The sequence below is a fragment of the Scyliorhinus torazame genome, chromosome 1 (genome assembly GCF_047496885.1).
Source record: "Scyliorhinus torazame isolate Kashiwa2021f chromosome 1, sScyTor2.1, whole genome shotgun sequence".
Classification (NCBI taxonomy): domain Eukaryota; kingdom Metazoa; phylum Chordata; class Chondrichthyes; order Carcharhiniformes; family Scyliorhinidae; genus Scyliorhinus; species Scyliorhinus torazame.
Genome location: NC_092707.1, coordinates 98792311 through 98934742, shown reverse-complemented (window position 1 = coordinate 98934742; position 142432 = coordinate 98792311). Strand labels below are relative to the sequence as shown.

The window sequence follows — 142432 nt, the reverse complement described above, 5'->3', positions numbered from 1 at the left end:
AGGATTTCAGACTTGGTACCAGTTGGGAATTAGGAGGGTGGGAGATTTATTTATAGATGGGACTTTTGAGAGCTTGGGAGCATTGGAGGAAAAGTATAAGTTGCTCCGGGGAAATTTCTTGAGATATATGCAGGTGAGGGCGTTTACTAGACAACAGGTGAGGGAATTTCCGTTGCTCCCGACACAGGGGATACAGGACAGGGTGCTTTCAGGGGTGTGGGTCGGAGAGGGCAAGGTGTCATTACCGAGAGATGAGGGAAGAGGGGGAGGAGTCGGTGGGCGAACTAAAAGGAAAGTGGGAAGAAGAACTAGGGGAGGAGATAGAGGAGGGTATGTGGGCTGATGCCCTAAGCAGGGTAAATTCCTCTTCCTCATGCGCCAGGCTTAGCCTGATTCAATTTAAGGTGCTACATAGAGCACACATAATGGGAGCAAGATTGAGCAGGTTCTTTGGAGTGGAGGACAAATGTGGGAGGTGTGGCGGGAGCCCGGCAAACCACGCACATATGTTTTGGGCGTGCCCGGCACTGGAAGGGTATTGCAAGGGAGTGACGGGAGTGATTTCGCGGGTGGTGAAGGCCCGGGTCAAACCAGGCTGGGGGTTAGCTCTATTTGGAGTTGCGGAAGAGCCGGGAGTGCAGGAGGCGAAAGAGGCCGACGTTGTGGCCTTTGCGTCCCCAGTAGCCCGGCGCAGGATCCTACTCATGTGGAAGGAGGCGAAACCCCCCGGACTGGAGGCCTGGGTAAATGATATGGCGGGGTTTATTAAACTGGAGCAGATAAAGTTTGCCCTGAGAGGATCGGCTCAAGGGTTCACCAAGCGGTGGCAGCCACTTCTCGACTACCTAGGGGAACGTTAGAGGGAAGACAGATGACCAGCAGCAGCAACCCAGGGGGAAGGGGGGGGGGGGGAGGGGGGGGGGGGGGGTTTAGTTTAGGTCAAAGATAATGGGGTTTTGTTACTTGTGTATTGTTAAAAAATTCTGTATTGTTATTGTTGCGTTTGCTTTGTAAGAGGGGAAAAATTGTTGTTTGGGAAAAAAATTTCAATAAAACATATTTAAAAAAAAAAAGGAATAGTCAGCATGGCTTTGTCATAGGGAGGTCATGTTTAACAAATTTGCTTGAATTTGTTGAGCGTGTGACCAGGTGTGTAGATGAGGGTTGAGCAGTTGATGTAGTTTACATGGATTTCAGCAAAGCCTTTGACAAGGTCTCACGTGGGAGACTTATAAAGATGGCAAATGCACATGGGATACAGGGTGACTTGATAAGGTGGAGTCAAAATTGGATTGCCTGCAGGAGTCAGAGGGTGATGACAGACAGCTGCTTTAGTGACAGGAATCCAGTGTCCAGTGACGTACCACAGGAATTCGTGCTGGTTCCCCTATTGTTTGTAATTTATATAAATGACATAGATGACTATATGGGGAGTAGGATCAGTATGTTTGTGGGTGTCACAAAGATTGGCTGGGTGGTTAACAGTGAAGCTGAGTGTCTTGGGAAGATATAGACGGGATGGTCAAATGGGCAAAAAAGACTCACTGCTGCCTCACGGCCCCGAGGTCCCAGGTTCGATCCTGGCACTGGGTCACTGTCCGTGTGGAGTTTGCACATTCTTCCTGTGTTTGTGTGGGTTTCGCCCCCACAACCCAAAGATGTGCAGGGTAGGTGGATTGGCCACATTAAATTGCCCCGAAATTGAAAAAAATGAATTGGGTACTCTAAATTTATTTTAAAATGGGCAGAAAAGTGGCTGATGGAATTTAACCCTGGAAAGTGTGAGGTGATACACTTTTGAAGGAGTAATGTGACAAGGAAGTGTTCAATGAATGGCACCACACTGGAAGTTCCAAGGAACAAAGGGACCTTGGTGTGTTTGCCCTTCGATCTCGGAAGACAGAAGGGCAGGTTAATAGGGTGATGAAAAAGGCATATCAATCGTGGCATAGATTATAAAACAGGGAGGTCATATTGGAATTGTACAGAATTTTAGTGAGTACTGTGTGCAATTCTGGTCGCCACATTATAGGAAGGATGTGATTGCACTGGAGGGGGTACAGAGGCAATTCTCCAGGATGTTGCCTGGGATGGCACATTTAAGTCATGAGGTTGGATAGGCTTGGGTTGTTTTCGCTGGAGTAGAGACGTCTGAGAGTCTACCTGATCGAGGTGCACAAGATTATGAGGGGCATGGACAGTGTGGATATGGAGCAGCTGTTCCCCTTAGTTGAAGCGTCAGTTATGAGGGGACACAAGTTCAAGGTAAGGGGGAGGATATTTAGGGGGGATTTGAGGAAAAACCTTTTTACCCAGAGAGTGGTGACAGTCTGGAATGCACTGCCTGGGAGGGTGGTAGATTTGGTAGGCAGGGCTGGTATTTTCCATGCTTCGGTGCAGACTCAATGGGCTGAAGGGTCTCTTCTGTGCTGAATTATTCTGTGATTCTGTGACTTCATGACTGAAGCTGTGATGCCACCGGGGCTCAGGGCATGGTTACGTGTGAGATGTTTCGGTTGGATGTGGTACCCGTGGCCTCAGATGGAAGGGAAGCCTTGCCAGGCCAGCCTAGCTGAAAGAATGTTAATCAGGGCCTCCCTGATGCCGCAGCCTCCCTGAACGTTCTTCATTTCAGCCTCTTTGTCCTCGCCATGTGCCTGCCCAGGCTCTGAAGCTGAATCTTCATAGGATTCATTCTCTGTGGCAGCAGCTCCTGCCCCAGCATCCTCTTGGTCCAGTGGTTCCCCCTAAAGACAGCAAAACTGTGAAAAACACAGCAGCCAATGACGATGAGTGACACTCGTTTAGGTGGATCTTACAGGGCACCCTCGGATCGCTCCAGGCATCAGAACCTCACCTTCAGCAGTGCTATTGTCCTTTCTCCACCACCGAACTTGTGGAGACATGACAGTAAGTGTATCGCTCCTCCGACTCTGTCCTCAGGCGCCTGAGAGGCATCAGCAGCCACCTTTTTATAGGATAACCCTTGTCACCCAACCTCCCTTGCCTGATTGGGCCCATGTACTGCCCATCCTCGCCCTCCCCCACATCCTCCTCATTGGACTAGCCCTGGTGTTCATCCTCCTCCTCCAGCACGGCACCCCTCTGCTGTGCGATGTTGTGGAGGATGCAGCAGGCCACCACGATGTGGGCGAGCCTCTCAGCACCATACTGGAGGGTCCCTCCATGGTGGTCCAGGCACCTGAGCCACATCTTCAGGTTGCCGAAGCACTGCTCGATTACATCCCTGGATCGCTGTATGGGCGTTGTTGTAGCGGGTCTCTACATTGGTCTGTGGCCTTTGGATAGGCGTCACAGCCACGACCGCAGCGGATAACCCCTGTAATGCAGGGGCCAACCCCCCAGTCAAGGGGGCGTCTCGAAGAGACCGGGAATCATCCAGTGGGGCAGGATGAAGGCGTCAAACACACTGCCCGAGTATTGGGTGCAAATGTGCATGATGTGCAGCTGATGGTCACATATCGAGCGGTACCCTTTAAGTTTGTGTATAGCGGCCTGTCATCTGCAGGTGCTCGTAGGGTGATATACATCCCATCGGTCACCCCCTGGACCCGGGGCATCTCGGCAATGGCGGCGAACCCCGCTGGTCCACATTGTAATGGATGTATTGAGCCACCTGGGCATATAGAGCCTCTGTTACGCAGATGCACCTGTGCAGCGAGTTCTGCAAGATCCCAGACAGGTCCCCACTCGGCGCCTGGAAGGACCCCATGCCGTAAAGGTTCAAGGCGGCCGTCACCTTGACGACCACCGGAAATTAATGTCCTCCCGCCTGTGGTAAACAACTGTATTAGGAGATGTAAGGTAGGACCTGCACTACAGGTTCGCCGGTAGCCCCTGCCAGCTGGCTCCGCCCACGGAGAACTGTATAAATATGCATGACCTCCAGTGCCCTGCCATTTCGCCAGCTGCAGCAGGAGCTTTCAGGAGCATGCAGCTTTCAGCACGCATCTGACTGTAATAAAGCCACAGTTGTTACCCAACTTTAGTCTTTGTGCAATTGATCGTGCATCAATTTATTACAGTCAGATTTTCCACAGAATGGATATTAGAATTAAGCCCGATCGCCTGCAGCTGGATCCGCACTCGCCCGACACCAGAAAAGACTTTACTCACTGGCTAGCATGTTTTGAGGCCGACATCAACGCGGCGGACCCCGCGCCAATGGCGGCTCAGAAGATAAACGTCCTGTACTCCAGACTGAGCTCCAGCCTGTTCCCGTTGATCCAAGACGCCACGAATTACACAAAAGCGATGGAACTCCTTAAGGAACACTACGCGCAGAAGGTGAACACGCTCTTCGCCAGGCATGTACTTGCCACCCGCCCGAAACTACCTGGTGAGTCCATCGAAGACTTCTGGCGGACCCTAATTCCACTCGTCCGGGACTGTGACTGTCAGGCCGTTACGGCCGCCGAACACGCGAGTCTCCTCATGCGCGATGCTTTCCTGACGGGGATTGCGTCGGAGCGCATCCGAGAACGATTGCTGAAAGGGGTCACACTCGAACTGGCGGAGACGGAAACCTTGGCGCTCTCCATGACGGTCGCATCCCGTAACGTGCAATCGTACCCCTCCCTAACCCCTCTTACCGTTTGCGGCCTCGCGACCCTCAAGGTCGATCCCCCCTCCCTTTTTGCCAATCTAACTGCGGATTGCAAGTCTGTTGCCACCAGGAATAGACGGTACAGCACCCAGGACAAGGCCTTCATCAGGTCCGAAGTCCAGCAGCTGCTTAAGGAGGGTATTATCGAGGCCAGCAACAGGCCCTGGAGAGCCCAAGTGGTAGTGGTTAAAACTGGGGAGAAACACAGGATGGTTGTGGACTACAGCCAGACCATCAATCAGTACACGCAGCTCGACGCGTACACCCTCCCACGCATATCTGATATGGTCAATCAGGTTGCGCAGTACCAGGTCTTCTCAACAATTGACCTGAAATCCGCCTACCACTAGCTCCCCATCTGGAAGTCAGACCAGCCATACACGGCCTTCGAGGCGGACGGTCGCCTCTACCACATCCTCAGGGTCCCTTTTGGCGTCACAAATAAGGTCTCGGTCTTCCAAAGAGAGATGGACCGAATGGTCGATCAGTATGGTTTGCAGGCCACCTTTCCGTACTTAGATAATGTCACCATCTGCGGCCATGACCAGCAGGACCACGATGCCAACCTCGATAAATTCCTCCGCACTGCCACTCTTCTCAACCTGACCTATAACAAAGAGAAGTGTGTGTTCAGCACGACCCAGTTAGCCATTCTCGGCTATATAATCCAAAACGGACTTCTCGGGCCCGACCGCATGCGCCCCCTCATGGAACTTCCCCTCCCCCACTGGCCCAAGGCCCTCAAACGCTGCCTCGGGTTCTTTTCCTACTACGTTCAGTGAGTCCCAAACTATGCGGACAAGGCCCGCCCACTCATTCAGTCCACCCAATTCCCCCTCGTGGCCGAGGCACAACACGCTTTCGCCCGCATCAGAGCAGACATCGCCAAGGCCGGGATGCACGCAGTGGACGAGTCACTGCCTTTCCAAGTAGAAAGCGACGCTTCAGACGTCGCCCTTGCCGCCACTCTAAACCAGGCAGGCAGACCCGTGGCATTCTTTTCCCGCACCCTTCACGCCTCTGAAATTCAACACTCATCCGTTGAAAAGGAGGCCCAAGCTATCGTTGAAGCTGTGCGGTATTGGAGGCATTACCTGGCCTGTAAGAGATCCACTCTCTTTACTGACCAACGGTCGGTAGCCTTCATGTTCAATAACACACAGCGGGGCAAGATCAAAAATGATAAAATCTTGCGGTGGAGAATCGAGCTCTCCACCTATAATTACGAGATATTGTATTGCCCCGGTAAACTCAATGAGCCTCCAGACGCCCTCTCCAGAGGTACATGTGCCAGTGCACAAGTGGACCAACTCCGGGCCCTACACGACAGCCTTTGTCACCCGGGGGTCACTCGATTGTGCCATCTGGTCAAAGCTCGCAATCTGCCCTACTCCGTCGAGGAAGTAAGGACAGTCACCAGGGACTGCCAGGTCTGTGCGGAGTGCAAGTCGCACTTCTACCGGCCAGACCGTGCGCGCCTGGTGAAGGCTTCCCATCCCTTTGAACGCCTCAGCGTGGATTTCAAAGGCCCTCTCCCCTCCTCCGATCGACACACATATTTCCTCAGTGTGATCGATGAATACTCCCGGTTTCCCTTCGCCATCCCAAGCCCCAATATGACGTCTGCCACCGTCATCAAGGCCCTCAGCACCATTTTCGCTCTGTTCGGTTTCCCTGCCTAGATCCACAGTGACAGGGGATCCTCATTCATGAGCGATGAGCTGCGTCAGTTCCTGCTCAGCAGGGGTATAGCCTCCAGCAGGACGACCAGCTACAATCCCCGGGGAAACGGGCAAGTAGAATGGGAGAATGGGACGGTTTGGAGGGCCGTCCAGCTGGCCCTATGGTCCAGGAACCTCCCAGCCTCTCGCTGGCAGGAGGTCCTCCCTGTCGCTGTACACTCCATCCGGTCACTATTGTGCACCACCACTAATAACACACCCCATGAACGTGTTTTTACCTTCCCCAGGAAGTCCACATCCGGGGTGTTGCTCCCGACTTGGCTCGCAGCTCCAGGAACGGTCCTTCTCCGTAGGCACGTCTGACTCCACAAGGCGGACCCCTTGGTGGACAGGGTTCACCTGCTCCACGCCAACCCTCAATATGCCTACGCTGAGTTCCCCGACGGCCGCCAAGATACTGTCTCACTCAGGGACCTGGCACCGCAGGTTCCACCCCAACACACTCCCCCCACCCATGCGTCCACCACCCCCCTCCCACCGCGCCACCAATATTGACCCCACCAGACCAACCCCCCCACCCTCCCCTTTTCCGCACAAGAGGACAAAGAGGACTTCGGCACGCTCCCAGAGTTCCCCGATGACTGGCCAGCATCAGCACCGCCAGCACCGCCATCGGTTCCACCTCCACCACCGCCAGCACCAACTTCGCCGCCACTGTTACGCCGCTCCCAACGAGGCACCAAAGCACCGGATCGGCTGAATCTTTGACGGACTCCGGACCGACAGCATGGACTTTCCTTTTCCTACCACTGTACATAATTGCACTAATTGTATATAGTTTCACGTCACCCCCGCCGGACTCATTTTTAATAGGGGGTGAATGTGGTGAACCACTGTAATAGGAGATGTGAGGTAGGACCTGCACTACAGGTTCGCCGGTAGCTCCTGCCGGCTGGCCCTGCCCACAGAGAACTGTATAAATATGCATGACCTCCAGTGCCCTGCCATTTTGCCAGCTGCAGCAGGAGGCCACGCATCTCACTGTAATAAAGCCACAGTTGTACCCAACTTTAGTCTTTGTGCAATTGATCGTGCATCACCGCCTACCCCTGTGGTGCCAGGTGCAGCATGATCTGGCAGATATGTCGCACTGTCTCCCCGCTCAGTCGGAGTGTCCGACGGTATGTCCGGTTCGGCGGGTCTTCGAATGACAGGCGCTGCTGGTACACGCAAAGCCTCATGTGGAGCCATCTTTGCACCTCCTCCTCCTCCTCGGCCTGTTGGGCGGCCAGCTTTCCATCCTCAGCAGCTGCCTCCTGTTCCACTGCTGCACACTCCGCTGCTGCACACACCCTGCTGCACACTCCCTGCTGCACACTCCCTGCTGCACACTCCCTGCTGCACACTCCGCTGCTGCAGCTTCCTCCTCCTTGAGCAGCTCCAACTCGTACAGCCGCAGGGCATCCCCCAGGGCTGCGGCGACTAGCAGGAAGGCCACTATTGCTGGTCGAATTCAAATATCCATTACCTGCAGAGGTGAAAGGCCGACATGTTAACATGGTGTAGAGCGGCATGGTGGTGCAGTGGTTAGCACTGCTGCCTCATGCCGCTGAGGATCCAGGTTCAATCCCGGCCCCCGGTCACTGTCTGTGTGGAGTTTGCACATTCTCTCCCTGCCTGCGTGGGTGTCACTTCACAACCCAAAGCTGTGCAGGGTACCTGAATTGGCCAAGCTAAATTGCCCCTTAATTGGAAAAAAAAAGAATTAGGCACATTAAATTTTAAAAAACGTTAGCATGGTGCATATCCCTGTGCCCAACCAACTGCACCTGACTACACGGTGGCCCCAGCTGGTACCCTGGACCCTGCCCCCGCATGTCCCCCTCACCCCCTCCTCTGCACACCCCGGGTCCCATCGGTGTAAGCCACCATGGGGGGCCTCTGGCCCTGGCGCCCGTCCCTGCTGCCAGGGGTACCATCAGCTGGCGCTGCTGATGCCAGCGGTACGCTCCGCGGTACTCGCCTGGCGCCCCTGCAGGGGCTACAGTGGCCGCTGTCCTTGGATGGGCTGCATACCCGTCGATGGATTGTGACATTCTTACGCAGAATGCCTTGTGGGCAAGGGGGCCATGTCCAGCCTCCTCCTTGAGGGGTGGGGGGTGCTGAGTCCAGCCCAAACTCACATCCACGTAGCGCAAAGTGTGGCTGGAGATTAGTATTGCCGAATACTCCACTCCTCCCCCAGGAAGCACCGGCTTACCCACCACAAAGAAGTTGATGCAGGAATCTACCTTGTGGATTTGGGAGAAGAAGGAGAACTTCTTTTCCCTCAGGTGTGGGAATCTTCTCGGGTCTATGTCGGCCCTCAGGCTTTTCAGATGGGCCAAGGCTCTGGATCTGTTCACCGGCCGTTGGGACTCCTGACGTTCAGGTGACTATCCTGATGGGGGCTTTACCATTGCCTTCTTTGTTCCAGCCGCCATGTGTGACCTGTTATAGCCAGCATTCTACCAGCCGCCCACCCCCACCCCGCCCTCACCCCACTTATTCTCCGATCACCTCCTAAACCCACTGGCCCTGACTATCTCCCTGCCCCTCTCTCCCCACCTCCCCTTCTACCAGGCGCTCCATCCCTTTCGGAAACTGGGCCGCAGCCCCCACTCTCCTCTTGCTTCCATGTACAAGCCAATACGGTGGCTCCTCCCGGGAGTGTACCCTCCTACCCTTCACCTATTTTGTTCTCAGACCCTCCCCCCCCACTCTCAGCTCAGTGTCTCTGTCCCCCCCCCTTCCCCCCCAGGACATGTATGGCGTTCTTTACATAGAACAACAAAATGGCAACAGATGGTGAAACAACAAAGTAAAGGGCAGCACGGTGGTACAGTGGGTTAGCCCTGCTGCCTCACGGCATCGAGGTCCCAGGTTCGATCCCGGCTCTGGGTAACTGTCCGTGTGGAGTTTGCACATTCTCCCCGTGCTTGCGTGGGTTTCACTCCTGTCGTGTTGGGTGTTCCGATACACAAACGAACCAACACGGTTGTAGATGGTACAACTTTGTTTTATTATTCTGTAAAATAACAACTGTTAACTTCTGGCTGTGGTTCGTACTTCACCAGTTAACTTGTATACTCAGCCCTTGCACTATCTTAGAGAGGCACTCAGCACATGGTGTATGTCTGAGTGGCACGCTGTGAGCTCTGTGCTCTGAGCTATCTCCTGGTAGAATGAGCGGGAACTGTGGTGTTCCCTGTTTTATAGTGCGTGTGCTCTCACTGGTGATTGGCTGTGATGTTGTGTGTGTGTTGATTGCTCCGTCTACCTATCCATCAGTGTGTGTGTGATTGCACCATGATATGTTAATCTGGATATCATGACATCCCCCCTTTTCACAAGGATATGTGCCTACATGGTAATAAATATTGGTGTGTACTGAGTGCGGCTGAGTATGTGTGTGCAATATTTACAACATGTACATGAGGCTAAACTATATACATAGGAAGGTGTCAGGTGCAACAGAGCAACGAGGGTGTACCATAAACAAAACAAGTGCAATCATCAAATATCGAAAGAGAGCTCCTGGAACGACAAAAAGAGAAACACATTAACATTGTTGCACAACAATTCAGTGAGTCCCATGTGCAAACAGGCTCATAAGTCCAGTCTAGTAGGTGGGCGACGAATTTGGGTTGACCGCCTCAAGGGCGGGTCAGGATCCACCGGCTGAAGAATGGGCCTGGCCATGGGCGATAGAGGAATAGGTAGGGGGCAGGAAGCTCAACGGAGTCGACATCAGGGACAACAGGAGGGCGTGGCACCGGTGCATGATCAAGTAGCGAGCGCGGAAGCAGCCTAAGGGCCCGCCGATTACGCCGGCGAATGGAGCCATCAGGCATGCGAACCAGGAACGAGCAGGGAGCCACGCGGCGGTTGCCGACCAGCCACCCTCCGGTAGGTGTATGCGGATGTTGTCTCCAGGCGCCAGGGCAGGAAGATCAGTTGCCCGAGTGTCATGTGCCACCTTCTGCTGAGCACGTTGCTGTCGCATCCTTTGCAATACTGGATCATGGTCGGGTTTAGGAACATGAATGGACGGCACAGTGGTCCTGATGGTGCGATCCATCAACAGCTGGGCTGGTGAGAGGCCTGTGGACAGTGGGGCCGAGCGATAGGCCAGCAGGGCTAAACAGAAGTCAGATCCGGCATCAGCAGCCTTGCAGAGGAGCCGCTTCACGATATGGACGCCCTTTTCCGCCTTGCCATTCGACTGGGGATGCAAAGGACTGGACGTCACGTGTGTGAAGCCGTATGAAGCTGCAAAAGACCATTCTTGGTTTGCAAAACAGGGCCCGTTGTCCGACATGATGGTAAGCAGAATGCCATGGCGAGCGAAGGTTTCCTTACATGCTCTGATTACAGCTGATGATGTCAAGTCGTGCAGGCGTATGACCTCCAGATAATTGGAAAAATAGTCAATTATAATGACGTAGTCCCTGCCGAGCGCATGAAAAAGGTCCACACCCACCTTTGCCCAGGGGGACGTTCCCAACTCATGGGGCTGAAGTGTTTCAGGGGGTTGCGCCGGCTGAAACCTTTGGCAGGTGGGGCAGTTGAGCACCATGTTGGCAATGTTGTCGCTGATGCCCGGCCAGTACACAGCTTCTCGGGCCCTCCGCACTTTTCAACCCCGAGATGGCCTTCGTGCAATTGTTTGAGGATATCCGGTGCATGCTGTGTGGGATTACAATCCGGTCCAACTTTAGGAGGACACCATCAATGACGGCCAAGTCATCCTGGACATTGTAGAATTGTGGGCACTGCCCCTTGAGCCACCCTTCCGCCATGTGGCGCATCACACGTTGTAGAAGGGGGTCAGCCGCAGTCTCACGGCGAATGTGGGCCAGGCTTGCATCAGTAGCTGGCAGATTGGCCGCTGTGAAGGCTACTTGTGCGTCGACCTGACAAACAAACCCCCCCAATTCGGGCGGTGTGCTCACTGCCCTGGACAGGGCATCCGCGATGATGAGGTCCTTTCCCGGGGTGTAGACAAGTTGGAAGTCGTACCTCCGGAGCTTGAGCAGAATACGCTGGAGGCGAGGGGTCATCTCGTTGAGGTCCTTTTGTATGATGCTGACCAGGGGCGATGGTCGGTCTCCACAGTGAACTGCGGAAGACCATACACATAATCGTGGAATTTATCGATGCCGGTTAACAAACCCAGGCACTCCTTTTCAATCTGCGCATAGCGGTGTTCTGTGGGGGTCATGGCCCGCGAGGCAAAGGTGACCGGGGCCCATGATGCAGTGTCGTCCCGTTGCAGGAGTACCGCCCCAATGCCGGACTGGCTGGCATCAGTCGAGATCTTCGTATCTCGAGTAGTGTTGAAGAATGCCAATACCGGGGCGGTGGTGAGCTTGATCTTGAACTCCTCCCATTCCTCCTGGTGTGCGGGCAGCCACTGGAATTCTGTAGACTTCTTTACCAGGTGGCGAAGAGCCGTTGTGTGCGAGGCAAGGTTGGGAATAAACTTCCCCAGGAAGTTGACCATCCCGAGACAGCGTAGCACTGCCTTCTTGTCTGCCGGCTGCGGCATGGCTGCAATAGCTGCCTCTTTGTCGGCATCCGGACGTACCCCTGACCGGGATATGTGGTCCCCCAGAAACTTTAGCTCAGTTTGGCCAAAAAAACACTTGGCTCGGTTGAGGCGCAGGCCGTGATCTCGTATCCGTGCAAAGACACGCTGGAGACGACTGATGTGCTCCTGTGGTGCGGTGGACCAGATGGTGACGTTGTCAACATAGTCGCGCACCCCTTCGATGCCCTCCATCATCTGTTTCATGATTCGATGAAACACCTCGGATACCAAGATGATGCCAAACGGCATCCTATTGTAGCAGTATCTGCCAAAGGGAGTGTTGAAAGTGCACAGCTTCCTGCTGGACTGATCCAGTTGAATCTGCCAAAAACCCTTTGAGGCATCAAGCTTTGTAAAAATTTTAGCCCGGACCATTTTGCTCGTGATTTCTTCCTGTTTGGGTATGGGGTAGTGTTCCCTCATGATGTTATTGTTTAGGTCTTTCGGGTCGATGCAGATCCGGAGCTCGCCAGAGGGCTTTTTTACGCACACCATGGAGCTGACCCATGGCGTAGGCTCCGTGACCCGGGAAAGCACTCCTTGGTCCTGGGGATCCTGCAGCTCCTGCTTGAGGCGGTCCTTGAGTGGTGCTGGGACTCTACAAGGTGCGTGAATGACCGGGGTGGCGTCTGGTTTGAGCTGTATTCTGTAAGTGTAGGGCAGTGTGCCCATGGCCTTGAAAACCTCCTGGTTGTGGGCGAGGAGTGAGTGGAGCTGCGCCCTAAAGTCTGCATCCTGGAAATTGGACGTGCCTTCTGGAGACAGAGTGTGTACCCGCTGAACGAGGTGGAGGATCTTGCACGCCTGTGCGCCTAGCAGAGAGTTCTTCGAGGATCCAACTATCTCAAAAGACAGTGTGGCTGTGCATGAATTGTGTGCAACCTCGAGCTGGCAAGACCCCATGGCCGGGATAACATTACCATTGTAATCGACCAACTGACAGTGGGATGGCCAAATTGGTGATTTGACCTTCAAGGTGTGGAAGGCTGGCCATGCAATGAAATTGGCGGAGGCAACAGTGTCTAAGCGGAATGTGATTGGTGATCGGTTGACCGTTAGGGTGGCACACCATTCATCGCCCGGATTAACGCTGTGCACTGGCATCGCCTGGTGGGTCCGACTTGGGGCCATATGGGGCGAAATTCTCCTACCCGCCCCGCCACATTTCTGCCCCGACCAGCCGGCGGGAATCTCCGTAACACCAGCCGGTCAATGGGGTTTCCCATTGTGGGGCAGCCCCACGCCGTCGGGAAACCCCCGGGCGCCGGCAAAACGGAGACTCCCGCCGGCGGAGAATGACGCACCCGATTTCTATCTATTACTGCAACGCGGAAGGGTTCCCGGTCGTCGGTATCACCGGTCTGTACGTCGTCAGGGTATGACTCGGTGTATGGAGGCTGAATGGCCCGCACGTCCCTGCGAGGCTGGCGGAATTGCGGAGCGTTGGCAGGTTGAGCTGCTCGACAGCAGGCAGCGTAGTGGCCCATCCTGCCACAGCGGAGGCATTGTCGAGTTTTGGCTGGACATTGCCGCTTTAAGTGTGCGGATCCACAGTTGCCACACGTCGTGACGTCATGGCGTTTTTTGCGCCACCATGCATGCGCAGTGTGGTCCTGCGTAGAGCGCGCCTGCGCGTCATGTCCCTCTGCGTCGACATCCCCTCTTTTGGAGCATACAAGCGTCGGAGGCCTCGGAAAGCGCGCAAAATGGCCGCCCTCGTCCGGGCCGCGGGCCGGGAGGAACTCGATCAATTGGACCCGCTCGGCCTCGTAGGACCCCTGCTGTGCCGATTCGGCCGCCTGGAATTGGGAGTACCGGCTGGTCGCATTTTTGTGGAGGACGCAGGTTTTGATGGCGGTGGTAGGGTGAGGCGCTTTATTTTGACGAGCTGCTGGCCTAGGGTGTCCGAGGTGACCCCAAAAACTATCTGATCCCGAATCATGGAATCGGAGGCGGCCTCATAGCCGCAGGACTGCGCGAGGATACGGAGGTGTGTCAAAAAAGATTGAAAAGGCTCATTCTTACCCTGCAGGCGCTGCTGGAAGAGGTACCTCTCGAAGCTCTCATTCACTTTGACGCTGAAATGTTGCTCAAATTTTAGAAGGACTGTCTTGTACTTCGTCTTGTCCTCGCCTTCCGCGAATGCCAGGGAGTTGTAGATGTGGATGGCGTGTTGCACTGCCGTGGAGAGGAGGAGGGCGATATTTCTGGTGTCCGATGCATTCTCCCTGTCTGTGGCTTCGAAGAAGAGCTGGAAGCGCTGTTTAAACAGCTTCCAGTTGACGCCGAGATTTCCAGTGATTTGGAGCGGCTGCGGCGGGCTGATGGTGTCCATGGTGCAGGATGGCGGATCTCTGAAGAGGTGCAGGTAGGTCTCACAGTCGCTGGCGAGTTTCCAGGGCTGGTATCATGTCGTGTTGGGTGTTCCGATATACAAACGAACCAACACGGTTATAGATGGTACAACTCTGTTTTATTATTCTGTACAATAACACCTGTTAACTTCTGGCTGTGGTTCGTACTTCACTAGCTAACCTGTGGACCCAGCCCTAGCACTATCTTAGTGAGGCACTCAGCACATGGTATATGTCTGAGTGGCACGCTGTGAGCTCTGTGCTCTGAGCTATCTCCTGGTAGAATGAGCGGGATCTGTGGTGTTCCCTGTTTTATAGTGCGTGTGCTCTCACTGGTGATTGGCTGTGATGTTGTGTATGTGTTGATTGGTCCGTCTACCTGTCCATCAGTGTGCGTGTGTGATTGCACCATGATATGTTAATATGGATATCATGACAACTCCCACAACCCAAAGATGTGCAAGCTAGGTGGATTGGCCACACTAAATTGCCCCTTAATTGGAAAAAATGAATTGCATACTCTAAAATTTTAAAAGAAACAACAACAAAGTAAAGGGGAAGAATGAACCGGAAAAGAGTAACTCGATAGAGCACATTGTTCCTGGTCTGTCTGGGACCATCACTGCCGTACTTCGAGCCTGATTTCTGGACAAATTTGTCTGTTTCTCCTGGTGTATTGAAGTCATGTCCTTTGTTGGCATATGTCACCAAAGTCTTGCCAGGTACTGCATCCCGAATCATACCTTGCTCTTCTGCCTAGGCCCCTTTGAACTTCGTCCGAGAGTTGTCCAGGTTGGCCCCTATGTTCTGATATATTCTGATCGTGTGCCCTTCCCATTTGCAGGACCGCGTGTTCCTCGCCCAGTTCAGTATTCGCTCCTTATCTTGGAAACTGTGGAGTTTAGCGATGATCGCCCTGGGTGGTTCTCCTGTTTTGGGTCTTTGACGAAGCGACCTGTGGACCCTATCCACTTCTGGGGGTTTGGGGAAGTTTACTCCCCCAAATGCTTCCCCAGCATCTGTGCTACATACGCTGTTGGGTTTCTGCGCTCCATGCCCCTTGTAGCAAGATCTGTTGGTCTTCTGCTTTCCCTTTGAGCTTTCCCTGGGCCACCACCAACCTTGCCACCTCTGTCTCGAGCGAGGCAATCCAATCACTCTGGTTGGTGGCCACTTTTTCCAGTTCCTGGACCGTTGCCTCTTGGCCTCTAATCGGCGTTCTGTCCTCTCCAGTGCCCCTTTGAAGGGAGCCAACGCGATCATTATGCTGCCTTCATGGTGATCAGGAGGTCCTCCTTGATGGTGTCCCTGTGTTTCAGGAGCTCTTGCATTAGGAGCTCCATCCACTGTCCTGTTGGTGATTGGGTCGGCATTTGTGTTGGCGCTTGAAGGAGGGGTTCAGCGATGATACCTTTCAAACACTAAATAGTTAGCATCCACTAGATCAGTTTTACATAAGTTACTTTATTAATGATTGGGATGAATAGAAAGAGTACCGAGTAATCATTATTAAATATTAAACATATATTTTTAGGACATAGCAGTAATAAGTAATCAATAGTGAAACAATCCAGGATGCTGGTTCTGTTGTTCTGTTTCTCACAGACAAACAGCACAGGATGTTGTGATTGTACATAGTTGTCAGGATGTGGATCCTGGCATCAATCATGGGTTGCTTGCAATTCTATTGGTTGAAGTTTAAACATTGCTTGCAATTCTATTGGGTGAGTTTAAACATAGCAGCTTCAGGGATTGGATGACATTCAACTGGGGCGGGCTATTGATTTTTGAATGTTATATATGTGCTGAGTTTATGTCTTTGTTCTGTAGAAGGACCTTGGCAGCTTTCCAGGTGTTGCTAACCTTTGGTTGGTTCACTTGGCTCTGTTTTATAACCTTTGCTCTCGAGTCGCCAGGTATCTTTATGATACCGCCACGAGGTTCAAGTTCGAGTAATGACCAATAACTCAATGCACCGATTAGTAAGATTTAAATCAAAGCACATTTATTATACACAGTAATCGCCTCATGCATAAATTCTACGTCTAAGCTACTTCTATGCCTAACAGGTCTGTACTTAACTTCGGACTGGCCCACCAGGTCAGGGAAACAAATGGCCTTTCGTTCGGGTTCTGAGTCTGCGGGATTCGAAGTTGGTACGGATTGATAGCTAGGAGCGCCTATCTCGTAGCGAGCGTTGACTTAAGACTTACGATCACTCGGCGGCCGCTGGACCGGTCACGGTCAATGTTGGTTTGCGTTGCTGGGTGGTGGTTTCTTCTCAGGAAGAAGAGGGGCAATTTGAACTTGGGGGCTTATCTTTATAGTCCCCAGGGGCTTCCCGCCTTTCGGGGCAGACCCGGTACCTGGTTCTAGGTGATTGGACTTCGTTCCAATCGCTTGGTTCGATTTCTCCAATACTGGAGCGGTTCCCTGATCGATGGGCGGTCTTGAGGTGTCCATTAACCTCTTTTGTGTTGGCTCCTGCTGGCACCGTTGAGTCTGGCTTAGTTTTGTTTGTCCCAAATGTTGCTATTGTTCCCGGGGATTGCTTATTAGTATGTAGATGGTTGCTACATTATTATGCTGATGGTTGCTGGTATCGATGCTATCTGGGCTTTTACAGAGTTAAATACACAGCAAACCTGCACCTGCTGGTTTCTGCCTGTGTTGGCTGAATTTCCCTTCAGCCTTTGCCGTTCGCCATTTTAAATCGGGTCTTGGCCAACTCAGGTGGCTACACAGGTCTTATCTCTCATGTACATGAAAGCAGGCTTGTAGAATATTAAACCATCTTCAGATTGTTGATGTGTCTGCTGCTCTTTGTACTGAGTTGAGCTACAGGAGAAAAGCCCACATGGAACAGACTCAATACACAGGCCTTGAAACCGCTCCTACATTATTTGGCGCAGCAAGCATTATCGTGCACAGGATTCTGACCAGAATGATGTGCCTCCCCGGATGAGTACATTTTAATTTACCACCCAGTAGATAGAGGTTGTGTATCACACGGTCCGATCCATATGTTGTGCGATTTGAACAAGGGGTGCAAGTTGCGAGTAGGTAGCGGCAGACATAAGCAACACTGAGAATGCGCTAATATTGGGTGGACAAAGACGGACTTTTGTACCACGCCAAGGAGCAGTGCAGGATAAACCGCCACGCGTTTAAAAAAAAGAAGACTGGAAAGGGTAGGGCCCCATGACGATTCGATGGAGTCCAAAACAGGGAGCCCCCAGTGGGGACCTGATGGCAGTATGATACAAACCATTGTTGCTGAGCATAGGAAGTTGATCAAAAAGATGGTTGAAAAAGGATATGATTCAGAAGCGCCCGAAGCTGAGCAAAGCTTGGTGGCGAGGGCAGGCTAAAAACAAGGCAGAGATGGCAGCTGTAATACTTGCTGCTCTGATGAAAAATCGGCTCATCACTCAGGCAGAGCAGAAACAAGCAGCTTCTATCAGAAAAGCGCAGGAGGAGGGACTTAACAAACCACAGGGAAGGATGGTGGCTGAGCCACTATATCCCTGCCTCCCTGAGGAGGAAGGAGAACAGGGGAAAATAGACGGGGGCTGTTTAGCTGACGAAGCAGCCCAGTATAATGACTATCCACCCCCGTATAATTCAAAAATCCCATCTGCTCCCATGGCACAAATTCGAACTACATTCCAAACCGCCGCGGGTGGGAGAGGGGCTATAATGGCCACTCATGCAATGCCGCTGACTGCAGCGGAGAAACAAATGTTCATGGATAAACTCGGTCCATTGCGCCAAAACCATACTAATTCAGCCTTTTGGGAAACCATGGATGAATTAAGGGAAACCCATGATCTAATCCTGGATGATGTGAGACTGTTAACAAAGGGGAAATTACCTGGTTCGGCCTGGCAGATGTTACCCGCCATTGTACAAAGCAGGGTCTGGATAATGGCTGCCGGCAGAACAGACCAGCAGAAATATGATAATTTTAAACGGGACCTGGGGCGAGCCTTAGGACACGGTAGTGCTAATTGGACAAAGGTGACACTCGTTAAACAAGGTTTCAAAGAAACAGTAGACGAATACGGGGAACGGAAGTTCCGAAGTTATGTAGATGAGTGGGGTACAGTCAACCCCCAGAAAGATGATGAGATATTTTTAAACATGTTAAAGGATGGGTTCAGTCCAGCCCTAACTAAAATAGTAGAAATGGGTCTTCCAGTAGGAAATACATATCAGGAAATTGTGAATTGGGCCATGAAAATGGGTGACCAAAAGACAGAGCAAGAGTAGGAAGGCAGTGCAGGTGTCCTCTGCGGTCATCTCCCTGCAAAACAGATATGCCGCTTTGGATGCTGTTGAGGTAGATGGCTCACCAGGGGAAGGCAGCAGCAGCCAGGTTCATGGCACCGCGGCTGGCTCTGCTGCGTGGCTGGGCAGGAAGAAGAATGGCAGGGCTATAGTGATAGGGGATTCAATTGTAAGGGGAATAGACAGGCGGTTCTGCGGACACAATCGAGACTTCAGGATGGTATGTTGCCTCCCTGGTGCAAGGGTCAAGGATGTCTCAGAGCGGCTGCAGGACATTCTGGGGGGGGGGGGGGAGGGTGAACAGCCAGCTGTCGTGGTGCACATAAGGCACCAATGATATAGGTACAAAACGGGATGAGGTCCTACAAGCTGAATTCAGGGAGTTAGGAGTTAAACTAAAAAGTAGGACCTCAAAGGTAGTAATCTCAGGATTGCTACCAGTGCCACGAGCTAGTCAGAGTAGGAATGTCAGGATAGATAGGATGAATGCGTAGCTCGAGAGATGGTGCAAGAGGGAGGGATTCAAATTCCTGGGGCATTGGAACCGGTTCTGGGGGAGGTGGGACCAGTACAAACCGGACGGTCTGCACCTGGGCAGGACTGGAACCGATGTTTGCTAAAGCTGTTGGGGAGAGTTTAAACTAATGTGGCAGGGGGATGGGAACCGATGCAGGAAGTTGGAAGGTAGTAAAACAGGGACAGAAACAAAAGGCAGTAAGGGGGAAAGTGTAAGGCAGAGAAGCCATAGTCAAAAATCAAAAAGGGCGACAGTACTAGGTACAGTGACTGAGGGGAGCTCAGTGAATAGGACCAGGAATACTAAAAGGAATAAAATGGGAAGTGAAAACATTAATGGTAAGCGACACGGCAGGTTGTTACATGAAGATATGGGTTCAACGACAAGGAAAATTAGGAGAAAGTTTAAAAGGAAATATAACTTAGGAGAGGTTACTGATCGAGATGTTAAGATTCAGAACAGAGGGAAAAAGCCAACATAAGCGTACTTTACCTGAATGCTCGTAGTATTCGGAATAAGGTAAATGAGTTGTTGCCGCAAATCATCGTGAATGACTATGATTTAGTGGCCATTACTGAAACATGGTTAAAGGGTGGTCAAGACTGGGAGTTAAATATCCGAGGGTATCAAACTATTTGGAAGGACAGAGTGGATGGTAAGGGAGGTGGTGTAGCTCTGTTATTTAAGGATGACATCCGGGCAACAGTAAGGGATGACATTGGTGCTATGGAGGATAAGGTTGAATCCATTTGGGTGGAAATCAGGAATAGTAAGGCAAAAAAGTCATTGATAGGAGTAGTCTATAGGCCAACAAAGAAATAACTGATGCATGTAGAAATGATACAGCAGCTATCATGGGGGATTTTAATCTACATGTCGATTGGTTTAACCAGGTCGGTCAAGGCAGCCTTGAGGAGGAGTTTATAGAATGTATCCACGATAGTTTCCTAGAACAGTATGTAATGGAACCTACGAGGGAACAAGCGGTCCTAGATCTGGTCATGTGTAATGAGACAGGATTGATTCAGGATCTCACAGTTAGGGATCCTCTCGGAAGGAGCGATCACAATATGGTGGAATTTAAAATACAGATGGAGGATGAGAAGGTAAAATCAAGCACTAGTGTTTTGTGCTTAAACAAAGGAGATTACAATGGGATGAGAGAAGAACTAGCTAAGGTAGACTGGGAGCAAAGACTTTATGGTGAAACAGTTGAGGAACAGTGGAGAACCTTCCAAACGATTTTTCACAGTGCTCAGCAAAGGCTTATACCAACAAAAAGGAAGGACGGTAGAAAGAGGGAAAATCGACCGTGGATATCGAAGGAAATGAGGGAGAGTATCAAATTGAAGGAAAAAGCATGCAAAGTAGCAAAGATTAGTGGGAGACTAGAGGACTGGGAAATCTTTAGGGGGCAACAGAAAGCTACTAAAAAAGCTATAAAGAAGAGTAAGATAGATTATGAAAGTAAACTTGCTCAGAATATAAAAACAGATAGTAAAAGTTTCTACAAATATATAAAACAAAAAAGAGTGGCTCAGGTAAATATTGGTCCTTTAGAGGATGAGAAGGGAGATTTAATAATGGGAGATGAGGAAATGGCTGAGGAACAGAACAGGTTTTTTGGGTCGGTCTTCACAGTGGAAGACACAAATAACATGCCAATGACTGATGGAAATGAGGCTATGACAGGTGAGGACCTTGAGAGGATTGTTATCACCAAGGAGGTAGTGATGGGCAAGCTAATGGGGCTAAAGGTAGACAAATCTCCTGGCCCTGATGGAATGCATCCCAGAGTGCTAAAAGAGATGGTTAGGGAAATTGCAAATGCACTAGTGATAATTTACCAAAATTCACTAGACTCTGGGGTGGTCCCGGCGGATTGGAAATTAGCAAACGTGACACCACTGTTTAAAAAAGGAGGTAGGCAGAAAGCGGGTAATTATAGGCCAGTGAGCTTAACTTCGGTAGTCGGGAAGATGCTGGAATCTATCATCAAGGAAGAAATAGCGAGGCATCTGGATGGAAATTGTCCCATTGGGCAGACGCAGCATGGGTTCATAAAGGGCAGGTCGTGCCTATCTAATTTAGTGGAATTTTTTGAGGACATTACCAGTGCGGTAGATAACGGGGAGCCAATGGATGTGGTATATCTGGATTTCCATAAAGCCTTTGACAAGGTGTCACACAAAAGGTTGCTGCATAAGATAAAGATGCATGGCATTAAGGGGAAAGTAGTAGCATGGATAGAGGATTGGTTAATTAATAGAAAGCAAAGAGTGGGGATTAATGGGTGTTTCTCTGGTTGGCAATCAGTAGCTAGTGGTGTCCCTCAGGGATCAGTGTTGGGCCCACAACTGTTCACAATTTACATAGATGATTTGGAGTTGGGGACCAAGGGCAATGTGTCCAAGTTTGCAGACGACACGAAGATAAGTGGTAAAGCAAAAAGTGCAGACGATACTGGAAGTGTGCAGAGGATTTGGATAAGCTAAGTGAATGGGCTAGGGTCTGGCAGATGGAATACAATGTTGACAAATGTGAGGTTATCCATTTTGGTAGGAATAACAGCAAAAGGGATTATTATTTAAATGATAAAATATTAAAACATGCTGCTGTGCAGAGAGACCTGGGTGTGCTAGTGCATGAGTCGCAAAAAGTTGGTTTACAGGTGCAACAGGTGATTAAGAAGGCAAATGGAATGTTGTTCTTCATTGCTAGAGGGATGGAGTTTAAGACTAGGGAGGTTCTGCTGCAATTGTATAAGGTGTTAGTGAGGCCACACCTGGAGTATTGTGTTCAGTTTTGGTCTCCTTACTTGAGAAAGGACATACTGGCACTGGAGGGTGTGCAGAGGAGATTCACTAGGTTAATCCCAGAGCTGAAGGGGCTGGATTACGAGGAGAGGTTGAGTAGACTGGGACTGTACTCGTTGGAATTTAGAAGGATGAGGGGGGATCTTATAGAAACATATACAATTATGAAGGGAATAGATAGGATAGATGCGGGCAGGTTGTTTCCACTGGTGGGTGAAAGCAGAACGAGGGGGCCTCAAAATAAGGGGAAGTTGATTTAGGACTGAGTTTAGAAGGAACTTCTTCACCCAAAGGGTTGTGAATCTATGGAATTCCTTGCCCAGTGAAGCAGTAGAGGCTCCTTCATTAAATATTTTTAAGATAAAGATAGATAGTTTTTTGAAGAATAAAGGGTTATGGTGTTCGGGCCGGAAAGTGGACACAGTTCCTCCCTAGCATCCTCGTCTCAGCACAGCTTCAGCCAGTGATTCAAATCACAGCCTCCGAATAGCAGAAATTGTTGGGACAGAAATAACAATTAGCAGCCCTGGGAACCCAGGGCAGGGACCCCCGGATGTATGTGGACGCGGTGTTTGGGGGCCAGCATTGTACAATGCTGAATGACACCGGGGCAGCCATGTCCATTACAGATTTACCCTTGCCGACAACTAATCATAGTATGCAACTGCAGGGAGTGACTGAAGGAACACGAACGGCAATTTTAAGTGAACCGATAGTTTTAGAAATAGGGGGTCAGGCAGAACAGGTTCAAATTTGGAAATGCTCGACTGGAGAAGGCAGGATTCTGGAGATAGATTTATTAGAGCAGCTGGGTTCTAGAACAGATTAATTGACACAAAGGCAGCCTCCATAACATGGAAAAAAACGTACAAACGGGACCGGTGGGGGCAACGGAAAGGATGTACAATCTCCCGGGTAGCGACTATTTGGCCCAGTTGAGAGAAGGGAACTGTCTGGGGAAACCTAGCCTCCCAATACCCTCAGGTCTGGGCCACACACAAGCAGGATTGAGGTTATCTTTCCTTCACCCCCATAGCAATCCTTGGAGGAGTTCACCCTCCATACAATCAGTATCCTGTTAAACTGGAAGCATTGGAAGCCGTCAAAGGCATCATTGCTGCTCTGGAACAGCAACGGATTGTAACTAAAACTTCCTCCTGTACTAATTCACCTATATGGCCCGTTAAAAAAACGGATGGCAGCTACCGACTGACCATCGACTACACAGTTCTAAATAGACATGCAACCAGGGAATACCCCCATAGTAGCAAACCCGGCAAGTATTCTTAATACTATAGGGCCGGAACACTTGATATTTACAGTTCTAGACACAGCTAACGGGTTTTGGTCAATCCCCGTGGCTGAGGAGCATCAGTACAAGTTTGCTTTTACAGTGGGGAACCAGCAGTGCACCTGGACCCGCTGACCAGAAGGGTACCACATTAGCCCCGCTATATTTCATAAGCATATGGCCCAGATAATTGAACCCCTACATTGTGTCGCGACCACTATTTTACAATACGTGGATGATATTTTAATCGCCTCAAACAGTTCAGCATCACACTGCCTGGCCCTCCACAGGCATGCACCGATGTGTGCGGGCTTTGGCGTGCGCTTCATGGGCAATAAATGTATCAGAACCTATCACCCCGATGGGTAAGATAATCCTCCATAGCCCTCATACTATTGTTCAACTCTTAGAGGCTGGAAGACTGAAGGGTGTCTCGGATAGTAGACGCTCAAAGTGGGAAACTAATATTTTACCTGGGGACAGACACGTGGAAATTTGTACAGATATGAGGGAAAATCCCACGATGACGAACGGAGCATGAATACATTGTGGAAGTAGAGGAGGACACTAGTGGAGGCTTGGCGGAAGGGCCACTGATGGCAGAGGGAGTGAGCAATTTATATGTGGATGGAGCAAGGAAGTATTTGGAGGAGAGCCCCATACAGCATGGGCTGTAGTGGATAGTGAAGGTGAGTTGATTGCAGGAGAACAGATCTCAGGGAACTACTCCCCACAGATAGCTGAATTAATAGCTTTAACAAGGGCCCTGGAATGGGTGAAGGGAAAGCGAATCAATGTGTACACGGACAGTAGGTACACTTTTGGTGTAGTTCATGACTACATGCCGGTTGGAGTAGGTGAGGGTTTGTGACCTCCAGCGGAGGACACATACAGCATGAGAATTTAATCAGGGACTTGATCCTGGCCGCCCGACAGCCCTTAGAAGCAGCCGTGATTAGCCCATCGGAGAACTGAGAATTCTGCTCAGCAAGGTAACAGTTGGGCTGATCAGGCAGCGAAAGACCTATTAGAGGAGGAATGGGTGGGGATGCAGACTCCGGGAATAGCAGCCGTGAAGGCCGCAGGCAATGCTGATATTGACGTAGGGCAGGTGCAAGTGGAGGAAAAGGAGGAGTGGAGAAATAACGGGGGGCGGATAGGCCATAATGGAATATGGAGGAGAGAGAGAAAGATAATAGCCCCCGATGCCGTGCAACAATCCCTGTTAGACATATACCATGGACAAGCGCACACAGGGAGAGACAATATGATCAAACTATTAAAGGAATGTTGGTGGTGGAAGGGAATGGGCAGGGATGTGACCAAATTCTGCCAGCGATGCATACAGTGCACCCTGGTGGAACCAGGCCGTCCCTGCAAGATAAAAATGGAAGTCAACCCCGGCCCAAAGGACCATGGGGAAATTTGCAATTGGATTTTACTGGGCCTTTGCCTCGGGTACAGGGTAAAACATACTGTTTGGTGATTCACCTGGTGAGTGGAAGCATTCCCATGTAAGGACGCCACCGCTAGTACTGTGGCTTTGATATTGGCTAATGAAATAATACCAAGGTGGGGGTGCCATTTCAACTGGATTCTGACCAAGGGGCCTATTTCACAGGAAATGTCATGAGGGAGGCTTGTAAGGTTTTGGGGATCCGGCAAAGGTTCCACATCCCATACCATCCTCAAAGCTCGGGAATGATAGAGCGGATGAATCGGACCTTAAAAAACAGCCTGGCCAAAGCTATATTGCAGGAAGGGAATAATTGGGTACGGGCCCTGCCGGCAATATTGTTGCGTCAAAGAGCCATCCCTGCCCGGGGGACGGGTCTAACCCCTTTGAGTTAATGACAGGAAGAGCAATGCACCTCCCAGAGGATGTGATAATTGGAGGGGCGGAACTCGAGATGAGCAAAGGAACTGTACTCCAATGCATGCAAGATCTGGTGAACCGCCTGCATGCCCTTAAGGGTCAGGTAATTGCACAGCAACAACATAGAGATTGGACCTAACTGACTGGAAAGGATACCCCAAAACTACCAACACCAGGGGATAGGGTAATGGTCAAACTCATGACTGGTAAAAAGGGACTTGGGGTTCGATGGGAGGGACCCTACGCAGTAATCATTGCTGGACAAGCATGTGCCTTCATAGACGAGAAACCCAGTCCGCGTTGGTGGCAATGGACGCAGTTGAAATCATACCCACATGAGTAGTCCCCTAGTGACAAGGATTGAGAGAACCCTCCAGTGGGTCGGCGAACCCAAGGAGCGGGGGGTAAAGAACAAAGAACAAAGAAAATTACAGCACAAGAACCGGCCCTTCGGCCATCCCAGCCTGCGCCGATCCAGATCCTTTATCTAAACCAGTCTTCTATTTTCCAAGGATCTACTTCCCTCTGTTCCCCGCCCGCTCATATATCTGTTTAGATGCATCTTAAATGATGCTATCGTGCCCGCCTCTACCACCTCCGCTGGCAAAGCGTTCCAGGCACCCACCACCCTCTGCGTAAAAAAATTTCCATGCACATCTCCCTTAAACTTTCCCCCTCTCACCTTGAAATCGTGGCCCATTGTAATTGACACCCCCACTCTTGGAAAAAGCTTGTTGCTATCCACCCTGTCCATACCTCTCATAATTTTGTAGACCTCAATCAGGTCCCCCCTCAACCTCCGTCTTTCCAACGAAAACAATCCTAATCTACTCAACCTTTCTTCATAGCTAGCACCCTCCATACCAGTCAACATCCTGGTGAACCTCCTCTGCACCCTCTCTAAAGTATCAACATCCTTCTGGTAATGTGGCGACCAGAACTGCACGCAGTATTCCAAATGTGGCCTAACCAAAGTCCTATACAACTGTAACGTGACCTGCCGACTCTTGTACTCAATACCCCGTTCGATGAAGGCAAGCATGCTGTATGCTGTTGTGGCACTTGTAATGGGACTTATCTGGATTTGTAGATGGGCCACCAGAGTGGTTCAGGATATTGGACAAATGCGAGGAAGGAGTGAAGATGATGCGAATGATATCATGCTAATTGAGCGCCGGAAGGTGTTTGTTTATTCCCATAGGATTCTATTGCCAGTACACGTTGGAGCCCCACTTCATTTTTGGTTGCAGCCATCAACATCGACCAGCTCACCAGGGATGGGAAAGCGCCGGATAGAAGAGCCAATGATCGCATGTATATTAATGTTACGCGGGTGCGTCGGGCTGCTGTAAATGTTATGAGAGATGCAAAGGGGAGGAGTGGTATAGGTTGTTATTATGATGGGACTCAGGATGTATGCACAAACAGGATTCTCTACGTCCGTGCGGGGCAGCTCATACGAATTACTTGCAATTCCGAAATACCTGGGCCCTATATCAGTTGGGAACCCAGGATCAAGGGAATTACAGGTGATACGGAAAGCTGGGATGCAGGTCCTTTGCCTCCAGGCAAGATGACACTGTTTTTTAAAATGACCGATCAGAGAACGTTAAATGTCATCGATGGCCCAAGTCGCCCAATTGTGAAATATAAAGTAATAGGGGACCATCTGGAAATTCACTGCACAGATCCCTGCCAGGCACCTAACCATACTGAAAATCATGAGATGATATGTGATAGATTAACAGCTTTGTATCAGGGAAGTGCAGTAGGCAGCCAGTCAGCGCAGGAGTCCGAGAATCAGGTGGGGTATTGTAGGAAGCAGGGACCCCACTGGATATGGGTGGGGACCAGGCAGAAGCCTACCACCACCGACTCGAGTACAACCATGAGTTCAAGGACAACCCCTGAGCCAGAATATGACGAGCATATCACTAGCCACACGATGGGAAAACCCCTCTAATGAATTGGCGACGATAGTACCTGGATATGAACATGTGAACGTTATGGTTAATCTCACCAGTCTACACTTACCAGCCTATTGCTATGGGCAAGGATTGTTTGTAGCCTTGGAGAGGGAGATTTTGGATGGGAGTGGATTGGCACCACGTAAGCGACGACAGAGAGGCATAGTGGAACTGGCAGTTGGAGGTTATGGGGCAGGAGTTTCGACTGTCAATGCCCTTGACATTGCTGAGATAAGTGTGGAGATTGAGGTTATGAAAAGGCAAATGAGAGCTGCAGTTAAGAACATATACCAGGATGCCGAAACGGCTACAGACCTTAGCCAGCACGTCAATCAGCTTGTGTGGAGAGAACTTAAACAGTTGCAACCATATCAGACCACGATTAATGAGTTAATTGATAGACAGAGTGCTATCTCGAAGGAGGTGTGCCGCGTGCAGGCATGTAATATGTATGCAACATACTTATTACAAAGTCTTCACGCCAACCTACTCCAGCTGGCTGCACACCGAGTACCTGATTGGATGAGCAATGATCAAATGATGGCTTGGGTCAAAACTGCCCACCAAGCTCCTGAACACCGGAGGGAGTTGACATTGACCAGTCGCGTTCCATTTGCCAATGATAACCACACCCTCATAGTGGGAATGGTGTTGCATATTCCCAGGGCAGGGGAGAACAGTACTCATGAACTTCTTCAGGTGAGTAACTTGGGACACTATGGGAATGGTGTGTTAGTTAAACTGAAGGATGCCCCTCCACATGCAATCCAAAGGGCAGGTGTGATATTCTCTATCGACTTCCGGATATGCAAAGGGGGTGGGGGAAATAACTGGTTGTGCCCAGAGAGAGCCATTAGTACGGAAGATTACTGTGGATATACTACGTATGAGAACTGCACGTTAGCGGTCGAATTAACCAATCAGACTGTGTTTAATCATGCTCAATACTTGGACAACTACTACAGTGTGACGGCATACCACAATTATACCAAGCATGGCATTGTGTGTGAATTGCCTGGACATAATGTTATTCCAACCAATTTACCTGAGTCTATTACCATTGGCCGACATGTACTGGCTCCATATAGGGATGTGTCTATCGTGGAAGCAGATGACCGCGAGCGAACTGACGATGACCAACAGATTCACCGATACGTCCAGAAGGGACTTCCACGCATCCCGCACTTGCGGGCCGACTGGGAAGGACTTAAGAAGGAGGCAACGCAAATTGACCACCTCTGGAGCAAGGAGCGGGAGCTCATCCAGACTCACGCTGAGAAGGCTACGGAACTGTTTCAATCACAGAACTTTTTCTCTAAAGTATGGAATTGGGAACTGAATACCAATATCCATCCATGGATATGTATTATATCACACGTTGTAATTTTGCAGCTATTTATATTGCTTGTCTTTTTTATCATGCTCTGTTGCTTCAGACGCCGCATTAGGGAATGGTAGACAGACTGTCACCCCCTCATTAAAAAGGAACTGTTACGGCTCTTGCCTGTTGTCCATTCCACACCCAGGCCAGACTCCGTCAAATTCTGTATGTCTCTTTAATGGCCTGTTCTTGGGCAAGCCAAGGGCCAAAAGGGAGGATTGAAGGAGGTGTTCAATGATGATACCTTTTAAACACTAAATAGTTAGCATCCACTAGATCAGTTTTACAAAAATTACTTTATTAAGGATTGGGATGAATTATAGGAAGAGTACCGAGTAATCATTATTAACCATTAAACATGTATTTTTCGGACATAGCAGTAATAAGTAATCAATAGTGAAACAATCCAGGGTGCTGGTTCTGTTGTTCTGTTTCTCACAGACAAACAGCACAGGATGTTATGATTGTACATAGCTGTCAGGATGAGGATCCTGGCATCAATCATGGGTTGCTTGCAATTCTATTGGTTGAAGTTTAAACATTGCTTGCAATTCTATGGGTGAAGTTTAAACATTGCTTGCGATTCTATTGGGTGAGTTTAAACATAGCAGCTTCAGGGATTGGATCACATTCAACTGGGTGGGCTATTGATTTTTGAATGTTGTATATGTGTTGAGTTTGTGTCTTTGTTCTGTAGAAAGACCTTGGCAGCTTTCCAGGTCTTATCTCTCATGTACATGAAATCAAGCTTGTAGACTATTAAACCATCTTCAGATTGTTGATGTGTCTGCTGCTCTTTGTACTGAGTTGAGCCACAGGAGAAAAGCCCACGTGGAAGCCGACTCAATACACAGGCCTTGAAACCGTTCTTACAGTGGTCTCTCTTTATTTGCCATGTCCTGCTTTGTTTCACTTCTCGTGTCTGCGGTTTGAGATCTCCTCTCTTGGCTCTTGCTACTTTTGTTGTCTTTTTGGCTTCTTTGCTGGCTCGTGGCATTTCCTCGGGTGGGGTGCAGAGGGTGGGGGGTTTCTGTTGGCTTGGTGGCCGATTTTCGAGGTAAAAGGTCCGAAGTTGCAGTTTCTCGGTGAAAGCCACCTTTCGTGCGACTGGTCAGCAAATCACCACCACCAGAAGTCTTATGAAGAGGGATTGAGTAGTTTAAGCATATACTTTCTCGATTTTAGGAAAATGAAAGGAGATCTAATTGAGATATATAAGATGATAAGAGGTATTGACAAAGTAGACGTAGAATGGATGTTTCCTCTTTTGGGTCAACCTAGAATGAGAGGTCACAGTTTTAGGATAAGGGGTAGCAGGCTTAAAACAGAGATGAGGATTAATTACTTTTCCCAAAGGGTCACGAATCTGTGGAATTCACCACCCCAGAGTGCGGTGGATGCTAGGACTTTGAGTAAATTTAAGGAGGAGACTGACAGATTTTTGATCAGTGATGGGTTGAAGGGTTATGGAGGATGGGCAGGAAAGTAGATATGAGGCCGAGATAAGATTAGCCAAGATTGAATTGAATGGTGAAGTGGGGTCGAGGGGCGAATTGCCTACTCCTGCTACTAGTTTTTTTGTTCTTATTGCCAGGATTTTATTGGGGCACGTTCAAATGCAAGGAAGGTTGTGGGACGTGGACTGGGGTGGGGAGCAAACCGGCCTCAGCTGTTTCTGGAAGCTTTAATGGATTTTACTGGGCTCATTCTGCAAGGTGGCGCCGGAGCGTGGCGACTCTCTGCGAGCTCTCCCAAACAGATCCTCTTTTTACATCTCTTATAATCGTACTACTCTATTACAACTTAATTCTAACACTAACATTATCACAAAGCTTTCTCTTTTATCTTTCTTGCAGGTTTGAAGATTGTCCGAGGCCAGTGGAGGAGACCTTTTGACCCGACTCGACCTGACCTGGCTGCACTCCTGATGACCTGGCCCGACCTGGAAGCATCACAGCCTGGTATGGCAACGGCTCGGCCCAAGGCCACAAGAAACTACAGAGAGTCGTGAACACAGCCCAGTCCATCACACGAACCTGCCTCCCATCCATTGACTCCATCTATACCTCCCGCTGCCTAGGGAAAACGGGCAGCATAATCAAAGACCCCTCCCACCCGGCTTACTCACTCTTCCAACATCTTCCATTGGGCAGGAGATTCAAAAGTCTGTTAACACGCACGAACTGACTCAAAAAGCAGCTTCTTCCCCACTGTTACCAGACTCCTAAACGACCCTCTGATGGACTGATCTGGTCTACACTCCTGTATGCTTCACCCGATGCCGGTGTCTATGTAGTTACATTGTGGACCTTCTGGTGCCCTTTTATGTATTTTCTTATTTTCTTTTCTTTTCATGTACTAAATGATCTGTTTGAGCTGCTCACAGAAAAATACTTTTCACTGTACCTCGGTATACGTGACAATAAACAGATCCATTCCAATTTTATGTCCACCAGATAGCCAATGAGGTGCAGTCACGGCTCCTGTCCCTTTAAGGAATTAGATCCCACCTCTAAGGGCAGCCAGCCAATCGGAGGGTGCTTCTGCCCCAACAGCACCGTTGAGAATGGTGGCCGCAAAAGGGAGACAACTGAATGTTAACGTGCGATGACTATTATGGGTGATAATGATGCCCCCAGTGGAGGGGGAGGCAGAGATAGTGGCGGCAATGGACGCAGAGAAGGCATTTGATAGGGTGGAGTGGGAGTATTTATGGGAAGTGTTAAGGAGGTTTGGGTTTGGGAACGGGTTTATTAGCTGGGTTAGACTTCTTTATGGGGCTCCAACGGCAAGCATAGTTACAGGTCGACATAGATCGGAGTATTTCCGACTATATAGGGGAACAAGACAGGGATGCCCGCTGTCTCCATTGTTGTTCGCGTTGGCAATTGAACCTCTGGCCATGGCGTTGAGAGACTCCAGGAAATGGAGAGGGGTGATTAGAGGGGGAGAAGAACACCGAGTCTCGTTATACGCGGATGACCTATTGTTATACGTGTCGGACCCAGCGGGGGGGGATGATAGAGGTTATGCGAATTTTGAGGGGGTTCGGGGATTTCTCGGGGTATAGGCTAAACATGGGGAAGAGTGAATTATTTGTGATACATCCAGGGGACCAGAGTAGAGAGATAGAAGGCTTGCCTCTAAGGAAAGTGGAAAGAAACTTCCGATACCTGGGGATTCAGATCGCTAGGAGCTGGGGAACCTTGCACAGACTTAATCTGACACGGCTGGTAGAACAAATGGAGGAGGACTTCAAGAGGTGGGACATGCAGCCTCTATCGCTGGCGGGCAGGGTGCAAGCAATTAAGATGATGGTCCTCCCGAGGTTCTTATTTGTATTTCAATGTCTCCCTATACTAATCACCAAGACCTTTTTTAATAAAATAGACAGGAGCATCACGAGCTTCGTGTGGGCAGGGAAAGTTCCGAGAGTAAGGAGGGGGTTCCTTCAGCGTAGTAGGGACAGAGGAGGATTGGCACTACCGAACTTGGGCGATCACTATTGGGCCGCCAATGTGGCAATGCTACGTAAATGGATGATGGAGGGTGAGGGAGCGGCGTGGAAAAGACTGGAGAGAAAGTCCTGTAAAGGGACGAGTTTAGAGGCGCTGGTGACGGCGCCGCAACCGTTCTCACCTAAAAAGTTTACCACGAACCCGGTGGTGGCGGCAACATTGAATATCTGGGGACAGTGGAGGCGACAGAGAGGGGTGCGGGGAGCCCTGGTGGGGTCCCCAATCAGGAACAACCATAGGTTCGCCCCAGGAAGAATGGATGGAGGATTTCAGAGCTGGTACCAGTTGGGAATTAGGAGGGTGGGAGATTTATTTATAGATGGGACTTTTGAGAGCTTAGGAGCATTGGAGGAAAAGTATAAGTTGCCCCGGGGAAATTTCTTGAGATATATGCAGGTGAGGGCGTTTACTAGACAACAGGTGAGGGAATTTCCGCGGCTCCCGACACAGGGGATACAGGACAGGGTGCTTTCAGGGGTGTGGGTGGGAGAGGGCAAGGTGTCAGAGATTTACCGAGAGATGAGGGAAGAGGGGGAGGAGTCGGTGGGCGAACTAAAAGGAAAGTGGGAAGAAGAACTAGGGCAGGAGATAGAGGAGGGTATGTGGGCTGATGCCCTAAGCAGGGTAAATTCCTCTTCCTTATGCGCCAGGCTTAGCCTGATTCAATTTAAGGTGCTACATAGAGCACACATAACGGGAGCAAGATTGAGCAGGTTCTTTGGAGTGGAGGACAAATGTGGGAGGTGTGGCGGGAGCCCGGCAAACCACGCACATATGTTTTGGGCGTGCCCGGCACTGGAAGGGTATTGGAAGGGAGTGACGGGAGTGATTTCCCAGGTGGTGAAGGCCCGGGTCAAACCAGGCTGGGGGTTAGCTCTATTTGGAGTTGCGGAAGAGCCGGGAGTGCAGGAGGCGCAAGAGGCCGACGTTGTGGCCTTTGCGTCCCTAGTAGCCTGGCGCAGGATCCTACTCATGTGGAAGGAGGCGAAACCCCCCGGACTGGAGGCCTGGGTAAACAATATGGCGGGGTTCATTAAACTGGAGCAGATAAAGTTTGCCCTGAGAGGATCGGCTCAAGGGTTCACCAGGCGGTGGCAGCCATTTCTCGACTACCTAGGGGAACGTTAGAGGGAAGACAGATGACCAGCAGCAGCAACCCAGGGGGAAGGGGGGGGGGGGGAGGGGGGGGAGGGGGGGGGGTGGGGGGAGGGGGGGGTTTAGTTTAGGTTAGGTCAAAAGATAATGGGGTTTTGTTACTTGTGTATTGTTAAAAATTTCTGTATTGTTATTGTTGCGTTTGCTTTGTAAGAGGGGAAAAAATGTTGTTTGGGAAAAAATTTTCAATAAAATATATTTTTAAAAAATATATTGAGTATGGTGGCCGCAGCACCCAGCCTGGACGGCACTCTCAGAACAAAGTACATGGGGTTCGGGACTGGCAAAGGAGGTGGGGTGGTTGGTGAGGGCAGCAGGAGGATGTTGCTCTGGGGGCCAGCCATGTGTCACAGAGTTCCCAGTCAGGAGAGCACCCATCCTGAACCCACAGGATAGGTACTAGTGTCCACTAGTCTCCCAGTCTGGCAGTCTCCCAGATGGCGGAGGGCACACCTGCTGCTGGTAAAATGCAAGGAAGAGGCCCATAATTGGACATTTAAGTAGCACAATTGGCTCTGGGCAGAAGGGTCATCCATCCGCCTGTCATCTTCCCGGAGTCTGCACGTTGTCTACGTGTGTTTCCTCTGGGTGCTCTGGTTTCCTCCTACGTCCAAAGATGTGCAGGTTAGGTGTACTGGCCATTATAAATAGCCCTTAGTGTCCAAAAGGGGTGGGGTTACTGCGTTATGGGGATAGGGTGGAGGTGCCGGCTTGAGTAGGGTTCTCTTTCCAGTGGCCGGTGCAGACTCAATGGGCTGAATGGCCTCCGTCTGCACTGTAGATTCTATGATCTATACCCTTCTGCAATGTCTCCTGCAGGTAATCAAACATTAGCTGTCAATGCTTCCTCACTTTTAATCCTCGTCATTCCTTTCGTTTTAGAAGCAAAAGAACAATTCCTTGGCACACAGTGTTGGATATCTCTGCCTATGTTCATCCCCGGAACCACCCATCCCATTTCTACTCAATATTTATCGGTGTTTTATTTTGCTCTAATATGAACTGATGTTGTTTGGATTTGGATACGGTCAGAGAAACACGCATCACAAACAACTGAACAGCTTCCCCACACACAGTGCACCATCTCATTACTATCCAGACAGCACCTCTGCATCGAGCAGGCTCGGCTGCCTGCAGCAGGCTGTGGCCTTGAATACTTTGGCCGCATTTGTCATGTTCAGTCCTTCTTAAATTAAAATGAAAAAGTAAATTGCAGACTTGAAATGGACAAGCGCACATTTCTTGTTATAATGAATACAACTGAGACTGATATTCATGTCTGTGTTTGGCTCCGTGACACCTGATTCTATTAAAATCAAAGAGGATTTCAGCAGATATTCACATAGTGTCTGAAAGAGGTTACTTGCAACAGATGAAGAGGTCTCTTTACAGTAATGGAGATGTTTTAATCAGCTGTTATGCAAATTTGTTGTTTTCTTAACACACCGAGAATGTCTTCACTCAATTGGAGCTGCAAAAATATTTACTTTACATTACAATTCCTCCTGAGCCTTCAGTGACAGGAACTGACCCAGACATATACGGGTGGCTGGGAGGGCAGCTTTGGATTTGGATTTTGTTTATTGTCACGTGTACCGAGGTACAGTGAAAAGTATTTTTCTGCGAGCAGCTCAACAGGTTATTAAGTACATGAAAAGAAAAGGAAATAAAATAAATTACATGATAGGGCAACACAAGGTACACAATGTAACTACATAACACCGGCAATGGGTGAAGCATAGAGGGGTGTAATGTTAATCAGGTCAGTCCATAAGAGGGTCATTTAGGAGTCTGGTAACAGCGGGCAAGAAGCTGTTTTTGAGTCTATTCGTGCGTGTTCTCAGACTTCCGTCACTCCTGCCCGATGGGAGAAGTTGGAAGAGTGAGTAAGTTGGGTGGAAGGGGTCTGAGATTATGCTGCCCGCTTTCCCCAGGCAGCAGGATGTGGAGATGGAGTCAATGGAATTGGAGCTGGTGAAGATTCAGGAGAAGTGGGTGGGGGAGCTGGGAGGGGAGATAAACTGGGGCGTATGGAGTGAGGTGCTATGAAGGGTAAATTCGACCTCCTCATGCGCCGACACCTTACTCTCGCCAACTCCTCTCTTTGACACCTGCAGTCCTGCAGTCTTAGGGGTGGGAAAGTACGGAACCTGCTTCCTAACATAATCCAGTGCCTGTAAGTACAGGAACCCATTGCCACTGGGCAGCTCATGCTCCTCTTCCAATTCCTCTAGGCTCGGAAAGCTGCCCCCCACAAATAGGTCCCCAAACCGCTTGATTCCCGACTGCCACCACCCCCGGAACCCCATGTCCAAACCCCCCTGTGCAAATCTATGATTCCTACAGATTGGTGCCCAAACCGAGGCACTTTCCAAGCTCAAGTGCTGCCGCCACTGTCCCCACATCCTCTGGACCGCCACCACTACCGGACATGTGGAGTACCTGGCCAGCGAGAACGGCAGAGGCGCCGTCAACAGTGCTCCTAAGCAAGTGCTTACAAGAGGCTGCCTCCATCCGCTCCCACACACCCACCCCTCCCCCACTACCCATCTCCTCAGCATGGCTATATTAGCTCCCAGTAGTAGTTCATTAAATTTGGTGAAGCCAGCCTAACCCCATCCACCCCCCCCCCCCCCACCTCCAAAATGTCCCTGCTGCAGCAGCACTTTCTTTATCCGCGGGGATTTCCCTGCCCAAACAAACTCCGAAATCAGGGCATTAATTTTCCTAAAAAAGGCGATTGGAATAAAAATCGGAAGGTTCTGAAAAACAAATAAAAACCTTGGAAGCACCTTCATCTTCACGGTCTGCACCCGCCCTGCCAGCATCAGCGGGAGCATGCCCCATCTCTTAAAATCCCCCTTCATCTGCTCTACCAACCACATCAGATTCAATTTGTGAAGTTGTTCCCATCCCCGCGCCACCTGGATGCCCAAGTTCATCCGCACCACTTTAAATGGTAGCTCGCCCGGCCTCCACTCCTATCCCCTTGCTTGGGTCAGAAAGCATCCCACCCCCCCCCCGGGTCTGCTTGCAAGACCCCCAGTGTGGTGCGTGGTCAGAGACCACAATTGCCGAATACCCTGAGTCAACCACCCCCGCCAGCAGAGTCTTATCCACCACAAAGTAACCGATCCGCAAGTACACCCTGTGGACATGGGAGGAGTGCAAAAATTATTTCACCCTCGGCCTCTGAAACTTCCACAGATCCATGGACCCCTTCAGCTCCTTCGCCACCACCGACACCCCGACCACAGACTCGACCGATCCAATCTCGGCTCGATAACCGTATTAAAATCCCCATCCCCATAATCAACCAGTGAGAGTTCAGGTCAGGTATCCTCCCCAACACCCGCCTCATGAATTCAACATCGTCCCAATTTGGGCATACACATTCACGAGGACCACTGGCATTCCCTCCAATTTCCTACTCACCATCACAAACCTTCTCCCCGGATCTGCCACTATATTCCCCAGCTCAAACACTACCTGCTTATTTATCAGCACCGCCCCCCCCCCCCCCCCCCCACTCCCCCCCTCCCACCCCCACATCTTCATATCGAACCCTGAGTGAACCCTGTCCTACCCACCCCTTCCTCAGCCTAGCTGGCCCAATCTTCCCCCAAACAAAACAATAATCCAATCCCCCTCTAAAACGCTAACCAGCTGTTCACCCCCCACTGCGCTCCCATGAAATAGCTCATCCAGCTAGCCTTGCAGCAACCGCCCATGGTGCCAAGCATCCTACCCCCCAGTGATTCCACCCCCCCGCCCCCCACTCGCGCACTTCCATAGTGCAAACAACAATAACAATGAAAAGAAGAAAAAAAGGTGCACTCACTCTCCACAGTCCTCGGGCCTCCCACTAAAGAACCCCGGAAAAATGCTAAAAACAGCCCCTGAGAGAAGGGAGGTTCTCCCCTGACCATCACCCAAAAAAGAACACAAAGCAGTACAACAAAAAGAGGGGCAGGGAGAACCAACACCAGCTCATACATTATGAGCAGCACGGTAGCGCAGTGGTTAGCACTGTTGCTTCACAGCGCCAGGGACCTGGGTTCGATTCCCGGCTTGGGCTACTGTCTGTGCTGAGTCTGCACGTTTTCCCCGTGTCTGCGTGTGTTTCCTCCGGGTGCTCCGGTTTCCTCCCACAAGTCCTGAAAGATGTGCTGTTAGGTGAATTGGACATTCTGAATTATCCCTCAGTGTACCTGAACAGACGCCGAAGTGTGGCGACTAAAGGATTTTCACAGTAACTTCATTGCAGTGTTAATGTAAGCCTACTTGGGACACTAATAAAGATTATTATTATTTCTCCAATGTTCACTGTCCTCCCTCTCCTGCCAGTTCAATGTCTCTCAAAACCTCTGTTGCCTCCTCTGGTGTTAGAAAATAATACTTGCGGTCGTTGTGCGTCACCCAAAAGCAGGCCGGGTACAGCAGTCCAACCTTCTGAAAGAGGGCAGCCTTGATGCGGTTGAATCCATCTCACCTCTTTGCCAGTTCCGCGCCCAGGTCCTGATATACCCGGAGCTCGTTACCTTCCCACGTACATCTCCTTGTCTGCCTGGCCCACTGAAAGATCTTGGGCGCGATTCTCCGCTCCCGCGCCTGGGTCGCCAAATGTTCCCGCGACGCTGGTCCGAAGCCCTCCCGCGATTCGCCCAAGCAGCGAGAACGGCCCCGTTGAGTTCCGCGCGGCGCAGGCCGGAGAATCGCCGAGACACCCAAAATGGCGATTCTCCGGCACTCCTGCTATTCTCAGGCCCGAATGGGCCGAGCGGCCAGCCCAAAACGGCGGGTTCCCCCCGGCGCCGTCCACACCAGGGGCGAAATTCTCCGTTATCGGCGGAAAGTCCGCCGATCGGCGCAGAAAACGGCGCAAATCCGACTTGCGTCATGTCGGAAAAATGGGTTGAAAGTCTCCGGTCCGAAATGGGCTAGCAGTGACGTAACGGGATCCGCGCTTGCGCAGTGGTTCACGTCATGCAGCGCCATACGCGCCGCACGGCGTGACGGCTCATAAGGCCGCGCAGCTCCCCCCCACCCGACCGGAACACCCGACCGGAACACCCGACTGGATGGCTGGCCGCCGCTCAGCCCCGAGGTTCGAGTCACGGGATGTGGAGGCGCTCCTGGACGCGGTGGAGCAGAGGAGGGATGCCCTGTATCCCGGGCACGGCCGCAGAGTTGCCCCACGCCACAGCCGGCGTCTGTGGAGGGAAGTGGCAGAGGCCGTCACCGCTGCGGCCCTGACACCACGGACAGGCACCCAGTGCCACAAGAAGGTGAACGACTTTGTCAGAGCAGGCAGGGTGAGCCTCCCCATATCCCCCCTCCCCCATATCCCCCCTCCCCCATATCCTCCTCCCCCATATCCCCCCTCCCCCATATCCCCCCTCCCCCATATCCCCCCTTCCCCCATATCCCCCCATCTCCATATCCCCCTCTCCCATATCCCCCCTCCCCCATATCCCCCCTCCCCCATATCCCCCCTCCCCCATATCCCCCCTCCCCATATCCCCCCTCCCCCATATCCCCCTCCCCCATATCCCCCTCCCCATATCCCCCCTTCCCCCATATCCCCCCATATCCCCTCTCCCCCATATCCCCCCTCCCCATATCCCCCCTCCCCCATATCCCCCTTCCCCCATATCCCCCGCCCCATATCCCCCTCCCCATATCCCCCCATCCCCCATATCCCCCCTCCCCCATATCCCCCATATCCCCCCTCCCCCATATCCCCCCTCCCCCATATCCCCCCTCCCCCATATCCCCAAGTGAATCCAGCCCTAACCTTAACCTCTGCAATGCACGCGCAACCGATGGCGTGCATTCATATACCTGCCTAACACTGTTGCCTTTTACCCCTGCCACCCCCCCCCCCCCCCCCACAGGAGAAGCGCGCACAAAACAATAGGGAGCATGTGAGGACTGGAGGAGACCCCACTGATGAGAGGCCACTGACCGAACACGAGGAAAGGGCCCTGGAACTGGCTGGCGGACCTGACGACCGGGAGGTTGCTGATGCAGAGGTCGGGGGCGTACTAGCAAGTGAGCCACCGACAGCCCGTCCCCATATCCCCTCTCCCCTATATCCACCTCCCCCATCTCACCTGATCACGGCCTGATGTCTAACCATGCATGCTTCATTGTGTATCGCAGGACCAAACGCCCATCCCCGCAGATGCAGACCGCCCGCAGGATGCCCCTCGGAGGCCACGGGAGACGGAGAGACACGGACCCTCCAGCATGCGACGCCCGCAGGATGCCCCTCGGAGGTCACGGGAGACGGAGGGACCCGGATCCTCCAGCATGCGACACCCGCAGGATGCCCCTCGCACACCACGGGAGACGGAGAGACCTGGAGCACCAGGGAGACGACACCCCCGTCACGTGCGGGAGCGACCACCCAGCGATGAGGGGAGCAGCCACAGGCCCCCGTCACTTCAGAGCCAGGACACCACTACCCAGGACACCACTACCCAGGACACCACTACCCAGGACACCACTACCCAGGACACCCCTACCCAGGACAGCACTACCCAGGAAGACAAAATACCGGACAGTGACTCAGAGTGGATGGGTGGAGACGAACCCCCACCCCAAAGTGCCATGGACTCAGAATGGGACGAAGAGCACGAAACAACGCCACTGCTGTCACCAACAACCTCCACCATCGCAGAAACACTCACCTCGGTTGGGCACTTTAGTGATGAGGCGTCTGCTACACTCACTGGTGCGCACAACACAGCCGTCCCGGTACAGCAGGTGGAGGTTGGAGCAGCAGAGGGGCTGGGCGGCCGGAGGGCAGCCCAGCCCAAGCGAACATCTGCCGCCCAGATGGATCCCGGGTTCCTGGAGTTACCACACCCACACATAGATCCGATGCAACCACCGACCCGGAGACGAGCGAAGAGGGTGACGGCCGGCTTGCGGCGGCTGCAGTCGCAGGTGGAGGAGTCCACCCGTGTCCAGGAGCTGGGAGTGGTGCCGGTCATGCGTGCCACCCAGGCTGACACCGCACGGGTGGCGTCCGCGGTGGAGGCAATGGGTGCGACGGTGTCAGACATGGGGAACGGTTTGCGAGGCCTGGGGCTTTCCGTGCAGGTGGCGTCTGTGGCTCAGGACATGGCTGCCCTCTCACAGGAGGCCATGAGCCAGTGCCAGCGCCAGATGGCAGAGGCGCTCAACGCCATAGCCCAGTCTCTGCAGGCCATGGCCCAGTCTCAGCAGGCCATGGCCCAGTCTCAGCAGGCCATGGCCCAGTCTCTGCAGGCCATCGCTGAGGGCATCGGCGCCAGTGGCCATGTGCGAGCCGGTGTCGCATTTTCACAGACAGGGTTTGCCAACCCACTGGGCTCCAAGGCTGCAAACCTGCAGACCCCTGTCGATACCAGCACGGGCCTCCAGGACTGGCAGCGCCAGATGTCGGGGGGGGCGTCGGATGGCCAGTCCGTTCGCATCCCCACCCATGTAGAGGCCTGGGGGCCCTCGGGCACCCCGAGGGAGGAGGAGGTGGTGTGGTCCGTCCCGGCTCCCCCTGTAGGGGAGGCCCCGGAACACTGCGACACCTCGGACTCCCCCCCTTCCGTCCCAGGTCCATCGGGTGGGCAACGGGCAGGACAGGCTGGCAGCTCGCCATCCCAGTCGCCCGGGCCGCAGCCTGGCCCATCTAGGCCAGGACGCCCCAGGAAACTGCCGCCAAAGGGATCCAGTGTCAGAGGGCAGGAATCACAGGAGTCCACCTCCAGTTCTGCTGTACCGTCTGGGGAACCATGTAGACGTAGTCAAAGGGCCCGTAAGGCCAAACAATTAGACACTGAGTAAGTTGGCACGGGTGCAGGGCACAGATGAGTTTTAGGGGCTAGGGCACGTGCATGAACTCGTTTGGTTATTAAAGTCAATGTTACACCTACAGAAGCTGCCTTTGTGCTCTGTCCAAAGCGTGCGGGGGGTGTCATGTACGTTGAGCGCAAGTGTGTGTGTGAGGGGTGGTCTTACCTCAGCCCCAGGTGAGTCTGCCCCCTTCTCCCTGGGCCACCATCAACATCCCCCGGGCAGAGGACGGGACCGTGCGCTGCAGTGTCACAGCCGCATGCAGGGATGGTCCGGGTGGATGGTGGTACTGTGGCCATGGGTCAGACATAGTCCAACGATGTGGAGCCAGGAGCTCACCGCAGGGCGGGTTGTCATCATCCTCCATGGCCTGCAATAGACACGCGTCCACCCGCAACTGTGTGAGCCCGGCCCATTGTGCCGCAGGTGGATCGGCAATGGGGGGGGGGGTGGTGTGCATGCGGGTGGGGTGGGTGGGGTTGGGGAGGGGGGTGAGGGTGCTGGGTGGGTGGATGGGTGGGGGGTGTGGGTGGTCGGCTGTTGCCATGGTGTGCGGTCTGTGGCCATACTACCCGATTCCCACGTCCATCTAGTCAGTGAAGCGGGCGGCTATCAGTCTGTCCCGTGCCCGCTGGGCCAGCCGGTAACGGTGGACAGCCACCCGCCTGTCTCTACCCCGTCTGCCCTGACCATTACCCCCATCCCCCTCATCTGGGGAGGACTGCGCCTCTTCCTGCTGCTCCTCCACTCCGCCCTCCTCTGCCTGCGGCACATCGCCCCTCTGCTGGGCTATGTTGTGCAGGACGCAGCACACCACAATGATGCGGCGGACCCTATCTGACCGATACTGGAGGGCGCCCCCAGAGAGGTCCAGGCACCTGAAACGCATCTTCAGCACGCCAAAGCACCTCTCTATCACTCCCGTTGTCGCTACATGGGCATCATTGTAGCGGTTCTCCGCCTCATAGCGTGGCCTCCGTATAGGCGTCATCAGCCACGATCGCAATGGGTAGCCCCTGTCGCCCTGCACCCAGGGGATGGCATCCCTCGTACATGCCGGGGATGGATGACCGCGACAACATGTATGAGTCGTGTACACTGCCTGGGTAACGGGCGCAGACGTGCAGGATCATCATGCGGTGGTCACAGACCACCTGTATGTTCATCGAATAGGTCCCCTTCCTATTGGTGAACACGGCCCTGTTATCTGCAGCTGGCCGCACGGCGACGTGCATCCCATCAATCGCGCCCTGGACCATGGGGAACCCGGCCACAGCAGAGAAGCCCACGGTCCGGGCATCTTGGCTGGCCCGGTCCACGGGGAAGCGGATGTAGCGGTGCGCCATGGCATATAGGGCATCTGTCACTGCCCGGATACACCGATGCATCGATGTCTGCGATATGCCGGACAGGTCCCCACTCGGTGCCTGGAATGACCCCGTTGCATAAAAGTTCAGGGCCACCGTAACCTTGACGGACACGGGGAGAGGGTGTCCCCCGCCAGTGCCACGCGGTGACAGGTGTGCCAGCAGGTGGCAGATGTGTGCCACGGTTTCCCGCCTCATCCGGAGTCGCCTCCTGCATTCCCGGTCCGTGAGGTCCTGGTATGACTGCCGGGGCCAGTACACACGGGGCGCCCTCGGGTGCCTCCGTTGCCATGGGGCCGCGACGTCCTCCTCCCCCTCCTCGTCCTGTCGGTCAGGTGTCCCTCCAGCCTGGGCGGCTGCCGCCTGTCCCTCTGCGGCAGCCTGCGCCGCCTCTCTGGCACGCTCCTCCTCCTCCTCCTCCTCCTCATCCAGGGCAACATAGACATTAGCGGCTGCCGCCACGGCGGCCAACATCGCTGGATGATCGGAAAACATGACGGCCTGGTGGGGGGGAGGGGAACGATGACATGTCATCATTGACCATATCCCCTCCTCCCCCCCCAGCCAGGTGGCATGGACCGCATGAGTCCAACTGTTGGAGGCTGGCACCTGGCCAGGTGGACCAACTCACTTGCCTCGCATCCCCCTCCCCGGCACGGACCCCCCATCCCCCTCCCCGGCACGGACCCCCCACCCAACCTCCACCCCGGCACGGACCCCCCCAACCTCCACCCCGGCACGGACCCCCCCATCCCCCTCCCCGGCACGGACCCCCCTCCCCGGCACGGACCCCCCCCAACCTCCTCCCCGGCACGGACCACCCCCATCCCCCTCCCCGGCATGGACCCCCCCCAACCTCCACCCCGGCACGGACCCCCCCAACCTCCTCCCCGGCACGGACCCCCCATCCCCCTCCCCGGCACGGACCCCTCTCCCGGCACTCCCCCGGAGCCCAGCCCACTCTAACCACCCCCCCCCCCCCGCCTCCCCCCCTCCCCCCCCCCCCCCCCCCCCCCGCCCCGCCGCACACACACACACACACACAACCCGAGACACACCTCTCCTCACACATTCAGACTGCGGCCACGCCATCGCCTGCCCAGAGCCAACCCCCCAGGCCGTCACTCACCTCCACGCTGGTCGGCGTGAACCTGGAGCACCGGGTCACGCCGATGAAAAGGAGGTTTAATTTACGTCGACGTGAACGGTCATCACGTCGACGGGACTTCGGCCCATCCGGAAGGGAGAATATCGGCAGGCCGAAAATCGGCTGCCTTGCTCAAACCCGTGCCATTCTCCGACGGCAGCGGCGACATTAACGCCCCGCCGACTTTTCTCCCTTCGGAGACTTCGGCAACCGGCGGGGGCGGGATTCACGGCGGCCAACGGCCATTCTCCGACCCTCTGGGGGGTCGGAGAATGACGCCCCTGGTTGCTGCCGGTGGGAACAGCGCGGGAACGCTGGGGGGGGGGGGGTGGAATCCTGCACCGGGGGGGGGGCCTCAAATGGGGTGTGGCCCACGATTGGTGCCCACCGATCGTCGGGCCGTCCTCTCTGAAGGAGGGCCTCCTTTCTTCCGCAGCCCCGCAAGATCCGTCTGACATCTTCTTGCGGGGCGGACTCGGAGAGGACGGCAACCACGCATGCGCGGGTGGCTCCAGTTATGCGGCGCCGGCCGCATCATGTATGCGGCGCCGCCTTTACGTGGCGCCTAGGCCTGGCGCGTGTAAATGACACGGCGCCGCTCCTAGCCCATTATGGGCCCTGAATCGTTCGGGATAGGGGCCGTTTCGCGCCATCGTGAACCTCGACGGCATTCACGACGGCGCAAATACTCTGTCTCGATTTCGGAGAATCCCGCCCCTTATCTTTATCCAAAAATCGGTGCATCCTCACCACCATTGCCCTCGGCGGCACGTTTGCCTGCGGCTTCCTCATAAGCACCCTATGTGCCCAATCGACCTCCAGGGACTGATCGAAGGCTCTCTTCCCCATTAGCTGCTCCAACACCTTGGCCACATAAGAGCCAGTGTCCGCTCCCTCGATGCCCTCTGGCTACCCCACTATTCTCAAATTATGCCCTCAGGAGCGGTTCTCCAAATCCTCCACTTTCTCCTTGAGCCTCTTCTGGGTCTCCCTCAACATCCCAATTTCGGCCCGCAATGCGGTAAACTGCTCGTCGTGCTCCCTCACCGCCTCCTCCGCCTTCTGGATTGTCTGGCTCTGGGTTTCCAGTCTCAACTCCACACGGTCGATCCCCACTTTCAGCGGGTCTATCACCTTTGCCAGGTCCTCCGGAGCCTCCCTCATCTGTTGTCTGAACTTTTCATTCAGAAAGTCAACCAACTGCTCCGTCGACAATTGGGCTGGTAAGGCTGATCCCTTACTCTCCGTCACCTTACCCTGTTTTGCACAAAGTGTTTCTTGCTCTTGTAGCTCCTTCCTTCTAGACCCACTTCTGGTGCATGGATCCACGCACTGACCTCACTAGTGGAGTATAACTTTCCTCCACCACCTCTGCATCTTTTTTCTCCAAAACATCCACCCGGCAATTGGGGAAAAGGACCAAAAAAACGCCTTGAGCGGGAGCTGCCAAACATTCAACCACTCACTCCATGGCTGTCATCGGACGTCAGGTAGTGATAGATTTATAGAGGACAAGGCAGGCTGGTGGGATGGGCAGCCTCGTCGCAGATGAAACTTAATGCAGTACAGGGTGAGCTGATGCACTTTGTTTGAAGTACAGGGAAGGGCAATATAAAATACAGGGCACATTCTAATGCAGCTCCAGGAACAGATAGACCGAAGGAATATGTGCATGTTGGTGACAAGGGAGGTTGAGAAAATGATTAAATGGCATATAGTGTCCTGGCCTTGTGAATAAAGGTATTTAAATGAGGCGAGATTGCAGAGATCTGGGTGCCCTCATACCTGAATCACAGAAGTTAGCATTCAGATACAAGTAATTCAGAAGGCAAATGGAATGTTGGCCTTTATTGCAAAGGGGATGGAATATAAAATTAGGGATATTTTGCTGCAACTGTATAGGGTATTGGTGAGACTGCAGATAGAACACTGCATGTTTGGTCTCCTTACTTAAGGAGGATTACGTGCATCGGAGGCAGTTCAAAGAAGGTTCACTCTGTTGTCTTATAAGGGACGATAGTGACGATTAAGGGGCATCTTGACAAATACATGAATAGGATGGGAATAGAGGGATATGGACCCCGGAAGTGTAGAAGATTGTAGTTTAGACGGGCAGCGTGGTCGGCGCAGGCTTGGAGGGCCGAAGGGCCTGTTCCTGTGCTGTACTTTTCTTTGTTCTTTGAAAGATTGAGCAGGTGGGCGCAGATGACCATTAAATCGCGCCCAAAAGCATTACTCCACATTGGGTCTAATCTTGACTCCATACAGCTGAAGTACAACCTCTGAGTTGCAATAAACTGAGATAAAGAGCAACGTCCTGTTCGTCTTTTTAAATTGCTTTTTGTTCCTGTGCACTAGGTTTTAGAGATGTGTCTACATGGACATCCAAATCCTTTTGCTTCTGCACAGAACCTAGTCTGTCACCGGGACTTCATCCTCTGAAATTTCTGAGTATGAATAGATGGATGTCAGCCTGCCACCGGTACCTCACCAAGTGCCCTTTTATCACATATGACTGTGAGTACCAGCAAATATTTAAGCATAAAGAGGGCACCGGATCAGCTCTCACAATCCTGCTCTCGTCAATGTTCACGCATCCGCACCTGGCAGAGATCAGGATTTTTCCCTTTTATCGGCCTAATTGTAATGTCTCCCTGCTGTCCTCACTGTGATCGACTGACCCCTTGCTACACTTGGGATTACCTGCTTTAATGATCTTCAACTTGTTGGTGAAATACAGGCACAGAAATACTTTTGTTGTTCTTTTTCAGGTTGCTGTACCAGCACACTCTTGATCTATCATGAGTACAGCTTTTCATTTAAACAAACTCTTCCAAAGAAGCCATGCTGATTTCAACTAATTTGATTGAGACAGTGATAATAATTAGGTAATTAACAAAATTACACACTTAAGGCCATACAAGTCCTGAGTGAATATTTGCAGTTTATTTCCACTTAACAAACTGTGTCCAACATACCAGAAAGCCAAATGACTGCACAGAACATTGTCACATTCATTACGCTCAGTATGATCAAATGAGAGAGTGAGGCAGAGACAAAAATAGACGTGGAAGAGAGTATGAAAGATAATTTGAGAAAAGAGCAAGCAGAATGAGTATTCGAGAGCTTTATTTCAGAAAAAAGGAAAGGTTAAAATAACAGGTTTGACCAGCTAGCTATTGGTAGCAAATGGAATTAATTGTTTTGACAACCCTGAACCATCCACAATACGAAGCTGACAACCATTACCTGTCACTGTCTAACAAGGCAAAAGCACAAATGCCTTCACAGCAGCCGTATATCACAGTCTTTCAGATAGAGCGAGGGAGGAAACCACAGAACACCATGAAAGACAGCAGGAAATTCAGACCAATTGGGAATGCTAGAGCAAAATGCAATGGATGCTGGAAATTTGAAATGAAAAGGGGAAATGTTCAGCAGGACAGGCAGGATCTGTGGAGACGGCTATCATTTTAGGACAGTGATCCCTCGTCAAAACTAAGAACGCGGAAAGACCAATAGGAAGCAGACAACAGGCTGAGATGGAAAAGAAATGGAAGCTGATGTGAACATGATTGAAAATAAAAGTGGGAAAGCAAGATTAGAAAAATGAATGTGAGTTTATCAGGTCAAATAGGCCCAAAGTGCAGTATTATTGCATGTTAAATGTCGTAGCTAGGGCGTCCAGGTGATGATGTCAATGGCGATCTTGACTGCTTTTCGGACTGCCTCGCTGGGATCCTGCAGCTTTTCCTGTAGGAATGCCACGTGGTCCAGCAGCAGCCTTCTCCCCTCCGGGCTCTCAGACACTGTTGTGATGACTTTGATGGCATTGAGCCGTACTTTAGGCCCTGGATCATCCACCAGGATGAGTAAGGACGGAATGATGTTCACGTCCAGCGCTGCATATTTTCCTGTGAATACATAACACCGTCCATGTTACGGATACACTCACTCACCATGGTCAATAAAGTACTTGGCAAAAATTTTGAATTATTAGTTGCAAACAGAGCCAATTCTACGAAAGCGATTAGCTGCTAAATTTGTAAGAGCATATATTTTTTGAAAAAACAAGATAAACCATGAGGCCTAACAAACCCAGCCACACAGATTCACTCGCACTCCTTCTCATTTATGAATAGTCCAGAAATTAATATTGCCAACATTAATGTATTGTTGTTTAATGCAGTGATACCAATTGCTTTGATACCTCATTCTTCTGCTTGCTGTTTTGACAGAGGCATTGCTCTTTCATTTTCAATGGGTTAACACCTCTACTAAAATACCTGGCAGTGGATTGCTACGACCCTCATTACTAATATCAACACCAGTAATTTCTGAGTTCAAACCTTAAAAAACACTTGTGCTTCTATAATCCACATCTAATGCTTCAGGGATCTCAGATAATGGGAATAAAACTTAAAGGCTTGCAATGTCTTTATACTTTGGATGAGATTTATCTTCATCCTGTTCACTCACTCTGATCATTCCTTATCTACATGACAATAATTGGACCAAGGGGTTGAGAGGTACATCTTGGAGTAGAACACAGAGCCAATGACCTTCTGGGAAAATGTTTCAGTATAGAAACCACCTGCTTTTTAAAATTTCCCTTGAAATCAAGTCTATAACCTGATGGATCATCAATACTGGCCTTACTCACGGGTGGCAAATTGAAAATCCAACTTATCATGAGACGTTGAGCAGAATCTTCTCCACTTTAAAATTATAAAGCCTCGGGCCCTCTTGACGCCCCTTGTCCCGCTTGTCCCTGTTAACCGTGCGGTGTAATGTTCCAGGAGGCGGTCATTTAACACTCTTCCTCCTCATTGATCATGCAGTTAAGGATGGCAGAAGGGGCATGGATGCAGGACATCCAATGGGAGTGCCTGTAGGGCTGGCGGACAACAGCACCACTGGGAAAGCTACAATGGGCTGAGGCGGTCGCAAGCCTTGAGAATGCCTCAAAAAAGGAGATACTACCGAAAGGCTTTGGGGTTCTGAATATAAATCAATGGCCTTGAATGTGGAGAGGCAAACTATGCATGAGAATGCTTTGCTTGGATAAGCCTCGCACCATGAACAGAATTTATGTCTTTTTCATTGCCTGTGTTCAATATGTTTGTATGTAAGCAATATGCATTTTCCTACCTCAGAGTGATTGTGCCATCTAACTAAGCCAGCAGGACGCTTTTTGAGAGTTATTTATTATTACATACTTGTCCCAGATGGTTAAAAATGTGAGATGACACACACCCACTTAATTCTCACACACTTTCACATATGCCAAGGTTAGATAAAGATGAAGGTAAAACAATACAATTACAATTTATGTTTATCTCAGTCTCTGTTGTGGTGGGTCAGTTTCTTAGGTGAGTTGATACTTTAGTTGAAGTGAAGGTCTTATAATGCAGCGGGTTCACAGAGGCTTCTTGTAGTCACATTTTCCAGGAGGTTGGTTCTCAGGTGAACTCTGTTACGGCCACATGAGGAGGGGTAAAAATGGCTCTTCTATTTTAACCACTCCAACTCTGATCATAACATTTTTTTTTGTGAATTTGTGACGATAAAGAAATGTACTCAATGTCTGTGCTTAACCATTATGTGCTGATTGTAAAGAAACTAGTCTGACAAACTGTCTTGAGTTTAAAACAAAAAGAGGGTCATTTTTATCAAGTTAAAAACCTACCCAAATAAAGGTACAAAAATATGTCTGACATTCGCAACCCACCCATACACACAAGCATGAAAAATTACAAGTGACACAGTAGATAGTTGCTTTCTTAGCTAAATTAAAAATTCAATGCTTGAAGGTAATAAAAGAGAATTCAGTCAGGAATTCTTTTCTGGGGCGAAATTCTCCGGTATCGGAGCGATGTCCGCCGATTGGCGCCCAAAACGGCGCAAATCAGTCGGGCATCGTGCCGCCCCAAAGGTGCGGAATGCTCTGCATCATTGGGGGCCGTGCCCCAACTTTAAGGGGCTAGGCCCGCGCCAGATGGATTTCCGCCCCACCAGCTGGCGGAAAAGGCCTTTGGTGCCCCACCAGCTGGCGCAGAAATGACATCTCCGGGTGGCGCAAGCGCGGGAGCGTTAGTGGCCGCTGACGGCATTCCCGCACATGCGCAGTGGAGGGAGTCTCTTCCGCCTCTGCCATGGTGGGCACCGTGGCGAAGGCGGAAGGAAAAGAGTGCCCCCACGGCACAGGCCCGCCCGTGGATCGGTGGGCCCCGATCGCGGGCCAGGCCACCTTGGGGGCAACCCCTGGGGCCAGATCGCCCCGCGCCCCCCCCCAGGACCCCGGAGCCCGCCCGCGCCGCCTTGTCCCGCCGGCAAGGTAGGTGGTTTAATCTACGCCGGTGGGACAGGCATTTTAGCTGCGGGACTTTGGCCCATCCGGGCCGGAGAATCGCGGGGGGGGGGGGGCCCGCCAACTGGCGCGGCGCGATTCCCATCACCGCCGAATCTCCGGTGCCGGAGAATTCGGTAACCAGCGGGGGCAGGATTCACGCCAGCCCCCGGCGATTCTCTGACCCGGCGGGGGGTCGGAGAATCTCGCCCCCTGTATCTGTGATTATGGCAGATTTTTTTCTCGACAGTGATCATGAAATTCCAGGAGTTGAGGTTCATGTAAAACTGCAATTGTTGGAGGCAATTTATTTAAAAAATTTTAATTGGTGATTTCTGCAACTGAGGCTCCTTGCAATGGAAATTCCCTGGGCGGGCTTCTCCAGTCTCCAATGATGAAATTGCGTTCGGTGATCGGCCGGAGAATCCATGTTGGCGCCACTTTTGTGATGCTCCAAAATAGCGTACTCTAGGTGTACACCGCACTCAGTATGGACGGCCTCAGGACGTTACCTGAGGCCCCCTCTCGATGCTCCGCCTCCAACCGGCCAAGGTCCTGACGGCGTGGGTCTCTCATGCTATATTATTTCTGAAGGGAACTCGGCGTGGTGGCTGCGGACTGACTCCAGCGATGCCACAGTCAGGGAGAGATGATTCGCGGGCAGGGGGGTGGGGCTTTGGCAGGGGCTGGGGGCACTGGTGGGGGGGGGGGGGTGGTCTGGGGATGGCAAGCCTGGCTAAAGGATGGCACTATTTGGCAGGCCGGGTCCGCGTGAGGCCTGTGCCATGTTGCGTGGTGCGGCCGCTGCGGGCCACCACCGTGCGCATGCGTGGCCACAGACCTGGCAAACCTCTGGCCGTATCGGCAGCAAGGGCGGGGTGCTCTACGCTGTGTGCTTGCTAGCCCCCCACCAGATGGAGGATCGGTGGCTATTTTGTGCCGATTTTTCAGTCGTAAAATGCCACCGTTCCCACGCCGGCGTCAGCATTTAGTCTCAGAATCGGAGAATCCAGCCCACTGTCTCTGCACTGAATTGTTAAGCTGTAACAGAGATGGGGATTTAACTTGGAAGATGAAGGGGAGGAGGCATTATCAAGGGCAGGTCATGTCTGACAAATCTGTTAAGTGTTCTCTGAGGAGATGACAAGGAAGTTAGACAACGGAGAGCCAGTGGACGTGATCTATTTAAATTTCCAAAAGGCCTTTGACAAGGTGCCATATAGGAGGCTGTTAAATAAGTTAGGAGCCCATGGTGTTAAGGGTAAGATACTGGCAGAGGACTGGATGACTAGCTAAAGGCAGAGAGTGAGGATAAAACAGCCTTTTTCAGGACTAGTGGTGTGCCTCAGGGGTCCGACTGGGACCACAACTTTTCACAATATACATTAATGATCTGCAAGCAGGAACTGAGGGCCCTGTTGTTAAGTTTGCGATGATACAAAGATATGCAGAGGGACAAGTAGTATTGAGGAAACAGGGCGCAGCAGAAGGACTTGGAAGGGCTAGGAGAGAAATCAAAGAAGTGGCAGATGGAATACAATGTGGGAAAATATGAGGTAATGCACTCTGGAAGGAAGAATGGAAGCATAGACTATTATCTAAATGGGAAAATGCCTAGGAAATCAGAAGCATAAAGGGACTTAGGAGTCCTAGTTCAAGATTCTGTGTCAGTTCAGTCGGCAGTTAGGAAGGCATTCATGTCAAGAGGGCTAAAATACAACGCCAGGGATGTACTTCTGAGGCTGTTTAAGGCTCTGGTCAGACCCGATTTGGAATATTGTGAGCAGTTTTGGGCCCCGTAGATAAGGAAGGATGTGTTGGCCTTGTCAAGGGTCCAGAGGAGGTTCACAAGAATGGTCCCTGGAATGAAGAGCTTGTAATATGAGGAGCGGTTGAGGACTCTGGGTCTCTACTCGTTGGAGCTTAGAAGGATGAGGGGGGATCTGATTGAAACTCACAGGATACTGAGAGACCTGGATAGAGTGGACATGGAGAGGATGTTTCCACCAGTAGGAAAAACTCGAACCAGAGGGCACAATCTCAGACTGAAGGGACGATCGTTTAAAACAGAGATGAGGAGTAATTTCTTCAGCCAGAGGATGATAAATCTGTGGAACTCTTTGCCGCAGAAGGCTGTGCCAAATCACTGAGTGTCTTTAAGACAGAGATAGATAGGTTCTTGATTAATAAGGAGATCATGGGTTATGGGGAGAAGACAGGAGAATGGGGATGAGAAAAATATCAGCTATGATTAAATGGCGGAGCAGACTCGATGGGCTGAGCAGCCTAATTCTGCTCCCATGTCTTATGGTCTTAATTAGGCATTTGCTTGAGACTCAGGACTGTCCGGAGCTCGAAATGCCAATGGTCACATGATTTTCAAGAGCCATTTTAATTGTTTGTGTTCAAAGATTTAAAGTACTGGCTGAAAGTTCATATCACACTGGGATATGATACTTGCAATTCCCTGATAGTGCCATGGCCAGCAGCCTTCAATGTCCCTCTGGCACCCTGCCATGAGGCCTCCTTTGACTCCCTGTTGGGCTCTTGGAAGTGCAGGATCCATGTCCCTGCCATAAGATTCGATTGCTGCGCACAATTAATGGCTAATTTGCATTTTTAAAACTTTGACTGGCTGTCTACTGCATAGCCGCAGTCACAGGAAGTCCGCCCCTGGGAAAATCTCCTGGAAGTGGGGAGTGAATCCGGAGGGCCTCAGACTAAATTTTCACATTCCCCTTCCTCCAAATCTGACTCCAAAGCATGTCCCTCCATAGTGTCATATTTGGGCGTTACCAATCCACCATGTCACTACCAGACACTACCCAGATTACATTCTGATTTTCTTTGCTTGACCTCCCAAGATAATCTGGAGTTATTTTAAATTTGCAATAGAGAGACAAGCCTGAAATGATTAAAGTTGAACGCATCTGAGGATGACAATGTTGTTTGAACGTCAATCTTGAAGAGTAAAAGCAATCATCAGTGTGCTAACAGTGTTCTAACAGTGTTCTATACATATGGACGATAATGGAATAGTGTAGATGGGTTTTAGAGTGGTTTCACAGGTCGGCACAACATCGAGGGCCGAAGGGCCTGTACTGCGCTGTAATGTTCTATGTTCTATGTTCTAACTCAGGTTCTTTTCTGACTTCTTGTAGTGAGGAACACTACAGCTGTAGCAATGTAAGATCATAGGCAGAGAAACAGTGCATTTTGCCCAACCAGTTCATGATTCACTTGAGCCTCCTCCCATCTTCCCTCATCTAAATCTATCATCGTAACCCTCTGTTCCCATCTCCCTCCATGTGTTCGTCTAGCTTCCATTTAAATGAATCAATATTATTCACTTCAAGTATTTATTCCCTGCGGTAACAAGTTTCACATTCCCACCACTCTCTGGGTAAAGAAGTTTCTCTGAATTCCCTGTAGAATTTCTTGCTGACTATCTTTTATTGATGGCCTCTGGTTATGCTCTTCCCCACAAGAGAAAACATTCTCTCTGTATCCACTCTATCAAAACCTTTCAGAATTATAAAGATCTCTATTAAGTCATCTCTCAGTTATCTTTTTCAGGAGAAAACTGACCCAGCCTGTCAATCATTTCCTGATATGTATATCCATGCATTTTCTTGTAAATCATCTCCACCTTCTCTCCAGTGTCCTTACATCCTTTTTATAACATGGCAGCCAGAACTGCACAAGGTATTCTGATTAATTATTTAATTGATTAGCTAATAAATAAATGGCAATAATTTGCCCACTCTAAAAGTTCATTCATGGTCTTCTGCAATTTGTTGCAGACCTTTTCAATGTTGACTATCCACCCCAAGAATTATGTGCATTCCACACATTTAGAATTGGTGTTTTTGATTCCAAAGTCCGAATCATTGATGTAAATTGAGAACAGCAGTGGTCCCAGCTATGATCCTTTTGGCACGTCACTTCCCAGCCTCCACCACTACCTCCAGTAATTATTTATCTAGTAGTAAATAATTATAATTTCAATTGGGTTAATGCAGCAAAGGCCCATTCTGGCTAACATCAGGCAATATCGCCAGGCTAATCACTACATGCAATTGGAGTCTGAGCATTGCAACATTCACATTAATGAAAGTATATAGCATTGAAGGGTGCATCATTCCACACTCTGAATGCAAAGTCTGCCCTGGTTTTCCATTCCAGAACTCCCCATTTGCAACTCTGCCTTGTTATACAACTGCCTGGATGTTAATTAACTCTCTGGACTATACAAAAATATAAAATATTCAAGAAAGCAGCAGTGAGTAGTCGTTTTAATTATTCTTGCATATGGCTGTGACAACCAATTACTGAAGCATTGGAAATCCTTTTAAATAATATTTTGGTGTGTATTTTCTAGCCTTCCCGGAAGACAGTGAATAGTTGCTTTCATTAATTCTGTTGGATCTGTGTTTAACTCTTTCATCTAAAATTAATTTGTTTTTTTAATACATTTTTGCTTACATCTTATGTATGGGCTCGTTTAGCACAGGGCTAAAGAGCTGGCTTTTAAAGCAGACCAAGGCAGGCCAGCAGCACGGTTCAATTCCCGTACCAGGTGCCGGAATGTGGCGACTAGGGGCTTTTCACAGTAACTTCATTGAAGCCTACTTGTGGCAATAAGCGATTTCCATTTTCATTTCATTTTCCAGCAGGGAGTCATTTTCAACTTCAGGCAGGGGTAGAATTTGACTTTCTGAGAAGGTGTAAAACAGCTGATAGTGAACCGGCAGCTTGCTTTGCACCTCTTCTGCTTCTCAAATCCTTTTTCTTTTAAAATCTAGAGTACCCAATTCATTTTTTCCAATTAAGGTACAATTTGCGTGGCCAATCCACCTACCCTGCACATCTTTGGGTTGTGAGGGCGAAACCCACGCAAACACGGGGAGAATGTGCAAACTCCACACGGACAGTGACCCGGGGCCAGGATCGAACCTGGGACCTCGGCACCGTGAGGCTGCAGTGCTAACCACTGAGCCACCGTGCTGCCCTTGCTTTGCACATCCAATGAAAATCAGGCTGTTTCTATAATGGGAATCAATGTAGGGTGCCAGATTGAGGACAGAGTAGCAAGTTGACAATCAACACCATCATCTCAAACTACTCCCGTTAATAAGTCCACAGAGGCAGAAGTCCCTTCACCAGAACAAAACCAACAGGAGTAAAACCATGTGCATTCAGCTTGCTATCTACACTGGGAGTGCAGAGTATCTGACACTCCCTGTTATTCATAGATACATAGAAGATAGGAGCAGGAGGAGGCCGTTGGCCCTTCGAGCCTGCTCCGCCATTCATCACGATCATGGCTGATCATTCAACTCAATAGCCTAATCCTGCTTTCTCCCCATAGCCTTTGATCCCATTCTCCCCAAGTGCAATATCTAGCCGCCTCTTAAATATATTCAAAGTTTTTGCATCAACTACTTCCTGTGGTAATGAATTCCACAGGCTCACCACTCTTTGTGTGAAGAAATGACTCCTCGGGCGAGAATCTCCGACCCCCCGCCGGGTCGGAGAATCGCCGGGGGCTGGCGTGAATCCCGCTCCCGCCGGTTGCCGAAGTCTCCGGCACCGGATTATTGGCGGGGGTGGGAATCGCGCCGCGCCGGTTGGCGGGCCCTCCCCCTCGATTCTCCGGCCCGGATGGGCCGAAGTCCCGCCGCTAAAATGCCTGTCCCGCCGGCATGGATTAAACCACCTCTCTTACCAGCGGGACAAGGCGGCGCGGGCGGACTCCGGGGTCATGGGGGGGGCGGGGCGATCTGGCCCCAGGGGGTGCCCCCACGGTGGCCTGGCCCACGATCGGGGCCCACCGATCCGCGGGCGGGCCTGTGCCGTGGGGGCACTCTTTCCCTTCCGCCTCCGCCACGGTCTCCACCATGGCGGAGGCAGAAGAGACTCCCTCCACTGCGCATGCGTGGGAAGCTGTCAGCGGCCGCTGACGCTCCCGCGCATGCGCTGCCTGGAGATGTCATTTCCGCGCCAGCTGACGGGGCAACAAAGGCCTTTTCCGCCAGCTGGCGGGGCGGAGATTCGTCCGGCGCCGACCTAGCCCCTTAAGTTTGGGGCTCGGCCCCCAAAGGTGCGGAGCATTCTGCACCTTTGGGGCGGCGCGATGCCCGTCTGATTGGCGCCGTTTTGTGCGGCAGTCGGCGGACATCGCGCCGTTTCCGGAGAATTTCGCCCCTCATCACTGTTCGAAATGGTTTGCCCTGAATCCTCCGATTGTGACCCCTGGGGCGAGATTCTCCGATCCCCGCCGGGTCGGAGAATCGGCGGGGGCTGGCGTGAATCCCGCCCCCGCCGGTTGCCGAATTCTCCGGCACCGGAGATTCAGCGGGGGCGGGAATCGCGCCGCGCCAGTTGGCGAGCCCCCCCCCCAAATTCTCCGGCCCGCATGGGCTGAAGTCCCGCCGCTAAAATGCCTGTCCCGCCGGCGTAGATTAAACCACCTACCTTACCAGCGGGACAAGGCGGCGCGGGCGGGCTCCGGGGTCCTGGAGGGGCGATCTGGCCCCGGGGGGTGCCCCCACGGTGGCCTGGCCCGCGATCGGGGCCCACTGATCCGCGGGCGGGCCTGTGCCGTGGGGGCACTCTTTCCCTTCCACCTTCGCCACGGTCTCCACCATGGCGGAGGCGGAAGAGACTCCCTCCACTGTGCATGCGCGGGAATGCCGTCAGCGGCCGCTTACGCTCCCGCGCATGCGCCGCCCAGAGATGTCGTTTCCGCGCCAGCTGGCGGGGCACTAAAGGCCTTTTCCGCCAGCTGGCGGGGCGGAAATTCATCCGGCGCCGACCTAGCCCCTTAAGGTTGGGGCTCGGCCCCCAAAGATGCGGAGCATTCCGCACCTTTGGGGCGGCGCGATGCCCGACTGATTTGCGCCATTTTGGGCGCCAGTCGGCGGACATCGCGCCGATACCGGAGAATTTTGCCCCTGGTTCTGGACACACCCATCATTGGTAACATCTTCCCTGCATCTACCCTGTCGAGTCCTGTTAGAATTTTATAAGTCTCTCTGAGATCCCCCCTCATTCTTCTGAACTCCAGCAAGAACAATCCCAACCTAGTCAATCTCTCCTCATATGACAGTCCTGCCATCCCTGGAATGAGTCTAGTAAACCTTCACTGCACTCCCTCGAGAGCAAGAACATCCTTCCTCAGAGAAGGAGACCAAAACTGCACACAATACTCCAGGTGTGGCCTCACCAAGGCCCTGTATAATTGCAGCAACACATCCCTGCTTCCATACTCGAAACCTCTCACAACGAAGGCAAACATAACATTAGCCTTCTTTACCGCTGCTGCACCTGCATACTTACCTTCAGGGACTGGTGCACAAGGACAGCCAGGTCCCGCTGCACACTCCCCTCTCCCAATTTACAACCATTCAGGTAGTAATCTGCCTTCCTGTTTTTGCTTCCAAAGTGAATAATCTCACACTTATCCAAATTATACTGCATATGCCATTGATTTGCCCATTCACCCAACCTGTTCAGATCATGCTGTAGGATCCCTGCAGCCTCGTCACCCTTCACCCTCCCACCTAACTTGGTATCATCTGCAAACTTTGAGAAGTTACATTTTATTCCTTCTTCTAAATCATTAATATATATTGTGAATAGCTGGGGTCCCAGCACCGATCCCTGTGGCACTCCACTGGTTACTGCCTGCCAATTTGAAAAGGACCCATTAATCCCTATTCTTTGTTTCCTCTCTGCCAACCAGTTTTCTATCCACCTCAATGCATTTCCCCCAATCCCATGCGTTTTAATTTTGCACAATAAACTCTGTTGCAGGACTTTGTCAAACACCTTCTGAAAGTCCAAATATACCACATCGACTGGCTTCCCCTTGTCAACTGTACTGGTTACCTCTTCAAAGAATTCCAATAGATTTGTCAAGCATGATTTTCCCTTCATAAATCCATGCTGACTCTGACTGATCCTGCCACTGCTTTCCAAAGGTTCCGCTTTGAAGTCCTTGGGCTGGATTCTCCGAGCCTCCGTGCCAAAATCGCGTTCGACGCGGGGACGGAGAATGGCCGTTTACCCGGAAATCGAGACTGGTGCCGCTCCCGCGGCCGCTCGGGAGTCTCTCACGGTACGGGTAGGGGGCAATTCACAGAGGCCCCTCCCTGCGATTCTCCACGTCAATCTGGCCGAGTTCCCGACGGCATGGTTCTAACCACCTATCGGCCTTCGGGAGCCCTGGGTTCTAAGGAAAGTCCAGAGTGAAACGCCAGTGTTTTTACGCTGGCAAAGGGACATAGCTCCATTATTGGAGAATCCAGCCCCTGATATATAAAGAAGTTATATACAAAGAAGAGGTTCCCTGATTGGCCCACTAATCAGGGAACTCGTATTCCAATTGGCCAGTCTCAAAGGCCTGGTCTAAATCATTATACCCATAATCTTTGCTCCTGTTTGATCATTCCACAGAAATTTGGGTACAGTTGTAGTTTCCCAGGGATCACACGGGGAGCTCTCTTCACATTCTTTTGGCAAAACGGGCAGAACATAAACAGAGAACTAAGTGTGGGTTTGAGTGCAGGCAAGGAGTCAACTCCCCAAAATGTTGGAATGAAGCCATTCATTTCCAGCTTTTAATTGGCACTTTGAGAGGAATGCAGGGAAACCCTCATGATGGCAGATCACTACGTGGCAACCCAGCAATCTGGTATAATGCCCATGGTTTCCTGAGCTTGTGAAACGTGCCAGCATCAACAAGGCAAGAGTGCAGTTAGGATTTGTCAATTTATGATATTGATGGGCTGGAAAGCCTTCAAAGAGGAAACTGCACGGCTGCTTCAATATCTATGTGAAACGTTTGTTCCCTGTCTGTGTGAAAGGCTAGTTTCCTGTCTTGCGTGAAAGGCTGATTCCCCGGCCGGGATTCTCTGCCCCGCCACGCCACATTTCTGCCCCGACCAGCCAGTGGGGTTCTCTGTTTTGCCAGCAGGTAAATGGGGTTTCCCATTGTGGGGCAGCCCCACGCCGTCGGGAAACCCCCGTGCACCAGTATAACGGAGAATCCCGCCGGCAGATAATCCCGGTCCCCATCTGTGCGTAAGTCTGGTTCCCTGGGCGAGATTCTCCGACCCGGCTCGCCGGGGGCTGGCGTGAATCCCGCCCCCGCCGGTTGCCGAATTCTCCGGCATCGGATATTCGGCGGGGGCGGGAATCGCACCGCGCCGGTTGGCGGGCCCCCCCGACGATTCTCTGGCCTGGATGGGCCGAAGTCCCGCTGCTAGAATGCCTGTCCCGCCGGCGTGGATTAAACCACCTCTCTTACCGGCGGGACAAGGCGGCGCGGGCGGGCTCCGGGGTCCTGAGGGGGGCGCGGGGCGATCTGGCCCCGGGGGGTGCCCCCACGGTGGCCTGGCCCGCGATCGGGGCCCACCGATCCGCGGGCGGGCCTGTGCCGTGGGGGCACTCTTTTCCTTCCGCCTTCGCCACGGTCTCCACCATGGCGGAGGCGGAAGAGACTCCCTCTACTGCACATGCGCGGGGATGCCGTGAGTGGCCGCTGACATTCCCGCGCATGCGCCGCCCGGCAATGTCATTTCCGCGCCAGCTGGCGGGGCACCAAAGGCCTTTCCCGCCAGCTGGCAGGGCGGAAATCAGTCTGGTGCGGGCCTAGCCCCTCAAGGTTAGGGCTCGGCTGCTCAAGATGCGGAGGATTCTGCACCTTTGGGGCGACGCGATGCCGACTGATTCGCGCCGTTTTTGGCACCGGTCAGCGGACATCGTGCCGATTACGGAGAATTTCGCCCCCGTCTGTGTGATATGCTGGTTCCATGGGCGGGATTCTCTGACCCCCAGCCAGGTCGGAGAATCGCCGGGGGCGGCGTGAAACCTGCCCGCCGCTCCGACGCTGCCTGCCGAATCTTTCGGTGCCGGTCTTTAGGCAGGTTCGGGGATCACGTTGCGCCGGTCGGGGGCCGTTGGTAGTGGCCCCCCCCCCGGCGATTCTCCGGGCTCCGATGGGCCAAGTGGCCAGCGTGAAATACACAAGGTCCATACCGGCGGGACCTGGCTCTGAGGGCGATTAGCGGGGTCCTCGGGGGGCGCGGGGGGATCCAGCCCCAGGGGGGGGGTCTCCCCATGTTGGCCTGGCCCGCGATCGGGGCCCACCGAGCTGCAGGCGGGCCTGTGTCGTGGGGGCACTCTTGCCCTCCGCGCCGGCCTCTGTAAAACTCTGCAATGGCCGGCACGTAGAAGAAAGCCACTGCGCATGAGCCAGAACACGTTGGTGCTCCCACGCATGCAACAACTCGCGCCGGCTGGTGGAAGCCCTTCGGTGCCGTTTTGCGCGGCACCGACCACTCCAGCGCCGGCCTAGCCCCCGGATGTGGGGAGAATTCCGCAACTTCCGGGCGGCCCGACGCTGGAGGGGTTCACACCGCTCTTTGGCACCGTTACGGCCCGCCCGCCAGTTGGTGGAGAAACTCGGCCCCTGTCTGTGTGAAAGGCCAGTGCCCTGTCTGTGTGAAAGGCCAGTGCCCTGTCTGTGTGAAAGGCAGGCTCCCTGTCTGTGTGAAAGGCCAGTGCCCTGTCTGTGTGAAAGGCCAGTGCCCTGTCTGTGTGAAAGGCAGGTTCCCTGTCTGTGTGAAAGGCTGGTTCCCTGTCTGTGTGAAAGGCTGGTTCCCTGTCTGTGTGAAAGGCCAGTGCCCTGTCTGTGTGAAAGGCCAGTGCCCTGTCTGTGTGAAAGGCCAGTGCCCTGTCTGTGTGAAAGGCCAGTGCCCTGTCTGTGTGAAAGGCTGGTTCCCTTTCTGTGTGAAAGGCCGGCTCCCTGTCTGTGTGAAAGGCTGGTTCCCTGTCTGTGTGAAAGGCCAGTGCCCTGTCTGTGTGAAAGGCCAGTGCCCTGTCTGTGTGAAAGGCCAGTGCCCTGTCTGTGTGAAAGGCCAGTGCCCTGTCTGTGTGAAAGGCCAGTGCCCTGTCTGTGTGAAAGGCCAGTGCCCTGTCTGTGTGAAAGGCCAGTGCCCTGTCGGTGTGAAAGGCCAGTGCCCTGTCTGTGTGAAAGGCCAGTGCCCTGTCTGTGTGAAAGGCCAGTGCCCTGTCTGTGTGAAAGGCCAGTGCCCTGTCTGTGTGAAAGGCCAGTGCCCTGTCGGTGTGAAAGGCCAGTGCCCTGTCTGTGTGAAAGGCCAGTGCCCTGTCTGTGTGAAAGGCCAGTGCTCTGTCTGTGTGAAAGGCTGGTTCCCTGTCTGTGTGAAAGGCCAGTGCCCTGTCTGTGTGAAAGGCTGGTTCCCTTTCTGTGTGAAAGGCCGGCTCCCTGTCTGTGTGAAAGGCCAGTGCCCTGTCGGTGTGAAAGGCCAGTGCCCTGTCTGTGTGAAAGGCCAGTGCCCTGTCTGTGTGAAAGGCTGGTTCCCTTTCTGTGTGAAAGGCCGGCTCCCTGTCTGTGTGAAAGGCCAGTGCCCTGTCGGTGTGAAAGGCCAGTGCCCTGTCTGTGTGAAAGGCCAGTGCCCTGTCGGTGTGAAAGGCTGGTTCCCTTTCTGTGTGAAAGGCCAGTGCCCTGTCTGTGTGAAAGGCTGGTTCCCTTTCTGTGTGAAAGGCCGGCTCCCTGTCGGTGTGAAAGGCCAGTGCCCTGTCTGTGTGAAAGGCCAGTGCCCTGTCTGTGTGAAAGGCTGGTTCCCTGTCTGTGTGAAAGGCCAGTGCCCTGTCGGTGTGAAAGGCCAGTGCCCTGTCTGTGTGAAAGGCCAGTGCCCTGTCTGTGTGAAAGGCCAGTGCCCTGCCTGTGTGAAAGGCTGGTTCCCTGTCTGTGCGAAAGCCCGGTTCCCTGTCTGTGTGAAAGGCTGGTTCCCTGTCTGTGTGAAAGGCCAGTGCCCTGTCTGTGTGAAAGGCCAGTGCCCTGTCTGTGTGAAAGGCCAGTGCCCTGTCTGTGTGAAAGGCCAGTGCCCTGTCTGTGTGAAAGGCCAGTGCCCTGTCTGTGTGAAAGGCCAGTGCCCTGTCTGTGTGAAAGGCCAGTGCCCTGTCGGTGTGAAAGGCCAGTGCCCTGTCTGTGTGAAAGGCCAGTGCCCTGTCTGTGTGAAAGGCCAGTGCCCTGTCTGTGTGAAAGGCCAGTGCCCTGTCTGTGTGAAAGGCCAGTGCCCTGTCGGTGTGAAAGGCCAGTGCCCTGTCTGTGTGAAAGGCCAGTGCCCTGTCTGTGTGAAAGGCCAGTGCCCTGTCTGTGTGAAAGGCTGGTTCCCTGTCTGTGTGAAAGGCCGGTTCCCTGTCTGTGTGAAAGGCCAGTGCCCTGTCTGCGTGAAAGGCCAGTGCCCTGTCTGTGTGAAAGGCTGGTTCCCTTTCTGTGTGAAAGGCCGGCTCCCTGTCTGTGTGAAAGGCCAGTGCCCTGTCGGTGTGAAAGGCCAGTGCCCTGTCTGTGTGAAAGGCTGGTTCCCTTTCTGTGTGAAAGGCCGGCTCCCTGTCTGTGTGAAAGGCCAGTGCCCTGTCGGTGTGAAAGGCCAGTGCCCTGTCTGTGTGAAAGGCCAGTGCCCTGTCTGTGTGAAAGGCCAGTGCCCTGTCGGTGTGAAAGGCCAGTGCCCTGTCTGTGTGAAAGGCCAGTGCCCTGTCGGTGTGAAAGGCCAGTGCCCTGTCTGTGTGAAAGGCTGGTTCCCTGTCTGTGTGAAAGGCCAGTGCCCTGTCTGTGTGAAAGGCCAGTGCCCTGTCGGTGTGAAAGGCCAGTGCCCTGTCTGTGTGAAAGGCTGGTTCCCTGTCTGTGTGAAAGGCCAGTGCCCTGTCTGTGTGAAAGGCCAGTGCCCTGTCGGTGTGAAAGGCCAGTGCCCTGTCTGTGTGAAAGGCCAGTGCCCTGTCTGTGTGAAAGGCCAGTGCCCTGTCTGTGTGAAAGGCTGGTTCCCTGTCTGTGTGAAAGGCCAGTGCCCTGTCTGTGTGAAAGGCCAGTGCCCTGTCGGTGTGAAAGGCCAGTGCCCTGTCTGTGTGAAAGGCCAGTGCCCTGTCGGTGTGAAAGGCCAGTGCCCTGTCTGTGTGAAAGGCCAGTGCCCTGTCTGTGTGAAAGGCCAGTGCCCTGTCGGTGTGAAAGGCCAGTGCCCTGTCTGTGTGAAAGGCTGGTTCCCTGTCTGTGTGAAAGGCCGGTTCCCTGTCTGTGTGAAAGGCCAGTGCCCTGTCTGTGTGAAAGGCTGGTTCCCTGTCTGTGCGTAAGGCAGGTTCCCTGTCTGTGTGAAAGGCTGGTTCCCTGTCTGTGTGAAAGGCCAGTGCCCTGTCTGTGTGAAAGGCTGGTTCCCTGTCTGTGTGAAAGGCCAGTGCCCTGTCTGTGTGAAAGGCTGGTTCCCTGTCTGTGCGTAAGGCTGGTTCCCTGTCTGTGTGAAAGGCCAGTGCCCTGTCTGTGTGAAAGGCCAGTGCCCTGTCTGTGTGAAAGGCCAGTGCCCTGTCTGTGTGAAAGGCTGGTTCCCTGTCTGTGTGAAAGGCTGGTTCCCTGTCTGTGTGAAAGGCCAGTGCCCTGTCTGTGTGAAAGGCTGGTTCCCTGTCTGTGTGAAAGGCTGGTTCCCTGTCTGTGCGTAAGGCTGGTTCCCTGTCTGTGTGAAAGGCTGGTTCCCTGTCTGTGTGAAAGGCTGGTTCCCTGTCTGTGTGAAAGGCTGGTTCCCTGTCTGTGTGAAAGGCCAGTGCCCTGTCTGTGTGAAAGGCTGGTTCCCTGTCTGTGTGAAAGGCTGGTTCCCTGTCTGTGTGAAAGGCCAGTGCCCTGTCTGTGTGAAAGGCTGGTTCCCTGTCTGTGCGTAAGGCTGGTTCCCTGTCTGTGTGAAAGGCCAGTGCCCTGTCTGTGTGAAAGGCCAGTGCCCTGTCTGTGTGAAAGGCTGGTGCCCTGTCTGTGTGAAAGGCCAGTGCCCTGTCTGTGTGAAAGGCTGGTTCCCTGTCTGTGTGAAAGGCCGTTTCCCTGTCTGTGTGAAAGGCCAGTGCCCTGTCGGTGTGAAAGGCCAGTGCCCTGTCTGTGTGAAAGGCCAGTGCCCAGTCTGTGTGAAAGGCTGGTTCCCTGTCTGTGTGAAAGGCTGGTTCCCTGTCTGTGCGAAAGCCCGGCTCCCTGTCTGTGTGAAAGGCTGGTGCCCTGTCTGTGCGGAAGGCCGGCTCCCTGTCTGTGTGAAAGGCCAGTGCCCTGTCGGTGTGAAAGGCCAGTGCCCTGTCTGTGTGAAAGGCCAGTGCCCTGTCTGTGTGAAAGGCCAGTGCCCTGTCTGTGTGAAAGGCTGGTTCCCTGTCTGTGTGAAAGGCCAGTGCCCTGTCTGTGTGAAAGGCTGGTTCCCTGTCTGTGTGAAAGGCCGTTTCCCTGTCTGTGTGAAAGGCTGGTTCCCTGTCTGTGTGAAAGGCCAGTGCCCTGTCTGTGTGAAAGGCCAGTGCCCAGTCTGTGTGAAAGGCTGGATCCCTGTCTGTGTGAAAGGCCAGTGCCCTGTCTGTGTGAAAGGCAGGTTCCCTGTCTGTGTGAAAGGCTGGCTCCCTGTCTGTGTGAAAGGCCAGTGCCCAGTCTGTGTGAAAGGCTGGTTCCCTGTCTGTGTGAAAGGCCAGTGCCCTGTCTGTGTGAAAGCCCGGCTCCCTGTCGGTGTGAAAGGCTGGATCCCTGTCTGTGTGAAAGGCCGGTTCCCTGTCTGTGTGAAAGGCCAGTGCCCTGTCTGTGTGAAAGGCTGGTTCCCTGTCTGTGTGAAAGGCAGGTTCCCTGTCTGTGTGAAAGGCTGGCTCCCTGTCTGTGTGAAAGGCCAGTGCCCAGTCTGTGTGAAAGGCTGGTTCCCTGTCTGTGTGAAAGGCTGGTTCCCTGTCTGTGTGAAAGGCCAGTGCCCTGTCTGTGTGAAAGCCCGGCTCCCTGTCGGTGTGAAAGGCTGGATCCCTGTCTGTGTGAAAGGCCGGTTCCCTGTCTGTGTGAAAGGCCGGTTCCCTGTCTGTGTGAAAGGCCGGTTCCCTGTCTGTGTGAAAGGCTGGTTCCCTGTCTGTGTGAAAGGCTGGTTCCCTGTCTGTGTGAAAGGCCGGTTCCCTGTCTGTGTGAAAGGCCGGTTCCCTGTCTGTGTGAAAGGCCAGTGCCCTGTCTGTGTGAAAGGCTGGTTCCCTGTCTGTGTGAAAGGCTGGCTCCCTGTCTGTGTGAAAGGCCAGTGCCCAGTCTGTGTGAAAGGCTGGTTCCCTGTCTGTGTGAAAGGCTGGTTCCCTGTCTGTGTGAAAGGCTGGTTCCCTGTCTGTGTGAAAGGCTGGTTCCCTGTCTGTGTGAAAGGCTGGTTCCCTGTCTGTGTGAAAGGCTGGTTCCCTGTCTGTGTGAAAGGCCGGTTCCCTGTCTGTGTGAAAGGCCGGTTCCCTGTCTGTGTGAAAGGCTGGTTCCCTGTCTGTGTGAAAGGCCGGTGCCCTGTCTGTGTGAAAGGCCAGTGCCCTGTCTGTGTGAAAGGCCGGTTCCCTGTCTTTGTGAAAGGCTGGTTCCCTGTCTGTGTGAAAGGCTGGTTCCCTGTCGGTGTGAAAGGCCGGTGCCCTGTCTGTGTGAAAGGCTGGTGATCTGTCTGTGTGAAAGGCTGGTTCCCTGTCTGTGTGAAAGGCTGGTTCCATGTCTGTGTGAAAGGCAGGTTCCCTGTCTGTGTGAAAGGCTGGCTCCCTGTCTGTGTGAAAGGCCGGTTCCCTGTCGGTGTGAAAGGCCAGTGCCCTGTCTGTGTGAAAGGCTGGTTCCCTGTCTGTGTGAAAGGCAGGTTCCCTGTCTGTGTGAAAGGCTGGCTCCCTGTCTGTGTGAAAGGCCAGTGCCCAGTCTGTGTGAAAGGCTGGTTCCCTGTCTGTGTGAAAGGCCAGTGCCCTGTCTGTGTGAAAGCCCGGCTCCCTGTCTGTGTGAAAGGCTGGTTCCCTGTCTGTGTGAAAGGCTGGTGCCCTGTCTGTGTGAAAGGCCGGTTCCCTGTCTGTGTGAAAGGCCAGTGCCCTGTCTGTGTGAAAGGCTGGTTCCCTGTCTGTATGAAAGGCCGGCTCCCTGTCTGTGTGAAAGGCTGGTTCCCTGTCTGTGTGAAAGGCTGGTTCCCTGTCTGTGTGAAAGGCTGGTTCCCTGTCTGTGTGAAAGGCTGGTTCCCTGTCTGTGTGAAAGGCTGGTTCCCTGTCTGTGTGAAAGGCTGGTGCCCTGTCTGTGCGTAAGGCTGGTTCCCTGTCTGTGTGAAAGGCTGGTTCCCTGTCTGTGTGAAAGGCCGGCTCCCTGTCTGTGTGAAAGGCTGGTTCCCTGTCTGTGTGAAAGGCCGGTTCCCTGTCTGTGTGAAAGGCCAGTGCCCTGTCTGTGTGAAAGGCCAGTGCCCTGTCTGTGTGAAAGGCTGGTTCCCTGTCTGTGTGAAAGGCCAGTGCCCTGTCTGTGTGAAAGGCTGGTGCCCTGTCTGTGTGAAAGGCCGGTTCCCTGTCTGTGTGAAAGGCCAGTGCCCTGTCTGTGTGAAAGGCCAGTGCCCTGTCTGTGTGAAAGGCAGGCTCCCTGTCTGTGTGAAAGGCCAGTGCCCTGTCTGTGTGAAAGGCCGGCTCCCTGTCTGTGTGAAAGGCTGGTTCCCTGTCTGTGTGAAAGGCCAGTGCCATGTCTGTGTGAAAGGCTGGTTCACTGTCTGTGTGAAAGGCCAGTGCCCTGTCTGTGTGAAAGGCTGGTTCCCTGTCTGTGTGAAAGGCCGGTTCCCTGTCTGTGTGAAAGGCCAGTGCCCTGTCTGTGTGAAAGGCCAGTGCCCTGTCTGTGTGAAAGGCTGGTTCCCTGTCTGTGCGAAAGGCTGGTTCCCTGTCTGTGCGTAAGGCTGGTTCCCTGTCTGTGTGAAAGGCCAGTGCCCTGTCTGCGTGAAAGGCTGGTTCCCTGTCTGTGTGAAAGGCCAGTGCCCTGTCTGTGTGAAAGGCCGGTGCCCTGTCTGTGTGAAAGGCTGGTTCCCTGTCTGTGTGAAAGGCTGGTTCCCTGTCTGTGTGAAAGGCCAGTGCCCTGTCTGCGTGAAAGGCCAGTGCCCTGTCTGTGCGTAAGGCTGGTTCCCTGTCTGTGTGAAAGGCCAGTGCCCTGTCTGCGTGAAAGGCTGGTTCCCTGTCTGTGTGAAAGGCCAGTGCCCTGTCTGCGTGAAAGGCCAGTGCCCTGTCTGTGTGAAAGGCTGGTTCCCTGTCAGTGTGAAAGGCCAGTGCCCTGTCTGTGTGAAAGGCTGGTTCCCTGTCTGTGTGAAAGGCCAGTGCCCTGTCTGTGTGAAAGGCTGGTTCCCTGTCTGTGCGAAAGCCCGGTTCCCTGTCTGTGTGAAAGGCCAGTGCCCTGTCTGTGTGAAAGGCCAGTGCCCTGTCTGTGTGAAAGGCTGGTTCCCTGTCTGTGTGAAAGGCTGGTTCCCTGTCTGTGTGAAAGGCCAGTGCCGTGTCTGTGTGAAAGGCCAGCGCCCTGTCTGTGTGAAAGGCTGGTTCCCTGTCTGTGTGAAAGGCCAGTGCCCTGTCTGTGTGAAAGGCCAGTGCCCTGTCTGTGCGTAAGGCTGGTTCCCTGTCTGTGTGAAAGGCCAGTGCCCTGTCTGTGTGAAAGGCCAGTGCCCTGTCTGTGTGAAAGGCTGGTTCCCTGTCTGTGTGAAAGGCCAGTGCCCTGTCTGTGTGAAAGGCTGGTTCCCTGTCTGTGCGAAAGCCCGGTTCCCTGTCTGTGTGAAAGGCCAGTGCCCTGTCTGTGTGAAAGGCCAGTGCCCTGTCTGTGTGAAAGGCTGGTTCCCTGTCTGTGTGAAAGGCCAGTGCCCTGTCTGTGTGAAAGGCTGGTTCCCTGTCTGTGTGAAAGGCTGGTTCCCTGTCTGTGTGAAAGGCCAGTGCCCTGTCTGTGTGAAAGGCCAGCGCCCTGTCTGTGTGAAAGGCTGGTTCACTGTCTGTGTGAAAGGCCAGTGCCCTGTCTGTGTGAAAGGCCAGTGCCCTGTCTGTGCGTAAGGCTGGTTCCCTGTCTGTGTGAAAGGCCAGTGCCCTGTCTGTGTGAAAGGCCAGTGCCCTGTCTGTGTGAAAGGCCAGTGCCCTGTCTGTGTGAAAGGCCAGTGCCCTGTCTGTGTGAAAGGCTGGTGCCCTGTCTGTGTGAAAGGCCGGTTCCCTGTCTGTGTGAAAGGCCAGTGCCCTGTCTGTGTGAAAGGCCAGTGCCCTGTCTGTGTGAAAGGCAGGCTCCCTGTCTGTGTGAAAGGCTGGTTCCCTGTCGGTGTGAAAGGCCAGTGCCCTGTCTGTGTGAAAGGCCGGTTCCTTGTCTGTGTGAAAGGCCAGTGCCCTGTCTGTGTGAAAGGCTGGTTCCCTGTCTGTGTGAAAGGCTGGTTCCCTGTCTGTGTGAAAGGCCGGTTCCCTGTCTGTGTGAAAGGCCAGTGCCCTGTCTGTGTGAAAGGCCAGTGCCCTGTCTGTGTGAAAGGCAGGCTCCCTGTCTGTGTGAAAGGCCGGCTCCCTGTCTGTGTGAAAGGCTGGTTCCCAGTCTGTGTGAAAGGCTGGTTCCCTGTCTGTGTGAAAGACTGGTTCCCTGTCTGTGTGAAAGGCTGGTTCCCTGTCTGTGTGAAAGGCTGGTTCCCTGTCTGTGTGAAAGGCTGGTGCCCTGTCTGTGCGGAAGGCTGGTTCCCTGTCTGTGTGAAAGGCCAGTGCCCTGTCTGTGTGAAAGGCCAGTGCCCTGTCTGTGTGAAAGGCTGGTTCCCTGTCTGTGCGAAAGCCCAGTTCCCTGTCTGTGTGAAAGGCCAGTGCCCTGTCTGTGTGAAAGGCCAGTGCCCTGTCTGTGTGAAAGGCTGGTTCCCTGTCTGTGTGAAAGGCCAGTGCCCTGTCTGTGTGAAAGGCTGGTTCCCTGTCGGTGTGAAAGGCCAGTGCCCTGTCTGTGTGAAAGGACGGTTCCCTGTCTGTGTGAAAGGCTGGTTCCCTGTCTGTGCGTAAGGCTGGTTCCCTGTCTGTGTGAAAGGGTGGTTCCCTGTCTGTGCGTAAGGCTGGTTCCCTGTCTGTGTGAAAGGCTGGTTCCCTGTCTGTGTGAAAGGCTGGTTCCCTGTCTGTGTGAAAGGCCAGTGCCCTGTCTGTGTGAAAGGCCGGCTCCCTGTCTGTGTGAAAGGCTGGTTCCCTGTCTGTGTGAAAGGCCGGTTCCCTGTCTGTGTGAAAGGTTGGTTCCCTGTCTGTGTGAAAGGCCGGTTCCCTGTCTGTGTGAAAGGGTGGTTCCCGGTCTGTGTGAAAGGCTGGTTCCCTGTCTGTGTGAAAGGCTGGTTCCCTGTCTGTGTGAAAGGCTGGTTCCCTGTCTGTGTGAAAGGCTGGTTCCCAGTCTGTGTGAAAGGCCGGTTCCCTGTCTGTGTGAAAGGCTGGTTCCCTGTCTGTGTGAAAGGCCGTTTCCCTGTCTGTGTGAAAGGCTGGTTCCCTGTCTGTGTGAAAGGCTGGTTCACTGTCTGTGTGAAAGGCTGGTTCCCTGTCTGTGTGAAAGGCCGGCACCCTGTCTGTGTGAAAGGCTGGTTCCCTGTCTGTGTGAAAGGCCGGTTCCCTGTCTGTGTGAAAGGCTGGTTCCCTGTCTGTGTGAAAGGCTGGTTCCCTGTCTGTGCATAAGGCCGGTTCCCTGCCTGTGTGAAAGGCTGGTTCCCTGTCTGTGTGAAAGGCTGGTTCCCTGTCTGTGTGAAAGGACGGCTCCCTGTCTGTGTGAAAGGCTGGTTCCCTGTCTGTTTGAAAGGCTGGTTCCCTGTCTGTGCATAAGGCCGGTTCCCTGTCTGTGTGAAAGGCCAGTGCCCTGTCTGTGTGAAAGGCCAGTGCCCTGTCTGTGTGAAAGGCCGTTTCCTGTCTGTGCACAAGGCCGGTTCCCTGTCTGTGTGAAAGGCTGGTTCCCTGTCTGTGTGAAAGGCTGGCTCCCTGTCTGTGTGAAAGGCCAGTGCCCTGTCTGTGTGAAAGGCTGGTTCCCTGTCTGTGTGAAAGGCTGGTTCCCTGTCTGTGTGAAAGGCTGGTTCCCTGTCTGTGCATAAGGCCGGTTCCCTGTCTGTGTGAAAGGCTGGTTCCCTGTCTGTGTGAAAGGCTGGTTCCCTGTCTGTTTGAAAGGCTGGCTCCCTGTCTGTGTGAAAGGCCAGTGCCCTGTCTGTGTGAAAGGCTGGTTCCCTGTCTGTGTGAAAGGCTGGTTCCCTGTCTGTGTGAAAGGCCAGTGCCCTGTCTGTGTGAAAGGCCAGTGCCCTGTCTGTGTGAAAGGCTGGCTCCCTGTCTGTGTGAAAGGCCAGTGCCCAGTCTGTGTGAAAGGCTGGTTCCCTGTCTGTGTGAAAGGCTGGTTCCCTGTCTGTGTGAAAGGCCAGTGCCCTGTCTGTGTGAAAGGTTGGTTCCCTGTCTGTGTGAAAGGCTGGTTCCCTGTCTGTGTGAAAGGACGGCTCCCTGTCTGTGTGAAAGGCTGGTTCCCTGTCTGTGTGAAAGCCCGGCTCCCTGTCTGTGTGAAAGGCTGTTTCCCTGTCTGTGCATAAGACCGGTTCCCTGTCTGTGTGAAAGGCTGGTTCCCTGTCTGTGCATAAGGCCGGTTCCCTGTCTGTGTGAAAGGCTGGTTCCCTGTCTATGTGAAAGGCTGGTTCCCTGTATGTGTGAAAGCCCGGCTCCCTGTCTGTGTGAAAGCCCGGCTCCCTGTCTGTGTGAAAGGCCGTTTCCCTGTCTGTGTGAAAGCCCGGCACCCTGTCTGTGTGAAAGCCCGGCTCCCTGTCTGTGTGAAAGGCCGGTTCCCTGTCTGTGTGAAAGGCTGGTTCCCTGTCTGTGTGAAAGGCTGGCTCCCTGTCTGTGTGAAAGGCTGGTTCCCCGTCTGTGTGAAAGGCTAGTTCCCTGTCTGTGTGAAAGGCTGCCTCCCTGTCTGTGTGAAAGGCCGGCTCCCGGTCTGTGTGAAAGGCCGGCTCCCTGTCTGTGTGAAAGGCCGGCTCCCTGTCTGTGTGAAAGGCTGGTTCCCTGTCTGTGTGAAAGGCTGGTTCCCTGTCTGTGTGTAAGGCCGGTTCCCTGTCTGTGTGAAAGGCTGGTTCCCTGTCTGTGCATAAGGCCGGTTCCCTGTCTGTGTGAAAGGCTGGTTCCCTGTCTGTGTGAAAGGCTGGTTCCCTGTCTGTGAGAAAGGCCGGTTCCCTGTCTGTGTGAAAGGCCGGTTCTCTGTCTGTGTGAAAGGCTTGCTCCCGGTCTGTGTGAAAGGACGGCTCCCTGTCTGTGTGAAAGGCTGGTTCCCTGTCTGTGTGAAAGGCCGGCTCCCTGTCTGTGTGAAAGGGTGGTTCCCTGTCTGTGTGAAAGGCCGGTTCCCTGTCTATGTGAAAGGCTGGTTCCATGCCTGTGCGTAAGGCCGGTTCCCTGTCTGTGTGAAAGGCTGGTGCCCTGTCTGTGTGAAAGGCCGGTTCCTGTCTGTGTGAAAGGCCAGTGCCCTGTCTGTGTGAAAGGCCAGTGCCCTGTCTGTGTGAAAGGCAGGCTCCCTGTCTGTGTGAAAGGCCGGCTCCCTGTCTGTGTGAAAGGCTGGTGCCCTGTCTGTGTGAAAGGCTGGTTCCCTGTCTGTGTGAAAGGCCAGTGCCATGTCTGTGTGAAAGGCCGGTTCCCTGTCTGTGTGAAAGGCCAGTGCCATGTCTGTGTGAAAGGCCGGTTCCCTGTCTGTGTGAAAGGCCAGTGCCCTGTCTGTGTGAAAGGCCAGTGCCCTGTCTGTGTGAAAGGCCAGTGCTCTGTCTGTGTGAAAGGCCAGTGCTCTGTCTGTGTGAAAGGCTGGTTCCCTGTCTGTGTGAAAGGCCAGTGCCCTGTCTGTGTGAAAGGCCAGTGCCCTGCCTGTGTGAAAGGCTGGTTCCCTGTCTGTGCGAAAGCCCGGTTCCCTGTCTGTGTGAAAGGCCAGTGCCCTGTCTGTGTGAAAGGCCAGTGCCCTGTCTGTGTGAAAGGCTGGTTCCCTGTCTGTGTGAAAGGCCAGTGCCCTGTCTGTGTGAAAGGCTGGTTCCCTGTCGGTGTGAAAGGCCAGTGCACTGTCTGTGTGAAAGGACGGTTCCCTGTCTGTGTGAAAGGCTGGTTCCCTGTCTGTGCGTAAGGCTGGTTCCCTGTCTGTGTGAAAGGGTGGTTCCCTGTCTGTGCGTAAGGCTGGTTCCCTGTCTGTGTGAAAGGCTGGTTCCCTGTCTGTGTGAAAGGCCAGTGCCCTGTCTGTGTGAAAGGCCGGCTCCCTGTCTGTGTGAAAGGCTGGTTCCCTGGCTGTGTGAAAGGCCGGTTCCCTGTCTGTGTGAAAGGTTGGTTCCCTGTCTGTGTGAAAGGCTGGTTCCCTGTCTGTGTGAAAGGCTGGTTCCCTGTCTGTGTGAAAGGCTGGTTCCCTGTCTGTGTGAAAGGCTGGTTCCCAGTCTGTGTGAAAGGCCGGTTCCCTGTCTTTGTGAAAGGCTGGTTCCCTGTCTGTGTGAAAGGCCGTTTCCCTGTCTGTGTGAAAGGCTGGTTCCCTGTCTGTGTGAAAGGCTGGTTCACTGTCTGTGTGAAAGGCTGGTTCCCTGTCTGTGTGAAAGGCCGGCACCCTGTCTGTGAGAAAGGCTGGTTCCCTGTCTGTGTGAAAGGCCGGTTCCCTGTCTGTGTGAAAGGCTGGTTCCCTGTCTGTGTGAAAGGCTGGTTCCCTGTCTGTGCATAAGGCCGGTTCCCTGCCTGTGCGAAAGGCTGGTTCCCTGTCTGTGTGAAAGGCTGGTTCCCTGTCTGTGTGAAAGGACGGCTCCCTGTCTGTGTGAAAGGCTGGTTCCCTGTCTGTTTGAAAGGCTGGTTCCCTGTCTGTGCATAAGGCCGGTTCCCTGTCTGTGTGAAAGGCCAGTGCCCTGTCTGTGTGAAAGGCCAGTGCCCTGTCTGTGTGAAAGGCCGTTTCCTGTCTGTGCACAAGGCCGGTTCCCTGTCTGTGTGAAAGGCTGGTTCCCTGTCTGTGTGAAAGGCTGGATCCCTGTCTGTGTGAAAGGCCAGTGCCCTGTCTGTGTGAAAGGCAGGCTCCCTGTCTGTGTGAAAGGCCGGCTCCCTGTCTGTGTGAAAGGCTGGTTCCCAGTCTGTGTGAAAGGCTGGTTCCCTGTCTGTGTGAAAGGCTGGTTCCCTGTCTGTGTGAAAGGCTGGTTCCCTGTCTGTGTGAAAGGCTGGTTCCCTGTCTGTGTGAAAGGCTGGTGCCCTGTCTGTGCGGAAGGCTGGTTCCCTGTCTGTGTGAAAGGCTGGTTCCCTGTCTGTGTGAAAGGCCGGCTCCCTGTCTGTGTGAAAGGCTGGTTCCCTGTCTGTGTGAAAGGCCAGTGCCCTGTCTGTGTGAAAGGCCAGTGCCCTGTCTGTGTGAAAGGCTGGTTCCCTGTCTGTGCGAAAGCCCGGTTCCCTGTCTGTGTGAAAGGCCAGTGCCCTGTCTGTGTGAAAGGCCAGTGCCCTGTCTGTGTGAAAGGCCAGTGCCCTGTCTGTGTGAAAGGCTGGTTCCCTGTCTGTGTGAAAGGCCAGTGCCCTGTCTGTGTGAAAGGCTGGTTCCCTGTCGGTGTGAAAGGCCAGTGCCCTGTCTGTGTGAAAGGACGGTTCCCTGTCTGTGTGAAAGGCTGGTTCCCTGTTTGTGCGTAAGGCTGGTTCCCTGTCTGTGTGAAAGGGTGGTTCCCTGTCTGTGCGTAAGGCTGGTTCCCTGTCTGTGTGAAAGGCTGGTTCCCTGTCTGTGTGAAAGGTTGGTTCCCTGTCTGTGTGAAAGGCCGGCTCCCTGTCTGTGTGAAAGGCTGGTTCCCTGTCTGTGTGAAAGGCCGGTTCCCTGTCTGTGTGAAAGGCTGGTTCCCAGTCTGTGTGAAAGGCCGGTTCCCTGTCTGTGTGAAAGGCTGGTTCCCTGTCTGTGTGAAAGGCCGTTTCCCTGTCTGTGTGAAAGGCTGGTTCCCTGTCTGTGTGAAAGGCTGGTTCACTGTCTGTGTGAAAGGCTGGTTCCCTGTCTGTGTGAAAGGCCGGCACCCTGTCTGTGTGAAAGGCCGGCACCCTGTCTGTGCGTAAGGCTGGTTCCCTGTCTGTGTGAAAGGCTGGTTCCCTGTCTGTGTGAAAGGCCAGTGCCCTGTCTGTGTGAAAGGCCGGCTCCCTGTCTGTGTGAAAGGCTGGTTCGCTGTCTGTGTGAAAGGCTGGTTCCCTGTCTGTGTGAAAGGCTGGTTCCCTGTCTGTGTGAAAGGACGGCTCCCTGTCTGTGTGAAAGGCTGGTTCCCTGTCTGTTTGAAAGGCTGGTTCCCTGTCTGTGTGAAAGGCCAGTGCCCTGTCTGTGTGAAAGGCCGTTTCCTGTCTGTGCACAAGGCCGGTTCCCTGTCTGTGTGAAAGGCTGGTTCCCTGTCTGTGTGAAAGGCTGGTTCCCTGTCTGTTTGAAAGGCTGGCTCCCTGTCTGTGTGAAAGGCCAGAGCCCTGTCTGTGTGAAAGGCTGGTTCCCTGTCTGTGTGAAAGGCTGGTTCCCTGTCTGTGTGAAAGGCTGGTTCCCTGTCTGTGTGAAAGGCCAATGCCCTGTCTGTGTGAAAGGCTGGCTCCCTGTCTGTGTGAAAGGCCAGTGCCCAGTCTGTGTGAAAGGCTGGTTCCCTGTCTGTGTGAAAGGCTGGTTCCCTGTCTGTGTGAAAGGCTGGTTCCCTGTCTGTGTGAAAGGCCAGTGCCCTGTCTGTGTGAAAGGTTGGTTCCCTGTCTGTGTGAAAGGCTGGTTCCCTGTCTGTGTGAAAGGACGGCTCCCTGTCTGTGTGAAAGTCTGGTTCCCTGTCTGTGTGAAAGGCTGGTTCCCTGTCTGTGTGAAAGCCCGGCTCCCTGTCTGTGTGAAAGGCTGTTTCCCTGTCTGTGCATAAGACCGGTTCCCTGTCTGTGTGAAAGGCTGGTTCCCTGTCTGTGCATAAGGCCGGTTCCCTGTCTGTGTGAAAGGCTGGTTCCCTGTCTATGTGAAAGGCTGGTTCCCTGTATGTGTGAAAGCCCGGCTCCCTGTCTGTGTGAAAGCCCGGCTCCCTGTCTGTGTGAAAGGCCGTTTCCCTGTCTGTGTGAAAGCCTGGCACCCTGTCTGAGTGAAAGCCCGGCTCCCTGTCTGTGTGAAAGGCCGGTTCCCTGTCTGTGTGAAAGGCTGGTTCCCTGTCTGTGTGAAAGGCTGGCTCCCTGTCTGTGTGAAAGGCTGGTTCGCCGTCTGTGTGAAAGGCTAGTTCCCTGTCTGTGTGAAAGGCTGCCTCCCTGTCTGTGTGAAAGGCCGGCTCCCGGTCTGTGTGAAAGGCCGGCTCCCTGTCTGTGTGAAAGGCCGGCTCCCTGTCTGTGTGAAAGGCTGGTTCCCTGTCTGTGTGAAAGGCTGGTTCCCTGTCTGTGTGTAAGGCCGGGTCCCTGTCTGTGTGAAAGGCTGGTTCCCTGTCTGTGCATAAGACCGGTTCCCTGTCTGTGTGAAAGGCTGGTTCCCTGTCTGTGTGAAAGGCTGGTTCCCTGTCTGTGAGAAAGGCCGGTTCCCTGTCTGTGTGAAAGGCCGGTTCTCTGTCTGTGTGAAAGGCTTGCTCCCGGTCTGTGTGAAAGGACGGCTCCCTGTCTGTGTGAAAGGCTGGTTCCCTGTCTGTGTGAAAGGCCGGCTCCCTGTCTGTGTGAAAGGGTGGTTCCCTGTCTGTGTGAAAGGCCGGTTCCCTGTCTATGTGAAAGGCTGGTTCCATGCCTGTGCGTAAGGCCGGTTCCCTGTCTGTGTGAAAGGCTGGTGCCCTGTCTGTGTGAAAGGCTGGTGCCCTGTCTGTGTGAAAGGCCAGTGCCCTGTCTGTGTGAAAGGCCAGTGCCCTGTCTGTGTGAAAGGCAGGCTCCCTGTCTGTGTGAAAGGCCGGCTCCCTGTCTGTGTGAAAGGCTGGTGCCCTGTCTGTGTGAAAGGCTGGTTCCCTGTCTGTGTGAAAGGCCAGTGCCCTGTCTGTGTGAAAGGCCAGTGCTCTGTCTGTGTGAAAGGCTGGTTCCCTGTCTGTGTGAAAGGCCAGTGCCCTGTCTGTGTGAAAGGCCAGTGCCCTGCCTGTGTGAAAGGCTGGTTCCCTGTCTGTGCGAAAGCCCGGTTCCCTGTCTGTGTGAAAGGCCAGTGCCCTGTCTGTGTGAAAGGCTGGTTCCCTGTCTGTGTGAAAGGCCAGTGCCCTGTCTGTGTGAAAGGCTGGTTCCCTGTCGGTGTGAAAGGCCAGTGCCCTGTCTGTGTGAAAGGACGGTTCCCTGTCTGTGTGAAAGGCTGGTTCCCTGTCTGTGCGTAAGGCTGGTTCCCTGTCTGTGTGAAAGGGTGGTTCCCTGTCTGTGCGTAAGGCTGGTTCCCTGTCTGTGTGAAAGGCTGGTTCCCTGTCTGTGTGAAAGGCCAGTGCCCTGTCTGTGTGAAAGGCCGGCTCCCTGTCTGTGTGAAAGGCTGGTTCCCTGTCTGTGTGAAAGGTTGGTTCCCTGTCTGTGTGAAAGGCCGGTTCCCTGTCTGTGTGAAAGGGTGGTTCCCGGTCTGTGTGAAAGGCTGGTTCCCTGTCTGTGTGAAAGGCTGGTTCCCTGTCTGTGTGAAAGGCTGGTTCCCTGTCTGTGTGAAAGGCTGGTTCCCAGTCTGTGTGAAAGGCCGTTTCCCTGTCTTTGTGAAAGGCTGGTTCCCTGTCTGTGTGAAAGGCCGTTTCCCTGTCTGTGTGAAAGGCTGGTTCCCTGTCTGTGTGAAAGGCTGGTTCACTGTCTGTGTGAAAGGCTGGTTCCCTGTCTGTGTGAAAGGCCGGTTCCCTGTCTGTGTGAAAGGCTGGTTCCCTGTCTGTGTGAAAGGCTGGTTCCCTGTCTGTGCATAAGGCCGGTTCCCTGCCTGTGTGAAAGGCTGGTTCCCTGTCTGTGTGAAAGGCTGGTTCCCTGTCTGTGTGAAAGGACGGCTCCCTGTCTGTGTGAAAGGCTGGTTCCCTGTCTGTTTGAAAGGCTGGTTCCCTGTCTGTGCATAAGGCCGGTTCCCTGTCTGTGTGAAAGGCCAGTGCCCTGTCTGTGTGAAAGGCCAGTGCCCTGTCTGTGTGAAAGGCCGTTTCCTGTCTGTGCACAAGGCCGGTTCCCTGTCTGTGTGAAAGGCTGGTTCCCTGTCTGTGTGAAAGGCTGGCTCCCTGTCTGTGTGAAAGGCCAGTGCCCTGTCTGTGTGAAAGGCTGGTTCCCTGTCTGTGTGAAAGGCTGGTTCCCTGTCTGTGTGAAAGGCTGGTTCCCTGTCTGTGCATAAGGCCGGTTCCCTGTCTGTGTGAAAGGCTGGTTCCCTGTCTGTGTGAAAGGCTGGTTCCCTGTCTGTTTGAAAGGCTGGCTCCCTGTCTGTGTGAAAGGCCAGTGCCCTGTCTGTGTGAAAGGCTGGTTCCCTGTCTGTGTGAAAGGCTGGTTCCCTGTCTGTGTGAAAGGCTGGTTCCCTGTCTGTGTGAAAGGCCAGTGCCCTGTCTGTGTGAAAGGCCAGTGCCCTGTCTGTGTGAAAGGTCAGTGCCCTGTCTGTGTGAAAGGCTGGCTCCCTGTCTGTGTGAAAGGCCAGTGCCCTGTCTGTGTGAAAGGCTGGTTCCCTGTCTGTGTGAAAGGCTGGTTCCCTGTCTGTGTGAAAGGCCAGTGCCCTGTCTGTGTGAAAGGCCAGTGCCCAGTCTGTGTGAAAGGCTGGTTCCCTGTCTGTGTGAAAGGCTGGTTCCCTGTCTGTGTGAAAGGCTGGTTCCCTGTCTGTGTGAAAGGCCAGTGCCCTGTCTGTGTGAAAGGTTGGTTCCCTGTCTGTGTGAAAGGCTGGTTCCCTGTCTGTGTGAAAGGACGGCTCCCTGTCTGTGTGAAAGGCTGGTTCCGTGTCTGTGTGAAAGGCTGGTTCCCTGTCTGTGTGAAAGCCCGGCTCCCTGTCTGTGTGAAAGGCTGTTTCCCTGTCTGTGCATAAGTCCGGTTCCCTGTCTGTGTGAAAGGCTGGTTCCCTGTCTGTGCATAAGGCCGGTTCCCTGTCTGTGTGAAAGGCTGGTTCCCTGTCTATGTGAAAGGCTGGTTCCCTGTATGTGTGAAAGGCTGGCTCCCTGTCTGTGTGAAAGGCTGGTTCCCTGTCTGTGTGAAAGGCTGGCTCCCTGTCTGTGTGAAAGGCTGGTTCGCCGTCTGTGTGAAAGGCTAGTTCCCTGTCTGTGTGAAAGGCTGCCTCCCTGTCTGTGTGAAAGGCCGGCTCCCGGTCTGTGTGAAAGGCCGGCTCCCTGTCTGTGTGAAAGGCCGGCTCCCTGTCTGTGTGAAAGGCTGGTTCCCTGTCTGTGTGAAAGGCTGGTTCCCTGTCTGTGTGTAAGGCCGGGTCCCTGTCTGTGTGAAAGGCTGGTTCCCTGTCTGTGCATAAGACCGGTTCCCTGTCTGTGTGAAAGGCTGGTTCCCTGTCTGTGTGAAAGGCTGGTTCCCTGTCTGTGAGAAAGGCCGGTTCCCTGTCTGTGTGAAAGGCCGGTTCTCTGTCTGTGTGAAAGGCTTGCTCCCGGTCTGTGTGAAAGGACGGCTCCCTGTCTGTGTGAAAGGCTGGTTCCCTGTCTGTGTGAAAGGCCGGCTCCCTGTCTGTGTGAAAGGGTGGTTCCCTGTCTGTGTGAAAGGCCGGTTCCCTGTCTATGTGAAAGGCTGGTTCCATGCCTGTGCGTAAGGCCGGTTCCCTGTCTGTGTGAAAGGCTGGTGCCCTGTCTGTGTGAAAGGCTGGTGCCCTGTCTGTGTGAAAGGCCAGTGCCCTGTCTGTGTGAAAGGCCAGTGCCCTGTCTGTGTGAAAGGCAGGCTCCCTGTCTGTGTGAAAGGCCGGCTCCCTGTCTGTGTGAAAGGCTGGTGCCCTGTCTGTGTGAAAGGCTGGTTCCCTGTCTGTGTGAAAGGCCAGTGCCCTGTCTGTGTGAAAGGCCAGTGCTCTGTCTGTGTGAAAGGCTGGTTCCCTGTCTGTGTGAAAGGCCAGTGCCCTGTCTGTGTGAAAGGCCAGTGCCCTGCCTGTGTGAAAGGCTGGTTCCCTGTCTGTGCGAAAGCCCGGTTCCCTGTCTGTGTGAAAGGCCAGTGCCCTGTCTGTGTGAAAGGCTGGTTCCCTGTCTGTGTGAAAGGCCAGTGCCCTGTCTGTGTGAAAGGCTGGTTCCCTGTCGGTGTGAAAGGCCAGTGCCCTGTCTGTGTGAAAGGACGGTTCCCTGTCTGTGTGAAAGGCTGGTTCCCTGTCTGTGCGTAAGGCTGGTTCCCTGTCTGTGTGAAAGGGTGGTTCCCTGTCTGTGCGTAAGGCTGGTTCCCTGTCTGTGTGAAAGGCTGGTTCCCTGTCTGTGTGAAAGGCCAGTGCCCTGTCTGTGTGAAAGGCCGGCTCCCTGTCTGTGTGAAAGGCTGGTTCCCTGTCTGTGTGAAAGGTTGGTTCCCTGTCTGTGTGAAAGGCCGGTTCCCTGTCTGTGTGAAAGGGTGGTTCCCGGTCTGTGTGAAAGGCTGGTTCCCTGTCTGTGTGAAAGGCTGGTTCCCTGTCTGTGTGAAAGGCTGGTTCCCTGTCTGTGTGAAAGGCTGGTTCCCAGTCTGTGTGAAAGGCCGTTTCCCTGTCTTTGTGAAAGGCTGGTTCCCTGTCTGTGTGAAAGGCCGTTTCCCTGTCTGTGTGAAAGGCTGGTTCCCTGTCTGTGTGAAAGGCTGGTTCACTGTCTGTGTGAAAGGCTGGTTCCCTGTCTGTGTGAAAGGCCGGTTCCCTGTCTGTGTGAAAGGCTGGTTCCCTGTCTGTGTGAAAGGCTGGTTCCCTGTCTGTGCATAAGGCCGGTTCCCTGCCTGTGTGAAAGGCTGGTTCCCTGTCTGTGTGAAAGGCTGGTTCCCTGTCTGTGTGAAAGGACGGCTCCCTGTCTGTGTGAAAGGCTGGTTCCCTGTCTGTTTGAAAGGCTGGTTCCCTGTCTGTGCATAAGGCCGGTTCCCTGTCTGTGTGAAAGGCCAGTGCCCTGTCTGTGTGAAAGGCCAGTGCCCTGTCTGTGTGAAAGGCCGTTTCCTGTCTGTGCACAAGGCCGGTTCCCTGTCTGTGTGAAAGGCTGGTTCCCTGTCTGTGTGAAAGGCTGGCTCCCTGTCTGTGTGAAAGGCCAGTGCCCTGTCTGTGTGAAAGGCTGGTTCCCTGTCTGTGTGAAAGGCTGGTTCCCTGTCTGTGTGAAAGGCTGGTTCCCTGTCTGTGCATAAGGCCGGTTCCCTGTCTGTGTGAAAGGCTGGTTCCCTGTCTGTGTGAAAGGCTGGTTCCCTGTCTGTTTGAAAGGCTGGCTCCCTGTCTGTGTGAAAGGCCAGTGCCCTGTCTGTGTGAAAGGCTGGTTCCCTGTCTGTGTGAAAGGCTGGTTCCCTGTCTGTGTGAAAGGCTGGTTCCCTGTCTGTGTGAAAGGCCAGTGCCCTGTCTGTGTGAAAGGCCAGTGCCCTGTCTGTGTGAAAGGTCAGTGCCCTGTCTGTGTGAAAGGCTGGCTCCCTGTCTGTGTGAAAGGCCAGTGCCCTGTCTGTGTGAAAGGCTGGTTCCCTGTCTGTGTGAAAGGCTGGTTCCCTGTCTGTGTGAAAGGCCAGTGCCCTGTCTGTGTGAAAGGCCAGTGCCCAGTCTGTGTGAAAGGCTGGTTCCCTGTCTGTGTGAAAGGCTGGTTCCCTGTCTGTGTGAAAGGCTGGTTCCCTGTCTGTGTGAAAGGCCAGTGCCCTGTCTGTGTGAAAGGTTGGTTCCCTGTCTGTGTGAAAGGCTGGTTCCCTGTCTGTGTGAAAGGACGGCTCCCTGTCTGTGTGAAAGGCTGGTTCCGTGTCTGTGTGAAAGGCTGGTTCCCTGTCTGTGTGAAAGCCCGGCTCCCTGTCTGTGTGAAAGGCTGTTTCCCTGTCTGTGCATAAGTCCGGTTCCCTGTCTGTGTGAAAGGCTGGTTCCCTGTCTGTGCATAAGGCCGGTTCCCTGTCTGTGTGAAAGGCTGGTTCCCTGTCTATGTGAAAGGCTGGTTCCCTGTATGTGTGAAAGGCTGGCTCCCTGTCTGTGTGAAAGCCCGGCTCCCTGTCTGTGTGAAAGGCTGTTTCCCTGTCTGTGTGAAAGCCCGGCACCCTGTCTGTGTGAAAGCCCGGCTCCCTGTCTGTGTGAAAGGCCGGTTCCCTGTCTGTGTGAAAGGCTGGTTCCCTGTCTGTGTGAAAGGCTGGCTCCCTGTCTGTGTGAAAGGCTGGTTCCCCGTCTGTGTGAAAGGCTAGTTCCCTGTCTGTGTGAAAGGCTGGCTCCCTGTCTGTGTGAAAGGCCGGCTCCCGGTCTGTGTGAAAGGCCGGCTCCCTGTCTGTGTGAAAGGCCGGCTCCCTGTCTGTGTGAAAGGCTGGTTCCCTGTCTGTGTGAAAGGCTGGTTCCCTGTCTGTGTGAAAGGCTGGTTCCCTGTCTGTGTGTAAGGCCGGTTCCCTGTCTGTGTGAAAGGCTGGTTCCCTGTCTGTGCATAAGGCCGGTTCCCTGTCTGTGTGAAAGGCTGGTTCCCTGTCTGTGTGAAAGGCTGGTTCCCTGTCTGTGAGAAAGGCCGGTTCCCTGTCTGTGTGAAAGGCCGGTTCTCTGTCTGTGTGAAAGGCTTGCTCCCGGTCTGTGTGAAAGGACGGCTCCCTGTCTGTGTGAAAGGCTGGTTCCCTGTCTGTGTGAAAGGCCGGCTCCCTGTCTGTGTGAAAGGGTGGTTCCCTGTCTGTGTGAAAGGCCGGTTCCCTGTCTATGTGAAAGGCTGGTTCCATGCCTGTGCGTAAGGCCGGTTCCCTGTCTGTGTGAAAGGCTGGTTCCCTGTCTGTGTGAAAGGCTGGTTCCCTGTCTGTGTGAAATGCCGGTTCCCTGTCTGTGTGAAAGGCTGGTTCCCAGTCTGTGTGAAAGGCTGGTTCCCTGTCTGTGCGTCAGGCCGGCTCCCTGTCTGTGTGAAAGGCTGGTTCCCTGTCTGTGTGAAAGGCTGGTTCCCAGTCTGTGTGAAAGGCTGGTTCCCAGTCTGTGCGTCAGGCAGGCTCCCTGTCTGTGTGAAAGGCTGGTTCCCTGTCTGTGTGAAAGGCTGGTTCCCTGTCTGTGTGAAAGGCTGGCTCCCTGTCTGTGTGAAAGGCTGGTTCCCTGTCTGTGTGAAAGGCTGGTTCCCTGTCTGTGCATAAGGCCGGTTCCCTGTCTGTGTGAAAGGCTGGTTCCCTGTCTGTGCGTAAGGCCGGTTCCCTGTCTGTGTGAAAGGCTGGTTCCCTGTCTGTGTGAAAGACTGGTTCCCTGTCTGTGCGTAAGGCCGGCTCCCTGTCTGTGTGAAAGGCTGGTCCCCTGTCTGTGTGAAAGGCCTGCTCCCTGTCTGTGTGAAAGGTTGGTTCCCTGTCTGTGTGAAAGGCCGGCTCCCTGTCTTTGTGAAAGGCCGGCTCTCTGTCTGTGTGAAAGGCAGGCTCCCTGTCTGTGTGAAAGGCTCGTCCCCTGTCTGTGTGAAAGGCCTGCTCCCTGTCTGTGTGAAAGGCTGGTTCCCTGTCTGTGTGAAAGGCTGGTTCCCTGTCTGTGCATAAGGCCGGTTCCCTGTCTGTGTGAAAGGCTGGTTCCCTGTCTGTGCGTAAGGCCGGTTCCCTGTCTGTGTGAAAGGCTGGTTCCCTGTCTGTGTGAAAGACTGGTTCCCTGTCTGTGCGTAAGGCCGGCTCCCTGTCTGTGTGAAAGGCTGGTCCCCTGTCTGTGTGAAAGGCCTGCTCCCTGTCTGTGTGAAAGTTTGGTTCCCTGTCTGTGTGAAAGGCCGGCTCCCTGTCTGTGTGAAAGGCCGGCTCCCTGTCTCTGTGAAAGGCCGGCTCCCTGTCTGTGTGAAAGGCTGGTCCCCTGTCTGTGTGAAAGGCCTGCTCCCAGTCTGTGTGAAAGGTTGGTTCCCTGTCTGTGTGAAAGGCCGGCTCCCTGTCTGTGTGAAAGGCCAGCTCCCTGTCTGTGTGAAATGCCGGCTCCCTGTCTGTGTGAAAGGCCGGCTCCCTGTCTGTGTGAAAGGCAGGCTCCCTGTCTGTGTGAAAGGCTGGTCCCCTGTCTGTGTGAAAGGCCTGCTCCCTGTCTGTGTGAAAGGTTGGTTCCCTGTCTGTGTGAAAGGCTGGTTCCCTGTCTGTGTGAAAGGCCTGCTCCCTGTCTGTGTGAAAGGCAGGCTCCCTGTCTGTGTGAAAGGCAGGCTCCCTGTCTGTGTGAAAGGCCGGCTCCCTGTCTGTGTGAAAGGCAGGCTCCCTGTCTGTGTGAAAGGCCGGCTCCCTGTCTGTGTGAAAGGCCGGCTCCCTGTCTGTGTGAAAGGCCGGCTCCCTGTCTGTGTGAAAGGCAGGCTCCCTGTCTGTGTGAAAGGCTGGTCCCCTGTCTGTGTGAAAGGCCTGCTCCCTGTCTGTGTGAAAGGTTGGTTCCCTGTCTGTGTGAAAGGCTGGTTCCCTGTCTGTGTGAAAGGCCTGCTCCCTGTCTGTGTGAAAGGCCGGCTCCCTGTCTGTGTGAAAGGCAGGCTCCCTGTCTGTGTGAAAGGCTGGTCCCCTGTCTGTGTGAAAGGCCTGCTCCCTGTCTGTGTGAAAGGTTGGTTCCCTGTCTGTGTGAAAGGCCGGCTCCCTGTCTGTGCTCTTACTGTCTCAGTAGCTGTGTCCTGTAGAGAAAGAGAGTCTGAATGCCCTGTGTGCTTTATAGTGGTGGTGTCCTGTCTGATGATTGGTTGCTATGTGTCGTGTGTGTTCATTGGTTATCCTGTGTGTCAATCACTGCCTGTCTGCATCTTATTATATACATGTGTGGATATTATGACATCTCCCCCTTTTGAAGTAAATTTTGGAACGTGGCGATATATATACATGCATGATTATATACAAGTGGTGAGTGAGTGAACATATGTACATGGGAAGGTGTCTATCATGCAGATACAGAGCAAACTGAACAAAATTTACAAGATTTAAGTCTGGTTCATAGATTCAGTCTTTGTGGCGGGCGACAAATTCTTGTCGATCGCCTCAGAGGTGGAGGGGGAGACGCCGGCACTTGGCAGCACTGCTGCCATGTCGGTGGCCTCATGGAGAGGCGGGATTGCTGCCAGATCAGTGGCCTCGTGGTGCGAGATGTCCGGAGGAGGCATGATGACATGCGGAGAAGTGCGGCCAGGCGGTGGGCAGGGAACTTTTCGTCGCGCCCTCCTGTTGCGCCGTGGAATGGAGCCATCAGCCATTTGGACAACAAAGGACCTGGGAGCAGCCTGCCTGACGACAATAGCTGGGGCTGACCAACCTCCCTCAGGCAACTGGACTCGAACAACATTGTCTGGAGCCAGCGCATGTAGATCCTTGGCATGAGCATCATACGTGATCTTCTGCTGGTCCCTGGATCGCTGCACTTTCTGCAGCACCGTGAGGCGGTCAAGGTCTGCAACATGGATGGCTGGAACAGTCGTCCTCAGGTTGCGGTTCATGAGCAGCTGCGGAGACAAACCAGTCGACAGAGGGGTTGCCCTGTATGCCAAAGGCGCCAGGTTGAAGTCCGAGGCTGAGTCTGCAGCCTTGCACAGCAACCGCTTGACAATATGGACCCCTTTTTCGGCCTTCCCGTTTGATTGTGGGTACTGGGGACTGGATGTGATGTGACTGAAGTGGTAGGATCGTGCAAAGTCGGACCACTCTTGGCTGTAGAAACATGGGCCGTTGTCACTCATTACTGTGAGTGGTATGCCGTGCCTGGCAAACGTCTCTTTGCAGGCTTTAATCACTGACTTGGACGTGAGGTCCGACAGTTCCACCACTTCCGGGTAGCTGGAGAAGTAGTCGACCAAGAACACGTAATCACGCCCATTTGCGTGAAAGAGGTCTATCCCCACCTTGGACCACAGAGAAGTCACGATCTCGTGCTGTTGCAGTGTTTCCTTGGGCTAAGCCGGTTGAAACTTCTGGCATGTTGTGCAGTTGAGGACCGTGTTGGAAATGTCCTGGCTGATGCCAGGCCAGTAGAATGCCTGCTGAGCTCTGCGTCGACATTTTTTGACCCCAAGGTGACCCTCATGGATCTGTCTGAGCACCATGGCTTGCATGCTTTGGGGAATGATGATTCTATCTAGTTTAAGAAGGATCCCCTCGACAACCGTTAACTCGTCCTTAACGTTGAAGAACTGGGGACACTGTCCCTTTTGCCAGCCATGGGCAAGGAGTTGCATCACGCGCTGCAGTAGAGGATCTTTGGCAGTTTCTTCGCGTATCTAGACAACTCGTTCATCGGTGGCTGGGAGATTGCTGGCACACAACTGCACCTGTGCCTCGATGTGGCGAATGAAGTCGCCCGCTTCACATGGCATGGTGATGGATCGGGATAGGGCATCCGCGACGATCAGCTCCTTGCCTAGTGTGTAGACGAGTTTGAAGTCATATCGACGGAAATGAAGAAGAATTCGCTGCAGCCGAGGTGTCATGTCATTTAAATCCTTCTGGGTTATGTGGACTAAAGGCCTGTGGTCTGTTTCCATCGTGAACTTCGGCAGACCGTATACGTAGTCATGAAACTTGACTATTCCTTTCAGGAGACACAGACACTCCTTTTCGATCTGGGCATACCGTTGTTCGGTCGGAGTCATGGCCCTGAAGGCATACGCCACTGGAGCCCAGGGCGAGGAATCGTCTCGCTGGAGGAGCACCACCCTAATGCCGTCCTGGCTTGCATCTGTGGATATCTTGGTACCCTTGGTTGGGTCAAAGAACACCAGTACTGGGGCTGTGGTGAGCTTCGCCTTCAGCTCAAGCCACTCCGCTTGATGTGCGAGAAGCCACTGGAACACTGTCGACTTTTTAATGAGATGCCGGAGGGCTGTGGTGTGGGATGCCATGTTGGGAATGAATTTTCCGAGAAAATTTACCATCCCGAGGAAGCGGAGGACCGCTTTTTTGTCCTCTGGTGTCTTCATGGCATTGATTGCCAGCACCTTGTCGGCGTCAGGTTGCACACCTTACTGTGCAATGTGGTCACCTAAAAACTTGACAGCGGACCGCCCAAACGAGCATTTGGCCCTGTTGAGCTGGAGGCCATTTTCATGAATTCTCTGGAAAACCTATTTGAGGCGAGCAATGTGATCCTCGGGCGTCGTGGTCCAGATGATCACGTCGTCCACATAAACTCGCACCCGCTCGATGCCCTCCATCATTTGCTCCATTATGCGATTAAATACTTTGGAAGCTGATATGATACCAAAAGGCATGTGGTTATAGCAATACTTGCCGAACGGAGTGTTAAAAGTGCACAGCTTCCGACTGGACTCGTCCAGCTGAATTTGCCAGAAGCCACGGGAGGCGTCCAGCTTGGTAAAGAATTTGGCGTGAGCCATCTCACAGGTCAATTCTTCACGCTTCGGGATCGGGTAATGCTCTCGCATGATGTTGCGATTCAGGTCTTTGGGATCAATGCAAATGCGGAGTTTGCCAGAGGGTTTCTTGACGCAGACCATGGAGCTGACCCAGTCTGTGGGTTCCGTGACCTTTGAGATGATGCCCTGGTCTTGGAGCTCTCGTAGCTGCGTTTTCAGACGATCCTTGAGAGGAGCCGGCATCCGGCGTGGTGCATGGATGACTGGGATGGCATTCGGCTTGAGCAATATCTTTTAGCAATATGGGAGCGTGCCCATCCCATCAAACACACTGTGGTATTGTGTGAGAATGTTGTCTATCTCAGCCTGCAGATTCGCATTGGGCGAGGCCGTCGCCGGTGTCGAGGACATGGCATGAACTCGCTGTACCAGATTTAGGAGTTTGCATGCGCGAGCACCGAGCAGGGCTGCCTTGTCAGGCCGGACGATCTCGAATCTCAACGTCACCTTGATTGCCTTGTGAGAGACACCTAGCTGACACGACCCACTGGCAGCTATGGCATTACTATTGCAGTCAAGGAGCTGGCAGGCTGGTGGAAGAATGCTAGGTTGGTGTCAGATGCTGTTGAGGTGTGACTGTGATATGAGGTTCGCAGACGCGCCAGTGTCCAATTTAAATCGGGTGTGAGACTGGTTGACCGTGATGACTGCACACCACTCGTCGTCAGGATCCACACTGAGGATCGAAAGGCGGTTGGCAGGCACGGTAGAGACCAACTCGCGTGTGGTGATGACGCCCACCCGATATGGAGACTCGAGGCAGTCAGCATCAGGGTCCGTTGTGCTGCAGCTGGGATCGCTGCCTGTTGTTCGGTGGAGGGGACCTGCAGAAGGCCGTGTAGTGGCCAGGCTTTCCACACTGTAGACATCGCCTGCCTTTGGCTGGACATTGCCGCTTTAAATGGGCGGAGCCACAATTCACAACGGAGCACGTTCTGTGCGCCATCGTGCATGCGCAGTGAGGTCGGCCGACGTTTGCATATGCGCCTCAGGGTCTTCAGCCTCATCGTCCACCTGGTCGTGGCGTGCATGCATGGGGACCCGAGAAAAGCACGTGAAACGGCCACTCTCCTCAATGCTCAGGCCTTGCATTTTGGCTATGGCCTGCACCCTTTCTGCCTCGTGGGAGGCCAGTTTTGCAGTTCCTGCCGCCCTGATGCGGGAGTAGTGATTTCTGGCATGCTCATGGACAACGCACATTTCGATGGCGACGGAGAGGGTCAACTGTTTGTTTTTGAGGAGTTGCTCCCGCAGGGAGTCGGACTGGACCCCGAAAACGATCTGATCCTGGATCATGGAATCAGTCGTCGAGCCATAATTACATGACTGCGCTAGGATGCGGAGATGGGTCAAGAAGGACTGAAAAGGTTCATCCTTACCCTGAAGCCTCTGTTGGAAGATGTACCATTCAAAGCTCTCATTCACTTCAATGTCGCAGTGGCTGTCGAATTTCAGCAGAACTGTCTTGAATTTTGTCTTGTCTTCGCCATCGGCAAACGTAAGCAAGTTATAGATGTAGATGGCATGATCCCCCGCAGTCGACAGGAACTGCGCGATCTTTCTGGCATCCGATGCTGCCTCGAGGTCGGAGGCCTCGATGTACAGAAGGAACTTTTGTTTGAAGACTTTCCAGTTGGCGTGAGGTTGCCGGAGATCTGGAGTTGCGAAGGAGGCTGGATGTTTTCCTTGCCACTGGATGGCTGCTTGCTGGTCGTTGCAGATGCACTCGAGGTAGGTTTGTTAGGATTAATAGCACTCTGGTACTATGATGTGTTTAGTAAGTTGGTTCAATGTTGACTGCAACTGGATGCAGTAAAACTAGAAACAGGCTTCTGATGGTCTAACACTGTTTTATTGAACTTCCTGATTGCTGTACATAGTCTGCTGTGAGTTGATACTCTATCAGTCTAACTGATAACCTCCTACTGGCTTGACCAGGCTAACTCTCTACCTTATGGTGATAGTGCTCACTGGCTTGTGCACTCTTACTATCTCAGTAGCTGTGTCCTGTAGAGAGAGGGAGAGTCTTAATGCCCTGTGTGCGTTATAGTGGTGGTGTCCTGTCTGGTGATTGGTTGTTATGTGTCATGTGTGTTCATTGGTTATCCTGTGTGTCAATCATTGCCTGTCTGCATCTCATTATATACATGAGTGGATATTATGACAATGGTCAGCCTCGATTTTTGTTTGTGCTCAAGCCTTGGAGTGGGACTTGAGCGTTAGGGGGATGTATGCTACCAACAGAGCCACCGCCGACACAGATTTAATAAAAATCCCAAGGCACCTCACAGAAACAAGCAAGGTTTGACACCGAGAAATACAAGGTAATATTAGGCAGCTGGCCAAAACCTTGGTCAAAGAAATAGGTTTTCAGGAGTGTCTGAAAGGAGGAAAGAGGAGGGGCGGCATTCACTGATCCTGAGGCTAAGTGTTTCACGACGGCGTCAACACGGCCTCAGGAGCAGCAATTTTGACCCCTACAGGGGGCCAGCATGGCACTGGAGTGACCCATGCCGCTCCAGCTGCCAATCCCCGGTGACAGATGGGCGCCGCGGGTCTGCGCATGCACAGTGGGGCTGGCGCCAATGCGTCCATGCGCAGTGGCTCCCTTCTCCGCGCTGGCCCCGACGCAACATGGCGTAGGGCTACAGGGACCTGCGCGGAACACAAGAGGCCTCTAGCCTGAGAGGCTGGCCCGCCAATCGGTAGGCCCCGATCATGGGTTAGGCCACAGTGGAGGCCCCTCCCAAGGTCGAACCCCCTCTCCGCCCCCCCCCCCCCCCCCCCACCCACCAGGCTGCTCCCAGATGCATCCACGCCAAGGTCCGCCGGGTAAGAGCAGGTGTGAATGGCGCCAGCGGGACCCGGCTTTTTTGACGTGGCCACTCCTGGGCCGAGACCCGGAGAGTGGACACCGACGGGCGGCACGCCAACCGTTTTGGCGCCGATGGAGCCGATTCTCTGAATCGGCGGACCGGCGTCAGAGTGGCGTGGCGCTATTCGCACCGGTCCCGGTGATTCTTCGGCATGGCCCCGGGGTAAGAGATCCCGCCCGAGAGGTTTGAAGAGAGAATTCCAGAGTTTTATTAGGTGAATTGGGCATTCTGAATTCTCCCTCTGTGTATCCGAACAGGCACTGGAATGTGGCGAATAGGGGATTTTCACAGTAACTTCATTGCAGTGTTAATGTAAGCCTACTTGTGACAATAAAGATTATTATTGTAAAGGAAGTCAAAGGCACAGTCCCCAAAAATGGAGGAATTCTAATAATCTTTATGATTGTCACAAGTAGGCTTACATTACGCTCCAATGAAGTTACTGTGAAAATCCCCTAGTCGCCACACTCCGGCACCTGTTTCGGTACACAGAGGGAGAATTCAGAATGTCCAATTCACCAAACAGCATGTCTTTCAGGAGGAAACCGACACAGACACGGGGTGGACGTGCAGACTCCTTACAGACAGTGACCCAAGCCGGGAATCGAATCCAGGTCCCTGGCGCTGTGAAGCAACAGTGCTAACCACTGTGCCCATATTAAAATTTTGGGATGCCCAAGTGGCCAGAATTAGAGAATATCTTGGAGGGTTGTGGGTTGGAGGAGATTGCAGGGATAGGGAGGGATGAGACCACGGGGAGGTTTTAAAAGAAGATCGAGGTGTTGCTTGACAGGGTGACAATGTATGTCAGTGAGCACAGGGGTGATGGATGAACGGGATCTGGGCAGCAGAATTTTGAATGACCTCAAGTTTATGGAGGGTGGAATTGGGATGGCGGTCAGGGAAGCAGTCAAGTCTAGAGATAAAGAAGGCATGGATGAGGGTTTTAGCAGCCGGTGAGCTGAGGCAAGGCTGGAGACAGGCAATGTTATGGAGGTGGAAGTAGGAGGTCTCAGTGATAGCATGAAGATGCAGCCCAAAGCTCATCTCGGAGGCAGATTTGATGTCAAGATTGCGAACAGCCTCAGCCTCAGACATTTACCAGGGCGGGGATTGAGTCAGAACTTGGGAATGGAGTTTATAATGGGGACCAAAAACATTTACTTTAATTGCAAGAAATTTCTGCTCAACGTTGAAGAAGAAAGCGGAATTTGTAGCTTAAATTCCATCGACAATGTATTAGTCCTCACCCTCACCTCTTTAATAATGGATTTCCATTAGGCTGCTTTTCCTTTGAGGGAGAGAGCTAACTGGTGGTGATTTAACCTGAGGGCCACCACACCTCAGGCGAGGGGCAAGGTTAAGAAGTCGGGGCCTTCCTGAATAACCTCAGCCGGTACGGGAATTGAACCTGTTCTGCTGGCCTCGCTCTGCACCACGAACCAACTGTCCCATCAACAGTTCCCACGGCCACTAGATTGCGATCATGTGCTTATTTGCCTCATGTCTGTCATTAGGAAATCCATTATTAAAGAGGTAGCCACAGGACATTTAGAAAATCATAATATAATTAGGCAGAGCCAACATGGTTTTGTAAATGGAAAACCGGGTTTGACTAATTTATTAGCATGGAGAGAGGTGTGGCTAACTAACAGGAAGCAGAGTTGGGTTAAATGCATCATTTTCACGTGGGAAATGGTAACCCTAACCCTCACCCGAATACCACCGGGATCAGTACTGGGGCCTCAACTATTTGCAATCCATAACAATGACTTGGGAGAGCCAACTGTATTGTAGCCATATTTTCAGGAAAGACAAAGAGAGGTGGGAAAGCAAATTATGAGCAGAATTCAAAGGAATGTAGATAGGTTAAGTGAGTGGGCAAAAATTTGACAGATGACGTGTACAAGTAGGGAGATATTGTTATGCAGTACAGGCCATTGAAGGCTCTGAGGGAAGCAGGGTTGGCTCAACCTAACTTAAATCCGCCCTGGTCCCCAGCCTCATTTCATCCTTCATCTCATCTGATGGTTTAAGAAACTCTTTTTCTCATCCTTTCTGGTGTTAAGGAATACAAACATCAACAACTCATAGTTACCAATGGTCAAACAGATTTTTCATTCCCTTCCCTTCTTCTAATCCCACCTCTCACTCTGGTCTTCCCCTCTCTGATGTTGAATAATCTGTACATTTTATTAGTATTTGCATAGAATCCCTACAGTGCAGAAGGAGGCCATTCGGCCCATCGAGTCTGGACTGACCCTCCTGAAAGAGCACCCTACCTCGGCCCAATCCCCGACCCTATCCCCATAATTCCACACTAATTGGACACTAAGGGGCAATTTTATTATGGTCAATCCACTTAACCTGCACAACTGCGGGAGGAAAGCAGAGCACCCGGAGGAAACCCATGCAGAGATGAGGCAAGCGTGCAAACTGCACACAGACTTCCAAGGCTGCAATCGAACCCGGGTCTGTGGTGATGTGATGCAGCAGTGCTAACCACTGTGTCGCCCCTTAGCAAATGACTCTGCTTTATCCCCTTACTCCCTCGCCTGAATGAATTTTGAGCTCAGCATGACACTGAACTCTTCTTCTATCACTTTCACCTCTTTGGGCAGGAATTATCTCCAGCTCAATGGACCTTTCACTCATCTCCTATACTCTCCTTCCACCTGGACTCTGCCCTCCGACCTCCAACGGCTCTTGATCTTTTCATTGGGAACTGTCCGTGTGCCATCAGCTGTCTTAATTTTTCTGCTCTCCTCATCCACTCTGATTTGTTTTGCTCTGAACTTGCTGACCTCCATTCTCTCTGGTCTAACCCTAACTTTGTTATGAAATCTGTGGATAAGCCCATTGTTGTCTGACGTACTGATCCCTACCTTGCAGAGGCTGAGCGGCAACTTCAGGAAATCTTCCTGCCCCTTTGAGATCATAACCCCACCACCGAACATCAAGCCATTGTTTGCAGTACTGTCACTGACTTCAACTCCTCTAGAAATCTTCACTCCCAGTTTACCTCCCCTCCTATTCCCCCCAAACAGCCTGCTACTACTTCCATTCCAAAATCCGCATACAAGTCAGTCCTAATAGACCCATCTTATCAGCCTTTTCCTGCCCGATTGAACTTATTTCTTCTTAGCTTGATTCTATTTTTTCTTCCCTTGTCCAGTCTCTTCCCACCTACGCTCTCCTGAGAGTGACTCTCCTGACACCCGATGTAATTTTTAAAAATTCTTTCACAGAATGAAGGCATTGCTGGCTAGGGCATCATTTATTGCCCGTCCCTAATTGCCCTTGGGAAAGAGATGGTGAGCTGCCTTCTTCAACCGGTGCAGTCCATGTGGCATAGGAACACCCGATGTTTGGAAAGGAGTTCCAGGAATTTGACCCAGCAGTTTCAACAATTTCCAGTTTCCTGGCCCGAACCACCTCTTCTTCACAATACCTGTCCATTCTCTCGCCGCCTCCACCCCTTTCCAGGACGGTCTGAGGGCTCGATGCTTCTTGCTTGAACGGAGGCCCAATTAGTCCACATCCACCACCATCCTCCTGTGGCTTACTGAACTTATTCTCTCACTGAACAACTTAGCTTGTCTCACCTCCTCCAAATAAAATGTGTTGCCATGGTTCCCCGCATGGGTCCTATTTGTATTTTTGTAATGTATGTGGAACATTCCTTGTTCCAGTCCTTGATGATTCTATCAGTGCAATTTCCTGCTCTTGAGTGGAACTGGAAAACCTCATCGACTTTGCTTGACATCTTTGTCTGTTTCTGGGAGGAGGCTGTTTACTAATGTTCATTGCAAGCCCAACAACTCGTACAGCTACCTCCACGACATTTCCTCACACCCTGCTCCTTGTGAAGAGCCCGTTCCATTCCCCGAGTTTCTCCGTCTTTGTTACACCTGTTCTGATGAGGCAATCCTCCACAACAGCACTTCTGATACGCCTAGCTATTTCCTCAACTGTAGGTTCACCCCCCCACTGCGGTTGACAGGATCCTCAACTGTGTCTAACCCATTTCCCATGGTTCTGCTCTCATACCTTTCCCTCTATCCTGTACCATGATATGGTTCCCCTTGTCCTCATGTTCCTCCCCACCAGCCTCCACATTCAAAGGATCATTTTCCACCATGCGTCCCATCTCCAGCAAGAAGCCACCACCAAATCCACATTCGCATCTCCTCTCCTCTCCTGTCAGCATTCAGAAGGGATCATTTCCTCCACAACAACCTGGTCCACTTCCCCATCACCACCACCACCTGTCCCATTCCCAAGCAATTGCATAGAATTCTTAACAGAAGGAGGCCATTCGGCAGAAGGAGACCCTCTGAGAGAGCACCCCACCTGGGCCCAATGCCTCGCCCTATTCTGCTAACCCCACCCAACCTGCAGGTCTTTGGACACTAAGAGGTAATTATTTTATCATGGTCAATCCACTTAACCTGCACATTTTTGGACGGTGGGAGGAAACCGGAGCACCCGGAGGAAGCCCACATAGACACAGGGAGTACGTGCAAACTCCACACCGACAGTTACCCAAGGTCAGGATCGAACCCACAATCCTGGGGCTGTGAGGCAGCAATGCTAACCACTGTGCCACCATACCTCGATTAAATGTATAAATTTGGATTAGAATGTCAATTTTCTGGTGTTTCTTTTCAACTTTTGTGTTATCAGGAAAATATTATGGTCAGAGATAGAGGAAACATAAGGGGCTGGATTTTGCCTCGGCGGGATCCTCCGTTTCCCCAGCAGCACACTCACACCCGCAGATTTCCCGACGCGTGGGGGTGCCCGCAATGGGAAACCCCATTGGCTGGCTGCCGGGACGGAGAATCCTGCTACCGACGGGGGCGCGCCACACCAGAAAACAGGTGCGTTGGGACAGAGCATTCCCCGTGCAGCCATCTGGGATGGCCACTTCCAGAATACAAAATGGACATTTGCAAAGATTGAAGGGAAAAATGGACAATGTTAAGAAAGCAGGCAGGCACAGAGCCTGTCTGCATATTGGAGAAACAGCTCCCAGACGAGACTGAAACTGTAGGCCCATTAGCATATGGATGGCCCATCTCCGGGAACAAAGGAAGATACTTAAGTAACCGATCTGGCCCCAGACATCGCGGCGCCAGTTCCCCAGACCAAAAGCAGAAAACAAAGCAGGCCAACGGCCACCTAGGACATGCCCAGCCATCAGGGCACCCACCCCTTTATAGGTCAGGATCAATGCGAATGATCAAGAAATGGCCCAATTGATTGGGGCCAAGTTCAAGGCCCGTCCAAAAGCGTGCAAAGCCCCTTAGGGTATAAGAAGAAGGCCCCAAGAGAGAATCGCTCTCTTGGAATTGGCTCTAAAAGCGGAGAGACCCATCCACCAGCTAAACCAGAAGTAAGTAAGTCCAAGGTCAACGCTCGCTACCAGACGGACGACCGTAGCTGTTCCCCTGTACCACTTCGACCCCAGCAGCCTCACAACCGAACAACAGCCATTGTTCCTCTGACTGAGTGGGCGCCCGAAGTTAAGTATAGGCTTTAGCAGTAGTGATAGTTTAATCTATAGTATTTCGTGCATGAGTAGAGATTGCTGTGTGTGTAAATAAATAGTATTGACTTTGAACTAACTAACTGGTGTACCGGCTCTTTGATCAGTATTCGGGTTTGAACCTTGTGGCGGTATCGAAAGATGCCTGGCGACTCTAAAGCAAATGTAATTAGAATTAAGGAAGGCGACCATATTGACCGCCATATTTAGAAACAACCAAAGAGAGCAACACCCTCCAAGGTGTTTGTGCTACTGGTGAATGGGGAGGTGTCAGTGAGTTTACCATTATCAGTGCTAACCACTGTGCCACCGTGCCTTAACCTGCCCTTTTGCATCCTCTCTCCTCACGTCCCAAGGCCATAAACACTACTTTCAGGTGAAGCAGCAATTTACTTGTACTTCTTTCAATTTAGTCTACTGCACAGTTGATGCTCACAATGAGGGCTCCATTACACTGGGGAGACCAAACACAGATTGGGTGACTGTTTTGTGGATCACCTCTACCCAGACAGCAAGCATAACCCTAACCTTCCAGTTGGCTGCCATTTTAATTCACCACCTTGCCATTCACTTTTGCCCTTGGCCTGTGCAATATTCCAGTGAAGCTCAACACAAGCGTCAGGAGCAGCACTTCAAGTTCCGATTAGGCAAGCTACTTCTTTTTTTTTAAATTTAGAGTACCCAATTCATTTTTTCCAATTAAAGGACAATTTAGCATGGCCAATCCACCTACACTGCACATCTTTGGCTTGTGGGGGCAAAACCCACGCAAACACGGGGAGAATGTGCTGTTATGGGCGAGGCGTTTTCAGAACCCCAAAATGTATCATGGAGTTCAACCAACTTCCCCCTTTAATGGATTTGTTGCTTTTCCTAGCACATGGCTTTTTCCCTAGGTGTGGGATTACAATTATGGACACATGGGTTTTTAAACACAAAACACTGTTTATTCCATGAACTCAACTTAACATCTTAAATAAACATTGGATCTCTTAACACCCCTTACTTCAAAGATAACTCAGAAAATATTGTAACAGTAAATAATTCCTTAAAATGTTCCTTCAAACTTCCAAGAGACTTAACACCTTTAAACAGTATCACATCAGGTTAAAGGATATATATATTTTCTGTAGAATGGCAGAGATATATTAGCTTGGGTGACTTCAGCTCCAGCACCTTGCTTTTTTCCTGCAGTTCTCTGGAAACACACAGACACACCCAAGCTGCTTTCTCAAACCTGGCTTTCTCCCTTCAAGCAGATCACAGCAAACCAGAACTTCTCAAGCTGCTGTCTCAAACTGGCTTTCTACTTTTAAACTGCTCTCAGCAAAACCAGGCAGGCACTTTTTAGATGCTCTCAGCATAACCAGCCAGGCACTTTTCAAACTGCAAAACCAAACTGCAAAATGGCTGACCTAAAGCCCAGCTCCACCCACACTCTGACATCACTGTTTTCTTAAAGGTACACTGCCTAAACATCCATGTCTTAAAGGTACTCTCACATGGCATCTCCCACCAAGAAAAAAAATAAACAATCAACTTCAAAATGGTTTCATTTTTCACTTTTGCACCATCCACTAAGAAATGTACACAGTAAATATACCTTTTCGTTTAAAAAACCCCACATGCAAACAGGTATAATAATATCGTCCATTTTTCTTTGCTCTTCTTCCTCCAACCAAAATCCTTCTCGATTGACAGTCTCTTTGAACAAAGTCTCTGCACGATCCATCCATTCCTCTACTCCTCGGCATTTCTCTTTAGAATCAGATACTTTAGTTCAATCTGACCACAGAGTCCCTTGCAATTCTCCAATACAGGAACATTGGTGATCACAGCTTTCAGGCAGCTTGTTGAAAGTCCGCTGTCCATTGAAATTTTTTAGGTTTCTTCAACAATTCCATTAGTGGAGTAATCACGCCACAAAACTTTTGCACAACTGTTCGATCAAATTCGTTCATGCTAGGAGATCGCATTATTTCCCTTTGTCTTGAGGATAATGGAAACTCCACAAGGAAAGTGATTCGGGCTTCTCCAAATTCACTTTCGGCCAGGTTCGTCACCAAACCCGCCTCCTGAAGTCGATCGAAGAACTCCATACAATGTTTTAAATGTTCTTTCCATGTCTGGAAGTTGGAAATAAAAGCAGATTGTCCCACCTTCTCCATGCAATCCTTCAATGGTGGGACAGGATAAGAGTCCGTTCTTGTAACTGCATTCACCTTTCTATAGTCCACACACAACCGTTGGGTACCATCTGATTCAGGTACCATCACTATGGGTGAGCTCCATTGGCTGCAACCCACTTCAATTATGCCATTCTTCAGCATATTCTCAATCTCTCTGTTAACCTGTGCCAATTTTAAAGGATTAAGTCTATATAGATGTTGTTTGATAGGGACAGCATTTCCCACATCTACATCATGTATAGCCATTTTAGCACTTCCCAATTTATCTCTACAAACTTGCCCATGTGATATCAATAATTCTTTCAGATCAGTTTGTTTATCCTCTGGAAGGTAACTTAACAATTCATCCCAATTTTTAGAACATCCTCATTTTCCAATTTAATTTGAGATATGTCAAATTCACAGTCATCTGGATTTGGTTCGTCACTTTGAGATAGAATCATTAAAACCTTCTTTTTCTCTCCTTACCTTTCAAAGTACCTTTTAAGCATATTCACATGACACACTCGGTGAGTCTTCCTTCTATCTGGTGTTTTTACCACATAACTCACCTCACTTAATTACCTTTCAATCTGATACGGTCCACAAAACCTACCTTTTAAAGGCTCACCTACCACTGGTAACAACACTAAAACTTTATCCCCACTGGCAAAACTACGAACTTTGGATTTCTTGTCCGCTACCCGTTTCATCACATTTTGTGCAACTTTCAAATGTTGTCGAGCCAATTCACCTGCTCTATTTAATCGTTCCCTAAAATTTGACACGTAATCCAATAGTGTAGTTTCCGATTTTTCACCCACCAGTTTTTCCTTAATCAATTTAAGTGGTCCTCTTATCTCATGACCAAAAATGAGCTCAAAAGGACTAAATTTGGTAGACACATTAGGTGCATCCCTAATTGCAAACAATACAAATGGAATTCCTTTATCCCAATCCTCTGGATAATCTTGACAATACGCCCTCAACATTGTCTTTAATGTCTGATGCCACCTTTCTAACGCTCCCTGCGATTCTGGATGGTACGCAGTTGATTTAAATTGTTTTATTCCTAAGCTATCCATAACGTCTTTGAATAACTTTGAAGTAAAATTTGTTCCTTGATCCGATTGAATTTCTGTGGGTAGTCCATATCTAGTAAATAATTTAAGTAACTCCTCTACAATCCTTTTAGCTGCAATATTACGTACTGGAATGGCCTCTGGAAACCTAGTAGACACATCCATTACAGTCAAAAGATATTGATTCACACTTTTTGTTTTAGGAAGCGTTCCTACACAATCAATTCAGACCCTTGTAAAAGTTTCCTCAAATGCAGAAGGCCTCCTTCTGCACTGTAATTTCTATGATGATCACTGCTTGAGGTTTCTCTATCACTTGACAGGTGTGACATGATTGACAAAATTTAACTACATCTTTATGTAGTCCAGGCCAATAAAAATGTTTCTGGATTTTAGCTTGAGTTTTCCTTATTCCCAAATGACCTCCCACCGGTACCTCATGTGCAACTTGCAACACCTCCTTTCTATACCCTACTGGCAATACTACTTGATGAACTTCTGCCCACTTTTCATCTGCCTGCATATGTGCAGGTCTCCATTTTCTCATCAACACATCATTTTTATGGTAATAACACTCTGATATACTCTCAGATTCCTTTTCCGTATATGCTTTCTGATCTATCCGTTTTATTTCTACATCTTTCTGTTGTAACTCCGCCAATTTTCCTGAACTAAAAATATCCGCCTCATCCTCCGCCTGTTCTTGTTCTTTTTCAACTATCTGTTCAAAAATCTTTTCTGATAATTGCACTTCAACTTCATCTTCACTCTTTGATTTCTCCACTTGTCTTAACCTGTGACATTGCGACCTTGTTACTACACAATTTGGAAAAATCCCAGGATATTCGTCCTTCAACCCTTCAGTTGACTGATTTTCCACTGGCTTATCAGCCAAAGTAGGCACCACTGCCACCTGCGATCCAGCTATATCATTACCCAAGATAAACTGTATTCCTCGACAAGATAGTTTATCTATTACTCCTACTTCCACTTCACCACTCTTCACTGGACTTTCCAACCTTACTTTATATAATGGAACGCTACTCCTCTCACCCTGAATTCCACATATCACCACCTTTTCTGGCAACATTCTTCCCAAACTACATAATTCCTCATCTCTTACCATTAAAGATTGACTAGCCCCTGTATCTCTTAAAATTGTGACTTCTTTACCTGCTCCTCCTGATACACATGAGTAAACTTTACCCACACAAGCAAATTCTCTAAAGGCATTTGGCACCTTCTTAACAATTACTTCTTGAACAGGCTGTACAATCGTTTGCACCTCCTTCGCTTCCCTTGGGCTTTCCTGTACCATTCTAACAAAACCCACTGTTTTATCCTGTTTTACCACATCAGCCTTCCCAGTGCTTTTCTTCAACCACCAACACTGTGACTTCACATGGCCTAGTTTATTACAGTAAAAACATTTGAAACTTTTCATTTCTTTTGCACCCTCCTGGATTTCTTTTTTAATCTGAGGTACACTCTCTTTATTGTCTCCCATCAGATCACCTTTACCTTTACCACTTGAGTATTTCTCATGTCCCCAGTTTCTATTCCTCACCGGCTGAAACTGATGTCGGAAACCAATCTTTGAAAAATGAAAAATGAAATGAAAATCGCTTATTGTCACGAGTAGGCTTCAATGAAGTTACTGTGAAAAGCCCCTAGTCGCCACATTCCGGCACCTGTTCGGGGAGGCTGGTACAGGAATTGAACCGTGCTGCTAGCCTGCCTTGGTCTGCTTTAAAAGCCAGCGATTTAGCCCAGTGAGCTAAACCAGCCCCTTCTGAATCTTTGATTCATGAACAAATTCATAATCATCTGCCATTTCCGCTGCTAATCTCGCAGTTTTAACCCTCTGTTCTTCCACATGAGTTTTCACTACATCAGGAATTGATTTTTAAACTCCTTCAAAAGTATAATTTCTCTGAGAGCTTCATACGTAAGGTTTATTTTCAAAGCCTTGATCCACCTATCAAAATTACTCTGTTTGAGCCTTTCAAACGCCATGTATGTTTGACCAAATTCTTTCCTTAAATTTCTAAACCTTTGTCTGTAAGCTTCAGACACTAGCTCATATGCACTTTAGTTGGATTTCTTCACCTCCTCATACGTTCCAGATACCTCCTCCGGTAGTGATGCAAACACTTCACTAGCTCTACCTACCAGCTTTGTTTGAATCAGTAACACCCACATGTCCTGTGGCCATTTCATTTGTTTAGCTACCTTCTCAAATGAAATGAAAAAGGCTTCCACTTCCTTCTCGTCAAACCTTGGCAATGCTTGGACATATTTAAATAGATTCCCACCAAGCCTTTGACTATGACGCTCTGTCTCATTATCCTTATCCATCTCCTCCAACTGTACGTGTCCCTTTACGTCTGCCAATTTTAACTGATTGTCATGTTTCATGGACATTTTCTGAAGTTCAAACTCCCTCTCTTTATCTTTTCCCCTGATCTGTATCTCCCTTTATTTGTCTTTTTGTTCTGCTGGGGCTATTCTTTCTTTTCTCCTTTCTTCTCTCTCCTTTTCTTTTTCCTCTCTCTCTCTTTCTCTTTCTTTTTCCTCTCTCTCTCTTTCTCTTTCTTTTTCCTCTCTCTCAATCTCGTAGTCAAGCCGCTTTAATTCTTTCTCATGTTCCATTTGTTTAATTTGCAACTGAATTTTTGCCATTTCCAATGAGTCAAACTCTATCTCAGGCAATTTTAAATGCTTAACCACCACCATAATTACCTTATCTTTTCGCATTTTGTCAGGTAATGTTAACTGCAATGTTCTTGCCAAATATAACAGTCTGCTTTTTGTGCCTGTCCATAAAGTACTACGTGTGACATTCTCCATCCCCAAAAGCTTCTGAGTCTCCGAAAGAGCCATTGTTCACAACGCTCTCCCTACTTAAACTAAAATACCACACCGGAAAAGCAACAATTCTTCACTGTCTTTAAGTTCACAAAAGCCAATCCAATGGATAGACTTTTATCCCCCTCAAGCCCCTAATTGTTATGGGCAAGGCGTTTTCAGAACCCCAAAATGTATCATGGAGTTCAACCAACCTCTCCCTTTAATGGATTTGTTGCTTTTCCGAGCACGCGGCCTTTTCCCGAGGTGTGGGATTACAACTATGGACACGTGTTTTTAAAAAAAACAACATTGTTTATTCCATGAACTCAACTTAACATCTTAAATAAACATTGGGTCTCTTAACACCCCTTACTTCAAAGATAACTCAGAAAATATTGTAATAGTAAATAATTCCTTAAAATGTTCCTTCAAACTTCCAAGAGACTTAACACCTTTAAACAGTATCACATCAGGTTAAAGGATATATATTTTTTCTGTAGAATGGCTGAGATATATTAGCTTGGGTGACTTCAGCTCCAGCACCTTGCTTTCTTCCTGCAGCTCTCTGGAAACACACAGACACACCCAAGCTGTTTTCTCAAACCTGGCTTTCTCCCTTCAAACAGATCACAGCAAACCAGAACTTCTCAAGCTGCTGTCTCAAACTGGCGTTCTACTTTTAAACTGCTCTCAGCAAAATCAGCCAGGCACTTTTTAGCTGCTCTCAGCAAAACCAGCCAGACACTTTTCAAACTGCGAAACCAAACTGCAAAATGGCTGACCGAAAGCCCAGCTCCACCCACACTCTGACATCACTGTTTTCTTAAAGGTACATTGCTTAAACATCCATGTCTTAAAGGTACTCTCACATGACAGTGCAAACTCCACACGGACAGTGACCCAGAGCCGGGATCGAATCTGGGACCTCGGCGCCACGAGGCAGCAGCGCTAACCACTGTGCTACCATGCTGCCCTAGGCACATTACTTCTGGACCCAACATTGACTTCCAAAATTTTAGACCGTGAACTCTGTCCCCCATTTCGATTTTGTTTTTCCGTGTACCAGTTTGAATCTTGTTTTTCATATTTTGCTTTTGGACAGAGCTGTTCATTATTCTGCCATTCACTCACTCTGGAAAAATGACGTTTGTTCAAAGACGCCTTTGTTTTTTAATCCTTTCCTCCTGTCACCCTATTGCAGATCTTCCCTTTTGTTCTTCCTCCTACTTCTCCTTTCAATGACACAAAACCCATCATATCTCTACTTTCCTTCAATTCTGAAGAAGAATTTTGAGCTTCTTGTTGAGTTTTTTTACTCAAAATGCTAAAACTGTTTCTCTCTCCAGCACGTTCTGTTTTTATTCAGATATGCAGCAGCCACGGTACTTTACTTTTATTTTACATTCTGAGGGGGCCTAGATGCTGAGAGGGCATTTCCCATTGTGGAGGAATCTAGAACTTATAATAATAATCTTTATTAGTGTCACAAGTAGGCTTACATTAACACTACAATGAAGTTACTGTGAAAATCCCCTAGCCGCCAGACTCCGGCACCTGTTCGGGTACACAGAGGGAGAATTCAGAATGTCCAATTCACCTAACAAGCACGTCTTTCGGGAATTATGGGAGGAAACCGGAGCACCCGGAGGAAACCCACGCAGACACGGGGAGAACATGCAGACTGTCATGTGAGAGTACCTTTAAGAAATGGGTGTTTAAGAAATGTACCTTTAAGAAATGGGTGTTTATCAGTGATGTCAGAGTGTGGGTGGAGTTGGGCTGTCTGTCAGCTTTTTACTTTTGTTTTAGGCTGTTTGCTGCAGGATGTGTTTTAGTTTCGTTTTCAGAGCTGGATAGCTGCAGTCACAGCCAGGAGGGGTATTAGTCTCTCTCTCTCTCTAATCTAAAAACTGTAAATCGATCCTTTGGTGATTTAAAACTAATAACTGCTCTCAGTAGTGACTTTAACCTGATGTGCTTCTGTTTAAAGGTTTTGTTTAAGTCTTATGGATGTTAAAAGGAAAGCTTAAAGGATTACTTAGTGTTGTAGTCTTTGGGGGTTGTATTTGAATTAATGGTTGCTAAGATGTTCACTGTATGTTTTAAAAAGGTTAACTTGAGTTCATAGAATAAACATTGTTTTGCTTTAAAAAATACTTTTCCATTTCTGCTGTACCACACCTGTCGAGTGGGCCGTGTGCTCCCCATACCACAATCTATTAAAAGTTGTGGGTCAGGTGAACGCCACGATACACTTTGGGGTTCTCTAAACCCTGGCCCATAACAAGACTCCACACAGACAGTGACCCAAGCCGGGAATCAAACCTGGGTTCCTGCCGCAGTGAAGCAACAGTGCTAACCACGGTGCTACCTCCCTTCATGGGTCCAGCTTCAGAATAAAGGGCCTCCCATTTAAGATGGAGATGAGGAGGAATTTCTCCTTTCACAGGGTCATTGTTGTTTGGAACTCTCTTCCACAGAAAGCAGTGGAGGCTGAGCCACTGAATATATTCAAGGCTAAATTCGACAGATTTTTTGATTCACTCAGACATTAAGGATTGGGGTGGGTGTGGGGGACAAGCAGAAATGTGCAGTTCAGACCACAATCACATCAATCCTATTGAATGGCAGAGCAAGCTCGATGGGCCAATGGCCGACTGCTCCTGTTTCTTACAATCTCCAGGGCTCTGTTAAATCCAGCCCAGGAGCACTACAACAAACTGGAGAGTTTGATATTTCCCAGTGCACTGTGTAATCTGCATTGATTGACAAAATGGGCATTGATTTTCCCTGGATACTTTGGATGCGAAAGAATCTAAAAGGTGGTCAAGGATAGAGTCCTTACAAGAGTTTAACCCATGTTTAGCCATCTCGGTAAAGAAGTTGAAGCTAGGAAACAACAGTCTGGAGGATCAGTAAGGGGTTACTTGGCCTGCTGGATCCTACGAAGAAAATGTGCTGATCAAGTGCCCTCTCTTAACACTGCCCAGCTAACTGGAAATACATTATTTTAACTTTTGCTGCTGGTGGCTTGAAGAGGACTTTTGTAACACGTAAGAGACTCTCTGGGGCACTTTAACAAGACTTCACCAACAATTTATTCTGGAAATTCCCTGAGGAGTTCATTAAGTACAGTGCTGCGAGAGCTATTGGCAACTTAAAAAAAAAATTTTTTTAGAGTACTCAATTCTTTTTTTCCAATTAAGGGGCAATTTAGCGTGGCCAATTCACCTACCCTGCACATCTTTGGGTTGTGGGGGTGAAACCCACGCAGACACTGGGAGAATGGGCAAACTCCACACAGCCAGTGACCCAGGGCCGGGATCGAACCCAGGTCCTTGGCGCTGTGAGGCAGCAGTGCTAACCACTGCACCCCCATGCTGCCCCGCTATTGGACAACTTTGACATATTTGAGTAAAAACATTTGTACCTTAGCCCCATTTCTCAGCATATTAAAGATGTGAAACAAAGTCAGTGGTGTTAGACTTGAGGGTGTAACAGCACTAAAAATCCCAAAGCATTATGAAGTCAAGTCACCGAGTGTCTTTAAGACAGATAGGTTCTTGATTGATAAGGTTGTTACGGGGAGAAGGCAGGAGAATGGGGATGAGGAACATATCAGCCATGACTGAATGGTGGAGCAGACTCAATGTGCTGACGGCCTAATTTTGCTCCTTTACTTTATGGTGTTATCCTCTAACTTATAGGAGACCCCAGGAGAAAGGGATCGCTTGAATGCACACACCTTCGCCCCTTTGGTCTGTGCGAGGAGTACCCCAGAGTGAGGTGGATGGTGGGACAGCGAGTAAATTTAAGGAGGAGATGGCAGATTTTAATTGGCAATGGTTTAAAGGGTTATTGAGGACGGGCAGGACGATGAAGTTAAAGCCATGATGAGATCAGCTATGATCGAATGGCAGAGCAGACTCAATGGTTCAAATGGCCTAATTCCATTCCTATATCTTATGAACTCATGAGGCCTGGTAGAGCAGACCAGCTACTGGAGAAGAGAGGGACAGAAGGAGGCAGTCGCCCCTGTCTCCCCTCAGCCCCTGTGTACAGGACATCCATCCTCTGGACCACCTCAACCACCACCGCCGTGCTGCGTCTGAAGAACCCGTGTATGCTCCCCATCGGTCCCTGATGAAACCTGATGCTGAGTGTCAGCCAGGACATGCCACACATTCAGTGGAAGTGGGTGTGCAGAGCTTGGCTACAATGTGTCACAATACTTGTATCTAATCAGAGCGTGAGTGTCCGCTTAGCACTTCAAATATGAGTAATCAGCAATTAGGCCCAAAACTGTGTGTTAAAACCAGACTTTCAAATAGACGTATTGTACTATTACAGCGCCGATTCAGCACCTGTCCCATTCACCAGAATAACTTCTAAAATCTCTTCCATATCGGTTCTCAGTCACTCACCTTGTGTGGTGATGGTGGCAAACATCAACGCACCTGCTGCCGCAGCCCTCACCTCAGTCTCTGAGTCACTGAGCAGCTCCACCAGGATTGGAATCACCTCCTCATTGCAAACTTTGTTTTTCCCTTCCAAGGGCACACTGAATGAAAAAGAAAATGCAAGATGTAGCCAACAAAACACACTTATTCCCCGATGTTAGACCAGAATCTTATACAGAATTACACAGGAAGAGTAATTTACTAACTCTGGAAGATGGAGTATGTGATAAATCTACACCCATTCATTACGATGAAGCCAGCATGTTGGGGCTGGTTTAGCACAGTGGGCTAAACAGCTGGCTTGTAATGCAGAACAAGGCAGCAGCGCAGGTTCAATTCCCGTACCGGCCTCCCCGAACAGGCACCGGAATGTGGCGACTAGGGGCTTTCCACAGTAACTTCATTGAAGCCTATTTGTAACCACAAGCGATTATTATTATGTTAAACTTGCCACTTTAAACCACTGCTGTGTAACCAGCACAGCCTGCAGGGTTCAGGGGCTTCACACAGCAGCAAGGGACCCAATAACTTGAGTTTCTCGCACTACTTAAAGGCAGCTTGTACCTCTTAAAGGGGAAGTGGGTGTGGCTGGAATAGTTGTTGGGGGTCCTTTGTGAACTGAATCTGTGCCATCAAAGATTGAAGGATGGTCAAACATGATAGCGAGTGCGCAGCCAATTATTCTGAGAAAGCACTGGAGGCCTTGGGGAAAGAGACGGAAAAGAATGGCAATGTCCTGTAACCACAATGGGTTGTACACCCTCCAGATGCATGCTGAGGAGGCAATGGGAAGAAATAACAGTGGCTGTCAATGCCAGGTGTGTTGTTCATTGAGCATGGATGTAGTGCAAGAAGAAGTTTAATGATCTCACAGGAGTTCTCAAAGTGAGTGACTTCACCTTCAAAAGCCATATCCTCCCAAAAGCACTCTGAGCTACACCATAGAATCCCCAAAGTGCAGAAGGAGCCAATAGGTCCATCAAGCCTGCACCGACCCTCTGAAAGAGAACCCTACCTAGGCCCACTCTCCTGCCAAACCAGCCCTATCCTGGTAACCCCATAAACTAACCTGCACATCTTTGGACACTTGGGGCAATTTACCATGGCCAATCCACCTAACCTGTTCATCGTTGGACTGTGGGAGGAAACTGGAGCACCCGGAGGAAACACACGCAGACAAGGGGAGAAAGTGCAAGCTCCACGCAGACAGTTACCCAAGACTGGAATCAAACCTGGGTCCCTGACGCTGTGAAGAAGCAGTGCTAACCACTGTGCCACCGTGCTGCCCACAATCACCACGATCTCAACATTGACCAGCAACAATCTTTATCAGGTATTATGGGCGAGGCGTTTTCAGAACCCCAAAATGTATCATGGAGTTCAACCAACCTCCCCCTTTAATGCTATTGTTGCTTTTCCGAGCACACGGCTTGTTCCCTTGGTGTGGGATTACAATTATGGACACGTGGGTTTTTAAACACAAAACAATGTTTATTCCATGAACTCAACTTAGCCTCTTAAATAAACATTGGATCTCTTAACACCCCTTACTTCAAAGATAACCCTGAAAATATTACAACACTAAATAGTCCTTCAGTTATTCCTTTCAACATCCCAGAGACTTAACACCTTTAAACAGAAACACATCAGGTTAAAGGCTTTACTTTTATGAGTTTAAATCACCCAAATGATCCAGAGATAGTCTTTCATGGCCGAGATCACAGCAGATCCAGCTCACTGCAAACACAGACACTCCCAAGCTCTTTTCTAACCTGTGACTTTGCGACCTTGTTACGACACAATCCAGAAGAATCCCAGGATATTCATCCTTCAACACTTCAGTTGACTGATTTTCCACTGGCTTATCAACCACAGTAGGCATCACTCCCACCTGCGATCCAGCTATATCATTACCCAAGATAAACTGTATTCCTGAACAAGATAGTTTATCTATTACTCCTACTACCACTTCACCACTCTTCACTGGACTTTCCAACATAACCTTATATGATGAAACGCTACTCCTCTCACCCTGAATTCCACATATCACCACCTTTTCTGGCAACATTCTTCCCAAAGTACATAATTCCTCATCTCTCACCATTAAAGATTGTCTAGCCCCTGTATCTGTTAAAATTGTGACTTCTTTACCTGCTCCTCCTGATACACATTAGTAAACTTTACCCACACAAGCAAATTCTTTAAAGACATTTGGCACCTTCTTAACAATTACTTCTTGAACAGGCTGTACAATCGTTTGCACCTCCTTCGCTTCTCTTGGGCTTTTCTTTACCACTCTAAGAATTCATACTGTCTTATCCTGTTTTACCACATCAGCCTTCCCAGTGCTTTTCTTCAACCACCAACACTGTGACTTTACATGGCCTAGTTTATTACAGTGAAAACATTTGCAACTTTTCATTTCTTTTGCACCCTCCAGGATTTATTTTTAAATATGACATACACTCTCTTTATTGTCTCCCATCAGATCACCTTTACCTTTACCACTTGAGTATTTCTCAGGTCCCTAGTTTCTATCCCTCACCGGCTGAAACTGATGTTGGAAACCAATCTTTGATTTATGAACTAATTCATAATCATCTGCCATTTCTGCTGCTAATCTCGCAGTTTTAACCCTCTGTTCTTCCACATGAGTCCTCACTACATCAGGAATTGATTTTTAAACTCCTTCAAAAGTATAATTTCTCTGAGAGCTTCATACGTTTGATCTATTTTCAAAGCCCTTATCCACCTATCAAAATTACTCTGTTTGAGCCTTTCAAACTCCACGCATGTTTGACCAAATTCTTTCCTTAAATTTCTAAACCTTTGTCTGTAAGCTTCAGGCACTAGCTCATATGCACTTAAGATGGATTTCTTCATCTCCTCATAGGTCCCAGATACCTCCTCCGGTAGTGATGCAAACACTTCACTAGCTCTACCTACCAGCTTTGTTTGAACCAGTAACACCCACATGTCCTGTGGCCATTTCATTTGTTTAGCTACCTTCTCAAATGAAATGAAAAAGGCTTCCACTTCCTTCTCGTCAAACCTTGGCAATGCTTGGACATATTTAAATAGATTCCCACCAAGCCTTCGACTATGACGCTCTTTCTCACTATCCTCCAACTGTACGTTTCCCTTTACGTCTGCCAATTTTAACTGATTGTCATGTTTCATGGTCATTTTCTGACGTTCAACTCCCTCTCTTTATCTTTTTCCCTGATCTGTATCTCCCTTTCTTTTTCTTTTTGTTCTGCGAGGGCTATTCTTTTTTTTCCTCCTTTCTTCTCTCTCCTTTTCTTTTTCCTTTCTCTCTCTTTCTCTCTCTTCTTCCTCCCTTTCTCTCTCGTATTCAAGCCGTTTTAATTCTTTCTTATGTTCCATTTGTTTAATTTGCAACAGAATTTTTGCCATTTCCAATGAGTCAAACAGTATCTCGGGCAATTTTAAATGCTTAACCACTGCCATAATGACCTCATCTTTTCGCATTTTGTCAGGTAATGTTAACCGCAATGTTTTTGCCAGACCCAACAGTGTGCGTTTAGTCTCTGTCCGTAAGGTATCACATGTCACCGCGTCCAACCCAAAAACTTCTGAGTCTCCGAAAGAGCCATTGTTCACAACGCACTTAAACTAAAATACCACACTGGAAAAGCAACAATCCTTCATTGTCTTTAAGTTCACAAAAACCAATCCAATAGATTGACTTTTATCCCCTCGAGCCACCAATTGTTGTGGGCGAGGTGTTTTCAGAACTCCAAAATGTATCATGGAGTTCAACCAACGTCCCCCTTTAATGCTATTGTTGCTTTTCCGAGCACACGGCTTGTTCCCTAGGTGTGGGATTACAATTATAGACACGTGGGTTTTTAAACACAAAACAATGTTTATTCCATGAACTCAACTTAACCCCTTAAATAAACATTGGATCTCTTAACACCCCTTACTTCAAAGATAACTCCGAAAATATTACAACACTAAATAACCCTTCAGTTATTCCTTTCAACATCCAAGAGAGACTTAACACCTTTAAACAGAAACACATCAGGTTAAAACTTTACTTTTATGAGTTTAAATCACCCAAATGATCCAGAGATAGTTTTTCATGGCAGAGATCACAGCAGATCCAGCTCACTGCAAACACAGACACTCCCAAGCTCTTTTCAAACTGAAACTAAAAACTGCAAAATGGCTGATCTAAAGCCCAGCTCCACCCACACTCTGACATCACTGCATCTCTTAAAGGTGTTCTCACATGACACAGGACTCAATCCAAAATACTCAGTACTGTTGAAAATCTCACACCCACAACACACCGCTTCACAAAAGCGTTGAATATATTTCATTCCGTCTTGCCAGCAAGAAGCAGGGTAGTGTGAATACACAAGATTGTGAAGATCACAGGGTTTTCTTTGGTGCTTCCGGGTGCCATTGACTACAACCACATCTGGGCAAAGCGAATTGATTTTGAGATGTGACCGTGTACCCGGGGGAACAAGGGGGTGGCAGTGGCATAGTGGTATTGTCACCGGATTAGCAATCCAGAGATCAGGACAATGTCTGGGACCTGGGTTCAAATCCTGGCACAACAGATGGTAAAATCTGGATTGAATAACAAAATCTAGAATAATCGTGAAGCCATTGTCACTAATATGCATTTATCTGCCTCCCTTGTCTGGCTCACATCAGGTTTTACAGCATGGGAGGAAGCACTTTGGCCCATTTTGTCCGCACTGATCAACAAGCGCCTATCTATTCTAATCCCATTTTCCAGCACTTGCTGTGGTATTTCAAGCGCTCATCTAAATACTTCTTAAATGTTGTGAGGGTTCCTGCCTCTACCATCCTTTCTGGCAGGGAGTTCCAGATTCCCATTGCCCTCTGGGTGAAAAAGCTTTTCCTCAAACCCCCTCTAAATCTCCCGTACCTTATCTTAAATCTACGCCTCCTGGCTATAGACCCCTCTACTAAGGGGAAAAGGTTCTTCCGATCTATCCTATCTATGTCCTTTATCATTTTGTACAGTTCAACCAGGTCTCCCCTCAGCCTTAAGCAGCTCTAAGGAGGACAACCCCAGCCTCTCTTCATAGCTGAAACATTCCATTCCAGGCAACATCCTGGCGAATCTCCTCTGCACCCTCTCGAATGCAATCACATCCTTCATATGCTGTGGCGACCAGAACTGTATATAGGACTCTCGCTGTGGCCTAACGAGCATTTTACACAGCTCCATTATAACCTCCCTGCTCTTATAGTCTATGCCTCGGCTAATAAAGGCAACCATCCCATATGCCTTCTTAATCACCTTATCCACCTGTCTTGTCTCTCTTAAATGCCCTCTGAGTGGCTTGCCTTTAAGCCAGCGATACCCACATCCCATGAATAAATAAAAAACTCCAATTAATTAAAAAAAAACATAGCATTGCAGATCCCTTGGCAGCAGTTATTATACCTTCTTTCTGCAGACATCCACCAGATGATTTGATGATGCCACTGCTCCGGAAACCATGCATAAAAGGAAAGCCATGTCGCCACAAGAGATGTGATAGAGCAGATCATTGAGGTACTCAAAGAACATTTCTGCTGCCTGGACCCCTCAGGAGGGGCCCAGAGTTACTCCGCGGAACTGATATCAAGATTCATGTTGGCTTGCTGAATGCTGCATTCTGCACAGCCTCGCCACCATGAGGTGACCGTCCACATCACCACTTATATGGTGACTAGCTAAGGAGCAGGAAGAGGAAGCAGAGAAGAAGACGAGGAGAAAGAAGGGACGAGGCCACCAACATGATCCTTTTCTGGACAGGTTGTCCATGAACCACTTAATCCGATTGGGATGCCAGTGCAAGCAACTCCAATTCCCCATTCACAAACTGTCATCCCTGTAGCTTATTTTCTCTCTGTCAGTGACCATCATTATGTCCACTTGGTCACAATGCAAAAATCCCAAATTAACCTAAAACAAACATGCCACACCAGATTTATAAATAATCAAACCATGTCACCTTGCATAGTAAAGTTAACCAATCATCCTTGTGCATTCCCTTAGCACCTGTCCTCTGTGTACCTGTCTTTACCTGTCAACATCCTAAACTAGCGGTGACTGGTAGAAGGCTATTGAGTTTCACTGGGCGAGACTACATATGGAGCAGACTGCAGGACGATCTCAAACAGATCTGGCTCTAGAATTCTTGGACTGAACCATGTCAAGGTGTGCGACAGAGATCTGGCTGACCGGCAATGAATGGCAAGGGGTGTGGATTGGCTGGGGTGGGAGGATACATGCTACCATTCTAGGAGAGGAGAACAAGCCTGTGCTCCACTGAACCACTGCCACTGACCCGGGGTGGTGTCCCAGTAAACCTAGCGAAATACTGGAGGGTGGATGACTGGATTGCTCTGATGTTCTGCAAGTCTGAACAGGCCTTCGCCCGGATCAGAGCTGATCTTGCCAAAGCTGGAATGCACTCTGTAGACGAAACACTTCCATTCCAAGTAGAAAGCGACGCATTGGACGTCGTCCTTGCCGCCACCCTCAATCAGGCAGGCAGGCCCGTGGCATTCTTTTCCCGCACCCTCCATGCCTCTGAAATTCGGCACTCGTCCGTCGAAAAAGAGGCCCAGGCTATTGTTGAGGCTGTGCGACTTTGGAGGCATTACCTGGCCAGCAGAAGATTTACTCTCCTCACTGACCAACGGCCGGTAGCCTTCATGTTCAACAACACACAGCGGGGCAAGATCAAAAATGATAAAATCTTGCGATGGAGGATTGAGCTCTCCACCTATAATTACGAGATTAGGTATCGCCCTGGCAAACTCAACGAGCCCCCAGACGCCCCATCCCGAGGTACATGTGCCAGCGCACAGGTAGACCGACTCCGGACCCTGCACGACAGCCTTTGTCACCCAGGGGTCACTTGGCTGTACCATTTCATTAAGGCACAAAATTTGCCCTACTCCGTCGAAGAAGTAAGGACAATCACCAGGGACTGCCAGGTCTGTGCGGAGTGCAAGCCGCACTTCTACCGGCTGGACTGCGCGCGCCTGGTGAAGGCCTCCCGCCCCTTTGAACACCTCAGCGTGGATTTCAAAGGCCCTCTCCCCTCCTCCGATCGACACAAATATTTCCTCAGTGTGATCGATGAATACTCCCAGTTTCCCTTCGCCATCCCATGCCCCGACATGACGTCTGCCACCGTCATTAAAGCCCTTAATTCTATCTTCACTCTGTTCGGCTTCCCCGCCTACATCCACAGTGACAGGGGATCCTCATTCATGAGTGATGAGCTACATCAGTTCCTGCTCAGCAGGGGTATCGCCTCCAGCAGAACGACGAGCTACAACCCCTGGGGAAACGGACAGGTAGAAAGGGAGAATGGGATGGTATGGAGGGCCGTCCAGCTGGCCCTACGGTCGAGGAATCTCCCGGCCTCCCGCTGGCAAGAGGTCCTCCCTGATGCACTACATTCCATTCGCTCATTACTTTGCACTGCTACTAACAGTACACCACATGAATATCTTTTTGCCTTCCCCAGGAAGTCCACATCCGGGGTATCGCTCCCAACTTGGCTTTCAGCTCCGGGAACCGTGCTTCTCCGTAAACATGAGCAGCTCCACAAGGCGGATCCGTTGGTGGAGACGGTGCACCTACTCCACGCAAACCTACAGTACGCCTACGTGGCGTTCCCCGATGGCCGCCAGGGTACCGTCTCCCTCAGGGACCTGGCACCAGCAGGTTCCACCTCTACACCACCCCCCTCGCCCCCGACACCACCCTCCTCTCCCCCGCCGCTCCCATCACCCCCCTAGGACCATCCGTCCTGCCCACGCTTGTCGATGAAGAGGATTTCGGCACACACCCGGAGTCAATTTCGACCACGACAGCGCCCACATCGCCGTCACCACTTCGCCGATCTCAAAGAACCATCAAGGCACCGGACCGGCTGAACCTCTGACCGGCCCGTCGGATGCTAAGAGACATTTTTTTTGCTGCTCTGTAAATATTAAAATTTCTAATTGTATATAGTTATCCACCAACCCCCCCCGGACTCAATTTTAACAGGGGGTGAATGTGGTAAACCACTGTGTTCTGATATTAGAGGTTGTACGGTAGAACCTGCACCACAGGTTCACCTGTGGCCCCTGCATGCTAGCTCCGCCCAGGAGGTGGAGTATAAATATGTGTGGCCTCCAGCTCGCAGCCATTTCACCAGCTGCTGTGGGAGGCCACACATCTGATACTAAAGCCTCAGTTTGGATTCAACTTCGTCTCCAGTCAAATTGATCGTGCCTCAGGGTATGAAACGTCCTGCCTAATCGACTCTGGGAGCACGGAGAGCTTCATACACCCCGACACGGTAAGACACTGTTCTCTCCCTGTCCACCCCGTTAATCAAAAAATCTCCCTGGCCTCCGGATCTCACTCAGTAGGGATCAAGGGGTTTTGTGTAGCTAACCTCACGGTCCAGGGAAGAGAGTTCAAAAACTACCGACTCTATGTCCTTTCCCACCTCTGCGCAGCCACACTCCTGGGGTTGGACTTTCAGTGCAACCTCCAAAGTCTAACTTTCAAATTCGGCGGCTCTATAACCCCCTCACTGTCTGCAGCCTCGCGACCATCAAGGTCGATCCACCTTCCCTGTTTGCGAACCTCACCCCGGATTGCAAACCAGTCGCCACCAGGAGCAGATGGTACAGTGCCCAGGATCAGATCTTTATTAGGTCAGAGGTCCAACGGTTACTGAGGCAAAGTTTCATTGAGGCTAGCAACAGCCCCTGGAGAGCTCAAGTAGCGGTTGTAAAGACCGGGGAGTAGCATAGAATTGTCATCGACTAGTCAGACCATCAACAGGTTTACGCAGCTTTACGCTTACCCTCTCACCCGCATATCCGACCTAGTCAATAGGATCGCGCAATACAAGGTATTTTCCACGGTGGATCTTAAGTCCGCCTACCACCAGCTCCCCATCCGCACTAGTGACCGCAAATACGCTGCTTTCGAAGCAGATGGGCGGCTCTACTACTACTTAAGGGTTCCCTTCGGTGTCACTAATGGGGTCTCGGTCTTCCAACGAGAGATGGACCGAATGGTTGACCGGTACGGTTTACGGGCCACATTCCCGTACCTCGATAATGTCACCATCTGTGGCCACGACCAGCAGGACCACGACACCAACCTCCGAAAATTCCTCCAGACCGCAAAAATCCTTAACCTCACGTATACCAAGGATAAATGCGTGTTCAGCACCGACCGCTTAGCCATCCTCGGCTGCGTAGTGCGTAATGGAGTTATAGGCCCCGACCCTGAACGTATGCGCCCCCTTATGGAGTTCCCCCTCCCGCACTGCTCCAAGGCCCTGAAGCGCTGCCTAGGTTTTTTTCCTACAATGCCCAGTGGGTCCCCAACTATGCGGACAAGGCCCGTCCTCTGATCCAATCCACAGTTTATCCCGTCGATAGAGGCCCGCCAGGCCTTCAGCCGCATCAAAGCAGACATTGCATAGGCCACGATGCGCGCCATCGACGAGTCCCTCCCCTTCCAGGTCGAGAGTGACGCGTCTGACGTAGCTCTAGCGGCCACCCTCAAAAAGCGGGCAGACCCGTGGCCTTCTTCTCCCGCACCCTCCATCCTCCGAAATCCGCTATTCCTCAGTCGAAAAGGAGGCCCAGGCCATAGTAGAAGCTGTGCGACATTGGAGGCATTACCTGGCCGGCAGGAGATTCACTCTCCTCACTGACCAATGGTCGGTTGCTTTCATGCTCGATAATGCACAGCGGGGCAAGATAAAAAACAACAAGATCTTACGGTGGAGGATCGAAATCTCCACCTACAACTATGAGATCTTGTATCGTCCCGGGAAGCTAAACGAGCCTCCTGATGCCCTATCCCGCGGCACGTGTGCCAACGCACAAGTGGACCGCCTCCGAGCCCTCCACGAGGACCTCTGCCACCCGGGGGTCACTCGATTTTTCCACTTCATCAAGACCCGCAACCTGCCCTACCCCATCGAGGACGTCATGACAACCACCAGGAATTGCCAAATCTGTGCAGAGTGCAAGCCGCACTTCTACAGGCCAGAGAAAGCGCACCTGATAAAGGCTTCCCGTCCCTTTGAACGCCTCAGTATGGATTTCAAAGGCCCCCTCCCCTCCACTGACCGCAACACGTACTTCCTGAATGTGATTGACGAGTACTCCCGGTTCACATTCGCCATCTCCTGCCCCGACATGACCGCAACCACCGTCATAAAAGCCCTCCGTTGTATCTTTACGCTATTTGGTTTCCCCACCTACATACACAGTGATAGGGGGTTAATTCATTTCATAGAATGTACAGTGCAGAAAGAGGTCATTCGGCCCATCGAGTCTGCACTGGCTCTTGGAAAGAGCACCCTACCCAAGGTCCATACCTCCACCCTATCCCTATAACCCAGTAACCCCACCCAACACTAAGGGCAATTTTGGACACGAAGGGCAATTTATCATGGCCAATCCACCAAACCTGCACATCTTTGGACTGTGGGAGGAAACCGGAGCACCCGGAGGAAACCCACGCACACACGGGGAGGATGTGCAGACTCCGCACAGACAGTGACCCAAGCCGGAATCGAACCTGGAACCCTGGAGCTGTGAAGCAATTGTGCTATCCACAATGCTACCGTGCTGCCCACCTTTATGAGCGACGAACCGCGTCAATTCCTGCTCAGCAAGGGCATCGCCTCAAGCAGGACGAGCAGTTACAACCCCTGGGGAAACGGACAGGTAGAGAGGGAGAACGGAACGGTCTGGAAGACCGTCCTATTGGCCTTGCGGTCAAGGAATCTCCCAGTCTCCCGCTGGCAGGAAGTCCTCCCGGATGCCCTCCACTCCCTCCGGTCACTGCTCTGTACCACGACCAACCAAACACCTCACGAACGTCTCCTTGTCTTCCCCAGGAATTCCTCCTCTGGGACCTCGCTCCCGGCCTGGCTGGCAGCTCCTGGACCCATCCTGCTCCGAAAACACAGCGGGTGCACAAATCGGACCCATTGGTCGAGAGGGTCCATCTCCTCCACGCTAACCCTCAGTACACCTACGTGGCGTACCCCGGCGGCTGGCAGGATACGGTCTCCCTACGGGACCTGGCACCCGCTGGATCCCCACACACACCCCCGCCACCAGTCCCACCCTTCCTCCCACCGGCGCACCCCACAGCCACTCCCTTCCCAGGTGGATCGGTTCTTCCACCTGCCCCGTCTAGGCCCTCCCGCCCACCGGCACACCCCACAGCCGCCCCCTTCCCAGTCGGTCCTTCCGCCGGCCCCATCTAGGGGTGATGAAGCTGCCACAGAAGCCGAAACCACGCTCCCGGAGTCACAGACGCCCGAACCTCCACGGGCATCACCACCAAAGCTACGACGATCGCAGAGGACGACCAGGGCCCCCGATCGACTAATTGCTTCATTTTGAAATGTACATTACTGTTGTAAATAGTTAAGAGGTGATAAGACAAAATGCTGTACGGAGGTATTACGGTACCTTCATAACTGTAACTTCTACCACTTTACCACGTTGTAATATGAAACCACCACCCCCGCCAGACTCTTTTTAACAGGGGGTGAATGTGGTAATCTGTGTTAGAAGGATTACGGTATCTGGTAATGCCGGAATACCATTGATGGAGAATGTACTTGTTCCCATTGGTCAAGCCTGTATGTTAGCTCCGCCCTGTAAGGCGGGGTATAAGAGCCTGTGCCGCCCCACCAGCTTTCTTCTGTACCTGCGCTACTGGGGGAAACATCTAGCGTATTAAAGCCTTCAATTGTCTCCAATCTCGCTTCTGGAGTTATTGATCGTGCATCAGCGGGCCCGCCGATCGGTGGCCCCCGATCGCGAGACTGGCCAACCACGAGGCCCCCCCCCCCCCCGGTGACGAGTCCCACCGCGCCCCACCCGGCTGCAGACTGAGTCTGCACTGCCACTCTGAGCTCCCGCCGGGTGGAACCATGAGTGAATCATGCTGACGGGAACTCGGCCAGTTGTCGGCGGAGAATCGGCGCGAGGGCCTCTTTCAATGGCCCCCGACCGCCGCTGCGTCGACCGCGCGTGACTGGCGGTGATTCTCCCGGAGAATCGCGGGAAGGCATCGGACCTGATCGTGGGTCTGACACCCCATTCTCCGTCCCCATGCCGAGCACAATTGCGGCGCGGAGGCTCGGAGAATCCTGGCCATGGTCCATCCGGGTCCCAGGACTCCGTACTCACCCCACCTGCTGGTCAGATGCTAGAACTACAACAGTAAAACATTTAACTTATAATACACATGCAGATCATAGATCATAGAATTTACAATGATGATAGACTGCTCATATATATAAATGATAGTCTACCTATATCATGTGTGACCTTGCCTTCTGCAAGCTGGCTCACATGCTCCCCTTGACCCTGTCCTGTCTGCAAGCCACTCATGAATAGTGTCTCACCGCTCACAGATCCTTCCTGTAAGTTACCTTAAATTCTATGGATTCTATTAACGGGGATAGGGCAGGGGAGTGGGCCAGGGGAGGGTGCTCCTTCATAGGGTTGGTGCAGACTCGATTGGCCAAATGGTCTCCTTCTGCACTGTGGGGATGCTATGGATTCTAGTTTTTCCTCTTTTAAAAAAATCTTTCACAAGTTGTGGGTCGTGGCTAGGATAGCATTTATTGCTCCTGCCTAATTTCCCTTGATAAGATGGTCTTGACCCACTGCAGTCCATGTGGTGTAGGCACACCCACAGTGCTGTTAGTCTGGGAGATCCAAGTCAGGATGGTGAGCGGTTTGGAGGAGAAATTGAAAGTGCTGGTGTTCCCATGTGTCTGTTGCCCTTGTCCCTCTTGATGTTAGAGTTGGTGGTTCGGAAGGTACTGACGAAGGAACCTTGGTAAGTTGCTGCAGTGAACTGTGCATTGGTGGTGAAGGGAGTGAATTTTTAAAGTGGTGGATAGAGTGGAAATCAAGTGGGAAACCTGGTCCTGGGTAGCAGTCACATATTGTGCACAGCATCAGTGTCTGAACTGGTGAGAGTGAAGTTGAGTGACGGTGTTTCTTCTTCATAAATGTCTTCCTGTTCTTCCATCTCTTGCTCTTCTATTACCACCTGGCCAGGATGCAATTTTTGAGTATCTGTAAGCAAAGGTTGGGGTTCTGGCGAGGGGGAGGTATGGAGCGTTTCCCCCCTGTGGATAGATCAACATCTTTACCCTCTCCACCAAGGTATCCAGTGCATTGTCAGTGACATTAGAGCACGATCTCTCCCTATGACCCCAAAATTCATTCTTCTTCCAGTCTACACGCTCTTCCCACACAATCCCAGCACCTGCTCCAGTCACAATGCAGTTCCCCTTAAAGAGATGCAAGCTGTCTTTAGGCGGTGCTGCCCTCATAGAAACCTGGTGTTGCTAACTTTTGCCTTAGTTTAATTGCTCTGTTTTATCACCTTTGCTCTTGAGTCGCCAGGTATCTTTATGATACCGCCACGGGGTTCAAGTCCGAGTAATGAGCAATAATCCAATACACCGCTTAGTAAGATTTAAATCAAAGCACATTTATTATACACAGTAATCACTACTCGTATAAATTCTACGTCTAAGCTACTTCCACGACTAACAGGCCAATACTTAACTTGGAACTGGCCCACCAGGTCAGGGAAACGAATGGCCTTTCGTTCGGGTTCTGAGCCTGCGGGATTCGAAGTTGGTACAGATTGGTAGCTAGGAGCGCCTATCTCGTAGCGAGTGTTGAAGTAAGACTTACTCTATTTCAGCGATGGCTGGACCGGTCACTGTCAAGGGTTGGTTCGCGTTGCTGAGTGACCCGGTCAAGAAGAACGATTTGAACTTGGACTCTATTCTTATAGTCCCCAGGGACTTCCGGCCTTTCGGGGCGGAGCCTGTACCTGGTTCCAAGTGATTGGACTTTGTCCCAATCACTTGGTTCGATTTTCTCCAATGCTGGAGCGATTCCTTGATCGATGGGCGGTCTTGAGGTGGTCGTTCACCTCCCTTTGTGTAGGCTTCTGCTGGCGCCGACGAGTCTGGGTTGGCTTTATGTATCTAAATGTTGCTCATTGTTCCCGGGGATTGCTCATTACTATGCAGATGGCTGGTGTTTTGTTATGCTGATGGTTGCCGGTATCGATCTTGTCTGGCCTTTCCAGAGGTAAATACACACTCAACCCGCAGCTGCTTGTTTGTGTCCTGTTGGCTGACGTTCCCATCAGCCTTTGCCGTTCTCCATTTTAAATCGGGAGTTAGCCATTCTAAATCGGGAGTTAGCCATTTTACCTGGCTACACTGGGCCACCTGCTGAGGTAGGTGCAGTCACTCAACAGCATGTGTGGCACTTTCTGCACACAGCAATCATACAAATTCACAGGCAGCACTAATTTGGCAGCCAGCACACTGCAGAACTCAGCATGGTGCAACGTCTGAAGGCCAATGTCTCAGCTTCCATTGCAGCACAAGGAGCTCGCATCAAAGGGATGAGTGCAATGCAGCAGCGGAGGCTCAGATTGAAGTCAGACAAGCTCGGACTTCCACCATCAGGGCCCTGGATGCCAGTTTTTAAAGGGCCTTCCCAGGCATCATAGCAATCCATCAATCCTGTGGAAGTAGTTGAGTTGGAAACATTAGGGACCTTCAAGCAGCTGTTGGATAGGTACATGGATTACGGGAAAATGATATAGTGTAGATTTATTTGTTCTTAAGGGCAGCACGGTAGCATTGTGGATAGCACAATTGCTTCACAGATCCATGGTCCCAGGTTCGATTCCAGCTTGGGTCATTGTCTGTGCGGAGTCTGCACGTCCGCCCCGTGTCTGCGTGGGTTTCCTCCGGGTGCTCCGGTTTCCTCCCACAGTCCAAAGATGTGCGGGTTAGGTGAATTGGCCAATGATAAATTGCCCTTAATGTCCAAATTGCCCTTGGTGTTGGGTGGAGGTGTTGCGTTTGGGTAGGGTGCTCTTTCCAAGAGCTGGTGCAGACTCAAAGGGCCGAGTGGCCTCCTTCTGCACTGTAAATTCAATGATAATCTATGATTAATCTAGGACAAAGGTTCGGCACAACATCGTGGGCCGAAGGGCCTGTTCTGTGCTGTATTTTCTATGTTCTATGTTCTATGTAATCGGTTCTCGGCATGTTATTTGGTATGAAGCGCTGCCCGGGGAGAGTGCTCCTGGAGTACAAACCTCATGCCCTCTCTCTGGGTTACAGCTTTCATACTCTCCTTCCCACAACTAGCCTCCTTGTTATTGGTGTCAGCCGCCGGCCAAGATTTCTACAGAGCAGACTGAGTTGATGCAGTCTGAAGCTGGGTCTAGTAGGCCCAGAGCCACTCGGAATCACTCTCCTAGCCTGGCTGCTGTCTTGTCAATAATAGTTAAGCAGCCTTCCACCAACTCTGGTGCAGTCACTTGAGAAGCAGCTCATAGAAGCAAAATAAAAATGTGTAGAAGATACACACCAAAGGAATGCAAGGAAAAATGTTTATTTTTATATGTATTATTCATGATTTCATAGAAACCCTGCAGGCAGAAGGAGGCCATTCGGCCCATTGAATGTGCACCAACTCTCCAAAAGAGCACTTTATCTATGCCCACGCCCCCGCCCTATCCCAATAACTCCACCTAACCTTTGGGCACTAAGGGGCAATTTATCATGGCCAATCCACCCAACTTGCACATCTCTGGACTGTGGGTGGAAACCGGAGCACCCGGAGGAAGCCCACGCGGACACAGGGAAGATATGCAAACTCCACACCGTCACCCAAGACCGGAATCGAACCCACGTCCCTGGTGCAGTGAGGCAGCAGTGCTAACCACTCTGCCACAATTTAATTTATCAATTTGGATTAGGATGTAAATTTTCTGGTTTTTAAAAAAAAATTTGTGTTGTCAGGAAGATATTATGGCCAGTGATAGAAGAAACGTAAGGGACTACATTCTACCTTCCTGAGACTGAGTGCTGCGCCGGGGCAGGATTCGTGGACTTTCACGACAGCAAAACTGGCGCTGAACCTGAACCTGGACCGATTCAGCGACTGTGGGGGGGGTGGGCTAGCACCGGCGCCAGGTGGAACACAAATGATTCCAATGAAAAACGGTGCGGGGTTGACGCACAAGCTGCAGCTGCATATATACGCTTCCCTCCCCACGCACGCTCACCCCAGCCAACAATATATCACTGGATGTGCTGGAGTGTACCCATACAGCTGATGGGTCGGCTGGGGCCAGAGGACACTCAGGGGGGGTGGCCTGGAGGGAAACCTTTATGACGTGGCCCTAAGTTCACACTGGGCAGTCAGCGGTGTGCGCAGCTGCATGGCTGCCTTGCCGGCTGCAGCAATGGAGCTCCGTGCCCGTCCACCCTTACCCCCCCCCCTCCCCCCAGCAGACGCGTCCCCCTCCCCTCCCTGGCTAGCGGCACAACTGTCAGCAAACGATGGCGATGCTGGACACTTTCCGTACCCTCACTCTTCCTCAGCAACTACAACGCCGTTTTCACGATTTTTAAAAGAACAAGTGGACCCCACCGTCGGGAACTCAGTCCATCAGAGACAGAGAATCGTGAATGCCCGGAGAATACCGGGTCAGGCCCGCTAATGATATGCGAAAGGTGTCTACTGTACGTGCGTTCCGGACCGCATTGACGCCGCTGTTGAAATGACGGAGAATTGCAATTTGGCGTCAAATCGGCACCTGCCGCGATGTTGGTGTTGAAACCAATTCTCCGCCCAATTGCGTTTCCCGATTTCGCCGTCAGCCAATGGAGAATCCCACCCAAGGCGTTTCAGCTGCTGGTGAGTGGGGAAGTTCGGTGAGTTTATCATTATCACTCATTAATTATTTAATCATGTAGAACCTGGGCAGAAAGGGGTTGAACAGAGGGGTTCTGATACACAGTGGCTTAATTGGGAATTTGGAGTCAGTGGGAAGTTCTGGTATATATCGGTAAGTGCAACTTGTAAAAACTGAAGCCTAATTTCGCAGCCTGACGTAAAATAAGAATTTTAGAAATTCTGGTAAACAGAACTTGCCTGCCAGTGGCAGTTAACTGTCAATTGGTTGCAAGCATTTGTTTTTGAATAGGTGCTAATAGGTGTAGGGCACTAGGTTCACTGGGAACTTGGGAATAGTATAAAAGCAAGGCCTTGGGGTGGAACAGAGCCCTCCCGACACATTCGGTAGGGCGTAGGTAAGTTGGTTTCTCCACTTTAAAGCTACGTTAAAGTAAGGTAAGAGCTTTTTAAAATACTTCAATAAATTTCTACTGGGAATAAATTTCAAATAAGAGTCGTTTAACTAAAGTTATGGCAGGGGAGCTCAGTCCTGTGCGTTGCACCGCCTGCAGAATGTGGGAAATTGTAGACGCTCCTTGCAGTCTGGATGACCATGTGCACAGGAAGTGTCACCGGTATGACCAACCTGAGCTCCAGCTTTTGGAGCTTGCGTGACGGCTGAAGGCACTGAGCTACATCCGCGAGGCTGAGAGTTACATGGATAGCACATTTTTAGATGTGGTCATCCCGCAGCTGAAGGAAGTACTGTCAGAGAGGGAATAGGTGACCACCAGTCAGAAGAAGGGAGGCAGGCAGAGAGTTAGAAAAGCTCCAGAGTGCATCTCACTCAAGAACCGTTTTTCTGCGTTGGAAAACGGTGGGAGTGACAGTTCCTCTGAGGAGCGCAGCCAGTGCCAAGTTTACGACACTGTGGGTGGGTCAGCTGCTCGAAGGTGGAGGAGTAAGAGTGGAAGAGCAGTTGTGGTAGGAGACTCTATAGTGAGGCTGCAGACTGGCATTTCTCAGGCTGCAGACATGACACCAGGATGTTGCCTCCCTGATGCCAGGGTTAGGGATGTCACTGCACGGCTGCACAGCATTCTTAAGGGGGAGGGCGAACAGAGATTGTGGTTCACATTGGCACCAACGATACAGGCAGAAAGAGGGATGAGGTCGTGAAACAGGAATTTACGAAGCTAGGTAGCAGATTGAAAAGCAGGACCTAAAAGGTTGTAATTGTGGATTACTATCAGTGCCACGTGCCAGTGAGTATAGGAATAGGAGGATGGAGCAGATCAATGCATGGCTGAAGAGATGGTGTAAGAGGAAGGGCTTTAGATTCCTGGATCATTGGGTTCATTTTTATGGAAAGTGGGACCTGTACAAGTAGGATGAGTTATACCTAAACCAGAATGGGACTAACACCCTTGAGGGGAGTTTTGTTACTGCTGTTGAGGGGGGGATTTAAACTAATTTGGCAGCGGGATGGGATATCGAGTGAGGTTAGAATAGTGGGGTATTGCACAGCAAAATATGGAACAAAATCCAAGTCAGTCTGGAAGGCAGAGAGATATAAACAAGTTAAGGAGCAAGGGAGTAGTATGGCAAGGCTGGATAGCATTTATTTTAATGCAAAGTCTTGCGAGTGAGGCAGATGAATTGAGGGTGTTGATTAACACATGGCAGTATGATCGTATTGCTATCACAGAGACCTGGAGCGGAATTCTCTGAAAATGGGGCTATGTCCCCACGTCCGCGATAAAACGGGCACGAATCACTCTGGACTTTGCTGGAGAAAGTCCAGAGTTATTCTCCGTTTGAAGGGGGCTTACAGGGCCCCGGAGTACTCCACGCAGCTCCGGCACAACATGGCGGACCCACACAGCAAGTCAGCCCCAACAATATAGGCCACGCCCCAGATTGCACGCGCCCGCCGATTGGTGGGCCCCGATCTCGAGCCGGGCCGTCCTGGAGGCCACCCCTCTCCCCCCCCCGGTGACGGATCCCCCCGCCCCCTACCAGGGCAGCTGAGGACTGGGTCCGCAGCCGCCACTCCGAGTGCCCACTGGGTGGAACCATGAGGGAACCACGCCGGCGGGAACACAGCCAGCCGCCGGTTGGGAATCGCCACGGGGGCCTCTTTCAATGGCCCCCGACTGGCGGCGCGTCAACCGCGTGTGCAACTGGCGGCGGCGATCCTCAGGTCCACGGAGAATCGCGCGAAGGTGTCAGACCCGATCGCGGGTCTGACGCCCCATTCTCCGCCCCAGTGCCGAGCGCGATTTCGGCACGGAGCCTCGGAGAATCCCGCCCCTGGCTGAGGAGGGGCTGGACTGGCAGCTCAATATTCCGGATTATGGAATCTTCAGGCGAGACAAGGGGGTGTAAAAGAGGAGGTGGTGTCAAGGAGTCAAGGAGTCAATTATTGCAGTAAAGAGGGATGTCTTAGAAATTTCCTCAAATGAGGCCATATGGGTAGAACTTAGAAATAAAGAGGGGACAATCACGTTGCTGGGAGAGTACTATAGGCCCCCAAACAATCAGGGAGAGATAGAAGGGCAGATATGCAGGCTCATTTCTGAGAAATGTAAGAATAATAGGGTTATAATAGTAGGGGATTTCAACTTCCTCAATATTGACTGGGATAGCCAAATGTGAAAGGCTTAGAGGGGACGGTATTCTTAAAATGCGGGGGCGTGGGGTGCCTGATGGGAGGGAATGAAGCCTGGCAAATGGATGAAGTTTCAGCAGGAAACATTTTGTTGATAGGGACCATAACTCAGTAATTGAATTGGATTGGATTGGATTTGTTTATTGTCACGTGTACCGAGGTACAGTGAAAAGTATTTTTCTGCGAGCAGCTCAACAGATCATTAAGTACATGAGAAGAAAAGGGAATAAAAGAAAATACATAATAGGGCAACACAACATATACAATGTAACTACATAAGCACTGGCATCGGATGAAGCATACAGGGTGTAGTGTTAATGAAGTCAGTCCATAAGAGGGTCATTTAGGAGTCTGGTAATAATAATAACCTTTTCTGTCACAAGTATGAAGTTACTGTGAAAAGCCCCTAGTTGCCACATTCCGGCACCTGTTCGGGTAAGCTGGTACAGGAATTGAACCCGCGCTTCTGGCCTTACTCTGCAACACAAACCTGCTGTCTGCCCCACTGAGCTAAACCAGCTCCTAGGATTTAAGGTAGTTACGGAAAAGGACAGCGATGGATCAGAAATAAAGGTTCGGAATCGGGGAAAGATCAATTTTGATAGGATAAGAAAGGAATTGGTAAAATTCAACAGGGAGCAGCTACATCTAGGAAAATCTACATCAGAGCAGTGAGATTCCTTTAAAAAGCAGAGAGAGCACAGGCCCCCTTGTGTTTACAGACATTGGGGTTTCACCACCCAGGCCACTGAAGCGTGAAAGGCTATGAATGGATCAAATCTGCAGAAGATTTTTACGAGCTGTGAATCCCAGACCACTGCTGGAAAGCTCTGAATGGAAACCAAGGGCAGGCGCAGCTGCTCTCCTTCGAGGAATGGACAAGTGGAGCTACAAGGTAAGTATTACAGCAATAATGCTTCCCACTGCTCCTGTCTAGACTGCTCTCTAGCTTCCAGACAGGGGTCCCTATTCTGGAGGGGGAGGGGTCAGTGTGTGTGTGGGGGGGGTCTGTGCATGCGGGGGGGGGGGGTCTGTGGAGGATGCTCCTTTAGTCAGAGTGTTCCCCATTACAGGGATCCATGGGGGCTCTCCCTATTAAAGGGGTCCGGGGGGGGGGCCTTATTATAGCGGTTCCTGAGGGGGTGGGTTGGGTCACCCCTGTATTGGTGTGTAGTGGGAGAACCCAGGCAATCCGGGAGTGGGGGCTGCCATGTGGTGGCGGGCGGTCGGGACCGCTTTGTGGTGCGGGGGAGAGGGCGGGGGCACTGCGGGACCACGCTATGAGGCCAGCCACTCAAGAAGGTGGCCCAATAGTGGGATTCCCTAGGAATCCCTGGTATTCCATGCATAAATTGGCATGGCGCGGAACATCCCATTTTACGGCCGTAAGGGGATCATAAAACTGGTGCAATTCAGCGGGAGAACATAGGATTGGATTCTCCATTTGCAGACAGCGAAATCGCGAAACGTGATTGAGCGCAGAACAGCTTCTGACGCCAAAATCGCGGTGGGCGCGGGTTTGACGCCAAATCAGGATGCTCCAGCACCACCAATTTATCATGGCTAATCCACATAACCCGCACATCTTTGGACTGTGGGAGGAAACCGGAGCACCCGGAGAAAACCCACGCAGACACAGGGAGAAAGTGCAAACTCCACACAGACAGTCACCCGATGCTGGAATTGAACGCGGGTCCCTGGAGCTATGAGGCAGCAATGCGAACCGCTGTGCCACCCTCTACACCTCTACCAAATCTGCCTTCAGTCTCCTTCGCTCGAAGGATAACCTGATCCCTGGAACCATTCTCAGACTAAAGGGATGATCCTTCAAAACTGAGATGAGGAGGAATTTCTTCAGCCAGAGGGTGGTGAATCTGTGGAACCCTTTGCTGCAGAAGGCTGTGGAGCCAAATCACTGAGTGTCTTTAAGACAGAGATAGATAGGTTCTTGACTAATAAGGGGATCAGGGGTTATGGGGAGAAGGCAGGAGAATGGGTATGAGAAAAATATCAGGCGCGATGGGCCGAGTGGCCTAATTCTGCTCCTATGAGGGCAGCACGGTGGTGCAGTGGTTAGCACCGCTGCCTCACAGCGCCGAAGTCCCAGGTTCAATCCCGGCTCTGGGTCACTATCCGTGTGGACTTTGTAGAGGCACCCCCACGCCCTCTCACAGGCCCCCCCAACCGTCACAGCCCCCCCAAACGGCCAGAGGCCCTACTTACCTGCTCTGCACCTTCCCGCTCTTCATACCCTCTCTCCACCCCCCTTTCATGGGCATGGACCCCCTCAAGCACTGACCCCTGGCAGTCCCACCCTGGCACCCTTGCACTGCCACCCTGACAGCTCCTGCTAGCTTCAAGGTGCCACCTGGGCACCTTGGCAGTGCCAGGGTGGCAATGCCAAGGTGGCAGTGTTCCGGGGGGGGGGGGCAGTGAACCACCCCCTGCACTATCCCTGGCCACCCAGGGTCTTCTGATGGCCTGGGAGATCCCTGGGTGCCGTTCCACCTGGTCCACATTTGTGTGGATCAGTACTGAATGGAACCCAGCTGCGGCCTCCCTGGGGAGACCGGTAGATTCCTGGAAGCCGGTAGATACTGGGTAAGTATTCGTAAGTAGGTTTAAACCGTGCTTAGGTTCGGCATGCGCCTTTTGGATATGCCTATTTTGGGCGGGGTTCTGATACTGATGCCTCGCGAGATCTGGGTAGAACTCACGAGGCAGAAAGGCAGCTGGGAAGCCCGTGGGAAGCCTCTTCTGGGGCCTACCGGCTGTGCTCTTGCTCGAACTCAAGGCAGCTGGTATATCACGTGCTTAGAAATGTTTTGGTGGCATCGTGCCCTTTGCCTCACGCTGAGAGCTCTTCACCACCCTCCACCATCTTCTAGTGCATGTCCTACGCTGTGTGGCCTCTCTTCATTCTTTCCGTCATGCTCAATCCCAAGAGACTCATGTCTGGAAGCAAGCTGTCTCTGAGAAAATCTTTAAACCATCTGGTGAAGTGCTTCAGCAGTACTGAGACCACGCCTTAATAATAATAATAATAATAATTGCTTATTGTCACAAGTAGGCTTCAATGAAGTTACTGTGAAAAGCCCCTTGCTTGGAGGCTTTTCAAACTTAAAACAAGTATTGAAAAGCTCCAAAAATGCTGCGTAGCAGCCAGAAAGAATCAATCCAGCAAGTAACCTGAAAGCAATCGATGATCCCTTTAAGCATCATTGGTGGGTGTGGGTGCCCTTCATATTCTTTAGAATTATGTTCAGCTGCGGAAGATTAAGAGAAGCTGTAGCTTGGGTGCAGTATTTACAGATGTCAGTGTTGGCATCAGATCAGGATTATATACTAATTACCATCATAATCCATTGGCTCTGCATATCGAGTGCATGCTCAAACCCCTTGAACCAAAACGTCTCCCTGTAAATTTACTGTCAGAAGTATTCACGCGCACATCTCAGAGCCTGTATTTTAGGATCAGAAGGTTGATCAGCATCTCTGAAGCAGTCTTTGCAGGACCTAATTTCACCCCCTCAGAATCCATCGAATCCCTACAGTGCAGAAGGAGATCATTCGGCCTACGAGTCTGCACTAATCCTCTGAAGGAGCATTCTACCTAGGCCCACTCCCCCCGTCCTATTCCCATAACCCTGCCTAACCTGCACATCTTTGGACACTAAAGGGCAGTTGATCATGACCAATCCACCTAGCCTGTGCATCTTTGGACTGTGGTAGCAAACCGGGGCACCCGGAGGAAACTGACGCAGACACGGCATAAACATGCAAACTTCACACAGGGCCGGAATCTAACCCGGGTCCCTGGCTCTGTGAAGAAGCAGTGCTAACCACTGTGCCACCGTGCCGCCCAGCCCAATTCAGCCCAAATAGTCCATGTAGGTTTTTATGGTCCACACGAGGCTCATCCCTTCCTACTTCAGCTAACCTTATCAGCCTAATCTATTACTTCTTTTTCCCTCATGTGTTCATCTAGTCTCCCCTTACATACATCTAGCCTTTTTGCTGTAGCTACTACATTTAGGAACAAATTGCACATTTTAATCTGATAAATTTCTCCAGAATTCTCTAATGGAATCATTATGGCTGTCTTATATTTAAATCTCCTAGTTCTGGTCTCCCCAAAAAGTGAAGAATCTTCATATTTAATAGAATTTTAAAACCAATTTCTGCATAATTTATTCTATTTAATATTCTAAATCCATCAAGGTTAGGAGCATTTGTTCCTAATTAATTTAATGTAAAACACATTGATACCGAGGGATTAATTTTCTCTGGTAACACACAGGTTAATCCGTTCAGCTAAAATTCATTTCTGTGCCATTTTAATGCAGCGAAGATTAATTTCCAATGCATTAAGAATACACTAGCAAAGGATATTAAACCCCACAACAGGTGTGGGATTCTCCGACCCCCCACCGGGTCAGAGAATCACCGGGGGGTGGCGTGAATCCCGCCCCCGCCAAATTCTCTGGCACCGGAGATTTGGCGGGGGTGGGAATCGCGCCGCGCCGGTCGGCAGGCCCCACCCGGCGATTCTTTGGCCCGCGATGGGCCGGAGTCCCGCTGCTGTAATGCCGGTCCCGCCGGCGTGAATTAAACCACCTCCCTTACCAGCGGGACCAGGTGGCGCGAGCGGGCTCCAGGGTCCTGGGGGGGGGCAGGTGATCTGGCCCCGGGGGGGTGCCCCCACAGTGGCCTGGCTCACGATCGGGCCCACCGATCTGCGGGCGGGCCTGTGCCGTGGGGGCACTCTTTCCCCTCCGCGTCGGCCATAGCCTCCGCGATGAGGTGACCCCCCCCCTGCTCATGCGCGGGGATGACGTCAGCAGCCGCTGACGTTCCTGCGCATGCGCCGACTTCCGCCAGCCAGCGGAGTCTCTTCGGCCCTGGCTGGCGCGGCGCCAAAGGCCTTCCATGCGAGCCGGCGGGACGGCAACCACTCCGGCGCGGGCCTAGCCCCTAAAGGTGAGGGCTTGGCCCCTAAAGTTGCGGAGAAATCCGCACCTTTGGGGCGGCCTGATGCTGGAGTGGTTCACGCCACTCCATCCCGCTGGGAGCCCTCGCCCCGCCGGGTAGGGGAGAATCCCGCCCCATATATCTGACTCGTTCTATGCTTCTCATCATGATCGCCTGATGAATCTATCTGTAACCTATGTTTTAAATATTTATTTTATGTGGTTGTCACTGGCTAGATTAGCAGTTATGCCCATCCCTAATTGCCCTTGAAAAGTTGGTGGTGAGCTGCCTTCTTGAGCCACTGCAGTCCCTGAGGTGTAGGTACACCCATTGTGCTGTTAGGGAGCAAGTTCCAGGATTTTGACCTGGCGACAGTGAAGGAGCAAGGATATATTTCCAAGTCAGGATGCATGACTTGGAGGGACCTTGCAGGTGGTGGTACGTTGCCATGTATCTACTGCCTTTGTTCCCTCAGTGGTAGAAGTCACAGGTTTGGACGGTAGTGTAGAAGGACTCTTTGTGAGTTGCTCCAGTGCATCTTGTAGATGGGATAAACTGTGCCGTGGTGGTGGAGGCAGTGAATGTCTGTGGATGAAGTGCCAATCAATGGTGTTGGTTTGTCCTGGATGGTGTGGAGCTTCTTGAGTGCTGTTGGATTTGCACTCATCCAGGCAAGTAGAGAGTAATCAATCACACTCCTGACCTGCAGATGATGATCAAGCTTTAAGGTGACAGGAGGTGAGTTACTTGCTGCAGGATTCCCAGTCTCTGACCTGTTCCTGTAGCCACAGTATTTATATGGATCGTCTAGTTTAATTTCTGGTGAATGGTAACCCCCAGCATGTTGATAGTGGAGGGTTCAGCAATGGCAATAGAATTGAATGTCAAGGGACAATGGTTAGATTCTCTCTTTTTGGAGATGTTCATTGCCTGGCATTTGTATGGTGTGAATATTACTTACCACATCAGCCCTGAATATTGTCCAGGTCTTGCTGCATATGGGCATGGACTGCCTCAGTATATTCTATTCTATTTTAGAGGTGCTGTGTTATGTTCGGTGACAATTCAAAGGAAACTGGTAGACATTCTGCAACCTACTGTCAAGGCTGTCGTACTTAATGCCAGGTGCTGGCTGTCTAGCAGACTGTTCATGAGACTCCGCTCCATCTCCGAATTGGTGGCACCCTGCAGCATTGCTCAGAGCAGGCCCATCAGCAAGCCTTTCTACTTTACAGCACACCTTTGCTCAGTCTGCAGGCATGACCCCAACCTTCCTGTTACCTGCCATTTCAATGCAGCGCCTCGCTCTCATGCTCACGAGTCCATCCTTGGCCTGCTGCAATGCTCCAGTGAAGCCCAATGCAAACTAAAGGAGCAGCACCTCATCTTCCGGATTAGGCACGTTACAGCCCTCAGCACTAAACACTAAGTTCCACAATTCTTTAAATCGTGACCTTTCTCCTCCATTGTGACCTTTTTAAAAATCCAAACCTTTTTTTTCCCCAACGCAAACACATCCCCCTCTATCCTCCCCCACTGGACCATCTGTCACTTGTTCTTAGGTTTTGCTTTCACTGACCTTTCTTCTCCTATTACGCATTCTGATATCTTACCTTTATGCCTCTATCAGAACCTTCCATAGTCCTTCACACTTCCATTAACACTTCTTTTGCCTTGTGCTCTACACATTCTTTGTTGTAATTTCTCCCAACACCCACCTATCACTGACCTTCAACTCTGCTCCACCCCCTCTTATACCATAGAAAATTCATCAAATTCCTCCCTCTCTTCAGCTCTGAAGAAGAGTCACACGGGCTTGAAACATTAATTCTGTTTCTCTCTCCACAGGTGCTGCCAGACTGCTGGGTTTTTCCAGCATTTCCTCTTTCCTATTTCTGATTTCCAGCATCCACAGTATTTAGATTTTACCCTTCAGCAAGGCAGCAGGGTCTTAGCCCTTGACAAGAAATTAGGACATTACAGTAACAACAAACTGTTGCATTTATATAGCACCAAGACATGACACCCTCTCCTCTATTTTACATTGTACTGACTTTAAAGGAGAGTAAAACCAGGTGGGGTGAAAATCCAATCCAATCAATCTCCCACTGGGGAGGTTCGGTTAAAATTAATATCTATTGCCAGGGAGGATCTTAAGAGGTGGGATACACTGCACTTATCGTTGGCGGGGAGGGTCCAAGTGATGAAAATGAATATTCTGCTGAGGTTCTTGTTTATCTTTCAGGCTCTCCAGATCTTTATACCAAAGGCCTTTTTTCAGAAAGTGGACACAATCATCTCTGACTTTGTATGGGCGGGGAAGGTGCCGAGGGTGGGGAGGACTCTGCTACAGAGGCAGAGGCAGCAGGGGGGAGGTTGGCGTTGCCAAACGTGCTTCATCATTATTGGGTGGCGAATGTGGACAAGGTGCGGCGGTGGTGGGAAGGAGAAGGGGAAGAGTGGGTTAGGATGGAGGAGGAATCTTGTAAGGGGTCTAGTTTGAGGGCTATGGTGACGGCAGCATTGCCAATGGCTCCGAGTAGGTATTCAGGGAGCCCAATGGTGCAGTCCACGGTGAAGATATAGAATCAGCTGAGGAGGCATTTTCGGGTGGAAGGGATGTCGGTGCTAACGCCGCTGTGCGAGAATCATGGGTTTGAGCCGGGGGGGATGGATAGTGTATACAGGAGGTGGAGGGAAGTGGGGCTGGTCAAGGTGAGGGATTTGTATTTGGAGGAAGGGTTCGCCAGTCTGGAGGAGCTAAGGGAGAGGGTAGAGCTGCCGAGGGGTAGCGAGTTCAGGTATCTACAGGTTAGGGACTTTGCACGCAAGGTCTGGAAGGGGTTCCCTAGATTGCCGGGATTCACCCTCCTGGAGAGACTGCTGCTTCCAGATGTGGAAGGGGAGGGAAGAATTGGGGATATATATAAGTGGCTGGGGGTGCAGAGAGGCAAGTGGGTGGTGAAGATCAAGGCAAAATGGGAGGCGGAGTTGGGAATGGAGATCAATTGGGGAGTATGGAGTGAGGCACTACGAAGGGTAAACGGGACCTCCTCTTGTGCAAGGATGAGCCTGATACAGTTTAAGTTGGTGCACAGGGTGCATATGACCCGGGCGAGAATGAGTGGGTTCTTTCAGGGGGTAGCAGATGAGTGTGAGAGGTGTGGGCGGGGGCCAGCGAATCATGCGCATATGTTTTGGGGTTGTGAAAAATTGGGAAGATTCTGGGCGGGAGTGTTCGCGGTCTTAGCCAGGATAGTGGAGGAGGAGATGGACCCGGACCCTTTGGTGGCGATATTTGGGGTTTCAGAGAAGCCGGAGCTCATGGAGAGGAGGAAGGCCGATGTCATGGCCTTCGCCTCTCTGATTGCACGGCGACAAATTTTGCTGGAGTGGCGGTCGGCATCGCCACCGGGGGTAGCAGCATGGTTGGGTGACCTGTACGACTTCCTGCTGTTAGAGAAGATAAAGTGTGAGTTAAGGGGCTCAGCAGGGGAGTTTGAGAAAAGGTGGGGGATGTTTGTGACCGTGTTTGAGGAGCTGTTCGTTTGGGGGGGGGGTGTATTTGGAGTAATGTTTTGGCTGATGTCCAGTTATGATTATGTATCTAATTCAGAAAGTTTATACTTTACCTGATGTCCATGAGAGCTTGTGCAGCCAGACTCCTGATGGTTGGCAAACTATGAGTGAGCTTGGTCTTCAGCACGGATATGCCCTCATAATCCAGGGCCTGCTTGGTGTCCACGAGCAAACAATAGTGCAGGGTCTTCAATATCAACTCCTGAATCTCATCCAACTCGGTGCGAAGCTTCGTAATCAGCTCAGGAACCAGGCCAGCGTAGATAACCGCAGTAGCACCTGTAGGAGGAGTTTGGTGCAAGTATTTAGGAGACATTGTAAACAGCTCTGTAATGAAGGCTGTACTTCAGCCATCACAAATAATGGGGGGGGGGGAGGGGTAATGGGGATGAGTTACACTTCACACTTCTGATCATTGTCCTGTGATCCCTGCTGGTAAATGTATGTGCATAGATGTTGGGTGTGGGCTGGATACCTAGACTGTTGGTAATTCAGTTGTAAGGTGAGGCTACAGAAATTGGATCCCACTGGAGAATAGAAGGTGCAGAGGAGTCAAATAGGGGTGCTGGAAATTTGATGGCTAATGGTATAATGAGTGCCAATACTACCTACGTAACCATAAATGACACAAAGATACTGTGGTGAATGTATTCACCATAATGCATGACACTGTAACCATTGTATCCACCTAATGTAACCTTTGACCTGGAAGTGGTGATACGAGCTGCTTCCAGGTACTGTACTGTAACCCCGGTGGGCTCCGCCTCTGGCTCCGCCCTCACCGGGGCCATATATAACCTGGTCACCTGCGGGTGGCACTCATCTGCACAACCGACTCTGGCTAGGCAAGTTCACGACAAATAAAGCCTTATGTTCACTCGCTCTCTCGGCCTCTTGGTGAATTGAAGGTATATCAGATACAAAGTATGTGAAATCAAGTCCAGAGAGCAAAGGTGAACAAAGATGGTGGTGAGTGTGATTTGAACATGGAGCTATATTGCCATAAACAAGAATGATTTTATCTGACTCTATTTTTGCATGGTATAATGGTTTATGTTTGTGGGCGGTATAACACATTGCTCTATAATTTTCAGTTTGGTTTAGGACGTATCTAAAGTTTTTGCAAGAGGGACACAAACTTATCCTTGTTTAAACAGTACAACAGTCATGTTACAAAAATCTCTACCCTGCACATGATCACCTTATCCACAAAATGCATGCAGAAGAATATTGAAATTCCTGTGGACTGATTCAATCTTTGTTGTCACAAAAGTGTTTGTTTTTTCCATATCTTTCTGTGTCTTCAGTTTTTGTGAAATTAGTTTACTTGTATATAAATTAGGTTATTAGTTTTAGCCTGACTGTAACAGTTAGACATTGACGGAGTTTTAGTAGCCAGGAAAGTCTGGTGGGGCTCTTGCCTCTGCCCAACAAAATAAAAATTAGCAGGCCGGTGAATAGGTCATTTTAGGAGAAGCTTTTAGCAATCCCTTTCAGGACAACTAGCTGGGCTGCTCCAAGCCTGGCAGAAGAGCACTTGCACCTGAAAATTTTTATTGAGGGGCTTGGGTGTTAAGGTTGCTATGGTGAGTTGCCTCCCCGTGCTAATTTTCAGTTGCTGGCCACTTGCTTTTTCGATGAGAACAGGCAGCCAAGAATTGAGAATTGCCCCATGGTATTCTTGTAACGTTTGAAAGACAACTCCTTAGAATACTTTCTTCTGCTTCTGTCTCTAGGTTTGGGTTTGGTTACGACAGGCCGTGTGGATAAATGGCTTGCCCATGTTCATTGTCTAAGTTCATCCACAAAACCTAGGGGGCTAGATTTCCCGCCAGATTTCTGGGGCGAAATTCTCCCCCAACGGCGCGATGTCCGCCGACTGGCGCCAAAGACGGCGCCAATCAGACGGGCATTGCGCCGGCCCAAAGGTGCGGAATGCTCCGCATCTTTGGCGGCCTAGCCCCAACATTGAGGGGCTAGGCCGACGCCGGGGAGATTTCCGCCCCGCCAGCTGGCCGAAATGGCGTTTGTTACCCCGCCAGCTGGCGCGGAAATGTGGCGCATGCGCGGGAGCATCAGCGGCCGCTGTCAGTTTCCCGGCGCATGCGCGGGAGCGTCAGCGGCCGCTGTCAGTTTCCCGCGCATGCGCAGTGGGGAGAGTCTCTTCCGCCTCCGCCATGGTGGAGGCCGTTGCGGAGGCGGAAGGGAAAGAGTGCCCCCACGGCACAGGCCCGCCCGCGGATCGGTGGGCCCCGATCGCGGGCCAGGCCACCGTGGGGGCACCCCCCGGGGTCAGATCGCCCCGCGCCCCCCCCCAGGACCCCGGAGCCCGCCCACGCCGCCTGGTCCCGCCGGTAAATACCAGCTTTGATTTACGCCGGCGGGACAGGCAATTTCTGGGCGGGGCTTCGGCCCATTCGGGCCGGAGAATCCAGCGGGGGATCCCGCCAACCGGCGCGGCCCGATTCCCGCCCCCGCCCAATCTCCGGGAGCGGAGACTTCGGCGGGGGCGGGATTCACGGCGGCCAACGGCCATTCTCCGACCCGGCGGGGGGTCGGAGAATGACGCCCCTGGTTCAGCACGCAGGCGGGATGCTCCGTTTCGCCGGCTGGTCAATCGGGTTTCCCATTGTGGAACAGCCCCACGCCGTTGGGAAACTCCCAGACTGCTGGCAAAACGGAGCTTCCTGACGGCAGAGACTCCAGCCCAGGAGCTTTAGTGCAAGGCTCTGGTACATAGATTCATATCCCTGTGAGAATCATTAACTTCAGAGATGGACTCGCCACATTGGAGAAAATTAAAAGCACAAAACGTTTCTAAGAACCAAAAGAACAAACACAAAAAGTTTCTGAAGGGATGAATGTTGCTTTTACAGAAAACAGAGCATCTCAAAGGCCTGGTAAGACATTCTTTGATGTTCACTTCATTCTCATTTTCATTATGATTCAGTAGTGTAATTACAGAGACTCATTGTGCCCATGTCAATTTGTTTACAAGTTAAACCAATGTCAAAGTTTAATTAAAGAAACATAAGGGGCGATTCAGCGGCCTCGTCGCGCCGGACTTGGTGTCGGGATGAGGCTGTTGAATCTCGCGAGAGGCCTCCATCAGGAATCGCGATCCTGGAACCTTGGGCATCACCATCTGGATCTCGCCGCAGCTAATCCATATTTAAACGATCCATTAGATGCATTTAAATATATGTATGCTGGATTCAACCGAGACCAGGACTCACCAACCGTGCTTGGGTGACTAGGGCGCCGTTTACTACTAGTCCATACAAAGGTGGACCAGTCGTACCGGCACCTGGTGGGTCTCCCAAGCCATTGGAGCCCCCCTGAGTGGTGGGGGACTGAGCAGGGTGGCACTCTGCCATTCCCCGTGGCACCTGCCAGCATTGCACATTGGCACTGCAACCCGGGCACCCTGGCAGTGTCACCTTGCCAGGGTGCCTAGGTTGCACTGTCAGGCTGCTAAGGGCACTGCCAGGGTCCCAGCTGGCAGTGCCAAGGTAGCAGGTTGCCCATGCCAGGGGTCGGGCCCGGAAAGGGGCGGGGGGGGGGCCTTGCCCATGAGAGGTCGGGGGAGTGGGGGAATTAAGGATTTCGGAAGAAGTAAGTTGGTTTAAGTGGGGGTGGGGGGGAGGGGCTTCGGAGCTCATGGTGGGGGCTCTGAGGAGGGTTGAAAGATCGGGGCTATCTTTAAAGATGGCGCCCTGATCCTCCAGCAGTGTTCCTGCACTGGTGCGCTCAGCTCGTCAGTGCAGGAAATGTCTTGAGGTGTGGCCTCGACGGGGACTTCCTCACTGAGGTCAAAAAAACAGCAAAGTACTGTTGCATCGCGGGGTGTTTCTCGGGGCTGCAGCCACCAAGAATCATCCCGCTAAACCTGCCATTCAGGGAACTTTAACTCAAGTCCACTGAATCGTGCTCATAATCTCCATTTAAATCCATTTTGAATGCGCTATATATTTAAAATGCCTTCAATAAAATGTTTTTTTTTAAAAAGTCATGCATGCGCAGTAACACTGGTCAGATTCGACAATTAAATTCTTTTTAAGCACTTTGGTGAGAAAATCTGCTTTGCAAATCTTTGTAGTGGAGTAAATATCGCTTGTGCAGCAGCTGCAGAGAGGACACTGTGGAGTGAGCTACACCAAAGCCGAGGAAATCTCAGTGCATTAGCTAAAAGCAGGCCCTAAACCCCAGCAGACAGTGGAATACAGCTGGGATGTCTCTCATTTGACCAATTAAGAGACCGCTGTTGGGATTACTGTCCAATTGAGGGCAGCCTGCCTCTCTGAGCCATCAGCCGAATCAGAGAGGCAGTAGATTTGCAGCACAGCAGCACAGTGGTTAGCACTGCTGCCTCAGAGCGCCAGGGACCTGGATTCAGTTCCGGCCTTAGGTGACTGTCTATGTGGAATTTGCACCTTCTCCCCATGGCGCCGTGGGTTTCCTTTGGCTGCACCGGTTTCCTACCACAGTCCAAAGATGTGCAGGTTATGTGGATTGGCCATGCTAAATTGCCCCTTAGTATCCAATGATGTGCATGTTGGGTGGACTTATGGGGATAGGGCAGGGGCAGTGGGCCTCGGTAGTGTGTTTTTTTGCAGGGTCAGTGCAGATTCAATGGGCCGAATGGCCTCCTTTTTCACTGTCGGGATTCTATAGCCCAATCAAAGGGTCAACAGCTCTGACCAGTCAGAGGTCAGGCAGCTCGTGCAACCTCAGCAGTGTGGTGATGTGCATCACTGTAAATACACAAGGGATTAATGTAAATACACGTAGATTAGCTAGACACTAGAGGGAGCACCAGAGAAATGACACACAGACATTTAACCAATAGGCCAGTAAGATAGGACACGACCAATGGGCATTCACTATACACACAGAGGTGACACTACCACAGGAGGGCATTACACCAACCCATATATAGGGGGCGCGATTTTCTACTCCCACGCCGGTTTGGAGATTCGCCTGGCGCGCCATTTTTCCCCGCGACGCCGGTCCGACACCCTCCCGCAATGCACCCAAGCGGCGGGAACGGCCCCGTCGAGATCTGCGCAGCGCAGGCCGGAGAATCGCCCGGGACACCCAAAATGGCGATTCTCCACCTCCACCACACCCGCTACTCTCTGAGCGGCCTGCCCAAAACAACGGCTTCCCGCCGGCGTCTTCCACACCCGATCGCTGCCGGCGGGAACAGCGCGGGAACGCTGGGGGGGGGGGGGTGGGGGCGGCCTGTGGGGGGGCGAGGTGGGTTCTTTCACCGGGGTTGCACTCAAAAGGGGTCTGGCCCGTGATCGGTGCCCACCGATCGGCGGGCCGGCCTCTCTGAAGGAGGACCTCCTTTCCTCCACCGCCCCGCAAGATCCGTCCGACATCTTCTTGCGGGGCGGCCTCGGGGAGGACGGCAACCACACATGCGCGGGTTGGCGCTGGCTGGCGCCGGCCACCCCGCCATGCACGGGTGACACCAGTTAGGTGGCGGATGACTCGGCGCCGCTTTTATGCGGCGCCAATGCCCGGCGCGCGCTGACGACGCTGCTTTAGCGACACGCCCCCCGAGTTTATCGCGGCCCCAATCCTAGCCCATTTTCGGGCCCTGAATCGGTCGATATCGGGGCCGTTTCACGCTGTCGTGAACCTCGATGGCGTTCACAACGGCATGGGCACTTAGTCGCAGGAGCGGAGAATCGCGCCCAAGGACACAGCACACTGGATGTGGGGCTGCTGGCGGACGAAGAGGTGTGCGGGCGGATAAAGAGGAGTATTGAGAACTATGTGGGAGCGAATGCCACAGGAGAGGTGATGGTGGCAGTGGTTTGGGAGGCTCTGAAGGCGGTCATTAGGGAAGAGTTAATCTCCATTTGAACCCAAAGAGAGAAGAAGGAGAGGGCGGAGAGGGAGAGACTGGTGGGAGAGATACTCAGGGTAGATAGGAGGTACGCGGAGGCCCCAGAGGGGGGGCTGTTGAACGAGCGCCGGAAATTACAGGCGGAGTTTGAGTTGCTGACCACGGGGAAGGCGGAGGCGCAGCTGAGGAAAGCGAAGGGGGCAGTGTATGCGTATGGGGAGAAGGCGAGTAGGATGCTGGCACACCAGCTGCACAGGAGGGAGGCGGCCAGAGAGGTTGGGGGAGTGCGGGACAGGGAAGGCAACATGGTGCTGAGCCCAGAGAGGGTGCATGAAGTCTTCAGGGAGTTCCACGGAAGGTTATACGAGTTGGAACCCCCCGGGGAGGGGGAAGGGATGAGGTGGTTCATGGACCGGTTGAGGTTCCCAAGGGTGGAAGCAGAGCGGGTGGAGGGACTGGGGGCCTCGATTGAGTTGGAGGAAGTAGTCAGGGGGCTGGCAGGCATGCAGACGGGCAAGGCCCCGGGACCGGATGGCTTCCATGTAGAATTCTATAAGACGTTCTCGGAGCTGCTGAGCCCGCTCCTGATGAGAACCTTCAATGAGGCAAAGGAGAACGGGACCCTCCCTCCGACAATGTCGCAGGCATTGATCTCGCTTATCCTGAAGAAGGAGAAGGATCCGCTTCAGTGTGGGTCCCACAGGCCGATATCGCTCCTGAACGTGGATGCCAAGCTGTTGGCAAAAAAATTCTGGCCCCCAGAATAGAGGACTGTGTCCCGGGAGTGATTGGGGAGGACCAGAGGGTTTTGTTAAGGGCAGGCAGCTGAACACGAACGTGAGGAGGCTCCTGAATATTATCATGATGCCCTCGGAGGGGGAGGGGAGGGGGGGGGGGGGGGGGGCGGGGGGGGGAGGTGGTGGCTGCGATGGACGCGGAGAAGGCCTTTGACAGGGTGGAGTGGGAGTATCTGTGGGAGGCGCTAGGCAGGTTTAGATTTGGGGAGGGATTTATAGGGTGGGTCAAGCTGCTGTATCAGGCCCCTGTAGCGAGTGTGTCCACAAACCGGCTAAGGTCGGAAAATTTCAGGCTGCACCAGGGGACGAGACAGGGGTGTCCCCTGTCCCCGTTGCTGTTTGCCCTGGCAATTGAGCCGTTGGTCATTGCACTCAGGACTACGGGGCGTTGGAGAGGGCTGGTGCGCGGAGGGGAGGAGCACCGGGTCTCCCTCTACGCGGATGACCTGCTGTTGTATATTTCGGACCCGTTGGAGGGGGTGGGGGAGGTCATGCGGATCCTGGGGGACTTCGGGAGGCTCTCGGGGTATAAGTTGAACGTGGAGAAGAATGAGCTGTTCGTGGTCCACGGTAGGGGCCAGGAGGAGAGACTGAGGGAGCTCCCGCTCAGGATAGTGGAGAGGAGCTTTCAGTACTTGGGGATACAAGTGGCCAGGAACTGGGATGCCCTGCACAGGCTCAACTTAACCGGGCTAGTGGAGCAGATGGAGGGAGAGTTTAAAAGGTGGGATATGCTCCCGTTTTCCTTGGCGGGATGGGTGCAGCCTGTGAAGGTGACGGTTCTCCCCAGGTTCCTCGTTGTATTTTAGTGCCTCCCCATTTTCATCCCCAAGTCCTTCTTTAAGCGGGTGAATAGGATTGTTACAGGATTTGTGTGGGCAAATAAAACCCCGCGAGTCAAAAGGGCAGTCTTGGAGCGTAGCCGGGGGCGGGGAAGAGGACTGGCTCTGCCGAACTTCTGCAGTTATTACTAGGCGGCCAATGTGGCCATGATCAGGAAATGGATGATGGAGGAGGGGCCGGCGTGGGGGCGGTGTCGTGTAAAGGCACCAGTCTAGGGGCACTTGTTACGGCTCTGCTGCCGTTCTCGCCGGCGCGATACACCACTAGTACGGTGGTGACGGCGGCACTGAGGATCTGGGGGCAGTGGAGGAGACACAGGGGAGAGGAGGGGGCCTCGGTGTGGACCCCGATACGGAATAACCACAGATTTGCTCCGGGTAGGTTGGATGGGGGTACCAAGGCTGGTACATGGCAGATATTAGGAGGATGGGGGACCTGTTGAAAGATGGGGTTTTCCCCAGCATGCAGGCGCTGGAGGAGAGGTTCGGCCTGCCCCCGGGGAATGCGTTCAGGTACCTTCAGGTTCGGGACTTCCTTAGAAAACAGGTGGGAACATTCCCGCGGCTGCCCCCATGCAGGATCCAGGATAGGGTGGTGTCTGGTGTCTGGGTAGGGGAGGGGAAGGTGTCGGACATATATCAGGAGCTGCAGGAGGTATTGGAAGCCTCAGTGGGGAGTTGAAGGATAAGTGGGAGGAGGAGCTGGGCGAGGAGCTGGATGAGGGCCTGTGGGCCGATGCCCTGGGCAGGGTGAACTCCTCCTCATCATGTGCCAGGCGCAGATTAATCCAGTTTAAGGTGGTGCATCGGGCGCATATAACGGCGGCAAGAATGAGTAGGTTTTTTGGGGTGGAGGACAGGTGCCCGAGGTGTGCAGGGAGTCCGGCGAATCTTGCCCATAGGTTTTGGGCATGCCCGGCTCTTAAAGGATTCTGGCAGGGGTTTGCAAGGGTGATGTCTAGGGTTTTGGACGCTTGGGTGAAGGCGAGCCCAGCGGTAGCGATATTTGGGGTAGCTGAGGATCTGGGAGTGCAGGAAGCGAAAGAGGCCGAGGTACTGGCCTTTGCCTCCCTGGTAGCCCGGAGACGGATTCTGTTAATGTGGAGGGACTCGAAACCCCCGAGTGTGGAGACCTGGGTTAGCGACATGGCGGGGTTCCTCAGCCTGGAGCGAATAAAGTTTGCCTTGAGAGGGTCCTTGATGGGGTTCTCCCGGCGGTGGCAACCTTTCCTTGACTTTCTAGTGGAGCAGTAAGTGTCAGCAGCAGCAGCATCCTGGGGGGAGGGGGATGGGGGGGTGGTACTGTTGATATATTGTGAGTTGGGCATGGAGGCAAAACCCACCTTATTCTGTTCAAAAAAATTGTTTTTTTTTGCTCTGTTGTGTAAGTAGTTTCATTGTAAGCTTTGGGCAATGTTTATTGTTATTTTCTATTACAATTTTTATTTCTATTTTTGTTATGTAAAAACGCTCATTGGAAAAACTTTAATAAAACATTTATTAAAAAAACAAATAAGGACACAGCACACATAATCTTCCTCTTTCCAGTGGAGACATTCAGTGTGTACACAGGGTTGATTTGAAACACATCACACCCACATCGTGGATTGTAGCAGACTGGTTTGTCAGTTTGAGTAGCTATAGAAGGATTAACAGGAGAGTCGAATCCAAGTAGGAGAATTGTTAATAGTTTAATAAACGTGTTAAAGCTATCTCCAAGTCTGAACCTTTCTTTGTCAGAGTGCACATCAAGGAAGCAGCTTAGGCTACGTCAAGAGCGTAACAAAACAAGCAGCACCAATGAAAGAGGTGGCATTTGCTGAGTCTGTAAGGGAAGTAAGAGGGCACATTCATCTTCGAAGGCCAGTGTTTTTCTAACTGTGCTGGGGACAGGCAGACAGGCCTCAGTGAACAAAGGAGTGAACCCTCCAGCAGTAGCATTGGAGCTGTAGGATTGGTCATTGCCTCAGGATGGCCAACTTCCCAATAACATAGAACATAGAACATAGAAAATACAGCACAGAACAGGCCCTTCGGCCCACGATGTTGTGCCGAAACTTTGTCCTAGATTAATCATAGATTATCATTGAATTTACAGTGCAGAAGGAGGCCATTCGGCCC

General features: G+C 51.6%; 1 protein-coding gene across 1 annotated transcript; it reads right to left on the bottom strand.

Annotated features, from left to right (window-relative positions):
• Positions 1–46383: 46383 nt before the first annotated feature.
• LOC140415729 (radial spoke head 14 homolog) lies at positions 46384–133128 on the bottom strand. The gene is made up of 3 exons (XM_072501082.1): positions 132866–133128; positions 104759–104895; positions 46384–47373 (listed from the first exon to the last, which is right to left on the bottom strand). The coding sequence occupies exons 1-3, from the start codon at positions 133126–133128 to the stop codon at positions 47135–47137; spliced, it is 639 nt and encodes a 212-aa protein (XP_072357183.1). The 3' UTR covers positions 46384–47134.
• Positions 133129–142432: the final 9304 nt, after the last annotated feature.

Bases quoted from the DNA above. Each gene is read 5' to 3' on its own strand.
- LOC140415729 (XM_072501082.1), bottom strand. From the start codon at position 133,128: ATGTCTCCTAAATACTTGCACCAAACTCCTCCTACAGGTGCTACTGCG. The intron at 104,896-132,865 runs GTAAAGTATAAA...TTTTTCATTCAG, and splicing joins CAAGCTCTCATGGACATCAG to TGTGCCCTTGGAAGGGAAAA. The intron at 47,374-104,758 runs GTGAGTGACTGA...ATGTATTCACAG, and splicing joins TGCCACCATCACCACACAAG to GAAAATATGCAGCGCTGGAC.